Below are 143820 nucleotides of genomic sequence, written 5' to 3'. Positions count from 1 at the left end.
TTCTTCAAAGTGATATTATTATTATATCGTTTGAGTTTCTGTAGAACATTGACAACACTAATCCTTTCTAAATGAAGTCTTCTCACGACAGATTCTGAGCTGCAAAACAGAGTGGCAAAGGTTCACACATAGAATGCATAGCAATTTGTTCCAGCGAGCTTTATAGTAATCACACGTCAAAATTCAGAAGAACTTTCCTGTAAATATGATGACTAAATATTTGACATCTTGACGCATGGAGTTATTTACAGGAATTAGCTAAACTCAGCAATAATGGGGTCGGATAATCCCATTGTTCTTTCGTAACGACATCTTGATTAATGAACTAGAGTTAATAAACCTCGTAACGGATTAACGTTAATGGGTGCCTATTGCTCGTGCTGAGGACAGGTGAATCTAATGAGGCATATGCTGGATCTCCCTGTACATGTATCAGTACATAATCTGGAGAGTTACACAGAAGTAGACATCTGTGATGACATCTTGATAAATATCATATCGTAGTTGAAAAATAATATTCTGAATAAATTAAAACAAAAAGTCCTGAATATGCGTCTTCTTTCTTATTTTCAAATTGCATATCAAACACGTACCATTATGCTGTACAAAAAAACATTATTTTCCATATGAATATACATGACTGTACTTCACTGTAGCATTTCTTTTTCATGTATATGCGTTAAGTTACAATCTTGCTTTATTAATCAATGTACATACTCATATCTGCTACTGCATAAACATTGATTTTTGAAATGCAAGGCCCCCAAAGAAGATAATGTACAGCCTGCAATCAATACGTGCTAAGTTCACACTTAGTTTCTTTCAGATATAAAATCCCTGAATAACAATGATAAGAAAAATATTTCCCCGAGAGGCAGGGAAAACAAAAATTCTAAATTGTATATTTATCACGTTATTTGATAATCAATACCAATTAAAGTATACAATTACTTCCTTTTGAATGTGTCGATTTCCCATTAAAATGTGTGATAAAAATCTTGGAAAAGATGATTAATTTTCGATGGTCGATAGCCACACGGTGATTTTGGCCGTCCACAATGGTATTATTTACATATATAAATCGCCGCTAATGACGAGTGCTCTTTCTGCCTTATAAAGCACCCCATTTCAGAGTCGTGTCTCAGTACACTTTCTTTCAATTTCAAAATTCTATTATACAGGCCGCTACCCATGCTACAACATCAATATAACAGTCACGCTCATTGGTTGGTATGAATAATAGTAGGCGGAGTTACTCACCATACTCGTCTATTTTGTGGGAAACAAATTAATGCTTTTATATTTTTTTGAAGAGTCGGACATAATTCATGTGATATTGTGTAAATATTTACTAGAATGAAGAAAACACAGTGTGTGATGGTTTTTGTCTAAAAATCGCCTCTGACACAAAAACGATTATTAAAGGGTTTGTGTAAAAGACAGAACGTCAGTGTAGGACTTCTACATACACTGGGACCTCTAACCATAGAAAGGAGGCGAGGACACAATAATATTTGTGTACATGATTACTAAGAACAAAAGCGACGAGGACTTGTGTATATTCAGAGGTTCTAAGTGTGTACGGATTACCATGCATTTATTGCTTGACCAATGTAATGAAATGGAATAATAATGTACCTATTCAACACCTCGAAGATCTACAAACGAAAGTCATCGCAAGTCAAGTGTAAGCAGACGACAGTTTATGGATAACACTCAGCGATCCATGCAGGTATCAAGCTCTTTTCTTTGTTGATTTTTTTATTTGTCAAATATGTTCAAAATAATTTTAAAATTGTACATTGAAAATTTCCAAGGTGTAAATAATCTCTTTTTGAACAAGTTAATGGTGTGAACGAGTGTAAAGAATCGTGTCTGTTTTGCAGAATTCGAAAAAGGGACTGGAGTCAGAAGTTGAGAAAATCTTAGATGGATATGAAGTCTAATAATGATCCTCCTCAGCCTCGTTCAGGTCTTGTTAGCTCTGAGCACATTCGTGTCCTCTAGAGAAGTGTTTTATTCTATAGAAGAAGAAAATCAACCAGATTATTTCCTTGGAAAAGTGGCAGAGGACGCCAGCTTAAAGGACCTTGTAAGTACGACTGATGTTTCAGATGTACAGTACAATATACTTTACACCGGTAACAAGGACGCAAATTGGTTCACAATCAACGACAAGACCAGTGCATTGTTCGCCAGTAAATCAATTGACAGAGATGTAATCTGCAAATATTTAACCACTTGTGTTCTTGAATTTGACGTTATCGCCCAGTCCTTGGGCAGTGGCTCATTTTTTCATAAAGTTTCAATATCAGTCACAGTGAACGACATAAATGACAATGCTCCGAAGTTTCCAAATCCGGTTGTGCAGCAAATTGTATCCGAGGCTTCCGTTCTGGGGGCAGCGACTCCGCTTATGGGTGCCGAAGATCTGGACTCCGGAAGTAACGGTATTCAGACCTATCGATTATTGCCAGAAAAAGTCCCTTTTAACTTAACAGCAGAATATTATGCTAATGGAAGATCTCAGCTGCAATTAATCGTTACAGGAAAATTAGACCGAGAAACTAAGAATAATTACAACCTTCTTATTCTTGCCGAAGACGGCGGACAACCGGCTAAAACGGGTACACTGACCTTAAACATTATCATTGGTGATATTAATGATAATCCCCCGATATTTGAGAGGACAATGTACAATATTTCTATCGCGGAGGACGTGGTTCCCCTAACGAGAGTACTGAGGGTCAGTGCGACTGACGAGGACTTGGGTGAGAACGGTCATGTAATCTACAGATTAAGTGACCATCAAGCTGACATCATTCACAGAACCTTCAAAGTAGAAGCAACAACAGGGGAATTAAAAGTAATCAAAAGTTTAATAGAGGAAAGAAAAGCAAACTATGAAATCATTGTGGAGGCTTCTGACAATGCCACAAATCCTTTAATCTCGCAGGTGCCCGTATTTGTCACCGTTTTAGATACACAAAACACTGCCCCTCAAGTTATACTCAATATTTTTCCTAGCGGTGGAAGATCTCTAGATATGTCTGAAAACTCCGCGATAGGAACTGTTTTAGCTTTAATTTCTGTGAAGGACCCAGATACTGGTCCTAATGGTCAAGTGGAATGTGCAATAAACGATGACAACTTTAAATTAAAAAAGTACGACAATAGTGCTGAATATAATGTTCTTTTAGATAAGGCCTTAGATAGAGAAAAGAAGTCTGTGCATCACGTGATAATTTCCTGTAGTGATTCTGGTTCCCCTCCCCTTAATGTGACTACAAACTTTACTGTTCATGTATCAGATTCGAACGACAATCCGCCATTATTTACGAAAAGTGTTTATCAAATGACAGTCACAGAAAATAACCCAATCCCCATAAACGTGGGCCAAGTTCAGGCCCAAGATGCAGATAATACCAAAAACATTACCTACAGCATTGAAAATAGTACTCATTTTTCTCAGTGGTTTGATATTGATGGAGAAAGTGGTGCAATATTTCTAAATCATTCATTAGACAGAGAAACGTCGCCAGAAATTGAACTTCAAATCAGGGCTACTGATAATGGCTCGCCATTATTAACTGGAAGTGCAATATTTAAAATTAGCGTTGCTGATATCAACGACAATAAGCCAATTTTCCAATCCAAAAAGCTTGAATACTGGGTTCCTGAAGACATTCTAGTTAATACGATGATAGGGTCATTAGACGTTTTTGACTACGACACAGGCCTGAATGGAAAAATTTCTATCTCTTCTTCATCAATCGACGGGGATAATTCTTTACCTTTCATGTTCCTAGCAAACGGATCTATTTTCACTTCAGGATTATTAAACAGAGAGGAAACTGATAGGTATCGGATTAAGCTCGTGGCTTATGATCACGGATCCCCTTCCCTTAATTCTTCAGTTAACCTTACGATTCATGTACAAGATGTCAATGATAACACGCCAGTAATCCAATTTCCTTCCATCGACACTCCATTTTTGGAGATTCCTTATACTTCAACAGAAAATAGCGTAATTATGAACATACAAGCCACGGACCGGGATGAGGGGGACAATGCTCGAGTTAATTATATTCTTGAGGGGGACAATGTCACCACGGACATATTTTCTCTTCATAACAAATCTGGTCAGTTGTCATTGAGGCGCGACTTAAGAATCAGCGATGTTGGTGTCCAGAGTTTCTTCATTATTGCCCGTGACAATGGCCAACCTTCAAGGGAAGCCATTAGGGCGTTTGGAATTAAAATTTCTGCACAATCAAACTCTGCCCACCGACTGCCGGAGGAGGAGTCCATAAAATATTACGCAATCGCCATAGCTATCGGCTGTGTGACTATCGTCCTGTCTGCCATCATCATCCTTGCCATCTGTTATGTCAGAAGACGGGACCGCCAGAAAGCCGACACTTCCAACGGAAGTGTGACGTCAAATTCGACGTTGGAAACAGACCTCAGTCACAGCGAAATCCGGATGAACGGCGGGTTCAGCAAGACATACATTCAACCTAGTGTCGCAAAACCAGCATGGCGGCCACGCGAGAAACAGGTCTCCTTTCAAGAAACGTCAGAATTTAGAGAAAAGGTGAGAAAAATCAGAGAAAGAATGGTCCAAATCTCTCTCTCTCTATCTCTCTCTCTGTCAAACAAAGGGTGATTTGGGAAACTTATAGTTTAAAGAAGAAAAAAAGAAATCATATTCAAAGATGATTCTAATCCAATGTTAAATAGGGTTTTTAATGATATAAGGCGATCTTAAATCCTTTTGTTGAGAAAGGCGAGGCAGAGTAAAGGATGTACTCTATATGTACGTTTCATCAAAGAACTGTTGCTCTTCAAACGGCAATGATTAACGTTTTTCCTGTTTATTATTAAATGAGATTCAAGAAAACATTGTGAACAAAATTGAAGCCCAATTTTAACATTCAATTGTCGGCTTGAGAAAATTTATTAGTGCACAAAATTAAAATCCAGAAAATTTTAGTAAACAAATTTTTGGAAATAAAAGTAAGACTAAGTTCCCAGGAACTTACACCTGAAAAGGAGCTTTGTGTAATACCTTTTTTGTATGTCATACATTATCTTTCACAATCTACACACAAAAACATCAAATAAAATTGGACGATAAGAACCAATATATCATTTATTAGTGCATTTTGTCACCCTGAATGTAATGCTGCTATTTATGAAGTTTAAAGTTAATTTAAAGGTATTGACTACCTTCGGATTTTCTCAAGCATTTATCGCCACTGAAAAGTCAGTATAAATTGAATTAAATAAAAGAACACTTTCAGGAATTGGATAATGATGTTTGCAAAAATCTTGTTAAGAGTTTTTGTGTCAAATGCGATTTATGACGTTGGATTACGATGTAATCGGATATCGTGGTACATAAGTACCTTACAATATACGGAAAAATTATACATGTATTTACGATAGAGCACCAAATGAATGTTATGTGTATTTAAACAACAAAAACATTCAAATATCGAAGTTTTAAGAAAGTTGGCAACAAAATAAAACCCTTTCCGGCAATTTGTAGAAAGCTTCATGCTGTGCTGTTGCGTTTTGACACGGGGTCTTTCCGTCAGTTTTAAACTCTTCAGCGCCAAAGCCCACTTGAAAATGGAAATTATTTCAGTTTTTTAGTTCAGAGAATAATATATAAATATAGCCCTTTGATGAGGTCAATCCATAGATATATCGACTTCACAGAAAAGCATATCGACCGAGCACGAAGTGCGAGGTCGATATGCTTTTCTGTGAAGTCGATATATCTATGGATTGACCGAATTAAAGGGCTACATTTGTTATATTATTTTTTACATAGATTAACAAAACAAATTATGAAAATAATTGGAAAAGTTTTCTCCCTTTAACAATTAGAGACTAGAGATCAAAATAAATTACACCGTTTAATGTAAATGCGTTTCCTTTATATTGATGGAGTGATTTAGACGATTTACTTATTCAGAATACTTCATTTATTTGATTAAGTTTTGTATCAATATTTGACACACATATCGAATATGTTTTAATTAATATGAAGTAATCCTAATCCAATGCCTTCTTTTGTCTCATCAAATACAGAACATTGAAAAAAAGTTAGTAAAAGTTGAAATAAATATTTTTTTTCTAGAAACATCAAATCATACACTGTATTAGCTTTGATTGAATACAGTACTATTTTGTTTCACGGAAATTATCTCCATTTTAAGAAACCTCAAGTCGATATGCATTTCAGATTCTATAGATAGTAACTCAAGTCTTTATGCTGTTATATACTAAATCATGTGATCAAGTTTGAGCCAATCAGAGAGCTGGGAATAAATGATAAAAATAATATTAATAAATGTATCATGTTTTTATTGGACGTTTTTATTATATTTATACCCTTATATTTAGTTTGGGCTCTGTATACTTGGTAGTTGTTCTTCAAAGCAGAAAATAAACTCCACATTAGGTGTTATAAAATTCTACATCCAAAAATAGGATCAAAAGGCTTATCTAAATACTGAGTATGGGTCTCGGCGTTAAAAAAAAATAAAGAATTGAACATCGTCCATTGATTAACCCAGTAGGCTTCTTTAATGTATGTCTTCTTTTTGCCTTCATTTGTATTATTCTATTCCACATGGTCAATGATCGTTAGTATTAAACTGGTCCACGCCGTACAATTACAACTGAAGTGTAAAATTCTATTGAAATGGGAAAGTTCTAAAGAAATTTACGTTCTTCTCATAAAAATCTGTTGTAAGATTTTTAGCACAACTTAATCTGAAAAAAATTTTTAAAATTAAAAATCATTTAATAACGAATCAATATCTCATAGCAATAAAATTCTTGCTTTTGTCTTTGTTAATTCAATATTAATTTAGGTGTCAAAAATGTGCCAAAAACCCTAAAGAACTTAGAACATGCGTGAGGCATTGAGTATAAAATTTTACTGAAAAATGCATACCCAGGTTTGGTTTCAATACGTGTCAACCGATACAAAACCCCATTTACCAAATGCATTTCGTGACTCGAAAAGGTTATATTTGTTCTTGAAGAACTTCAGGTCTTTCCCACTAAAATTTTTACTGTCACATCGATTTTTTTTTAAATTAAGTATTTTTTCATGGGCACAAACAGAACGTTATTGAAAGCGCATTCTCAAACAGCAGGTGGAAATTCGCGTTATCTCTTTCCTGGGTGCCTGCGCATTTCGATTCAATCAGCCGCACGCATTTCACGCTAATTCGCATTCTTATAATGTGACACGAGCAAAATCCTTCGAAAAAGACAACCTCTGAAATCGAATATTGTAATTAATAAGTCATTAAGAAGCTGGGGAGAGTTAATGGCGAGCACGTGTTGTTACAGCGTGTTTTACAAGGATTATCTATTTTGCGGAACTACTCGGCACCATGCGATGAGTCGTAAAAACATCACGTGAAGTTGCGTCCGACGCGAGCGCCAAGGCTTGTCCGTACTAACAAGGATGTGTTTTATCGCGCCCAGTGAATAATAAACCAGCCCCTGAACAAATATCCCTCTAATTAGGTTCATATAGAGAGATTGTGTAAAATACACAGAGAACACGAATTGCCGATTTGCCAAAATGTATTGGCGAACACGGCTTGTATCAAGAAAATCTGTTCACAAAGACCTCTCATTACTTTGGTACAATAACTTGCCACCTGATGATATAAGAGAAAATTAGCAGAAGAAAGCTAATAATATACCCATTGTAAAGATTTGACACTATTATTTGTACCCCTCTCCTCAAAGTGCTTGCAATCCAATGCTCTCTTTTCAGTCAATTCTTTAACTTTTGTCGCTGCCTTTAACCATGAACAGACCATTAAAATATTTTTAATTGTTATCTAAATGGAGACAAATGATACATTTCTGACAGTATATAAATAAATATTTGATATCAGTTTTAAACTTCGATTTTCTGTACAGTTGTAAATGGAGCCAACTCGTGAATAAGCAATTCTGAATAAGAAACAGTTTGTAAACCATGGTTCCATATTCTTTGTTTGGTCTGCAAGTACATTCAGTATTTCAGCGAAGTAGCATGAATGATTTACCAACTGAGCAAAGTTATTTTTTTTAAAGATCAAAGGTTCCTCAAATGTTGGATCGTTAAAGATATTGCAATCAACTTTTTGCATATGTTACAACATTTATATTGACCTGACAATTCATGGCTACAGCTCCACTTCTCGTGAAATTGTAAATTGTTGGACTTTATATCTCTAGGAATAGAACTAATTATATCTAATAAAATTTATATCAGAAATATGACAAAAAGTTGTTCCTCGTGCAGTATTATTTCCGACCTTAATATAAATTTATTATCAGTTGTGTTGAACAAAAATTGGTGTATTTATTTAATTTTTTGCTATGCACTAACGGTCAGTTATCTGAAAATAAAGCATGGCAGTTTATTGCATGAATTAATTTAATGTTTTAAATTATTATTTTTAACAGATGAGTAGAAGTCCCCAAGAACCAGAAGCTGTATCTGATGACGTAGTAATTTGGGACTGGGCTGCAAGTGAAGCTGGGGAGACCTATTACCAGAACAGTGACACGTATTCCTCGCTACAGAGAAAAAGGCAGATTCCGAACCTTTATAGCAAGAACCAGATGGAATGGGCATCTGACAGCGAGAATGCGCAATGGACTCCAAACTCTGATGTGGTAAGAAAACCGTTTAAGCCATTCAGTCAGGATTAATTACAGCTCTCCACTCATTGGCAGTGTTATTCAAACATTGATATTCAGTATCAAAATATTTTCATAAGTCATTATCGCTATCAGTTAACATTGGAAAAGAACATTATAAATGTACACATGAAATTAAATTACTAGGTCTTTATTGACAATGTATTCAAAGGAACAAGGAGGGTTTAGTTTCATTCGGACTCTTATAATTATTAAGTGCTGTTGATATTCGATTGTGAATATATCACAAATAAGACAACACTTTGAAGTAACGGAACGTGTAAAAAGTTTATAATCCCCAGTCTACACGGTAAAGGGTACCTTAATCCTAACGTGATAGGAGTGAAATAAAAATAATTCCTCATAAAGCCAATAAAGAAAGAAATTGGATTCCTTTATCGAGCCATTTTGCAGACCGTTTAGCACTTTTGTTTGGTGAAGTGCCATCCTTTCTGATTTTTAAATCATTTTCGCCTCTCCAAACAAATGTCCATTAATCGACCGAGCCATATCGAAATATAATCCTCATTTGTCCAGCCCATAACCAGTGAAAACAATTTTTATCTGCCGGTCGATTTTGGTCCATATTTACTTGGTAAATGTAGTTTGACAGATCAAAAGTGTGAAGGAGATATCAGGAGACTAGCAAAGACAGGTGAAATCATAAAGGTTTCAACATCTATCGCATTTACATAACTTTAAATAAACAAATGTAATTGGTCGTACGTGTTTTCTGATTTGGCACAGATTCGCCTGAACATCCTCAGTTTTATAGTTAAGGCTGGGACGATACAACTTTTTCTATATTGATACTTATCACGATATTTGAGCCACGATAAGATATGTATCACGATATGTTTAATTGCTAATAAAATCCCTTTTTTTTTTGCTGAAATAAACAAATTATTTCTTTACAAATGAGAATAATTTATTCAAAATAGTTGTTTGTATGTTGTAAAACAAAAATATTTTACTCAAGTGGTGTTAATTATTATTTAATTCACATAGATCTATATTTATATTTAACTTATTTATTTTATATGTTAAACCCCAAATGTTAAATAAACAAAGAAAAACAGAAGTAAGATTTTTTGGGTGACATTTCGATATTTTTTCAATTGTATTGATATGTGTATCATCCTCACATATATCACGATATATCGATATCTCGATATATCGTCCCTGCCCTATTTATAGTTGGTGATTTGTTTTAGTTTTTCTATATGCACACTTATCAACCCTAACTATTTGTAAACTTCGTGTCCAAATATCAGTAAAACGAAATGAAAAGTAAAGAGTTGCTCTTCCTTCAAACTTTTATACGGTCTGCTTTTAATTTAAAATACCTTTACTACAATAAAGTTTTGTTGGTCGTTTGTGCTTTAAAAAGTTGAATGTGGACATCATGATTTGCGCACATTTAACAAAGTATTTTCACAGTGTATAGAAATACTTATAGTTCAAGCACACTTACATCGTGAATTTTCTTTAAAAATACAGATAATAAAAAATTCCCAGAGTCTAATAATATCTTCATTTTTAAATGACATGATGCTAACTTCCCTTGATTTTGATTGTTTTTTTTTTTTACACGATGTTCATTTTTTATATTTGTAGATGATATGACGGCTGCTTTGAAAATGGATTGTCTAAAAAAAAAGTTAGGAAAAAAAAGTGAACTATAGCTATATAAAACTTTTTTATACAATATTTTCTACGTTGTATTGATCAGCATTAATAACCTACAACAGCGCAGTTCCCATTCTGCAGAAGTATGGTTTTGTTTCAAAATTGATTTTTTAATATACAAATGACATGAAAAATAAAAAAAAAAATCATGGAGATGACAACACATCAGCAAGATATACGGAGAGATGGTAGCGTACAGGAAAAATTACCATCCACACCAGGATAATATGTATTAAACATCGATCCTTGCCAACAGCAAGCAACCTATAATTAAGGTAAGACCTATACCTGACATACAAAAAAAAATAATAATGAAGGTGTCCAATATGCATCTGTATTGAATTTTTCTTAATAACATGCCTGAATGCTGAGAATATAAATTGGAAAATCCGGGTATTTCTTAATTTCTACCTGCACAAAAATGTAAAATCTAGTCTAAGAATGAATGACATCTTTTTGTGACTTCTCTTAATCTCAAACCCCCTGCCTTCAGATGAAATCAATATTTGTTTAAAAAACAATTGAACAGACCTAGATGGGAGGAATCAAAATGGAGGATAAAAGACTTCCTTTTCAATAGAATTATTTTTTGCCTAAAAAAGTCGAATATTGATGTTTTCTTGAGAGCTATTTAATACTGTTTTGTGATTAAACAATGTTAGATGAAGTTAAAAGGGTTTGAGGTAATGCAGACAATCGCTCGGAAGACTAGACTAGCATGACTTGTGATTGATGAAGTCTACCGGCATTATTTCCTGAAATTCAATATGGCCGATTCTTTAGTACATAATTGCATCACTGAATCCCATTTTAAAGAAACAACATCAATATATACGAATGAGATTATGCACGACTGTACTAATACGTGTGATCTTTTGTGCTATTTTCAGGTGTGCACCCGTTATCTACCTCACGACCGACGGTCATTGTTGGTCAGCGACGAGCGCTCGGCTGCGGAGTCAGAAGACACGTGACTGGGTGTCGAACCGGGAAAAGGAGGACCATCAATAAATTTAATCAATCATCTAAAGATGTACAAGAAACATGAGTTATTTGCCAGTGTCTTTCATTTCATGAAGAGAAGAGAATGCATATTTTTATTTATTCAGTATTATGCATGTGTACATTTACTTATAATTAATGTCAATGAATACTAATAAAATTATTCAAAGACAATGTTTTATTTTATTGAAAACGGACTTGTACTTGCAGATGAATGAGAATATGAATCGATCGAAGTGAAGCATTATAACATGATGCACACAGACTACAGATTCATATAAATATAGCTTCAATGGCTAGAATATGCTTATCTGCATGGCTGCAATTTTTTTTGAAAATGTTCAAAAACCATGTACATGTAGGTTGAACAACATATTAAATTCTGCTACATATTCTTTCCAAAAATGCGCTAGTTTGAGCAGATGTAATTTATTGCAAACAAACTTCTGAGAGGTTTCCTTTTCAGATCATGTAAAACAATTCTTTATAAAGATTTTAGTACCAAAAAATATATAGCCATCCAACATGGCACGTAGTTTGTTTCGGTCGAAGTCGAGCAGGTGCTTGAAAATCTTGTCCAGGGCCTAATTACTCCCCACTCATGTACAGTATATAGAAAAAATCAGCACGCCCTAATTTTGATAAATCTGGTCAATACAGGAAACTTACATGTTGTTTTCATCGAATAAAAAATTCAGCGCCAGTCTCATATCAAAATGCTCGAATCGGAAGGGGAGATTCAGGGATTATTTTGCGTCAGCCATGCGTGAACCTCAAGTGAAATACTGTTATGACACCTGCACTCTTCAGCTCACTCGTATATGTGATGGTATAACATTGACGCTGTACAAATGCACGTTTTCACAATGTCCTCATTTTGAGAACCTCCCCTCTGTCGGTTTGAAGAAAGTATTGTACAGTGTACTTGTACAATATCCCAATGAACTTGAAATAAAAAATCACCACAGAGTCTGCCACATCTATTTCATATTTGGATGTTTTATTGACGACAAACAATAAAGGCAAACTATGAACTAAATTGTATGACAAACGATACATGTATTATTTAAACTTTTCCACGCCGACTTTTTTAATGTATATATAGTAATATTCCGCTATTTCACCATGGCATTTGATAAGCACAAAATTTTCTTGTATTGTTGTTTACATCACTTAACTTTTCGCGAGCATTATACGCGAAAATAAAGTTCTCGCGAATAAAAGTGATTTACAGTATTGCATCACTCAACTTATTCTCCGAGTATAAGATCAGACTTTTAACTGAGACAGGCTTCTAACTGATAAGTTGATTTTACAGGGATTTCAACCACCTTTATTAAAGTCAACATTTTGTAAATTCTACGACAATGTTAAAACAAATATAATTTTACATTCTGTCTTTCATGTATTTGGCTGCCTTTATTGTCTCATACCAATTGTAAGGCCCTTTCTTTATAACGTACGGAATGTTTGGTCTAGCTGAAAAATATAATAGAGGTCATGGCAGGTGTGACCGGTGGGCAGGAGATACTTTCTTCTCCTAGGCACATGATCTCCACCTCTGGAATTTCCCCGGGTTTGTGTTAATGCCTTTTTCATAGATTTGTATTGTTTTAAGAATTTTTTTTAGATCGATCACTGTCCTTTAGCCTCACCTTTTTCATTGAAAATAATATTTTGATATAATTTAATATTTTTAATTTATGTTTTCTTTAAAATAAAAGTCATTAATATTGTACATTTTGTTACTAGTTGTGTACATGCTAGCATTTACACTCGCATTGATAACTACAGATTTAAAAAATTTTATCATTTTGTTACAGCTGTTTATATGTTAACATTTAAGACTTGCAGTACATGTGTTTACAAAATTTCTATAATAACTTTATAATTATTGAAATAAAATTTCTAAGGCGCGACAACGAAGACTTGAGTGAAAGTGTTTACAAAATCAGGGATATATATAACAGTTGCAATTTATCTCTCTGATAATCATGTAAGGCAAATATTATAATAAAAAAATTATAAAACATGTATTTTTCCCATTGTGTATATCGTTTAAAAAATCAAGATAAATTAAACAGGATAAAATTTTAAAATGTGCTATTTTTAAATTTTTATGCAACAAAGTGTGAAGAATAACAGTCTATTTAAGAGATACAAATTTTAAGCAGACCTAGAACCACCATGACATCTGAAAACAGAGGTGGGATTAGTTGTCACAGGCAAGTAAGCATCTCCTTTTGCCTGGTCACATCTGCCGTGTGCATAACATTTTGTATGAAGTGTGTGCCTTGACATGATTGGGTAAATGGCTAGCAGAGATGACCTTAAATAATTCATGTAAAAAAGTTTTGATTATTAAATCTTCAAATTTTTTATGAAATTGATAATCGTTGTGTCAATTATTATCAATAGCTTATCTTGTTTTAGAAAGCGTACGTTTGCAGATTGTATTGAATCAAAAAAAGTAAATTAATGTTTCAATTATTAGATTATGAAAATGTTGCGTTTAAATGAGATTGTTTGTATCCTTGTGTCATCATCTTATTTATTTCAATATATTTTTAGTTTCTACCTTGTTAAAATTCAAATTAAAAAATGTACATGTTCGTAGCGTGTATTAATATGACCTTCTTGCACTGAAATTTGTGTCTTAATTAAAAATTACATCTTCGACGTTTTCCCTGTACATGTTTTATCCAATTAAAGCAGAAACAAAATCTCTAAGACTGTTTAAAAAAGCAAAATATGAAACAGATCTGGATTTGACAGCTTTTTTAGTGTCTTTAATTTCAATTCGAAGTTGAAGGGCTATAAATTACTGAATCAACGACGGAATGAAAAAGAATGCTATCAACTGATAAAATGTCGTCGATATACAAGTAACTTAATGTAGGAATGGAGGAGTCATCTTTTCAAGTAAAATAATTTTATTAAAATTTTAGAATACAAAAATACCTCTTCTTTTAAATACTACCATCTCTACATTCCAATAAAGTGTTGTATTACCTGGTCTCCAAAATCAACTTAGATGTTTTTAATGAAAACCCAAGGAGTACTAATAAAATTGATGCTATTCATTGTTAAACATCTCAAAATCCTAAATTAAATCCAATTTTTTATGTATATAACATAAAGAAATTGGATTTTATTAAAAATACAAAAAATGCTCGTTTTATTACAATATAGTATACATGTAAATCATTTCATACAAAGTTGTTTCAGAGCTTTTAAAGTCAAGTTTACATATGTGTATTTGCTACCCTTTTTTCATTAACACATCAAAAATCATAAGATTTAACCGCTGGACATTTTTTATCGGAAACATTAAAGCCGAAGATTCATGTTCATCGCAGGAAAATAGATAAAACTCGTTTTTGACGCTATTAATTCTTTTTCAATTTCCCTTCCCAATGGGAAATTGCACGTGTCGTCTGCCGGGTATCCATGCCAACAGGTGGACGACACATAATTTTGGCGGGAAATAGCGATGTGTTTTTTATCCACTCTTTACTCAGTTTTAGACAGCTGTCATTGATTATGTATTTACTGATCATATGGTGGCTTTTAATGTATTTTTCGATGAATTCAAATCAAAGGCGACCCTATACAATATCCTGGTGCCACCGTCACCCCGATGGGAATTCATTAGAATCCTCAGTACCGTGATCAAAACATCTATTTTTTCGAATTGATGTTCATAATGATAGTAAATAATATCCCACTGCCGTGTAATTAAATTAATATTGGAGACCGTAACAAGCTTGTCCTCTGGGTTAATATGATTTATAACGTAGCGGAATTAATTACAATAACTGCATCAAAAACAGACGTCGGTACCATAGGTTCAAGATTATCTTTTTCATCTAGAAAATTAGCTTAAAATATAGATACATTTTTCATGAAATGCACACTGATGTGAAGAAGAGCACTATTTCTATTTTTTAATTCCCTTTTCAAGTTTAATCAGTAAATTGCATAAAAATAAATGTCCGGAATACATGGGGGCCTTTGATTTGCTCCCATTGGCCTACTTAATGTGAATGATATTTTCTGTGACATATACACTGGAGCGATGCTTTATGCCCGGTATTAGATAGCTTTTTTGCTATTAATCACAAAAAAGTTCATCTAAAGAGAGAAAAATCAATCAGTCTTCACTCGATTTACGTAATGAAGTGGAAAGTTATTTGTGCATTCTGGCTATAGATTATGCAATGGTACATTTGTAGCGAGAAGCAGGAAAGGTTACTTTACATATAGTAAAGAAATGGCCATTATACATAGGCTTATTTCCTATCCCCAAAAAACAGAAGTAGGAAAGCTTTGTAGTATCTATATGTAAAAATATTTTTTAAAATAATACGAAACTTATACGTCGTCAATGAAATGGTATGGGCTGTATAACCGAGTTGAAAAATCACAAAAGTCTCTTTTATGATTTAGAGCAGAATTGCACTACTTATAAAAGCATACAATATAGCTGAAAGTACTGGGTTTACGGGACTTCATGTCAATTGAAGTGTTTTTAAAACGCCAGAATCTAATGCCGTTTTAATGGAACTAAGTCTTGTCTCTGGGCAAAGGCAGATGGGGCTTTCTTTAGTATAATCCACAAGAAGACAAAGGACGAACCGGATGACAGACTATTTGTTTTATCAGGAGTTCTTTGTGTTTTTCCTTGATCTCCTGAAATTGAGATTCCGAACAAGGAGTGAGCATACATTATATAGAAAGCGACGCTTGTAACCTTTAAATTTATTGCTAATGCACCAAATGAATGATTTCATCATCACTTTTGCAGAAACTCTCCTCATCAGCAATATCAATATTTGATATAAGCAATTATTGGCAACCAAAATACATTAAATCTGAACTGACAAACTGATAAATCGTGTTCTTTCCGCGAATCTTTTTATTTACTAAAGAAAGAGTTTGAACAGATTGAGCACGTGGTTCATATCTTGGAATAACATCACGTCAATCTCACAAAACGAATTTATTTCATTTTACGATCCCGACATAGAGTCCTTCGAGGAATATTAGATTGTCGTCTGTTTATTCCAGATAGAGGAAAAAATTGGAGATTTGCTCTTCGAGATAAGGGTGAATTTGCATGCATTAAAACAGCCATGTGACACGCAACTGAAAGAGACTGTGAAATTAATTTGATACTGGCCATTTCTATTTCCATATTCGGTCGCCATTAACCGTGAATAATGTCCGTAAAATGGCAAAAGGGATGCGTTATTTTGCCAGTGAATGTGAAAATTGAATCGCAGATTGGGGCGTTAAGCCATAAAGATATAATAAGGCCATGATAACCAATTTATACCAGAAATGACCAGTACGGTGAAAAGGAACACTCAACATTCGCATTTCGTAAAATGTCAACGACTCGGCTTTTGTATGGATCCAAAGTTACATTTTATTATCCAGGGGTTTAGAACAAAGATATCATTAGTTTTAGAATTTTCTGAACTAATTTGGAATTTAAAATAAAGTCAATTTTGGAATTGATTTCAGTGAAATATGTACAGAATTTCATGATGAACATCAGTATAATGTACATTTGGGTTGTTTGTATTACATGTAAATGCTTCAATATAGATATGAAAAGAAAAGGAAATTTTAAATCATTTGATATAAAAGCACTTTGATTAATGTTGCAAGTGGTTAAGGAGTTAATACCATTATAATTATACTTGTCAAACACTAAGTACAAGTACATGTACAACGTTCCTGTCTGTGTAGCGTTGATTAAGTCAAGTTTCCAATAACACCGAGACCACTGGAGCTAGGATGGGGCCCCAGTAATTTAATTTAATATTTTTCATCAATAACAACAGAGCTACATCTGTATGATAATCTTTTTTCCGCAAGATGCATATGAAAATTTAGAAGATAATTTTTTTGGGAAGAAATATTGTCAAGTTCAAAGGACAGAAGTCGGTACAGTAACTATCGTAACAAAAGTCATACAGCAAAGTGATATATATGGCACGCCAAATTCACAAAAATGAGCTAAACCTAGTTTCACAATTGATAAACTAGGTTTATCGACTGTAAACTATGGTTTACAAACCGTGAACTATACTTAACGATTCGTTAAGTATAGTTTTCATCTGTAAAACTATATTTAACGGTTGTTAACTATAGTTTACGAATGCTATCTGTCTGAAATAAGCGTTAACAATAGATTTTGTTGATAAACATAGATTCACGTTTGTAAACTATAGTTTACAATCGTAAACTATAGTCAAGAGTTGTTAATCATAGTTTCACAAATTGTGAAACTATATTTATCAGATTGTTAACTATGAAACTATAGTTTACAAATTGTGAAATTTTCAGATTATATATGGTTTGCAAAAATGATTGTTTTCGGTGTTAAGTATAGTTTACGATTCTGAAACATAAATTAGCGCGTTAACTATGGTTTACAGATGTAAAATATAGATTAACATTGTTAACTAAGTTTAAAAGTTTACAACCGATAAACCTAGTTTATCGATTGTGAAACTATGATTAACTCATTTTTGTGAATTTGGCGTGCCATAGATATATGCACAAAATCCTCGAGCGGTTGTTTTGATTGTTTTGAACATATTTTATTGCAACCCCGTGGGGATCCGGGTTAGAATAGGTCCTCAGTACCCCCTTGCTTGTCGTAAAAGGCGACTAAATGGGGCGGTCCTTCGGATGAGACCGTATAAACCGAGGCCCCGTGTCACAGCAAGTGTGGCACGATAAAGATCCCTCCCTGCTCAAAGGCCGTAAGTGCCGAGCATAGGCCTAAATTTGCAGCCCTTCACCGGCAATGGTGACGTCTCCATATCAGTGAAATATTCTGGAGAGGGACGTTAAACAGTATACAATCAATCATATTTTATTGCATAATTCATATAAAGGGATAAGAAACAAGTTCTTTCAGCTTAGAAAAAACCTTTCACTGTAAAATATACAATAATTATAACTATAGTGATTGTAAACGCATTTACAATTGTGATGAAAAAATGTGCTACATAAACATGTATATACAAAATATTTGACGGTCCTTAAGATGTACAAACTTACAGACGACAGGCAAGAAGATCCTAGTATCCTGTTTTGTTGTTTATAAAACATTTGTAACGTCAGGTGTCTGTAGTTCTTTTTTGCTAAAAAGTATTATTGGTTCCGTTATTCGTGCTTTTGCATTATATGCCCTATTCGAGAAATGATCTGTCCAGCTTCCTAATAGTCAGCCACAGTTACAATTTGTATATAATACGTGTACATGTATTAGTTACAACCTTTGTGCTTTGTAATCTTTGGTCCTCATCTAGTAATTCCTACAACTTTCAAAGCTCATGAATATACTAGAGCAGATTTTTAAAGAGTGCAACCGATTTCTAAATGCACTTTGGGCATAAGATGCCATGCGAGATAACTCTAAGGAAGAGAAGAGGTAAGAAAGATTCACTATCCAGAGTTGTCTTCCGCTACGCTCCGTTGTGGGATCGACCACTCTGCAAAGCCCCTATTACAATTAGATTTGGAACATACCGCACTAATTCAGTGTTCATCGTGAAGGTAGTCGTAATATATCTTCCATATTCGGCTTGATCGCAGCAAATCGCTTAACTTTGCGAATGATTTGAGCCAGGACACATTTCACAGCGTTTGAAGCCCAAACACTAGCATTGCACTCGTACATAAATATTGGTGCGAATCTTAGTAGTAGTATTAGTAGTAGTACTAGCGACACTGCGAGTATATTTTATTAGTAAATTCGAGTAACTGCAAGTGCCCTACTGTGATGTTCTTCGATTTGATAGGAATATTGTACGACTTTCCCACGAATGTGATTAAAAGGACGATTAATGGCAAGTCTTGTACTAGTACTGTGCTACAGTGTATTGCACAGTCCTTATGTGGTGATTTTATGAAAAGATGATGCTTCCTTGGGTTTATTTTTTTTATTTATTTTTTTTTTTGTTATACTTTTTAAAAATAATTCGTAAATAATCCGAAGAAGAAGATAAAAAAAACAAAAACGAACAAGAAACAGGATATTTTTACTTTGTTTTTTATTGTTTTTGAAGGGAACGCTTTTATCGGTAATGTACGACTCTTCCTACCAATTTCAGTGGAGTTCTTGTTTTCTACGGTGTGTCCATTCCAAGGTCAATTTTTAGTTAAATTTAATAAATTTGATTATTAGCGCGTAAATTTCATAAATTTTTAGTTCTAGTTTTTCTTTAATTATTTTTTTTCTGCATTTTAAATGATAAATGATCTAGGTAATATTTGCTTTAATCTTTATTTTTTGTGAAAAGGAAGAAATGTGAATAATCAAAAGATTAAAAGTTTTCATTTTCCGGGCTTGGGGAAATTTTTATATCTTATGAACATGAAATGCAATATCCACAAGGATATGTTTTCATAAATATAATTCATAGTCGTGCATTTGCATTTGAGAAGTGGGTTTTAAATTCACATAATTACATAACAGATTTGACGGTTTTTAAAATGTAATTATCCTTTCTTGAAATCATCTTTCAAATGTCTAGTGTCTTGCCAATTGAAGTCAACAACAGACAGAGTAAAAATAAACACGTCCTTATAAATATTCCGGCCTTCAGAGATTTTAGAAACACCCTTCTACAGTTTCAGTTCTATAGAGCACTACTCTGAGCAACATCTAAGTCTGAATCACTCTATATTCCTGTACAATATTTTATTTTGACAGTGTTCTGAACTGACGGCCCTACAGAGGAAAGCAAACAATGCACTTTTCAACATCTCTTTTTAACAAAGATTAACAGATTTTGGGGAGTGTAAAGACTCTTTTGTAATACCGAAAGGAGAAAATAATGAAAAAAGAAGTTGTTTGGAAGCACTTTGTCCGTAGGCTTGCCATTAAATGGGTTACACCGTCTTACAGATGGCTAAGAAAAACTAGGTCGTCAGAGAAGCAATTCTTTGTTTGCATTTAAAAATATTAATATTTAAAGAACATACGGGAAAATATATTATTTGGACCCACGTTGATAATTTTGTTCAAAGCTAAGATTATGTTGAAAGTTTTTAAATTGTAATTATTTGTAATATGGGTTGTTTTTTTATGATGATTTGCGCACCCTAATATTTACATTGCAAGTACACAAATCACAGGGATGTTCCTATTTTCTAAGAACTCGTTTTAAAATTTTAAATGCTGAACTGATAAAATACCATTCGTGCATTTAAATCTCGACTTCTATAATCAAACAAACATATTTCCCTCGTTTATACATCAAATCTATAATTTACAACAAAAACTTTTCGAATAACTTTCTGGCGACAGAGGGAGCGTGCCGCGCCATTAACGCTGAAAAGTAAATTGCTGTTTGATAGGGCGCCCGTCACACAGTATTAAACACCCTAATAAATTCAATTTATTCCTGATAGCGCCTGATGGTCAAACATTAAGAGCATGTTTGGTACAGATATCCTGGCACTATCTGCGACAATCATCAGTCCTCGGTCAACATCAAAAACTCCCGAGGACACTAACTGTCCAAGAGTTCCGCATCAAACTGACGTCATGGTGAGCTCAGTATAGAAAACCAATACCAGAAACCAGTCGGCATTCTACAAGGCGTAGTTTTTATTTTTATCAATTAATGTTTATTCACACAAAATAAAAAGGGTGTTAATCATGGTCATTGTACCTTTTGTTTGAAGCCATAATACACCCCTGTGTTGACTACTGATGCTTTTTACTGTAGTCTATAAATCCATGGATAAATGCATTATGCATGAAAATTCTGAAACAGTATTCCAAAAGTTTGTTGTGTAAAATGACACACATAGTAACAGAATCAGTTACACCTGTTATTTAGAGCATACCCAAACTTGTTATTTCTTGTCTTTCAATGTAACGGAAAAACTGTAAATGATATTGCCAAAATGTGCTTAAAAAGCAATAAATGAAGTGTTTGTTACATGTTGTTCTCACTGTGAGCTTAGAACTGTTCGAAATACAAAACCGGATATCAAGTTTCATAGTCAAATTTCTCATCGAGTCATTGGGTTATCTTCTCAAAATAAACTTGAGATTGTATAAACCAGGTGATCTGTTCCCATATAAAGCTGTTTATTTCAAGATTTTTCAGGTATCAATACAAGAAAGATATGGTTATTTGAGAATGTACATTACGCGAAAAAATAACAAGCCTACGGGGCCGCCGTTTTCTTTTTCTGTCTATACTCTGTAATTCATCTCAGGCTAATGTCAGAGTTTTCAGAGATCAAGCAGTGAAAAGACCACCGAACCTGTTCACTAATCAGTGTAATGAGCACGCTTTTGTATCACCTGTATTGAGCGGAATAAAACCTAGTATTTACGAGCTGGCGTGTTCGTGCTCATTTGCTAGATAATTACAACCTTTCAGAGAATACACAGTAATATTTCATGTTCATTTAACGTTGTTGGTTTTAGAAAATGTACATTTAGTACGTTAAATGTTTAGCCAGAGTAAAGAGGACTTTACAGTTAACAGAACCATCGCTGATATTCCTGTATAGATACCGTCCTCATAATAACCATTTCATTAAATTGAAGACTGAAAGGCTTTGGATATTCAACAGTAACCATAATTTGGCAGTCTAGAACTCAAAATGTCGACAATAGTGTCACTTTGTACAGTGCATGCATGTCTTTTTACGTCGTGGTATAAAGTGTATAAATGCACTATCATAATGTAGATCACATTCACTTCAACAGGAAAAGCAAAAGGGACACACAAATTTTATGCATGTTTAATCCAACTTTATAACATCTTATAGCACCATATTAACATAACAATACAATATGCCATCAACATTTAAAATCTCGCCCTATCATTCAAACAAACGTAATTTTATGAAAAATGTCTCAATTATTGCAATAAAATCTCTATTTCCATCCATTAAGGGGTTCACATTGAGCCTTTGGCACATCATTTACAAGTAGACGGAAAAGATAATGGTCTAGTTATTGGAAACTTGCTTCATTTGCTTGCTGCACTAAAGCCGAAATTGTCAACTTTGGAGTTTTTCGAAGGTTTAGAACTTCGGGATACATTTGGCATTTTCATCCGTTCAACCTGTAGGAGAATAAAAACAACACAGCTTAATATAATAGCAGTTAGATTGGCAGTTGAATAAAAGATCAGTGAAAATAATTTCATGTCAATAAGTACATCAACGAACCAGGGGACTTGTGGCATATTTAAAAAGAAAGGGAATTAAATCGCCGAAATAAGTCTTGTAATTGTATTCAGTATTGTATAGATGGGTTAAATGCAGGCTTTTAAGCCAATATTTATTGAAAGTTTGAGATATATGACAACAGATTAATATCAGCTGACAACTTCTGGAAACAAACTTGTTTTAAACTTTCACTATTGTGTTTACAATTATGATGGAAAAGCCAACAAAATGAAGTCTTAACAAGCAGTCGCCATTCAAGCTTTACTATACATTTTATTTACCATTAACTGTTCTCTTACAAGAATAAAGGGGGGAAATTGAAATCTGAAGTATTTAATTAGTACCCATGAAGTGTATGTTAAGTTATGAACTGACATCAAAACTTTACTTCGGCACTTTAATGAACAGCCAAAGGCCTTATCACAAGTGTTGAAGGGGTTTCAACTTTAAATTATAGACAGAATTAATTTTTAATACAAAAGCATGTGATAACTTGTATTTTTGATTTTTTTAAAATATGGTCTAATTTCAAGTCGCTTATGTTTCTGAGATCAAGTGTAATTGATTTAACACTTGAGTTCCTTCATGTTTATTCCAAAGAGTAAAAAGGTTGACACAGAGCTCAGCGATTATCCGTTAAAAGCGTTTTCACTTTGCACTTAAAATTCTCAATCCTTGTAAACTTACGATTAATGCTTGCTGCGGTATCTCCAGGCTGTGTTGATTCGTCATTATTCGTCCTTCATCGGCCTGATTCGTCGCGTGCTTACACAAGATCGGCTTCCGTTTTCATCCGCATAAGAAGCTTTTGTTCCCTGTATAACTTTGGTATCAGTTTGTAAAAACAGGTGAATCAATATTTACAATGGGATTTTTCTCAGTTTCTCGCCATATTTACACAGTCAAGTAATCTCCTTGTTAATGTATTCACTGTTAGTTTATTTCTTGTGAAAGAGCAGCCCAAAGGGAAAGGTATATCTAATTAATACTTTCTATGGTTCCAATGCCAATCCGTCAAATTGTCTACAAAAAGAAATACAAAATAGATTAAGGTCACGGATTAGATTAACAATAAATGTTACCATGAAAAATAGTATTTGCACTACAAGATGGAAAATATTGTACATTGAGTACCCGTTGTATTGAATCCACTGACTATTTAAAAAATTAAATTGATGTTTACATCGTGTTCATAAACTTAATGCATTTGTTAAAATAAAATAAACATACATCCATTACCAAAATCCGCTAGGGGCATGATATTCAATTTTTTGTTCGCTTAAAACTTTGGCTCTCTTGAAATAAGCTAATCAAATTCACAAACAACTCTAACGTTAATTGCAAATATCCGGAAACCGCAAGATCAAGATAAATAATTCCGTGTCAATTAATATTTACCTTCAGATTTTACTTTTCGAAAAAATTAAGCTTCTGTAAACGGTATTAAATCGAATAAATTACTGAATGTTTCATACTTCAACAAGGCTTAAAATAAGAGAATTATGAACAGTTCAGTTTAAAAAACTTCTTTTCTGCACTTCAACACAAAAAAGCATTTGCAAAACAGTTATTCATTAATTTTTTGAAATACACTTCATTGATAGAAATAAATTTTATTTTCAAAGTCAATGGTTTTTCTTCAGAATTAATCCCGACCATTTTTATCTAAAATGTACATTAACTTTTAATATATTTTCTTTCTTGAATTCCATTTGCCTAAAAAATTGAAGATATTGAATTTTATTATTTTAGAGTGTGTAAGATGATCTTCTTCAAAAGACAGGGACTTTACCGAATTGGATCGTTTAACGCTCTGTATCCTCATCAGTGATTGGTGGTACTGTAGGGTCATTAGTTGGTTCCGGTTTCTCTCGTTTTCGTTCACGCTTTCACATCCTTCCCATAATGTTGGGTCACTGGGAATTTTGGGAAGAGGGTCCGCTTCCGGAATTGTTGGTGGGATCTATAAAACAAAAGACAAAAATATAATATAAAATTATCTACAATATATTGTGTTAATTTAAAAAAAATCTTTAAACTTGTTTTTGAATTATGACAGTCTAAAGCTTATTTAAAAATATGCTTTCGTGCTCATTCTTGAAAATATTCGAGAAGATAATTATATGACAAGGCAAATTGCGCAGTAATTCATACTTGTAATTTTGTAATAGAAGAGTCCGTAATCTTGATATATCTTATTATCTTTAAGTGCTCCTCTTGACGCTGATTTAAATTTAAGAGTGTCTTGTGTCGCAGTTCGATAGACAATTAGTCTCAAATTCATAAGTTCTGTTTAAAAGCATAGTAATATTTTTTGAATTCAACAGTACCTGGTCATTAAATATAAATAGTAAAGCATTTTATTTTGAATAATTGATTTCTTTATTCTTTTTTTTTTAAATTACTTATTAGGAAACATTGTTAATGACCACTGTAAAAACATACAGCAGATTTTGAGGGAATCCAGTCCTAGCAAAAAAACGTTTTCAATACCACGTTGTAAAATTTAAAACAGATTTCTTGGTGCCGAACCATATTTAATATTGTGAATACAAAGATTACGAGTTATAATAGTTCGAAAGTGAATGTTTTCTTTGAATCAACAGGAGCTGAAATCTTTTTCTTAGTGTCATTTTTCTATGCGTCACTAAGAAAACAGCAAAGATTAAAATCAAGATAAGGAATAATTTTTATTTGATTGGACAGGACTTTTTCATGTTGACTTAACTGATAATTACATCACTATTAATTGAACCGAAAGTCCCCGTTTGGACAAATGCGACAGCAGGCACCCAAGGTGACCACTATGAAAACTAATAAATGAAAACCCCGCTAAATTAACCTTAAGCAGTATAAAGTCGTCAGATTGGTGTATAGAGATTGTCCCTAATGCTTGCGTGAGTGGCATCCATTACAAAACTGACATGTTGTGAATAAACAACACACAAACTTACAGCATTTCTTTTTGTCCATTTAAAACTCGGGTAAAATGATAGGATAAATATCAAAAGAGCGAAAACCAAAGAGCAGACTTCAAGGTAGCAACAATTACTTGATATTATCTCTAATGAATAAATCAACTTAAAAGAAATGGATAAAATTGAATAAGAGACAAGTCAGAGTATTAAGAAAATTCGGAAAAAAGAGGTTAAAAAATCAGCTGAAATGATGAGAAATAAATTGCAATATCAAATGTTGATTTGATTATCATCGTTACCTGGACTGAAATTGATCGATCAATGGGGAAAAACTGACGACTGCCCAGATCGTACCCCGGTGGATAAAAGACCTCTTTATGAAGCGGGGGAGAATTTTCATAGACATCCGGGTTCTCTGCTTCCTTAGTTACTATGGTTATAGCCGAATGACCACTGTTATACCTCCTCCGTTTATTGTCTACTTTTCGTAACAAATATATTGCAACTATTATCACAATGGCTAGAACAAGCGTCACTGTAGACATGCTGATAGCTATCACATAATATCGAGAAAAATTGTTATCATCTGCAACCGAGTCTGCTATCACATTTATGAGTAAAGTTTCTTCTGCAGTTAAATGTATATCTCCCAAATCATGAACTTTGACCTTAAACACATAAAGGCCAAGGTCATCTGAGTCTAATGAGCGCGCAAGTATGACTTCGCCACTTGCACTGTTTATAATAAAAATGTCAGTCATATTCTGATCCTCTGTATAGTACTTCAACTGTGCATTCTTATCTACATCTTTATCCTTGGCGGTTAAGGTAGTCACCCCTTTATTTTTGGTGGTTGATAATGGGACTGTGATGGAGCGATTTGCTTCGCTGGGGAAGATGAACTCGGGTTTGTTATCGTTTCTATCCTCCACGGTGATCTTTATGAAAGCAAACCCCGTTCTTGCAGGAGACCCTTTGTCCATAGCCATTATTTGTAAGTCATACAAAGCAACAGTTTCACGATCGAGGGATCGGGTTACCATCAGGGTCCCGTTTTCTTTCATCTCAAAGGGAGGGGACTCGTGGCCACTGGACGACATCAGATAATGTCTCACTTCTGAATTGATCCCCTCGTCCTTGTCAAATGCTGTAACGAATCCTACTACTTTGGGCGAGTCTAAATTCTCTGGTACTGCGAATTTCCAGACGCTTTCCGGATACGTTGGTGTATTATCGTTCATGTCTTTGACAGTAATTATCACTGTAGCAGTTCCGGTTAGTGGGACATTTCCAGAATCAGTTGCAAAAACATAAAATGATACCTGATTTTGCACTTCTCTATCTAATGCCTGGTTTAGAATCAAAACCCCAGAATTTTCATTTATGCTTAATTTGTCTTTAACTTCATTTGATACAGAAAATTTAATTTCTGCATTTATCCCAATATCATCGTCTGTTGCAGACACAGTTAGTAGACTGAGTTTTACATTATTATTTTCAGATACAGTTGCATAATATATTTGTCTGTCAAATCTTGGAGGATTGTCATTTTCATCTACAACGATGACAGGGAAAGTTGAATTCGTTTCTCTGGGCGGGCTTCCGGCGTCATGACAACTCACTGTCACTTCGTAGCTATCCCTCATTTCCCGATTTAATGATGCAAAGACCACAACTTTATACTCGTTTTCTTCGAACTTTTGTATTTTAAAATACTGGCTGATAACATCACACTTTACCAGACCGTTTGCCCCTGTGTCGGGGTCTTTAACAGCTATATGTGCCACCACGGTCCCTTGGCTGGCATGCTCGGAGACCTCAGCAGTATCGGTTCCAGATAAAACATTAACATTGATCACCGGAAAGTTATTGTGATTATCTTGCACGCGCACAAAGACCTGTGATTGTGATATCAGGGGCTGATTGCCTTTGTCAGTTGCCTCTATAAGAATCTTATAGCTTTCTTGCGAACCGGAAATGAGCGATTTCTTGAGAAAGATTTCACCCGATGTTGTATTCATGTAAAAAGTTTGAAATATGTCCTCAGATTGGCGCACTTTTAGTCTGTATTGCACTTCCCCATTGGGCCCTTCGTCTTTATCTCTTGCAAAAGTCTTCACTACCAAAGAGTCTTCTGGAAGGTCATCCATTATAGTAACGTTGTAAGAGAGTTTAGAAAAGATTGGATAATTATCATTGATATCCCCCACTGAAATGTTGACCGTCAGCGTACCCGTGTTTGGGGGACTCCCACCGTCATAAGCCAGCACTCGAATCTGATGAGTAGGGTTTATTTCGCGATCTAATGTTTGTTTGAGGATGAGTTTTAACATAGAACGACCATCAGGGAATTTGTCAGCCACAGCTTGAAAGGGCGAATCGTGCAGGGGGATTTCATACCTTTTCACCGAGTTGATACCGGTATCTAAATCCACGGCGCCTTCGAGAGAATATGTAAAATTGATAGCGGTGTCTTCTATTATTTGAAAACTGACAACGGTCTTTGGAAATATGGGAGAGTTGTCATTTATATCTATAACATTGACGTAAATTTTAATCTTGTGAAAATCTCCAGTATCAGAATTGGAGGCAACAGCTACCAGATTGAGCACACATTGATCTTGAAATTCACAAATGCTGTCGCGATCTATCGTTGCGTTTGTGTAGAGTTCACCCCGAGTCTCCGTAATAATGAAGGACTTTGCCGCGGGGTATCCGACCTGGAGGAGACTGTAGGTTAGACTGTTAACAGTGTTAGCTAAGCCAGAATCAGCTGCTACATTTCCAACCAACACTCGACTCTCCAACTCCTCTGCAAGATCGTAAGTCACTTCCAAACCGCGCACTCCCAGAACAAGCAACATCAGCATGCAGCACAGTACCACCCTCATGTTGCCGAGCATAAGTCTACAGACTCCAGATTCACGATGCACACCTGTTATGAAAGACGATGAAGAGCTCCAAGTGTCGCGATCATATTCAGAAACAGTCGAGGTTCCAATAAATTGAACTAACAGTTTATGTTACACATCAATAGCTGGCACCCGTACAGTCCAATCTCGTGGAAGAGACGTAGAGTTAATGAAGAACCGCTCTACGAGTCAATTTATTTCGTTTGCAAGAAATAATCTCATTTCCATGCCTAAATAAATCATCTTTTGACGCTTTAATCCGTTTGTAATTAAAAATGGTATAGATCTGTGACGGGGTTGATCAATGTTTTTCGATCGATGTTCTTTAGATTTGTCCTAATCCGACGTAATCGGCCCGAGTCGAGGGGATTCTCACACCTTTTGTCCGATTCCCTCCAGATAAATTCTGCAAACTTGACTATCCGTAAAATAATGCTTAATCATTGTCTGTAGAAACAAAACATAGCACTTTGTCGTGTTTTTTTTCTTTTCCAGCTAGCAGGGAAATCAGACGTCTTTTTCACGCTATCATCTGATAAGTAGCTTCAGTGTGTTATTTAAAAGGTTTAATTTTTAAAAGTGACCTGTTTACTTCCTAAACTCCGCCTTCCTTGTAGACTAGAACCCAATAGAAAGACACCAAGTCACTCGGCTTTTAAATAAAATTAATCGAGCAATAGAAAAATCCATAATTCATGAATTTCTTTTTTTTTTTTTTTTTGCTTCTATTATGGGGCCTTTGATGATGTTGCGCATGGCGCTAGATGATAATTATTTGATGTGGAACATTTACTTAAATGCATTCAGTCAAGTGCAATTATTGCTCCCAACTATTACTTAATGTATTTAAAAGAGCTTTTTAGAATAGAGAAAATAAACTTCTGATTTCTTTTGAGAGTATGATATTACACATTTTTATTATTATGGTTCACTTTTCGTTGTATTTCAACCCTTGATTAAATGTATCGTGAACTTTAAGTATAAAATACATACATTGTATAGATTAAGAAGAAAAAAAAAGTTAAAACTAAATCAGACTTTATTTACAGATTTAATCTAGTACAACGTCTTTGAAAAAATATATACGTCCACCTTTTCTATCACGAACTCAAAACTGTTTTCCTAAATTTCCTGAAAACAACTGGATTCTATTAAAAAAAACCCTTAAAACATCTCTCACTCTATCTCTTTCCCTCTCTGCAAGTTTTTTTTTTTTTTAATTTTATCAAGCTCTAGCGGCTTAAAAATGAGATATTGGTTTATTGTAATTGATAGGGAGATAATTGAATATTGCAAACCTATAAATCAAGTTTTTTAAATCGATTCTTTAAATCGAAAAGAAATGTTATCCCTATTTTACATTTGAAATAACAAGATATATACCCAAGGGGTCTTATCAAGAATAAAATCATTTAATCTAGTGCCCATTTTCTTAACCCTCGCCAAAACTTTCATAAAAGTCTCCTAAAACTTTTGAAAAGAAAATATTAAGGAGCCAACCTCTTTCTTTTTAGATCATTAATACTCGATTTTTCTGGGTCCCAGACCCCCTGCGCCGTTCAATGTTTATTAGAACGGTTGCATCCTTGGCTCTTACATCTATTCATTTTCAAGATAATTCGATTAATTCAAAAAGAAGTCTTTAGAAAAGAAGGTAAAACATTTTGTTCAAAAATCAGTTTTAGAGTGATATTTTACACCGATGTTTATCTGTCATTTTGCCTATTTCATAGAAGTCCGCGTTTTGCCGACTGCAGCAATTAGCCCACGCCTAGACCGTAAATTTCTTTTTTGTCATAGACAAACTGTGAAAAAAATATCATGATTATGGCAGTAAGACGATAGCTGGGAGACACTAGTATTTTTATTTTATCACGTTTGACGTTTAAAGTATATAATTATGACACGCAGTTATTAAAAATCATAATTGTAACAATTTAATTCATTTTTTTCAAGTGTAATTACACGAGTTAATTCTAAAATTCGTTATTTACAAATCCCAATTTATCTAGATCACGAAAGGTAATTATTGAGAATAGGTAAAATAATGCATAATATACACGTACATTTCATTGTATTTTATTTTCTCTGCATAGACGAGAGGTACTAAAATTATAGATGGTGATTTTACTCGTGGTTGTGTTTTGTTATTTTGGGGAGATCGATCCTATCGCATTTTTAATGGGTTTGTGAAAATTATAATAAAATAGCCAAAATTTACATCAGTTTACAACAAAGATGCATTTCCATAAAGAGAGGACAAACAGAAAATAATAATTCTGCACGCTAGACTTTTGATTTTGCCATTTGCTTTAAGTAACAAATGACATCAAACAGGTACACAGCTAGTGGGTATTTCAGTTTAGTTGTTTAATTTTAAATTCATGGATACAGATGGCCAAAAACAGGTACAAATGAGAGCTGAATGTGAGTGCAAGACATGAAGACCTTCCTATAATCATGACGTACTTGAATAATTATTTTTACATTGTACTAAGAGAATCTCTTAGAAATACGTTTTACCCGTAATATCTTGTATATTTAACAGCTGCCACAAGCAGATGTTGTACTACATGAACAGTTCAGGGGTTACGGTTGTATTTGCCGTACTGTCCAATTTAAATTCGAATAAAAAATGCATTAAGTTTTATGGAAAGCGTGAATGATTTGTATGGAAAGCCGTAGGGTACCCCCACATTATTATTATTTTTTCCTATATAATTATACCAAAAATAATAATGTCATCCAAACTTGCTTTTTACAACATTATTATTATTTTCCTGCAACAATTATAATCTTGTCTGTTAAATGTGTACACATTATTATTATTTTGTCCTAGCTACAATTATAATGATCCAAACTTTACAATAATAATCTTGCCAGTCAATATGTATACACATTATTATAATTTTTCGCCTCATGATCATAATCTTGTCAGTCGATGTTTAAAAACTATGGAAAGCCGTAGGGTACCCCCACATTATTATTATATTTTCCTATATATTTATACCAAAAATAATTATGTCATCCAAACTTGCTTTTTACAACATTATTATTATTTTCCTGCAACAATTATAATCTTGTCTGTTAAATGTGTACACATTATTATTATTGTGTCCTACAATTATAATGATTCACTTTACAACAATAATCTTGCCAGTCAATATGTAGACACATTATTATAATTTTTCGCCTCATGATTATAATCTTGTCAGTCGATGTGTACACATTATTATTATTTTGTCCTACAATTATAATGATCCAAACTTTACAATAATAATCTTGCCAGTCAATGTGGACACATTATTATAATTTTTCACCTCATGATTATAATCTTGTCAGTCGATGTTTTAAAACATTATTTTTATTTCACCTCAAAATTATAATATTTATTCTTACTTTTAACAATTATAATCTTGTTTGCCCGAAGCGAACACATTATTTTTATTTCGCTTCAAATTTATAATAATTATATATTCCACATCGATCATACAATTATAATCTGTCTTACTCCAACAATAATAATCGCGACCAAAAAAGTTGCAACATTATTATTATTTAGACGCTTGAAATCAAACGTTTGTGTGATTTTGATGTACTGAACAATTATAATCTTGTCAGATTTTCTTTGGGAAAGATTATTATTATTTGGACGCTTGAAAAAGTAAACGTTTGTCTGCCGAAGACAATCACGTGGTTTAAGGCCATGTGCTTCCCTATCAACAGTGCCGAGTACGGCGCCAGTGAAAGGCAGGCGGTTTGCCGGTAAGTAAAGATGATTTTGTTATATTAATGTACAAGGAAGTGAATTCCATTCATTCGATAAAGGAAATGTCTCAGAAATCAGCTGTCAGTATGCTGTTATTAAACGACAGCTTCGGAAAAACTAGTTCGAATTATCTCTGTACTTTTGTATAGGAGATTGAGTCAATGAGATTGCATCAATGCATGCCATTGCATTGTGAATTTATGTTCCAAATCTAGATAAAGTGGCGTTAAGTTGAATGATATATATATATTTATATATTTACTAACAGTATTAATGCTTGTATTTTACAGTTTTAACTTGAATTTTCTCTGCAGTAAGCCATATTGAGATCTATTGTTATTTACATTCTTACTGTTGATTGCCCATATAAGAAACAGTTGCAAAGTTTCGATGGGTTGAATCCCATTGTGGGACATGGAGACCAGTCCTTCATATGCAATTTACTATACAATGCACAATATTGATGGAGCTGAAAAGATTTGTCTGTACTCTGCACCCAGTAACAGAAAAAGTAAACGTTTGTCTGCCGAAGACAATCACGTGGTTTAAGGCCATGTGCTTCCCTAGTATCAACAGTGCCAAGGATTTGGCAGGCGTTTGCCGGTAAGTAAAGATGATTTTGTTATATTAATGTACAAGGAAGTGATTCCATTCATTCAATAAAGGAAATGTCTCAAAATCAGCTGTTATATGCTTTATTAAACGACAGCTTCGAAGAACTGTTCAATTATCTCTGTACTATAGTATGTCAATTGTTGCATGTTCCAAATCTAGATAAAGTGGCGTAAAATTGAATGATATATCTTTACGAACAGTATATGCTTGTATTTGCCAGGTTAGCCTGAATTTTCTCTGCAGTAAGCAGCATTTACGTTGATTCTTACTGTTATTAGAAACTCTGATAAACGACTATTGATGATTTCATATATTGATTTGTCTTGATTTCCTGATTTTATGAAGTTATCTATTATTGGACCAAAATTTTTATCTTAATATGACTGCAAAATCCTATGTATGTTTGTTGTTTAACACAGGGACAGATATTTTGTGGGGGGGGGGGGGGGTTTCATGTAAACTCGCCACAACTTCAAAAACCTATTTTGTGTTGGGGGGGGGGGGGTAGTTGAAGACTTCTATCATTGGAATTTTCATATTTACATACCAATTTAACAAAAATTCGCATTTACCAGGGAGTTCTTCGTTTTCCAAGGGAGAGTCCAAGGTAACTTTTTTCTTGCTTAAGTATATAAATTTGAAAACTTTGCAAATTCCATGGGGGGTCCTCCCTCCCCCCTCTAGATCCGTGCATGGTTTAACGTCCCTGTCGAGACTTTTTCACTCATATGGAGACGCCACCACTTATAAGTGGAGAGCTTCAAGTTTTGACTAATACTCGGCACTCAGGGCTATTGAACAGTGAGGGATCTTTTTTGTGCCAGCACCTACTGTGACATGGGACCTTGATTTATATGGTTTCATCCAAAAGATCTGTCTCCACGTCCCAAAGTGGGATTTGAACCCAAAACATAATGATCAACTCCTTTCTCTGCAACTCTAAGAGCAAAAGCTCTAACCACTGCTCCAAATGGGCGACCCTATGTTTGTTATCAAGAGCGATGTTATTGTTAAAATTTACTGGGTGTGTTCAATAAACTGCACAATAAATCACTTAGTATATAAACACAACCAGGAATAACTCATGTATTGGATTTGTTTTTAGCTCACCTGCCCAATGATAAAAAAAAAAACAATTTTCAATATTCTGTTTTTCAAGCCACAGCTGCCATTAAAAGAGTCAATTGACAAATTCTTAATATGAAACATTTCAGAAAATATTGAAATTCTACATTTTTTGTTCAATCTTCAGTCACCATGAGAAATAGAAAATATGCTGTAGTTTTTAAAGAATTATTTGCACATGTACATTTAATTTTAGGAGCAACAAAGAGTCTTGATTTTTAGAGGCATGCAGGTTTTAAAGAAAGAAAACAGTGTTATAAAGAAAGAAAAAGATTGCAGATGACACAGAGGTAAAAAGAACAAAAGTGGTTAGAAAGAATTAAGAAATTATATATTTATAACAGTGGCAGATTTATCCAGGGGGGTAGGGGGGTTTAAGAAAATGTAATGGGTACTCAGAAAGTTTTACATTGAGATTTATATTTTTATTCATTCTGCAGAAATATATTGGTATGTTTAGAACAGTCATCTACTTTATAAATAATTATTTGCAATTTAGCTTACCTGAGTCTAATGCCCTGTTCACACAGAGAGTTTAATTTGAAATATTTACATCCACTTAATATTTTCTCCTTTACTTCTTAAGAAACCCCATTGCGTTCATCACTGCATAAACTACAGTAGGCATGTCGTCTGTACAGATTTCTTAATCAGTGGCTGTTCCATCAATGAAACGTATAAAGATGTTCGCATCATTAATACAATAATTAATCTTTTAATCCTACTTTAATTGATTATTTAAACAGATATAAATATAAACAATAAAATGGCTTTCTTTGTTTGTTATTACTGGAATGAACAGTCGCAGCTATTGCAGAAAAAAATTTACACAACCCACTTATGCGGGTTATGTATTTTTTCTGCAACAGCTGCTTCCGTTCATTCCAGTACATGTAATAACAAACAAAGAAAGCATTTTATTGTTTAATTAAACGTAAGTTACTAAATTAAATTTGAACAGCATTCACACGGAGAGTTTTATGTGAAAAAGTTTAATTTGAATTAATTAACTGCGCATTAAATTACTTCGCATTAGCTCCGTGTGAATGCTAAGTGAAGCTAATTCAAATTAAATTTTGACTCATGCGTAAGGCCTGAATTAAGTCACAGGCCCCATGTCAATAGTTAGATTTAGATATCAGTGCTAGGTTTTAAGGAAAAATAAAGGAAAATATGTTAATCACTAAATTGTATAAAAAACACTATGATTTTTAGCTCACCTGAGCCGAAGGCTCAAGTGAGCTTTTCTGATCACATTTTGTGCGGCGTCCGTCTGTTTGTCTGTCTGTCCGTCATTAAAACTTTTCACATTTTCGACTTCTTCTCAAGAACCGCTGTTTAACCAAACTTGCCACAAAGCATCCTTTAGTAAAGGGGATTCAAGTTTGTTGAATTAGAAAAAATTAATGGCATTTTTAAAAAAATCTTCTTCTCAAGAACCACTGGGCCAGGAAAGAAAAAACTCATGTGGAATCATCCTCAGGTAGTGTAGATTTTGCTCAAATCATGAATGGGGCCAAAATTTAATTCGATTTTACATTAATATATAGGAAAAATCTTTAAAAATCTTCTTCTCAAGATGGGCCAGGAAATATTTTCATGTGGAATCATCCTCAGGTAGTGTAAAATTTGTTCAAATCATGTTTGGCCTAGGGTGGGGCCAAAATGGAATGTTTTACATAGGAATATATAGGAAAAATCTTTAAAAATCTTCTTCTCAAGAACCACTGGGCCAGGAAAGATGAAACTCATGTGGAATCATCCTCAGGTAGTGTAGATTCAAGTTTGTTGAAATCATGACCCCCGGGCCTAGGGTGGGGCCAAAATGGCCGAAAGTTTTACATTGGGATTTATAGGGAAACCTTTTAAAATCATTTTTTCAAGTACTTCAAAGCTATGATTAGTGATATTAATATGGAATCAGCTTCAGGTAGTGTAGATTCTAGTTTGTTCAAATCATGAACCCCTAGGGGGGTTAAAATTTACCCCCCCCCCTCCCTCCCCAATAAACTTTTTGATCTGATATGTGCTTTTTCCTAAATGTGAAAAATCAAAGAAAAAATATGTTAATCACTAAATTGTATAAAAATTTACTCACCTACAGTTTTGGTCTGATTTTTATAACTTGGCACACAAGTAGACTACAAAGATTTATTCTTTGTATCGGTTTTTGATTTCGTTGAACGGTGTTGCTGTGGTTACTAAAAATAGACATTTCTGTGAAATTCTTTCAAAATGCTACTCCAATTACAATTTTAGTCTGATTATAATATAAATGTGGCATGCAAGTAGACTGCACTAAGAACATAACTTAATCAAGGATCACTATTTATTGCTGTTGAAAAGTCAATTTCCAACTGCTCAAGTACTTTTCTCTTCCTTTGCTATAAGTACAAACCAGTAGAGCTTCAGTCTCAACAGAGACTTCTGGTTATGTCAATTGAATCTGCTCGGCACACATGATGTGAATAACAAATGACGTCATAATATCATTATGTAGAAATAAAATTTTGATTTGCATAAGTTTACTTTGCTTTAGCTGTCGTGTGAACACAATTAAATACGCATTATTTTACTTCTCATTAATTTACTGTGAATTAAACTCTCCATGTGAAAAGGGCATAAGGCTCAAGTAAACTTTTCCGACTAAGAAGTGTCTGGCATCTGTTTATCATACATAATGATCCCCAGGTTAAGGATGGGGCCACAATGGAAATCAAAGTTTTACACAAAAATACAAAGGAAAGATCATTAGAAATCTTCTAAGGCCATGATTAGTCAAAGAAATAGAAAGCATCATCAGTTGGTGTAGATTTAAGCTTGTTCAAATCATGCCCGCTTCCCCTCCCCTTAGGATTAGTTTGGGCCCAGTAGGAATTATTACTTTTCAATACTGAAAGCCAAAGAGCTAAGGTGAGCAATGTGACCCATGGGTCTTTATTTGACCTTTGTCATTTCTGTGCAAAATATCCTAGTGTATGTTCATTTTGCGAGGGCTTTTTTGTCGCCCCATACTTTGCCGGTATGAAAGTTACAAAGGATATTGTGAGAAAATAGGGAGGGTTTTTTTTTTTGATAAAAGGGAAACAACTCTTGCAAATGTACATTTTTTATTCATGTAAGAATTTTATGCCAAGTCTGTTCACACAAGAAAAACCCAGTTTGCTGTCACATTGGGAGCCCTCCACTTGTCATACGTATCATGAAAAAACTTCTCCACCCTACCAAGTTTTCCCATGATTATGTGTGTCAATGATAATTATAAAGACTCTTGTGTTTTTAATGTTATTTTTCAGGGTTCAGGAACCATAAATTTTATGTTGGAGTTTGAACTTCACCCTGATAGACTTTGAGCACATCATAAGTTTTAGACCTATGGACGAAAATCTGGCAGTTGGATGATAAGGAAAACACAGCCATGATAAATATATCAGAGAAATCTCCTTAGAAGAGTGTGCCGGTCTGGACAAAAAGTTGCAATGTGAATAACTTGGAAGAAAAAAGAGTCTTGTCAAATTTCAGAGAATTCTTGATGAAAGATTGCATGTGTTGTTCCTGTTCCATGAACTTTGTCTTTTTAACATTATTTAACACTTCATTTAAAGTGATGCATTTTTGATACATTTTCATTATTGAAATATTTACATTTGATACTCTATTTAACCAGTGGGCCAAGAAAGGTGAATACTCATGTGGTATCATTGTCAGATAGGGTAGATTCAAGTTTGTACATATCATGACCCCCTGGATGTAGAGTGGGGCCACACTGAGAGTTCAAACTTTTAGGGAAAAAGGCCACAGTCAAAAATATATAAACATCCTTATTTAGTGTACATTCAATTTTGTCAAATCATACCCCTCTCTTTTAGGGGTATGTCAGGACCATTTATGCATTTAAGTTTTTCAATACTAAACTGATTTTTGCTTTTTTCTTAGCCACATTGCATAGGTGAACCAGTTGGTCCCTGAGCCTCTTGTAAATCTGTATATTATATATATTTACCAAAATATTGAGGCATTTTCTGTTTGAATATTTTGCAATTAGATTTTTAAAAAAAAATTCCTGAAAGTAATTTGCACATTTATTTTATTTAAGTTGTCTGGTAATGATGTGTTATTGAATGGATATTAAATAGTGATTTTTTTTTCTGGTGTTCTTTTGGACTTGAATGACAAACATATAATGGAAGGCATGTTGGAAAAGTTGGAGCTCTGTCATATACATGTGATAATTGTAGACCCAAATATTGTTCACCAACATTGGAAATACATGTTCAAAATATGGGAGCTACTATATGGCCTATATACTGTATGTGTACTTAAAATAGTGGGCTTCATATTTGTGTCTGATAATCTGTAAACTGTATACACATGACTTTTAATGAGTTACACAGTACATTCACATACATGTACTTGACCTTGAGAGGGAATTCACACTCAAATCTAGTATTGAAAAAAAACTTGCATGCAAGTAGATTTCCAAACAAGATGTGTTTGTGAAACACTGATGCCCCGGTATGGCAACATAGTGAAGATTAAGCTTCTCTTAAATGCAAATTTAATATATTGGTACCCAAAGTAGGGTCCCCTAACTGGAAATACAATTGTGAAACATGAAAACCCTATCAACATCTGTTCCCAAGTTATGGCCAGGCAAAAAAATTTTCATAAGTACAGAAATCTTCAAGATCAAGGTCAGAAGCTCAAGGTTATTGGTATTGAATGAAAGGTCTTGTTACAAAAATTACATATGGGAAGTATAAAAGCCCTAGCCCTTACTCTTCAAAAGTTATTGCCAAGGTTAATGTTTTTTCATAAGTCCTGGAATGTCAAGGTCAAAAGGTCAAGGTTTTGGTATCCAATAAAAGGACTTGCCACAGAAAATATATATGTGAAGTATGGAAGCCCTAGCCCTATTACCATTTATAAGTTATTGCTAAGGTTCAAGTTTTTTCACAAGTCCGGAAATCTCCAAGGTCAAAAGGTCAAAGTTATTGGTATCCAATAAATGATCCTGCCACAAAGAATACATGTGAAGTATTGAAGCTCTAGCCCTAACCGTTTAAAAATTTTGGTTACATTTTTTTAAAAAGTAAGTCAAACTCTGAGGTCAAGGTCAAAGGTCTAGGTATCAAATGATAGGTCTTGTCACAAGGATTAAAAAACTAAAGTATGAAAGCAATAGCTCGTACCCTTTAATATATTTTGTCAAGGTTTGTTTTTTTAAAGCAGGTCAAACTCCAAGGTCAAAGTCAAAGCTCTTGGTATCCAGTGAAGGGTCTTCTCATAAAGATTACATGTGTGAAGTATGAAAGCTCTACCCCTTGCAATTCAAAAGTTATTTCCAATGTTAAAGTTTTTTACGAAGTTTTGGGGGTATATAGTATTTGTCATGTCCATCTGTCTGTTTGTCCGCAAAAACTTTAACCTTGCCCATAACTTTGATTTGGTAGAGCCATGACTTTCATATTTCACGTGTATTTCTTGTGACAAGACCTTTCTTTGGGTACCACCAAATGTGACCTTTTGACCTTGAAGTTTGACCCACTTTTACATGAAAATTTTTAACTTTTACTTTGGCCATATTTTTTTAACAGTAGATACCAGGACATTTATACTTCACATATGTATTTTTTGTCAAAAAACCTTTCATTGAATACCTGGAACCTTGACCCTTTGACCTTGTATATTTCCGTACCTGTGAAAAAAACTTTAGCCTTGGCTATAACTTTTGAATGGTAAGGGACAGGGCTTTCATACCTCATATATGTAATCCTTGTGAGAAGATCTTTCATTGGATACCAAGCATTTTGACCCTTTGACTTTAATAACCTTTAAGTTTGACCTACTTTAAAAAAGCAATCCTTGACCATAACTTTTAAAGGGTTAGGGCTGGTGCTTCCATACTTTACACATTTAATCCTTGTGACAAGACCTTTCATTTGAAAACAAGAACTTTGACCTTGACCTTGGAGTTTGACCTACTTTTAAAAATTTTCAACCTTGGCTATAACTTCTGAATGGTTAGGGCTAGGGCTTCCATACTCTACATAAGTATCCTATGTGGCAAGACCTTTCATTGGATATCAATTACCTTGACCTTTTGACCTTGGAGATATTTGTACTTATTGAAAGTACTTTTACATTGGACTACTTTCAAATTTCACAATTGTTTTCCAGTGAGAATACCCTACTTTTGGTACCAATTAATTCAATTTGCATTTTAGAAAAGTTTAATCTTTGCATTGTTTTTATTAGTATGTAAATCTCCAAGGTCAAAAGGTCAAAGTTGGTGGTATCCAATGAAAGGTCTTAATACAAAGAATACATATGTGAAATATGAAAGTCATAGCTCCACTAATAAAATCAAAAGGTATGGGCAAGGTTAAAGCTTTTGCAGATAAACAGACAGACAGATGGACATGACAAAAACTATACAGCAAAACTCCATTATAACGAAGTCACAGGGACCTATGAAATTACTTCGCTATATCCGTAATTCGTTATAATCATACAAGAAATTCATTAAATTTATATAGCTGGGGATCCAAGATGACTCCGCTTTATTCGCAATATCCGTGTTCGTACTAAGCGAGTTTTGCTGTATACCCTCGAAACTTCATTTCTGGGGGCATTAAAGTATAAGCACAAAACAAGACTAAGTTATTAATTTATTATATTGTTTCTGGCATTAATTTTTTTTAATTCACACAAGAGAGAAATGAAATATCTCTAAATTCCAGTCTTATCAGTGTCCTGTTTGTGTGGGATTTTTACCTGCCATTACATGTGTACATATTCTGCATTGTTAATCTTGAAATGCTTAAAAAATGGACTAGGCTCTCTCAAATTAGATAAACCATCAAGTCAAAAGCTTATAGGCTCAGTGTTGCAGAACTAATAGTACAGAATTAAGTGATAGCAAAAGGTCTAACAGTCTATAAATCCATCTGAATATAATCAATTCTTTCTCCCTCTTCAGATCCTTTTCTCTCCAACAAACTTTTTTTTCAAAGTGGGTTATGACATCATTCATAGGAAGAACTGAAATATAAAAAATCATTATACCACCTGATTCATGATGAATTAAATAACACATAACAAGAGGCCCATGGGCCACAATGCTCACCTAGGTCACTTGGTTCTAGTGTTCCACAGAATTTAAAAAAAAATGTTCCTTTTTTCAATGAAAAATGACCCAATATTGTGGCTTCACCTTAGCATAAACATTTGTAATGAGGTTTACTTAATCTTAATAACATGTCCTACTGTCCTTCCATCACACTTTGAACTTCATATGCTGATACATATATTTTATTAATAAGAGTTTCTTATTTCTGACCTTGACATTAATTTTTGTTAAATTATGTTAAGTTCTGTTTCAAAAGTTGTTTCAGATATTTTTATCGAACCTTATATATATGCAGATAGTGCCAGATACATACTGATGGGATCTATTCAACTTCATAATCATTATTTTACTTGATCTTTCTTTTGACCTTGATCTTTCTTTAAATTAGTGAGCAAAGCTTAGTTTTAAAGAAACTATTCAAGAGACTTTGATTAATCTTCATATGCTTAAACTATAAACATTGATAAGAGCTATTAAGTTGCATGAACATTCATCATGATATTTTAATAAAAATTTATATGCTAAACATTTTGAATAGCATTTACAAACTGCAACAAAAAATCTGCCCCTGTGTTAAATAATTAATTCTTTCTAATCATTACTGTCCTCTTTACCTTTGTCATCCACCATTATTTGATGGAAAATCTTCTTTCTTTACAACACAGTTTTCTTTCTTTAAAATCTGCACCCCTATAAAAATCAAGACTCTTTGTTGCTCCTGAAATTAATTGTGCAAATAATTCTTTAAAAACTAGAGCATAATTTGTATTTCTCATGGTGACAGATGATTGAGTAAAAAATGTAGAAATTCTCAAATTTAGAATCTATTATCTAACTCTTAAAAGCTGTGAATTTAAAAAAAAACACCCAGAGGCGTTAGATCCGCTTGCATACTTGCTACACTAACATCCAGTAACAACATCTCACAGAGGGTCAAGTCAGGGGTCAGATTCTATCATCCAATCAAATTGTCGCCCGCAAAATCATTGAATATTTGTTGAAAGGAATAAGTCTACAGTTGTTACAAATTTGACTTTAGATGTGACCCTCTATGTGATATTGTTAGATGTTAGAGTAGCAAGTATGCGAGCAGATCTAACATTTAACTTTAATTAGATTGACCCAGAGGTGAACATACTTACTGTAAAATCACATATTTTCGTGGGTTCAAACTTTCATGGTTTGGGGAAAAAATTTGGATCCTGGGAATTTGATTTTGTGTCTGAAGAATTGTTGAGTAGTTTTATATGTAACACTTTACATTTCATGGTGGACATGAATTTGTGGGTCTCTCCACACCTCGAAAACAACGAAAATTAAACCTTCACGAAAATTTGTGATTTTACAGTAAATATGCAATGTTCATACCCCTTTAAAATAAATGGAAAAGGTTGTCCTTTACCTGGAACTTTTTTTACCATCCCACAGCAGCTCCTTTCTTCAACTTGTGCATAATCTGCAACATAACAGTTATTTCATAAAAATTGTTTTCATCCAATCATAGATAAAATCAGCCAATCAAGACAATTTATCAATAATCAGACTTTTAACTTAATGTTTTTTGTTTGTTTTTATGTTGTTTAATGTCCCTCTCAAGAATTTTTCATTCATATGGAGACGCCACCATTTGCTGGTGGAGAGCTTTAAATTTATTCTATACTCAGCAATTATGGCCATTGAGCAGTGAGGGATCTTTTTTGTGCCAGCACCTACTGTGACACAGGACCTTGGTTTATACTGTTTTATCTGAATGTAGTAGTCCTGGAAGTGCTAGCCACGGATTGCCCTGCTACCTCTGATCACATGGTATATGTCACGCACCTGCTGTGACGTGTACCTATCATCACACACTTTTCCTGTTACCGGGTGCAGAGTACATACAAATCTTTTCAGCTCCATCAATATTGTGCATTGTATAGTAAATTGCATATGAAGGACTGGTCTCCATGTCCCACAATGGGATTCGAACCCACGAAACTTTGCAACTGTAGAGCAAACAGTCTTATATGGGCAACTCAACTGACCCAAGTCGCAATGTAAATAACAATAGATCTCAATATGAATAACTTACTTCAGAGAAAATTCAAGTTAAAACTGTAAAGTACAAGCTATTAATAAACTTTAAAAAAATATCTGTTAGTAAATATATAAATATATACACTATATCATTCAACTTAACGCCACTTTATCTAGATTTGGAACATAAATTCACAATGCAATGGCATGCATTGATGCAATCTCATTGACTCAATCTCCTATACAAAAGTACAGAGATAATTCGAACTAGTTTTTCCGAAGCTGTCGTTTTATAACAGCATACTGACAGCTGATTTCTGAGACATTTCCTTTATCGAATGAATGGAATTCGCTTCCTTGTACATTAATATAACAAAATCATCTTTACTTACCGGCAAACCGCCTGCCTTTCACTGGCGCCGTCCTCGGCACTGTTGATACTAGGGAAGCACATGGCCTTAAACCACGTGATTGTCTTCGGCAGACAAACGTTTACTTTTTCAAGCGTCCAAATAATAATAATCTTTCCCAAAGAAAATCTGACAAGATTATAATTGTTCAGTACATCAAAATCACAGAAACGTTTGATTTCAAGCGTCTAAATAATAATAATGTTGCAACTTTTTTTGGTCGCGATTATTATTGTTGGAGTAAGACAGATTATAATTGTATGATCGATGTGGAATAAAATTGGCATGAAATTGAAGCGAAATAAAAATAATGTGTTCGCTTGGGCAAACATGATTATAATTGTTAAAAGTAAGAATAATTATTATAATTTTGAGGTGAAATAAAAATAATGTTTTTAAACATCGACTGACAAGATTATAATCATGAGGCGAAAAATTATAATAATGTGTCCACATTGACTGGCAAGATTATTATTGTAAAGTTTGGATCATTATAATTGTAGGACAAAATAATAATAATGTGTACACATTTAAATATAGACTGACAAGATTATAATCATGAGGCGAGAAATTATAATAATGTGTCTACATATTGACTGAGCAAGATTATTATTGTGAAGTGAATCATTATAATTGTAGGACACAATAATAATAATGTGTACACATTTAACAGACAAGATTATAATTGTTGCAGGAAAATAATAATAATGTTGTAAAAAGCAAGTTTGGATGACATTATTATTTTTGGTATAATTATATAGGAAAAAATAATAATAATGTGGGGGTACCCTACGGCTTTCCATAGATTTGCCAGTAAAAGCATAAAAGATGCATATAATTTGCTAGCAGTATTTACAACACGAATCAAATTATGTAAACTTGATTTTAAACTGTTAGACCGCGCTATAAAATATATCAGGTAGAGAAATCGAAATCCATTTTGTTTAAGATGTAATATACCTCTTAAGTTCTTATGAGAAAGATAACTTTCTAAGAAAATTATCATAAGCAACTTAATGACACCATTGTCTTGTCAGAGTTTAATATTAATGAGGGTCATTTTGTAGTCATCTCATTCTAATCTGATCTAATGTACAAATGTCGACTACTTGACGTAAGTTTTAATTGCCAATGTTTTCACTGTAACAGAAATTTTAGATTCAGAATTTTTATAATCAATAAATTAAAATTTTGTTTCAATAAAAATATTTTCAAGAAAAATAGAAAGATAACTCTTGTGGATGGATGGGTGGATGCATTTTATTTTACAGGCAAAGACACAATGTGATCTTCTGATGTAAAAAGCATCGCTTCATTATGTTTTCTAATGTTATTCAGGTACACAATGTAGGTACATTTGTATGATAGTAAATATTATTTTAATCTAACCTCCTACTTTTAATTTTATTGTAAGATAAAAATGATAATTGATCTTTCAGGGACGTAGCATCCGGGGGGGCCAGGTGGGGCCTGGCCCCCCCCCACTTTTTTCCCCAACATAACCTTTACTATAGTAAATGTTCATTGATAGGATGGTTGGCCCCCCACTTTATAACGGTGACAACCATAGTATAGTGATAGCAAGGATTGTAAGGAAAAAATTGGAAATGATAGTAAGTTGGCTTTGAAAAAGTTGGCCCACTAGCCCCCCCCCCCCCCCCCCCCCCCCCCCACGAAATAGGATTTTCGAGTTTGGGCAACTTTTAATTTTCATTTTTTTTTTTTTGCTTGTCAACTTTTTCAGGTAAGTAAAAAAAATTTTTCTCAGGTTGGCCCCCCCACTTTCAAAAACGATGCTACGTGCCTGTCTTTCTATTAACCATATCAAATGTTCTTCACATAACGATTAGACAACATTCATTTCTGAATTTCAGAAAGGTACTTCAGACTATTTTCCATTTGAATCTAATGCTATTGTTGCTAATGAAAATCGAAAAGGAAAAAAAAGACACTGAAAATGCTATCCACGCAAATCTTCTCACATGCTAAAAATATTTATAATGATTAATTCATTTTAATGTAATTATTTTGATTTTTAGGTCACCTCTGTCCTTCAGGTGAACTATTGCTATCTGTTTTTTGTCCGTCGTCATTCGTCGGTCGAAACTTTTGAACATTTTAACTTTCTTCACTGAACCAATTTCAACCAATTTTGGCATCGTATGGATAAAGGGGAGTAAAACTTTTTTAAATTCAAAGCCCATGACCCCCCCACCCCCTTCGGGCCTAAGGGATGGGGCTTAAACCATCAAAATCAATGCACTGTTGGCATGATTGTAATAAGCGTTGAGCTCTCTGCCAAAATTGTGAAATTCATGGTCCCTGAGTCAGGGGTTCTAACGCTAGGGCAGGACTCTAATGCATATACTACTGTATAGTTGTAAAGTGAAAATGCATTAATTCATTGAAAATCTTCTCATCGGCTCCTGCAGTAGTTATGATATGGAAGAGTGTCTTTTCCAAAATGGTGAATTTCATGGCCCCTGGGTCAGGGGTTCTGGTGTTAGGATGGGACTCTAATGATTTTATAGTGAAAAAGAATTAATTCATTGAAACCTTCTCTGTTCCTTGGTATTAAGCTGATGAACTAAATATATTGTTATGATGAGCAAGTTCCTCTTACACAATTGTGGATTTCATAGCCCCTGGTTCAGGGATTCTGGTTTAAGGCGGGGCTCTGATGATTATATAGACAAAGTGAAAACTTAAAACTTCTAGTTATTAGCCGATAAACCAAGTACATGGTTACATGTATGACGAGGAAGAATTCCTCTTCTAGGATTGTGAATTTCATTGCCCCTTGGTTAAAGGTACTGTGTATTAGGGGGTCTAATGATTAAATACTATAGTGCTGAAATTGAATTAATGCTTTTATATGCTCTTTGGTATTTCCAAAATTGTTAAATGTGTGACCCCATGCAGGGTCAGTGGTTCCTGTTGGGTGGGATTCTACTGATTATATGGCGGAAATGCATTTTTCCTTGTTCTTCAGCTCTGCCTCTGTCAAAGTAAGCATGTTAAGTGTATAGTTATGATGAGCAATGGTGCCTCTTTCACAATTGCGAATTTCATGGCCACTGGTTTAAAACACAAACCAAATTAAAATGTTGGAAAATTGTTGCATGATAATTAGGTGATCTATAAGGCCAGTGGGCCTTTTGATATATTTCCTTTAAACAGAAAGACATTCAATTTTTAGTCCCTTGATTAGTTTAAACTGCTTTATAAATGTATATACCTTTACTTATACATACATTTGACAAGCACTTCACCGATTCCATAATTATTAGCTGATACGGTAAATGATTACTGGTAGATTTTAATGTACTTTTGGAAACAAATAACACCAAAAATGTTCACAGGCTTGATGCATAGATCCAGCAAAAAATCATTATAAAAGATTCTGAAGCTTTGTTGTTAAAACACTTTAAAGGTTAAATGATATTTCGATGAAAAAATAAATCGGAATTGATTGAACATTTAAAAATAAATGGTCACTGTATAAATTCCTAATAAATAATCATGTGTGTTTCAAACTCTATGTGATGTTTACTCCTGTATCCCACCTAAACTGTCCAACAACTGTAAAATGTAGGGAAACTGATAATGTATAAACGTACAAAAAAAACTTAATTTCTAACTCTTCAGAGCGCTAGCCACTACATTGTACGTTTGTCTTTTCTACTGGACTACGAATTTACTGTTTCTAGTTATGAAAAGAATGACAGTTCGTGAATCATATCATCTAAAGTTTCTTGTTTTATCTTCTAATCTGTAAAAAAAAAAAAAAAACAGCACGTAAACCCTACTATGCTAAAACTGCAGAGATAAGTTTGTTTTAAAACTAAAACTGACAATAAAAAGCTAAGCTTTTCATATCCACCTGCTTGGTCGACGTTTTCCGTGAGCTCGCAAAAATAGTGTTTGTGAAACAGTGATGCCCCCGTATGGCAGCTAATGTCGAGGATTGAAATTGTTCAAACTAAACTCCAAGATCAAGGCCAAAATTGTTGGTACCCAGTGGACGGTCTTCTCACATGGAATACACCTGAGGTGAATTATGAAAGCCCAGTTCTATCTGTTCAAAAGTTATGGTAGGGTTAGTTTTTAAGTGGGTCAAACTCTTAAGATCAAGGTCAAAATGGTCTGTATCCAAAAAAAGGTCTTGTGACAAGGAATACACATGTGAAATATGAAAGCCTTAGTATTAACGGTTGAAAAATTATGGCTAAGGTCAAAGTTTTGCAAAGCAGGTCAAACTCTAATGTCAAGGTAAAAAAATTTAATACCTAATGAAAGGTCTTGTTACAGTGAATACATAATTAAAGTATGAAAGCCCTAGCACCAACTATTCAAAAGTAATGGTTATGGTCAAACTCCAAGATCAAGAGGTCAAATTTGTTGGGACCAAAAAAGGTCTTATCAAAAGGAATACACCTGTGAAATATGAAAGCCATAGTGCCACCCACTCAAAAATTATGGAAAGGGTTAAAGTTTTTGCGGAAAACAGATCAACATACAAACAAAGGGACAGGGCAAGAACTCTATACCCCCGAAACTTCGATTACGAGGGCATAAAAATGAAATAGAATATACATGCAGAGGACCTGCCGCCTCATCTTTATACAAGAAGCTATATGGAATATTTTTTTCGTCGATAAAACATTGATAAACTGAAACTATTTTGGTAAATTCACATCTAAAATATATGACAAGAGAACATCAACATGTCTTTCTAAATGTGATCTATAGAAACTTTACACTGTTGCCAGATTTTAACGTCTTATTAAATACTTTTGCTATATAATCAAACAAGTCTGTTACTTAATTGAAGGAAATGTTCAAGTTTTAAGTTATGGATCTTCACCCATCTATAACAATTTTCAACCTCAGCCCTTAAACTATACATACAATATTTATATTTTGATAAACTATTTTATTTTATTGTAAATTAAGAAACAAAACAGTGGTCAATCATAATAAACTCACAAACAAGACGTATATAATAAATATATCAGAATATTTAAATACTTTTTAAAATAATTCTAACAAAGATAAAATAAAACTGGTATACATGTATTTATAATATTCGAAGTATTTGTTTATACAGGATGTCCAGAGTTACCTTTCCTATCGTTTAATTTTCTTTCTTCAAAACAATCACGGTGTAATCATCATAAATCGTCTTTTAAAGTCAACCCCGTTTAGAACCTCGATGTATTGATTTTAGGTTGTTATTGAAGCTTGCAGACATTTAACAGATCTTACTTCGTGTACATTGTACATTGTACATTGAAATTATGAACAAAAATATTCAAATTCGGATATAAAAACCTTTAAGATTGTGAAATTTTTTCTACTAAAATAGATATTTTTTCAATTAAAAGATAGCCACTTAGGTTGAGTCTTCTTAAATCATTCGTTTCCACCCATCTACCAAGATGGCTGAAGGTAAGTGAAACCGAAAGTAGAATAAAATCACTAACGTAAACATTTTCATCTCTGTTGTCTCGTAATTGAATTAAATAAAATTTTTAACTTGCGATATCTTTAATAAATATTCGAGAAAAGGTACTATAATAACACTTAGCTTCAAAATATAACATATTTAGTCTTACAATGGTTCTTTCAAAAAGCAGGTTTTTATTCACTCAATTTCACATCTCAACATTGGTATCTACATAGTATACAACGGTCTCACCCACTTTTTAAAATGATAGTTATTTTTACATTGTGTAAGTCTTAATGTCTTAATCAATTTAGTTGTCAGTTCATCATTTGGTCGCACGATTCGGCAACCAAAGCATGGATCCCTCGGGAAAGTTTTCGGCCAAGGAACAGTAGACATCAAGCCCCCAGGACTGGAGGAACATTACAGGGCCAACCTAGAGAGGCTGCTGGCTAAGATGGGAGCATATGTCGAGCAGAGCATGATTATCATGGCCAAAATGGAATATATAGAACTGATGGAAGTGGAAAAGAAACTTAAACAATTAGATTCAAAAAGAGTTTGTATATTTAAAAAATGAAACATTACAGTGAGGTTGCCGTTATCGAATCACTTAGTAAATTTGCTTGGATATTTCGTACCTGAGTTTGAGTTAAATTCATTTTACAACATTGTTTGGTGGTACTATGTTTTACTTATAACATCATATATATTTTCCCCAATAACCACTGATTAAATAAAAAATTATCGCTGTACTTGTATTAATGATGTTTTCTCCTTTACCGGATCATTTTCTCCATTACCGAATCACGTGACATAGAGCTGATTATTCTGGTTCAGGACCGTGTACTGTAAATTTAAAAATACCCTTCTTACGTAACGTTTTACTATGCCTTAAAATATTTCAAACCCCACCCACCCCCCAAAAAAGTAGAAAAGCTAGGTATTTTTTGAGTTGTTTGCATCCGACAATTAATGTAAAAACAACAACAATGAAATCATAGGGAAAACAAATGACTAGTTGATATAAGAGGACGTAAAAACTTATAAGTGATGGACTGCAAACAGCCGAAGAATTAATTTTTTATTCAAAAATTGTACTCATTGAGCTACCACACCCCCTCCTCATAATTTTGTCGCTATTGAGATAGAAAATATATCGCTAGATATGTGATTGTGCCCCCCTCAAAAAAAAAAAAAAAAAAAAACTCAGATGACCTTTTTATGCTTGATTAATTAATTGTCAAGGAATTTTGGTGGTTGATAGTGCCTCCTCAACTGCATATGTATGGCTCTGCACCCCTCCCCTACCAACTGAAATTGCTTCTTACGAGCCTGGCTTCAGAGATACCTAAAGCTGAAAGGAACAATTATATTTTCAAAATGTCGAGACCCAACACCTAAATTTCCTCCGATGAGCAGAGACAACTTTACAAATAATGATGTTGGGACTCATTTGCTGGATTTCTCCATTCCAACATCCACAGTAGACTAAATACCAATATTCCGATTTATACTGGAGGTTGTCCTTTCACTTTACATGGGTCTACTTCAACTGTCCATCGTCTCTATAGAAATGAATAAGACAGCTCATTCTCCTCTAGCTGCTTTCATGGTGCTCTTTCTCCCTTTTACGTGAAGACAGTGGTGGCATATATTCCATATAGGCAAAAGGCTGCAGTCTGCATATCATTTTCTCAATGTGTAATTTAAATCAAATGTTTACTAACTAGTATATGTTGAAAGGGGGGGGGGTATCATAATACTCTGTTTATAATTTATTTAGCTTGATGTTGAATTGAAAAAGTATTGTTAGCAATATACATTTTATATTATACGAGCTTGATCTTGATCATGACAAGAAATAAAAATTGATTACTGGAAATAATTTTTTAGGGAATAGGAAAACTGCAAACGGGGTATTGTTGGAAATAATGATTTAGTAGGGAAGTTTAAATTGCAAAGGGATAAATAAATAAAATTTCTAAATCTTAATTTTGTTCGGTAATCATGACGATCTTTATTTCGCTATCGTCGATGTCTTCACAGTAGCTTACTACATGCATATATACCACCGGGAGACATTCTCAAATCCACTGAGAATCTTACTGATTTTGGCTGCTGATTTTGTTTATGTGTATTTTAACCACCTTTATTGTACGCTTTTGGTAGACATCTTCCGTTGTTGTTTTTTTTATCGTAACTGGTGTGCAAAAAACCGCATACGAAAAATATAATTTGGACAGGATCCCTGCATCTCATATTTCTTAAAACAGCGATTCGTTATTGGAAACCTAAAACCCCCCAACTTTAAAGCGAATACTATTAATTTCTGATTTAGAAATTGTATGACGCTTTCAGTGCTTTTAGACACATAATTTTATTAAACATCTGCACCAAATTTGTTTACCTAGAATGCACGATTCACATTGGAGCGGTACCGAAAAGTGAAAGTAGTCTGCTTGCATGTACGCTTCTGGTCAGCGTCACAAAAAAGCTTGTTCATGTTTATTTAAAAATTAGGACATTGAACGAGTTGGATTTAATAATTTTATGATAAATGATAAAAGCAAGAATAATTCAGCATGACAGGGTAGGTTAAGCTAAGTATTGGACTTTGATTAAAAAAATACAGAATTTTCATCTGAAAGTGATTCGTTAACGGGTGCGATTCGTTATTGGCAACCTCACTGTATATAAATGGTGCCTGTTTTGTAGCTGACGCGTCGGTTGACAATGGTTTTCCTTGGGGTGTCAATTTCAAATGTTACCCTACAAAACAGGCACCATTTATTTTATTATACTGAATGTCTTATTTACGGCGTCAGCAAAAAAAAAAAAAAAACGTCGATCGTCTTTACGTTCATGTATAGAAAGCTTTTACACTCACCAGTTCACTAATCTCCTTATTGTTTGTTTGATACTCGAATTAGAGTCATTTATCATATAAAATTTCGTTATTTCTGGTTCGCAAGCATGTTTCCTACACCCGCAAGCATGTATCGTCTGTCGTTTGTTGTTTTCAAGTAAGCTATATCGGACGCAAGCTTTTATTGACGTCAAGTTAATTCCGGTTCTTTCAAACGCGCAACTGACGTTTTGAGTAATCATTTGAACCGTACGCGCATAATTTCCACGCATTTGGCATTACCGTTGTGTTACCCGTTGCCACGTGTGTTGCTAAGGCTCAGGGTAATCGAACGGATTGTTAACTGCATCTAAGCCAATCAGATTTTAGTATTTAACATGAAAGTATAATAATAACAATTAGTTCACTTAAAAAAATAAACATCTAGGAACAATTTAATCCACATTTCAGTACTCAATAATTAAATGTAGTTTTTTTTTTTTTTAAATAAAAAAAACCCGTTGTCGGCTTCCTAGTCTAAGTTATGAGATCAACAATTTCAAAGTAAAATCGATATGTGTGTTCTAATTTAGACCAAACTGCTTATATAGAAATTATACACGTAAGGAGCATATATGTAATAGCAGACTTTCTTAGGACTCTTGATCTGACCTACAATGTGCATTTTCTGACATTCATGAGTTACCGGGCAGCAATTTTTTTTAGGATAAGTAATTTAAATAATTTAATGTTGGATAATAGTTAAGTTAAATGCAGATGTTTAGTTTCAGAAAACTTCCGAATGTCAGCCAAGAGCGTCTTCTCACGTCGATCAAATGTACGGACCAAAACTGTATTATATCATACAGAGATCAACTGAAGAAACCTCTGTCAAAAGCCTTTCTAATGATGCTCTGAGAGAATTGAACGCCTTACAACGATCTGCAAGAGCTTGTGAGGAAATAAAGAAACTCTCTGTGAGTCATAAAAAATGGATATTTCAAAATGAATGACAGAAACTAAAGATCTTTTTGTATATTTTAATTGACAGATTAATAATCATTTTTCTCTTTTTAATTTTTTAAAACTTCAGCCCGATGGCTCTCCAAGAGAACCACAAATAAAACAAAACCTGGGTGGATCTCTTCTTGCTAAACGTAAACCACAAACACCAACTTCACACCACCACCACCACACCCCACATAAAGATGGACCAATGAAAGCCATAAACCCAGAATACACCACAACTAAACCTCTATACAAGGCCGACAATACTTCGGCGAACAAACCTGACTTCAATTCCAGCATTAAAAGAGGGTCAACCAAAGATGCTAGTAATCATTTAAATAGAAGCCTCATCTCTGCTTCCAGACCTCCTTCTTCTCAGGCTTACAATAGTCAGCATAGCTCAGGGTCCATCTTCATTTCAAAAGAAGAGTACGATCGTCTTCACAAAAGAATTAAACAGCAAGAAATGCAGATAGAGGAACTCACAACCAGGTATGTGTAAACGTGCTGCACGCTAGTGTCTGCATGGGCGAGAAGGAACCAATCACAGAATTATATTATTTACAGGTCAATTTGTAAAATGAATGTTAAAGATAATAAGATTTGACACAAACCAAAGGCAGAGATGTTGGAAGGCCGTTTTTTCCATAATGATTAATTTGATTACCAGTACAGTGCAAAAGAATGTTTTACAGATTAAGCAGTTTTGCAAGCAAACAGTTGCTAGCTGGTAATCCTAACATGGCGGACTTGAGTGACAAGAACAGACCGACAAAAATCGGGGAGAAGTTGGGAAGCCTATATGATGAGGAATGGTCTGATGCGTATGACGCCTTCCACACTCAGCTCAAGTACAATGAGGAGGACTGTCTGAGAGTTCTACTGAGAATACTCAGGGTAGGTAATATATCAGGAACTAAACCAGACTCAGCTCAAGTACACAGAGGAGGAGTGTCTGAGAGTTCTACTGAGGATACTCAGGGTAGGTAATATATCAGGAACTAAACCACACTCAGCTTAAGTACACTGAGGAGAATTAATTGTCTGAGAGTTCTACTGAGAATACTCAGAGTAGGTAGTACGACAGAAACATATCCACTCTGTATACATTCCTCTACAGACCGAAAAGGAAATGTTTCATAGATCTAGAATCTAAGATATATTTTTTGAATATTTTTCTTTACATGTAATTAGTTAAATGATAAGAGCAGTTTTCCTATTTTTAAAATTGTTCACATAGCTTAAATTTTACGAATATTTTATATGAATTTCAAAAGAAAATTAGTTTCTGATTGAAAATATTTCAGTATGCATATGACTTCTGCAAAAAGTCCTCTGAAACTCAATTGTCTAACTTGTCGCTGTCAATGGAGAAACACATTCTACATCCCTCGTCTTTCCATGGACATTCTATGTCCGATTCGGTAAGCAAAGTAATTTCCTTGTGAACAGTAAATCATTTACATTTCTAAGAAAAGTGCATTTATTTTTCTCTGAAAATAATATTTGACTGAAAAATGTTTAGTATATATGTTACAATTACATTTTAGACCAATTTTTCTTCGTCAATTGGTTCAGTAGATGTGCGTCTTGACGAAAGTCAAGGAAAACTGCTGCGATCAGTTTGTAACAGACATTCTAAAGAATTCAGAAAGGCAGCAGGTGTCAAATCTGTTCCAGAGTTACAGGAGGTAATTTTTGGTCTGCACTCTTTAAATGATAGTGTACTAAGCATCAAAATAAATTCACCAGCCTTTAGTTAACCTAGTATTTCTTATTGCCTATAAGCAACTGCAATATAAATTGATATCCAGTGAAATCAAAGTAAGATATCCTAGTATAATTTTACTTAGGTCTTCAAAAAACAAATTCTGAGACAGAACTTTCAGCTGGAGCCACGCCAACTTCCAAAACCAATCCTAGCTTACATTGACGCCTGTATAGAGATCACGTGGTTAATGTGCATACAGGATCCGCCTATGGTGATCACGTGGGCTACAGAAGGGGAGGCAATTAATAAAGACTATTACAAGTTATATAAAACTAATGGTAGCATTGTTAAAGTATCGGTATGGCCTGTTTTATTTTTACACAATAGAGGACCAATCGTTAGCAAAGGATACGTTTATCCCTTTGAACGGAAAGTTTAGACATATGTTTTGCACTGAATACGTATGTGATTTCAAAACATGCAAGGCATTGATTTCTCTTCATCTCAGAAAACGAGATGCTTTTGTCGCGACTTTAAATCAAATATTTACCTCATTTGCGTAATTTTATATCTTCACAAATGCAAAATTTATTGTAAAAGTAAGCTTACGTGCAATGTACAGATAAAACAGTTAGACATATGATGAAAAGGTGAATTACACACCATACAGATGTATTGGTAAAAGTAACTGTATTATACGTCAAGAACTTGATTTTATGTTTAATTTTGGACTTTGAGATCACACAGATATACTAGTATACTATGCACCTGGTTTTGAACAGATTTTTTTCACGTTTTTGTGCCAAAGGACTGTAATGGATTTTGAGATGTTCCTTTATACTTACTGTGATACTTTTTCTACCTCTTGTATGTAAGCATTTGGAGTAAGAATTAAATATTTGCAATAACTATTATCGTGTAAAAAAATTTAGGGGCCTCAACCTCTTCCCCTCCCCTTTTGTTCATTTCTCATCAAATTTTTCATCAAAATGTTGTTCACGTGTAGTTTCATGCTTTGTAATTTTAGATACTAATAAGGATGTAAATTTAAACTTGTTTATCCCAGCACATATTTGCTTTAATTATGCTGGTATACTTTAAAAATTGTATAAACCATGCTGTCTTGAAGAAACAATAAAATGGTGGTCTGTTTTAATGAATTTGATTCATTTTTATGTATTTTTAAAAATTCGTTGTGAGTATATTAAATAGTCTAAAATTTGAATATTCTTAATTAAAATCTTTGAAAGATATTTTTGTAATAATAATTAAATAATTACCTCGTGAAATGCAAAAGAAAAAAACCATACAAAAATATATTTACAACTAGTGATCTACATGTAACTGTAACCGTTAAAGATATTCCTCTAATTCCTTTTTGGGATTCATTCCCTTTGCACAAAATCTTTGTATCTTATTATATATTTTATTAATGGAAAAAATAAAGCATATGCAGTGCAGTTAGCATAAACAAATCAAATTTAGGTACATGTACATCTGATTCTAGATTTAGTTCAAACTTTAATTCTGTTTCGAAAAAATCAAATGATGATCATGAATGGCTTTTATTTATTATAATTTACATGAAAGTATTCAGACAGATCGATTCTTTCATATACACATGTATAGAAGTCGGAGAAAAGCTGTCATCATCAAGAAACGCTTCATGTATACATGTGTAGATTAGTTTACTTAAGTATTAACCTCTCAGTACACAACACATGCATTTGCGTATGACTTTTGTCACATCGGGGCTGCCACCCAATGCCACATTACCGTCACTTCAAATGTAGCGTTCTATCCAGTGATTCTACATCAATATTTGTATCGATCGATTTAAATTTAGGTGAACGTTTAAAAGCATTGACTGTTCAAATGTTTATTATTGTGTTTTAGCAGCCGTAATGCGTCCATAGCTGAAAGTGAATTTATCAAATTAATATTTACCATTTTATCCTCATTTGTGGATAAACCCCTTTAGGAGCCTCTTGATTTTTGTTTGCCGTTGTCATGAAAATCCCGTGAAAACGAAACAGGAAGTAGAATCTGAACACAGGTAAGAAGAGCTTAGCCTGGTTATCATTAGTATAATAAATGCTGAATTAAAATGCATATTTGCAATTGTAAAAATATTGAACAATTGAAACGCATAAAGTACTCTGATACAGGGATTTTTTTTAAAAAAGATTGTATGGAAGCAAAATGTTAAAAAGAAATCCTTTTGCGTTAGGAGAAATATAGTATACCTGTCAGGCATTTTGGTTTTAAAAATTGATCTATAAAGTTTTTTTTTGGCAAATTTTTTCTCATATTGATTATCAGTGTGACACTGTTGCGCCGTTCCTGCATTTGGTCATAAGAAAGTAGGTAAAAATAGCTACTTTGGGTAGCTTTAAATACAAAGCTTTATGTCTTCATAACTCAATACAGATATTTATATCTCCAAAAGATGTTTTCTTTGTTCTCAGATATGATAAAATCAATATAGAGATTAGCAGATGAATACCTTAAAATATTGATTTAAATAGCAGCATATTAAAATAACAATCTGTGTTAATAATACAGCTGTAAGTTAAATATGGAAAAATGCTCATTCATGTTAAATATTGACAAGGAGTGATTCCTGTCTGTTTTACGTATTCTGACTTATTTATTTATTTATTTATTGTTTTAGCTTCTGAAGGAGAAGGAATGGGTGACGGATATCGTCATTTGAAAAAAGTTGTGGAATGCATAGAAAACAGACAATATTACGAAAATGATTTCAGCAATTCTGATGTAGAGTACGCAAAGAGAGAATTGGCGGCCATATGTCAGGCCCTGACGACTGTACCTGCCTTTGTTCAGGTAAGAATTAAATATAGTATAAAAGTACTAGAAATTAGTTTTATACATATACACAATGATATTCAAGTCGATGGTTTTCTTTTCAGGTAGATTTGCTCAAATTTCTTGATTTGGCAGAATCAAGAAAACCACAAGAATTAATTAGGTTTAAGAAGCAACATGAAATCATGCCCAGATATTTAACGGTTGTAAAAGATTTTGAACAGTCTTTGGAATCAAGAGCCAGACCCTCAAATGGAAGTGTGCACGTGAGTAAATAAAATAAAAGCGAAGCGAATTTCATTTTCAGATAACAAAATTCACTTTTGTTTAACAGAATATAATTGCTAAACAATTTTGTATTTATACCTGTTGTAGTTTTAACATTAACATTCCAATAATAGTACTAGTAAATCAAAGTACTATAACAGGTATATAATTTAAGTGCTGTGTCAGGTATAAATTGAATAACACCCGAGTTTCTTACACACAGGGTTCACATAGAGGAAGTGCCAAACCCTCAGAAATTGGACCAAATCCGGAACATAAAGGATCTGCAAAATCAATGACTTCAAAAACTAGTAACGAAATGGCTCGTAAGGACATGGAAATTAATGAACTTAAAAACAGGTAATTCTTCCGGCCCAATGGCTCCTAAGTGAAAGGTTTTTAAAGATTTTTCCTATTTATTCCTAATATGAAACATGTCATGTTATAAATTTTAAATTTAGTACAATTCTTTGTCAACCTTGGACTTTCAGTGAGACATGGCATTCTCGAAGCTACATAATTAACGTCTCTCAAATTATCATGGGTTAAGAAATTCATAACATTAAGCCCCATCTCTTTACACAGCCTTTCGTTCACTGTTGAAATATACATGGAATAGAAATTCGGGCGAATGTCAACTAGTGTAGCAATGATCCAATGACAGCGTTTCATTACTGAGACGTATTGCTTTCCCATGTATATTTCAACAGTAAATGAAAGGCTGTGTAAATTTCATACACTGATTATGTTACGTCGAAAATACCACGCCTTAAGTTACTTAAAGTCCAAGGATAAAAATTGTACTACCAGATGGCAATGTAAATTTTGTTTTTACTGCCACCCGGTAAATTCAAAATTTACAACAAGGCAAAAACTTTGATAATGATATTTTTGCCCTATACCTAGGGGTCATGATTTGAACAGACTTGAAACTACATAACTTTCATCCACATCAATATGATTTTTCCTGTCTTTGCTGTTCCTGAGTTTTTGTATGATACATGTATTTCCAATTTTCCATATTTATCTTTCTATGTAAAACTTTGAAAAGGGCTTCACCCTGCCCCTGAGGGGATAATTTGAATTAAGTTGAATCTACACTACTTGAGAATGCTTCCGTATAAGTACACATGTGATTAATCAAGGCTAAGCTGTTCATTAGAAGATTTATTTACTAATATGTTGAACTTTGATCGGCCATTTTGGTCCCACCTCAATCCCGGGTTCATGAAAAGAGGGTTTGTAAAAGTTGCATATGGAGTGAAATTTTTGCTAATTTTTATCTGAATGATTTAACTTTATTGTTCAGTGCCCTTTGAGGCATGATTCTTTTATTTAACGAACTTGAATGGACTGACGAACGGATGCCAGAAAAAATATGCTCAAGAAAAACTCACTTGAGCCCTCAGTTCAGATGGGCTAAAATTTGAAAAATTATGACTATTTTGAAAGAAAACTATTGATTTTGACCTGTCTGTTTTGACCCGTTTTCACTTGAGGAACGAAGCGAAAACCTATAGAATTATTATATTAACAGATTAAGCAAGGTTGCTGGGGAGAAACTGAGAAGCAACAATCCCTCTATAGCGGACCTCAGTGATATTAACAGACCAACTAAACTAGCGGAGTACTTTAAGGAACTTTACGACAACGAGTGGACCAATGCTTATGACGTACTACACAAAAAATGGCAGCTTAGAAACGAAGAAGATATTGTCAAGAAACTTGGTAAAATGTTAAAGGTCAGTCAGATATATAATATATTTATGATAAATAAATATTACAGATCACGAATTATGATACCATAAGATTAGATGTAAAACCTAAGAATTCAAAATATTGAAGGATTCAGAATCATTAAGAGAAGGGGGAAAGGCCAGATACGGTGTTCTTAAGAGCGCACTTGGATAAGATCCAGAAAAAACTACCATTTTTTAGTGTATTTATATAATTATAGAGTGGAATTATTTTTCGTGTTATGATAACATGCACTCTTTTGAATACTTGGCTAACAATGGGATATTTTTGAATATTAATTCAATTTTTTTTTGCTACAGATGGCTTATGAGTTTTGCCTTGAAGAAGCAAGAAAACACAGAGAAAAAATCCGAGAAACATTAGTATATCCCGTTGGAATTCATCTAACACTAAATGTAAGAGCAGTGCAATATGAACATTCAGTAAAAGAAATATGATTCTCATGTGCATATTCGAGTCAAAAATTGCATTGTCAATGATAAAGCCATTATGATCAATGGTTAAGAGATTCCATATACACATCTCTTCCAATATTGTAGGCCAGTGTAGAGCCAAATGTTGAGGAAAAACTGCGCCCCAAAGTCCGTCAGATACAAAGAGAAACGGGCGTCTACGCCATCCCTGCCATACAGGAGGTATACACATTATAAAAAGATTTTAATTGGTAAAAGTAAATTTAGTTTTTTAATTTTTCAGAAATGATATGTAAATATAACCACCCTCTCCTGCTTGAAAACTGGGAGGGTATATAGTGATCGGGATGTCTGGACGTCTGCATGTCCGTCTGTTACGCTTTGGGGTACCCACCTCTTATCCGCAACTCCTCTCATATCACTGAATGAAATTTAATGAAACTTTCAAAGTATCTTTGTTACATGTACATTGTACATAGTGCCATTGTGCGCCTCCTATTTTACTTGTGGGTCGGACACATATTGTGGGTTTCCCATAGCACAACATGGACACTGTCATTCTTTCTATAATATTGAAAAGGGTACCCATCTCTTAAATCTCTCCGCCACTCATCCTAAATCACATAAAATTTGATGATACTTTGATAGATTCTTTATTACATGATAATGCCATTATGCACCTCTTATTTTACTTTTAGATCTGACACTTAGTCAGGGTCACCCAGAGCAAAACATGGACTTTGTAACTATAATCATATGTTAGGCGGAGGTATCATTTAGTGAGCTTAGTGCTCACATTACCTGTACAATTCTCCTTTATGATTAAAAAAAAATCATTTCATTTTTGATTTTCAGATGTTTCAGCAACACCATGAAAAAGAAATTAAAATGAACGACTGGGACGAATCACGGGAAATAATGACTTACATCAAAAGCTGTGTACAAATTTGCTGGCTATTTGCCATTCAAGATCCTGCTATGCAGTTATGGTGGCCAAAAGAACAGAGTAAAATTGATGAGGATGTCAAAGAATTTACCAAACGGGGAACTGTAATCAGTTACGTCGTGTGGCCAACATTATATTTACATAGAAATGGTCCTCTGATGTCCAAAGGTGTCGTCCAACCAGTCTGATAACCAGCTGATCAATTTTCAATGATTTGAAAAGGAATTTATTTTCACATTGAGTGATCACAATTTAAAAGTTTGCTGATTTTTTTGTTTCTGCTCTGAGTTAACGTTGGGAAAAAAAATGAAGGAAACACCTAAAACTATATTTCTTAGAAACTATGATCAAGAATACTGATATGCTGTAGTAAGTGAGACGGAAAATACTAAATAAATACTAGTACCTGAAATAGATATTGGCATACACCCACTACAACTTATTTTGTAGCTAAAGTTGAAAAGATAAATTGTATTAAAAGCATATCTATGAATTATATTTCGTTATATTTTTTGTGGATAAATAGATCGATTTTCAGTGTAGTCTATGAAATGAGCGTTTAAACGTCTCAGAGGCAGTTGATATTTTTTTTTTCCAAGTTATTACATGTAAGTACTATTCATATTTAATTCTGTATTCTGAAATAAATAGACAAAGCATATGAATTATAACAAATATTGCATGAAAAAAGCAAGGAATTTATGCCCCAATACATTTTTCACTCATTTATAATAACGCAACAGATTCAAGTAACTTGATTGCTGGCTTTGGGGACCATGAATGCTTCTGCCAATTTAAATTGATTTCTCTAACATACGTTGAGCATTTCTCCTGCTGCAAATGGTCATTTTTCTATTTGATAAGTTACATGTGCCTTCTAACATGTTCCTTTATATTTTGTATATACGTATAGAAAACTTATAATTTACTATAATGATTCCAATTGACTTATACTTTCCAAAAATGTAAAATTTCACTAACTGCATGTAAAATTATAATTGCATTTTTGAAGATTTAATTCATATTACAAAAATTAAATTGAATTGCTGTTCTACTTAATTAATCATTTTTTTTAATCGAAAAAACCTTATTCTATTACTTTAAAAAAGCTATATCATACTTTATTATTAGGACATTTCTTAGGAATAAGGTGAAACTAGTTTTTATCATTTTTTTTTTCAATATAGGGGCCTAATTTTATCTAATGTTGTACTTCGTAAAAATGCTGTAATATCAGATTGTTTAAAAGCAAGTTGTTTGGGCAGACACGTAGATGCAATAACATTTAAAAAAATTAAAGTCGTAATAAAAATCTACCATGTTATTGCTAAAAATGACTAGCTTAGAGTGCTATACAAGTTTTTATATAAGGACTATATCTGCTTTGACTGCATCAAACATTTGCATTTACATTTCAGTATTGATTTTTTTAAAAAATCTTTACAACTCCTTATCTTTATACAGACAAAATGATCTTTTTGATAGTTGAAGAGATCAGTTTGTTAGGCAGTAGTGTATTGTATATAAAAGAATGGTCTTTGAAATATTTCCGATCGAACTGGGGCCAAAACAGGGAAAATATAAAAGAACAACAGGTTTTTCCCCTTTATAATAAAATCATTTTACAACATACTTAATATATATATTTTTTCTTAAAGTTAACAAAAGCTTTCAGATAACTGTAAAATTAATTTTACTTTTTTTAAGGAATTAAAACAAATCGCTTAAAATTATCAACTCTGACAGGAGTTGTTGTCCATACACTGTGTAAACTGACGTCAAATCTCCAGTAAAGTGCGGTATTTTAAAAGACTGAGGTAGCGTATAACCTCACTAAACCTGTTATGCTTTGTTTCAGTTTTTTTTTTTTTAGTTCAAGATCTTTTTCAGGTGATAAAATTTGGTCTTGTAGGTAAGTACTTATCGCTGATTGGTTATATTTAAAAAGGCGTTTTTATCAAAATATGGGATAAAAGAAAAATAATAAAATATTCAGTTAAAAATTTCTTAATTACAAACATTACTAAAATTAAATATATATAATCAATTCAATGTTTTACATTGTCAGCTATTTGAACATTTAAAGTAATTGATTATATTGATAACAAGACCATGCACTCAATGTTTCTGTACAGGAATTGTCCGAAGGTAAACACTGCAAATCAGTTAAAATCTATCGTTAATGTAGTCAATTAAGTTGAATTTTTATTCGCTTTTTATAGAAAAAGTGGTTACAGGAGAAGAGAGATAAAGATGTCTGACAAATACGCGTATTTGAAGAAAGTTTTTGATAAACTGCATCAATGTAAATATTACGAGAGCGACTTCAGTACTTCAGATGTAGAAATAGCCATTAGAGAACTTAACGCTATATGTCAGACGCTGCCCATGCTGATCCCAGACACACAGGTAAGTAAAAAGGAAGTGAATCTTATATGAACATAAATTATGATTTTCTCAGAAGTTAATTTATTCAATTAATGTTTGAAAATATTTATTATACCAATCATTTTGTTTCATTTATGCCTTGTTTCATTTTATTTGCCTTTAATTTGATTTCAAGTTATTTGTTTACATAATGCTAGTAATCTTAGATAAATTCATATTGTTACATTTCAAATAGAAATTTTTTTAAACATGTAGTGTACAACATAAAGTTTTTTTTTTCAAATTACAGAGAGATATAATGAGGCTTTTGAATGCTGCTCAGTCTAGACATTTACAAGAAATATTAAAGTACAAGGCAGACGGCGAAGAAAAATTCCATAATCTTCTAAAAGAGTACCAAAACTACCTCCAAAGGCAATCGGTTGTTCCAGAGTTTGTATTCAGTGTAAGTACAGGCAAGAGTCTATCAAATACACATATCCAAAAATATATAAAACATCACAAAACTTCAAAGTATTGTGAATATACATGTATTTTAAAGCGATTCTATAACATATCTTAAATACGTTTACTAGTATTTCAGTAAGTAGAAATATCACACTATTTATAATTCTTTTATGGTTTTTATTTTTTTTCCTTTAAAGAATTCCCCTGCAGGGTCTACCAATTCAGAGTATTTGAACACAAGTGAAGATCGTGAAACAAGGTACATGTATGCAATACTTGGAACTTTTCTTGGGTTAAAAGAATCTAAAACTGGATGCTATTATAGAAAAATACTACCTGCGCGTGTTAGCCTCTAAACTAGCTCACTTATGCATGTAGCTGAGTTGAAGTACCTATATAAATATTGGGTTGTGAGGAAGCCACAAAATACGTATATTCTATGATTTCCATAAAATATGCTATATTTATTACATTATACTGAATGTTTTATGCAAATACATATAAGAATGAACCGTGCGCGCATTAATTCTGCGCAGTCGCTAATTTTTGGAATAGAACCATTCGTCAAGCAATGTTGACTGTTGCTACGCTGGAGGGCGTGACTTCATTGTTCAGCGGGTAATAGTGCTTTTTAAGATATGTTTGTCGACCAATCAGATTCAACTAATTTACATAAAAGTATAATATTATAAACTATCAAGTTGAGCACAAAATAAATTCACATTACTGTATGTCCATGAAATTAATTCCAATAATTAACTTTTAACTTGATTAATGTTCGTTGTCTTCATATTTCATGATGTAAAATCTGATATTAAAAGAGGGAGATTCAGAGAATTGTGTTTAATAAGTATGTGAAATAATTTCTGAAGCCGCCGTGCAAACCACGCATCATTCTTAGCTACTGTGTGAAATATTACAGGAGTTCTGAGACCATGCTTTAGTTAAAAAAAAAGGCCCTTTCCAATTTCCATTAGGTCTCAAGGATGAGAATGAAATTTTTAAGTCAGACTAAATGACACCACCTATATTGTTCAAAAAGATGAAATGATCAATGAATAAAAAAGATCTAGGATTGAGTTCTTTAGAAAGTGCGTGTATACCCTTGCACATAACCATAACATTTTTCTTTATCAATTAAATAATTGAGACCGTCTTATTATTGCATTCTATTTCAGTTTTTCCATGGTTGGTGACCAAAAACGGAGAGACCACCATCGGCCTAAAATAGAGCTGAGCGACCTGAATACACCAGAGAAAATAGCTGAGTACTTCAGAGATCTTTATCACAGGGAGTGGACCATTGCTTTTAAAGCATTAAAAGGCATGGGTCAAATAAGGAACGAAGAGGAAATCATTAGAAGATTGGGCAAAATGTTAGAAGTAAGCTTAATGAAATAGATAGTAGAGCTTTAAAATTTAAGGCGAGGGTGTTTGATAAAAAAAAAGGGGATGGCATAAAAATGTACATAAAAGTACATCTGCTCTGAATTTGGTTACTAAACCACTTTGAATTTTGATACAGATGGCGTATGAATTATGTCGAGAAGAAGCCAGAAAACACAGAGGGAAAATAACGGAGGCTCTAGTTTACCCCTTAGGATTACCAGCAATAGCAAATGTAAGTGACCTTGAAAGTGAGTAAAATAAAAAGAAACAGTAAATACATATTTTTAAAGTGAGCGTTTTTGTCTCATTTTTGACTTCTTGAAAGGGGTAAATTGTCTAAATAGTATACAGTGTAACCATTTTTAAAGTATTTTCCTTAAGAAGTTTATGAATGTAGACGATTTCCCCAGAGATGATGCAGTCGGCGATAGGAAAACATGTAACGACATAACTCTGGTTGGAAAAGAATATTCGATTAAAAGGCGATCTCAGACCAGATTCCTCCTGCAGATTATTCTGAAAATATGTGCATTTAAATTATTCATGAATAAGATTTCTCCAAATTCCGATTTTCATTTGCTTGTCGAAGCTATTGCAAGTAGGGCGTCAAAATTTTTCCTGATTGGTACCCCCTGTTCAAAAACGTCACTACATGTCTGCACTGTATGACAGCCTCTTTAAAACAATAATTTATGAATAATCTTTTCTTCCATTATGTTTTAAACCCCTGTTATATTTCGTAGGCTAGAGTAAACCACACCACAGAACAGAAACTGCAGCCTAGAGTCCATCAGATACAACAGGAGACGGGTTTGTACGCCGTACCAGCTGTTCAGGAGGTAAATATGTTTAGTTTTGATAGAACAAACTGACTACACTGTTACTCAAATTTATTTGCATTCATGATAATTGTCCAAACATGTGCGGTAATTATCAAATATTACAATTTTAGATTCCTTTTCTTAAATTTTATTTTAGATCTTTTGGTATACACACGGTGGTGCATTTGCAGAAACAGGATGGGATAAATCTAAAGAAATAATTAACTATGTTGAGAGCTGTGTTCGAATATGCTGGTTATTTTCTATTCAGGATCCGCCTATGAAACTTGTGTGGCCCGAAGAAGGGTTTAAAATAAACGACAATATGAAGGAACACTCAAAACATGGAAAGATTGTCCACTTTACTGTATGGCCTATATTGCAGTTATATGAAAATGGTCCTTTGTTGTCTAAAGGTGTAGTGGAGCCATTTTAACATGAACTGTTCTATATAAGGGAAAGTGCTCATTTTTGAGTTACCATCTGTTTGCTTAAATTTGTGGAAGATCATTTGAAAAATACGCTTCTGTTCAATTTCAAGATATAAAACTTGATTCACCATATATGTTGATTAGTTAATAGAACATATTACCAATTTCATTCAGTAGTTCATGGACTGGCTGTAGCGACGTCTTTCGGAAAAAATTACAATTCCCAACTCAACTCGCATTCCATGATAAGATGTGTCAATTGCATCCTTTCTATTTACATTATCTAATACTTTATGAAAGATTTAATTTAGATGTTCCATGCGCCTCAATGAAAGAAGCAAACTATAAAGTATATATCGAATGAAATCTCCACAAGTGTTGATTTGGGACCTTCGATTTGTAAAGATGGGTTTCTAACTCTCTCTCTCTTCACACTCTCTCTCTCTCTCTCTCTCTCTCTCTCTCTCTCTCTCTCTCTCTCAAGTCTCTTTTATTTTGAATTATTTTAACAATATAATTTAATAAGTATACAGGATAAAAAATAGCAATACAATTTTTTCTCACTTACTTTATTTTATTGAAGCACTTTAACACAATATGCAGAAATGTTAAGGCACCCTAGAATTAAAAATTCACAAAAATACTGCATTATCCTCCATTTACATTCACAGGACAACCGTTCCTCAAAGAGTTTACACATGAAAAAATTCTTTTATTGAATGTTTTTCCATGTGAAATCCCTACTGCTGCTGAATTTCATTCAGTATCTTCTTCCATACGTGTTAATAAGGGTTGAGATCAGGATGACAAGGGGGCTTACTGAAAGTGCCTGTGCCTGGCTAACAAAAGTTACATAATGTCTTATTACATGTGTAATGTGCAACGCGGCCGAAATTGTGTGGTGAATACAATTACACCTTCAACCTGTTAATTTTTTGTTGACCAATACGATTATAATCAAATATATACAACAATGGGTTTCATAACACATGTGTTTGATGTGTCAATTGCATCCTTTCTTTTTACATTATCTAATCATTTATCAAAGGTTTAATTTAGCTGGTGCATGCTCCTCAATGTGCCTTATTCAGGTCTTATCACAAGTTCAAAAAAATAAGTATCTAATGTCAAATTTCCAACACAGTGTGTTACCTCAGTGCAGTCATTCCTACATAGGCTTTGATTGTAAAATTAATATTTTTTAGTGTTTAAGAAATTAGGAAAACATGCTCTGTTTTATAGATAAATCACAAAACCAATTTCTTTCAACACAGACTAACATATGATTAACTATTTACAATTCTTTTTTTTACATCTATATACAATTTTTTTGCAACGCCTGACAATTTGTGACGTCTCCCTAGGCATCTATTCTTTGCCATTTGTCACCAGCTTTGGGCGTATACCATCTAAATCTCTAATGGCCTGACCTAACTTCCAATTCTGATTTTTTGAACACGATACATATCTGTTTGGTTAGTCTTCCCTCTGACCAGCAAAACATGAAGTCACTGCCAATTAATCTTTCTATAATACTGATGCCTATCTCTTATCATCAACTCCTCCTATCCCTCTTGGCAACAAAAAAATCTGTGGTTTAGTTAACTATAGTTTAACCCCAGCATTTGGTGTGTAGTTGGTTTGCCTTCATCTGGAAATCTAACTTTAGGCCGTGCGCCGTACTTATAACATCTCCTGACACTTTTGATATCCAACTTTGATTTACTACCATCGTTGCTAACTTCTCACTTTGAAAAACTTCTCCATCCGCTCTATAGTCTCTGACACTTTCTTAGACACTTTGAAAAAATTGCCACCAAATAATGTAACGTGCAACACCTTTGTTTGGCGGTGAAACTTTGTAAAACGTTACACTCACACTTAACCTGTTAAAATTTTTGTTGACCAAACGATTATAATCAAATATATACAAAATACAATGGGTTTCTTCTTGATTGGACAACCACTAACTGTGGTCGACACTCCCGCAAAATTTCTCTGGTCCTGCCAAAACTGCTGCATCTTGACACTTCTGAAAAACCTCTCTCTATATAACCAAGTGAATGCCTTATACAGGTCTTACGTATTAGCTAATATTGGTGACCCCTCACTGCCTATTCCCCGAAACGGTGTGCCTTATTGATGTCTTATCACAAGTTCAAAAAAATAGACAGTCATAAGCCTGTAAAACTTTGTAACACAGCATGTGTTAAACTTACATAGGCAGAAAACTACTTAAATGATTGTAAAATTAATATTTTTAGTAAAAATTTGACAAAAACTTTGACACTTTTAAAAACTAATTCACAAAACCAATTTCTTTCACATGTGTACACTTTTGACAAACTTTATCTAAATTTTTCTATAACTTTGATTTTGTACTGTTTGAAAAGCTTTCTAATGAAAAGGGATTTGACACTTTTCTGAAAAAAAGGTTTTGATAAAATAAAGTCATATTGTGAAAGGAAACAGAACTCTTAAAAAAATTTATTGAAAACATGTAGATTCTCCAAATTTGTATTACATTATATTGTATCTATTTATTCATGTATCGATTGTATTATTTTTTTTTCTTTGAAAAACTATATAAGGAGAGGAAACTAAGTTATTTACTTGTTTCCAAAAACTTTATCAAAAACTTTCAAACTTTGTTAAAACCACTTTGGGACATTTAACTTCACTCTCACATTGTTGTGTTGACATACACCGCATTTTAATCAAACTTTTTTCTGTTTTTCGCAATCAATTAAAGATAAACACATGTAAAAAAAAAAACTTGAAGAATACACCCGAAAACTTTAAAACTTTATGCTTTTTAACAAAAACGTCACGGTTAGTAATTACACATTTTTACAATTTTTTTGGCCTTGACAAAATTTTGAAAGACAAAATTGTAAGAAAAGTACATTGATGTTAAGGTTTTGAACTTTTTGAAAAAAGAAAAGTGGGGACTTAGAAATTTTGACAAGTTAAAAATGATCTATCCGTGACACTTCTGAAAAACTTTTTTTTTATGAAACCTCTTATACCACTGAATGAAATATCATATAATCTTTGTTGCATTGTTCCTTTGTGCACCTTCTATTTGACATTTTGATACTATTTTGAAAAACTTTGGTCTCTGAAAACTTGATGACATTTTGAAATACTTCCACTTATACCTCTGTCAACGTCTAAAAAGTAGTACGTAAGCGGAGGAACGTGATTTTTTAAAAAAAATTGTTTAAAATTGTCCACAAGAAGATTAACACCTTTACATTTATATATATTTGTTAATGTAGCAAGTTGTTTGAAAAAAAACTTTTGATATTTATCGCAGAAAACTTTGACACTTTGAAAAACTTTGACAAAAACTATTGACAATTTTCATAAATGAAATTTTATTTAACTTGTTAAACAAGAATATATCAGTTTTACACTTATAATTTATTATGCAATAGGTAGTTAAGAATCTTGGCATTTAGTATTTTGTAGCGAAGCGAACGACAACTTGTTAGGGATTGCCATCCACTGTAACCCCCCCCCCCCCCCCCCACTGAATGAAATTTAATGATACTTTCACAAGTTCTTATAAGATAATGCCAATATGCACCTTCTATTTAATTTTTTGAGTTAAAACTTATTTCGGGTCCACCAGAGCAAAACATGAACTTTGTCATGATAATTACATGGTAGGCGGGGTATTTATTGGTGACCTCAGTGCTCATAGTACCTCTAGTTATTTTTTAAATTCTATTTATACCTGCATGCTTTACAAATAGAAAAAATTCTTCGAAAACAATATTCAAGACTTCTTTAAACAGCTTATTCGCAAAAAGTATCGTTCAAATCTGGCTTTAGGTGTCATGACAGAAATGCATGTATTAAAAGGTAAAAGTTATTATACCCACGCTTGAAAAGTGGAAGGGTATATAGTGATGGGGATGTCCGTCCGTCTGTTACGCCTTTAGGGTAGTGATACTTTCAGATTCTTTATTACGTAATGCCATTATATGCACCTCCTATTTTACTTTTTGTTCAAACACTTATTGGGTCTCTCAGAGCAAAACAGACTATGCCATTATAATTATAGGAGAGGTATAATGAGCAATGATATCATTGAGTAAACTCAGTTCTCGCAGTGCCTCTGGTTTTTGAATAATTTCATGTACCTTGGTAAGTATCTTTTGTCATTGTAATTTTTTCACTCGGACTTTGAAGATCTTTTGTGAATTAGTCTTCAATTTCTGCATCAAAGTGGATTTTGAGCCAAAGGGCTGATGCATAAAATGATCATGCTCATATATTAGTTAGGGCTAAAAATTGTGTTGCCTTCTGCCCAATCCCATTCACTTTATGAAAAAAAAAATTGTATAAATAAATCAAAAAATTGACTATCACCATCTGCTTAATTTATTGTTTCTGAATTAAAGTAGAAACTTAGTGCTCTTATTATTTCTTATAACAAAATTTCCTTTTGAGAATACTGGCGTTGTGAAAATGGAATGTTTTTTTTAATTTTGCAGAGATTAGCCGTATTTGACTACCTTCAGCAACGAATTAAAATATATGCACGGTCTTTATTTTAAAAATTAAAAATTGTTAATTGATCTTCACAAACAGATCTATCATTATAAAAATACAAATTTTGGATGAGAAGATGAAATATCGAGGTACTGTGAACAATGAGCTCACTTAATGATACCCCCGTCTCCAATTCCATTATAATGGCGAAGTCCATGTTTTGCTTTGGGAGAGCCGAAATAAGTGTCAGAACAAAGAGTAAAATAGGAGGTGCACAATGGCATTATGTAATAAAAAAAATCTGTGAAAATATCATTAAGGGGACCGACTATAGTTTTATTGTGTGAAAACTACAATAGCGAAACTCTTCATTTTTATACCATATATAACTTGCATTAACTTCAGTTTACACGCAAAGTTTGGGGGAAATCTACCGTCCAGGTATTTTTGAGGGACCGTCTCAAAATACAGGTACATTTACTATAGGATTATACAGGAAAATGCCAATTTTTAGCACTTTAAAGCAAATTATACAAATACTACAATAGACATTTTGTTCAAACTACAATATTTGATGAAATACTATATTATACAATATATGTAAGAAACACAAAATTCTACCGTCTTGTTACCAGAGGGGGCATCTCAAAATGCAAAAAATTAGCAAATTTTACTATTTTTATAGAGTATTACAAAATATGACGTACACAATGGATTCACATGAAAACACAATAAAAATATTGGAGATATTCTCAAATTTCTATGTTTTAAATTTCAAGAGCGTATGTTTATTACTTTTTCTTTAATAATATTTTTATTACCCTTTTCTTTAAGAGCTACAGATTATCATAACGTCAAAAACACACTGCAATGACGTCAACCTACCTATCAATTGCAAAATCGGTTAAAAAATCAGTTATATCAAATTGTAATTACATTTTTATACCTATAATTTCTTAATTTTGTTTAATTTTGATAATTGAGCGAAAAAAGTTGCATTGAAACAGTAAATACGCTTCATTTTACTATGATGCGTGAAATATTGCGCAATGGAAACTATAGTCGGCCCCCTTAAATTCTATTGAGTAGTATAGAAGGAGTTGTAGATAAGAGATGGGTATCCTTCAATATTATAGAAAGAATGGTCGTGTCCATGTTTTGCCCTAGGAAAGCCAAAATATATGTGTAGGATCAGAAAGTTAAATAGGAGGTGCACAATGGAACTATGTAACAAATATTCTGTGAAAGTCTCATTAAATTTCATTTAAGTGGTAAAGAGGAGTTGCGGATAAGAGATGGGTTCCTCCAAGCGTAACGGACAGACGGACATCCCAATCACTTCATACTCTCCCGATTTTCAAGCGGGGGGTATAAAAATTCTCTAATATTTGGCCAGAAATTCATAAGGCCAAAAAAGGCCCTTAGTGGCTCTTACTCTTTAAACTACCAATTTACTTTTAATATACTCCAAGAGCTTTATTTGATTAGCCAAGCATGTGGTAAGACTGTATGTACGCCTGGAGTGAGACACTGCCTAGCTGATATCCATGCAGAGACATCTATGTTACATTTGACAGCTATATAATTACATTGACAGATTCGATATTATCAGACCAAGGGTTGTAGACGCTATTTGGAGACCTTTTTTAATGGTACTGTTATGTTTTACAAGAAACAATTAATCAGCTGTTAAATATAGCCATAGAATGGTGACCAAGATGAGAAACATTCGATATTTGGTAGCTTCCAATATTTAATGAAAAAGGCGTTCTCTTGTCACCTCCGCCAGTGCAACTAATGAGTTTGTTTCTCATTCAAAGCACATTTGTATCCTTTGCCATTTATGAGGTAGATCGATTTTTGTGTGATTTATCAATAACTAATTTAACCTTGTTGTTCGTTACCAAGAGGTTTCTTTTGAAACACACTGACACAGCACGCCTCCAGTAAGAGAGTGTTGAAGTGTTTCTTTTCTTCACACGAGTTCATTTAAACTAAACAAAAGAGTCGAACAAATATTTATGGAGATCTTATCAAACTTGCTTAACTCTTCTAATTTTTGAACGTCCACTTGGTCCTGTGTTCTTGTATATTATTCCTTTTAAATTTTAAGGATATCGTGTATCAGGTGAAAAAATCAGAAAACACAACCTGTCGACCCCCAGGTAGGGACGATTCGCTGATTTCTTAAACGATTCCGTTCAAATATGCCTATTTACGTCACAGTACATTAACTTTTAATCAATGCTGAATTGAATGTCAATCTGATCTAAGTGTTTGGATTACAATGCTATATTGATCCTCACGCCATTTGAATCCAGGGATTACATCCAGATCATCCTACCCTTTGGTAAGCCACTTTCATTTCTTACACCGTTTTTTTTTCTAGGGTCAGTTATTTTTATGCATGGTGCATTATGCATGCGTCAATAAATTTAATCAATTTCCACAAAGAATTCATACTTTTAAAAGTCCAGTGCTACATGTGCTGGGACGACAAATGTGGTTTATGTAATGAATAAATGCTGAATTTTAAATCATACATTTTTAAATTCAATTTTGGCGACTATGGACGTTATCTTAAAATGTTCTCAATTCTTCGTGCTGGCCAAATGTGCAGATAAAAAGGTAACGTTTTAGTAATGTAAATATTTCTCCTATTGATTCCGCTATTTCTCTCTGTATATTTATTAAAACTCTTTAAGCCCACTCTAATCGTCTTACATAAGAGAGAATTTTAGCAGTTAAGTTAGAAGTTGCTCAACGACAGTGAATCAATAACTGACCATTGCCGTACAAAATTTCAGAAATTCAGTGGCCTATGAACGATGCATAAAACGGCTGCCATGGCGTCAAAGCGCCAACCCGATCTGAATTTACCGTCTTTGAAGAGTCACACTCGCAGCAACATTCAGAGAACTCTACAGGAGATGGAGGGATACGTGTCAACAGAGGATTTAGAAGCGGCTAAACTAGAGTATATCGGCTTGGTACAGGCTGAACAGCTGCTTAAGGAACGTTATCCCCCCGTGGTGAGTACATTTAAAGTTTTTTTTATCCATTTATACTTTTCTGAGGAGGAACTATACATGTCAAAGTACAGGTTCCATATGTCTTGGGTGGACTGGGGCAAAGAGCGGAACATTACAGATTCTGAGAGATAGAGAGAGAGAGTCCTGATGTTTAACTTTACAGACATCAATTTAGTTTTCGAACACCCTTGTACAAAACCTGTGCAAAAGTTGATCAAGATCTTTCCAGTCATCATTTTATTGTAAAAATTTTATAGATTATAAATTTAAAAGATAAATCAGTGATTCTTAAAAAGCATGAGAAAATGAGCGCATGACAGCTATAGATTATTTTTTTCTCAAACGTTTGTGTACGTGATTACTATATGCATTAAGTTTCGAATCAGTCTCAGAAATATTTACACAAGAAATATACTAGAATATAAAGGACGAAATCAATGAATCCTTCTCTGTGTGTTTTAACCAGGTCGATTTAAAACTACTTAAAAACTTAAACACGCCCTGGACACCCAAACTGACCAAACAATTCACCGAACGCGTTGATATGATGTATTCCTGTGATCTCGAAATACAACAGTCACAGAGTTTGACAATCATACTTAGATGTTTCTTTAGAGAAGATCATTGATGGCAAAATAACAACCAGACATTTGATAAATGTGATGACTTCAACTTTTCTGTCGTCAAATTCCCTTATTAGAGTAGCAATACGCCATTTTCGCCTACATGTGAGTTTTATGTCTCTCCAAACAAAAGAGCAGATGAACAATATTTTGAATATATGCTATTGACAAATAAGTTAATGATACATTAATATATCGGCAGTCGTTTGAAGTCAACATGTTGTAAATGCGGTGGAACTTGAAGTTTAATGGCTATTATCTTTCTAAGTGTTCAAAGGTAACTCGTAAAACCAAGATTGTTTTAAGATATATATATATATTTTTTAAATTTTCAACTAAAAATAAATGTTATACTTGAAAGCATGCACACCTTCCATCCAAACTTCTTTCACAGATACTTGCATAGAGGGAAAATTCAATTATAGAAAAAAAATAGTTATCGCAAGACATTGATAAGCTTCGTTGTAAGTTTGGTGTTCTCGGTGAACTTACTCAATATAATACAACTACATGTAGAAACCTTGTCACTGTAAGAATGATATCTATTGACAGCTGCAATCTCTGTAAAATTTAAAGTGCAGTCAAAATTGTTTGTGTCATATAACCTTTATTTTTAACACATGTAAGTGTATTAGTTAACGCAAGTTTTAAAACCACGAAAGTTCTAAAAGTTGAGAAAATTTGGATAATTGCTTTAATTAAACGTTAACTGTTTTAAAAATTGCACTCCCAACTGTCTTTGATGTACATGTACCTTCTTCATTTTCTTAGTACCAGGATGTATTGATTTCTGGCATCATGGAAGCTCAGAAAAGTCCTCGTCACGGTCCAGAGAACAGTGCAAAGAGCAGACTGAGGGAAGTGCTGATGGTCGCCTGCCGGGAGCCTAGCGTCAATAAATACACGTCCGGAACAGCCTTATACGAGTACAATTCACTTAAACGATCCGAGAAAATGCTACTAAACATGCAGAATAAAGTGGTTAGTGCAAACTTGTTCTCGTGTCTGAACTATATATTGGTTCTGTGATCATATTTGCTTCTAGTATGGTTAGGCTACTGTATTCGTTTAATCAGTAGGTAACCACATCTTAAGGTGATGCATGCCATCCCCAATCACACACTCATTGTGGACCAAGACTTGTCTTCGAAATACCCCTTTTTTATACACCTTTTAATTATTTAGAATGTAGCAATAAAAGCAAAGATAATGAAAAAAAATTGATAAATCCTTATATTTTACATAGCAGGCAATTTAGTCCTTTTTAAAAACTTGTTTATCACGAAGATATTGATTGATTCTTTTGTTCATTGTTCTCTTTGCAAGTATGGAAATGATATTAAATGTGCTTATTATTGCATTAGGAATTGCCGCAAAAGTACCTACCAAAAAGAATGACCATCATGGAGGTTTCTCCCCGAGTGAAGCACGGCAAGAAAACCTCCCGTGGGGAGACCCACAGACACTCTGTAACGGGGTCCTCTATCAGCGACTACGAAGATGTTCTCAGAACAGTGGAGTTCCAACAGACTAAGATAGACCAGCTCACTAAGAGGTATGCAAAGGAGAAGGTTCTAAATTATATGATCAGTTCCACCTTTAAAATACTTTATCCCAGGCTTGTTATTGAAAACGGGGTTTCTGGAAACACAAGAGAAGGACAATTACTCCACTCAAGGATTCAATAAAGAGGTTAAAAGGGTGGTCAAAAATCGCCAAAATGATCCATCTAAGTATTTTGAATACCATATTTTGGCAATAAATATTTTTTTTTGAAAATACAACTGTAATATGCAATATTACTATCAGATTATACAAAGCTCCTAATTTCCATGAGGTTTAAATAGTCCGAAAATGGCCATCACCACTACCCATTGCCCTCTTAAGGTCAGATGACACATATCTCAAATACTTATATGTTTTGTATCTCTTGGTATTATATAAAAAAAAATATTCATATTCGTCATTCTTTTCTGATTTCTACATTGTTTTCAAACTGTTTTTAAGTATAAGTACACCAAAAATGATGATATAGGCCATTCAGAAGATTACCCAAAAGGGTTATATAAGAAATATTTTCCAGTGGTATCTTGTCCATATGCCTGGTAAGGTACCCTACTTCTTTGTGAGGAATCTTGTTTAAGTCCCTTTTCTTCAATGACAAATTCTTCGGAAAAATTATATATTTTTAGGAACGTGTCGTCTGACCTTAATTACAAGAAGAGCGAGTTTTCCACAGTGCCAGGAGTATTTTAAGATAAAATGCTTTAATAATATTATGTAACACAGTAGACAATTGTTGAAAGTAGAGTGCCCAATATCTAAAAATATATTTCTTACACTTGAATTCTTTTGAATTTTTGCTGTATTATTTGTGCTATATTAAAAATTAAAGAAGTTTTACCCAGGCTGCATTTTTTAATTTTACCTAAAATGCTTTTCTTTAAAGTTCAGTGAATTCACATGTTATTTGACTATTTTTAGACTGGGAGGCGGGATAGAGGAGGATGATACTGCACTCAGTAAAGCCCTCAAAATCACCAAACGATTCAGAGACTTCCGAGACAAGGAATACGCAAGAGCATTTCATGAGATGAGTACATGGAATCAAGGCAAAGACACAGAAATCATGTATAACCTCATGAGGATAGTACGGGTAAATAGCATGCACGTTATACATGTAGGTACAGTGTATAGAGATCTAGAATACAGGAAAGCAGGACACGAATACGGTATTAATCAGAAGTTGTTCTGTGTTGAGGAATAATGAATATCTCTAAGGTATACATCTTTCATCTTTATCTTGAAACATTGAGTTAGATCCAGTTTCTAAAACGAGACTTTTGACAAACAAGTTGATGATACTCGTAAATGAACATCATTAGTCCCAGTCATAGGCAACAATTTGCAAGTTCTATGGTCGATACAATGGCATTATCAGCAAATATGTACAGTCTATCTTCTGACTTCTTTTTAAGTCGAATGCTGACTTTACGTTTTTCAAACTTAGTTTTATTATTTAGCCATTATTTACACACTGTATTGTCTATATATTTTTTTTCGCATGCCTGATTATAACAAGGAGCACAAGACAGACTTGACCGGTCGACCGAGGATACTCACTACTCCATGGCACCTGATCCTACCTCTGATAGCTTCAGAGGTTCATGTTTGCTCTGTTCCTAAATTGTATTGTTTTAACGGACTTTGAGCTCGATTACTGTTAGTTATCTCCAATTTTATTCAAAAGTATTGTGATAAATCTGTACATGTTTATGTAACCATGTCATCAGATGCATTTTAGGTGCAACGATAAATTCAGAAATTGGAAATAAGAGCACGTTGGCGATCCTTTTTCGAATACCATTTAATATACTAGTATTAATTGTTGTCCGGAAATGTATCTCTGACGCGCTCTTATTTCCAATTTCTGAATGTATAAATATTTTGTGATCCAATCGAGAGGGTAACAATTGCAACTCTTTCGGTGAATTTTGATATTTGCTCTTTTTTTAGTATGCATATCCATTCTGCCAAACTGCCGCCTACGGACAGCTTTTGGATTTAACCACGACATCTGCAGTGCCTTTACTACAACCAATCAAACTTCCTTACCTTGTGAGAAACAAATTGTATACTCTTCAAAAGTATTCATTTTCCCAATCAGAATTTTTACTTCGATATAAAAATTTAAGATTATTGCCAAAGGTCCTTTATAATTGAAAATCTTTTTCCAACATCTGACAGTTCCAAAATTGTCACTTTAATAATTCAGCTGTTTGTTGTATGATATCACATATGATAACAGATTTGACAATGATAAAATACTATGAAATGAATTATTCTTCTCAGGAAAGTTCCCCCACACGGGAGCAGAGACTAATGTTGTCATCAAAAGGGATGAAATACGTCAAAGGGTTACGTCAGGAGGTGGCCACAATGTCTGTACCGCAGCTCTGCAAGGTAGATAACTCGAATAAAATCTACACGAAACGTATGACTTCTTATAAGTAATCTGAAACATCTTCGAGGTAGTTTGTGTAACCACATATCCAAGTATTTGCTTTTTCGGGAAAGAATTAAACAACGTCTTTATGATTTTATTTTCAATACTAGTTATGCACAGGCACCTGGTGGTACTTATTTTTCTTTAATAAAAAAAATATATACATATACCTAATGATAAACTGTTTATTATTAGGTATGTGTATATTTTTTATTAAAGAAAAATAAGTAACGTCAGGTGCCTGTGTAATCATGTTATAAATTTACATTTGTAGAAATTCAAAGAAACAACAATAGAGAAGGATTTTCGTTGGGACCATACAAAACTACCTAGTGTGCTCAATGACTATATAGACAAATGTATAGAAATATTATGGTTAATGTGCGTCCAAGATCCGCCCATGGCTCTTGTTTGGCCGTCAGAGGGAGACAGAGTCGAAAGGGACAAATACGAGTTTTATTCAGAGAGTGGGAAGTACGTATCCATGTGCGTATGGCCAGCAGTTTTAATGCAAGAAGGTGGAAAGGTTTTGTCAAAAGGATCTGTTATAGCGACGCAAAAGTGATGGAATTAAACTACAATGTAGTTTAAAATTCACAAAATATTAATCACGTGACAATGTGATTATCATTTGAACTTGTATCAATGTAGGCAAACAAGATATATCGCTCTTTAGGCACATATTGTATCTACCTTACTTTTACCGCTATGATTCTTGTATAAATTGTATTGTGAATTGTCTCTTTAAAAGTACATGATATAAGCTTTAATACATTAATGTCTACAAACGCATCAACGTGTATTCATGTACTCTACCAAAGTTGTACTGTTTTGTTAATGTTTTAAGTTAAATAAAAATATTTTTTGCAAAATCTGTTACGAAAAAAAATTGTGGTAAAAAATATTTATGGGAATTTTAAGTTGAAAATTCGCATGTTATTACATTTAGAGAAATGACAGTGCCAGTTCAACAAAATATGAGTTAAATAAGAACAGAGTGTTCGTTTTAACTGTATTTAATCTATTTAGAAGAATTACACGCTTAGTGTGGACTTTCAGTAAGGCGTGGCATTCTCGACGTTACCTAATTAGCTTCTGAAATTTACACAGCTTCCCTTCGCTGTTGAAATATACATATGATAGAAATGCGGCCGAATGTCAACTGGTGTAGTAAATAGCCAATTAAAAGTTCTCTCACGGCACAGAGGTGGGGCATAAGTCGTCTGATCGTTATCAACAACAATTTTAAGTTCCTATGTTATTAATTTCGTAACCAATGAGAATCTACTAATATTCTCCATTACGTAGCGCCGAGAAAGTCACGCCTACTGAAAGTCCAAAGATAGGGTAAAATACTCATATTTAAAAGAAGAAGAAGAAAAATAGTAAGTAAAACGTACTTATCGCTGCATGTAGGCATACCACGTCAGTCTTTAAAGTAAAATATTTATGTTGATTAAATCTAATATTTTACGTATTAATTGTTTGGCTTGTTATGTAATCACTGGTATACAATTAGGTACCATTCATAGTGTTTGCCACTAGATCATAAGAACTAAGAAATTAGAGTGGGCGGGGGTAATAATCGAATTCAGAAAGGTATCATAATGAAGGGTTTAGAGCGAGTCTATTTCATTTATACGATACTAGTATATCGTGCTTTCAATGTCTCTTTTAATCGGCGAAAGACTGCTCAGGATGGTTGTTGTTTTTGTTTTTTTTTACTTTATTACGCTTTTAATATAAACTGCTTGTTCTTTAAATTTTAATTAAGGTATAAAACATGCAAACACATAAATAATATTACACATTATTGCTTTAGTTTAAAGAAAAATCATTGACTCTATGTAGATAAAATTCTATTTTATTACTGATAAATAATTTTCGCAATGTACAGGCATCGGGAATTAGTTTATGTGGAAACTCAGAAATTCCATTTTGAAGGAATCAACAAGTTTAAGATTTAAAAGGGAAAAAGTATCAATTTTATCGATCCAAACAGATAAATCAGTGGGGAACCAGGATTTAACTAAACATGAATATTGAACTGTGAAATGTTTTCAAACCCCTCATAATCTCGTATTGATTAAGTCAATCAGGAGGCATTTAAATGCACAGTGTGGGATTCTTAAACAAGAAACCTTAATCAGGGCGAGCATATGCTAATATGATCAGCGATCGGAAACAATGTAGTACCATTAAAAAGATCTTCGCCGATATGTAATTTAATATCTTCGTGGACTGTGTATAGTCGCAAATGCTGATTTTTAGGTCATGTCAAGACTTTGTCCGCACTTTAAGGTAAGAAGTAGCACATATATGTAAGTAAACATTAAATCGATAAATATATTTGTTTACAAACTGTTTATTCGCCACTTTCTATGTAAACATCCATGAGATTGGGAAAAACCATGATAGAGAGAAAAAAGCCATTGATAGTATAGACTTGATACAAGGCTTTCTGTAAAAATGTGTAGATTATTTTGAGAATGATTTCGTTTTCTTGCGGACTTGAAGCTGAGGATGCTGTAGGAGATGTCGGGGCTCGGTAAGGTGCTACAGGGCGTGGTCGGGCTCGTGGCCCAGAAGAAGTACCACCTCCTAACGCGGGAAATGATTCAGAACGCCAGGGCGGATCTCAATAACCTGATGAAAGGAGTGGTGGGGGCCCAGGCTGATAATGTAGGTCAATATAGATTGATAAATTACATTATTTCATGTTCTATATCCGATTCTAATTAATTACTGGGATTCAATTATGAATCTGTAAGCTTGAATTTGAACAGAAAAGGCTATAACAGGTATGAAAACTGAATATAAAAGTATAAAGGAGATGAAAGCATATTACTAAGAGTCTAATCTACGTATAAAAAATGCAGTTTAAGATTCTTAAGTTGATATGTTTGATTTTTTTTTTCTTTGAAAAATGAAACCTGTGACCAATACACACAGCTGGATTATTTAAAAACAAGAGAATATATCACATTTGTAACATTAATGTGAGTAAATCACAGATTTCTTTATAAAATAATGACAATGTAGGTAGAGTCCCTCCGGACGGCCCTTAAAGCAGCAGAGGAGAAGGACTGGGACAAACTAGAGATGGTTCTGGTGGACGCCCAGATAGACTACACAACTCTGATGAAAGCTCTGAAGAAAGGATACAGACCCGTTCCTGTAAGTCAATCACGATCATGTTCATTTTTAGACAAGTTACAAGTTCCTGTAAGTCAATCATCATTGTTAAGTTTCTACATATATTAAGTCAAACACTATCGTTTTGAATTCTTAGACAAGTCACTGCTAAGTGAAACATTTAAAAATTTTCCAGAGTAATCCCTTCCACCAAAACTTCTCGTTGAATTTCGAAGGACATTCTTTACCTCAGATATAATGCAGTAAAATTTTCAACCAAGTTTTGTTAAGTCTTGTAAACATTCATCTCATTTCATATAATTTTGAACGTGTTCCCTCTTTGAACTTTGGGCATGAATGATAATATGATAGTATGATACACTCGTGTACAGAGTGCACAAGCAGGTTATTGGTTACCTCATGTCTTCCCAATATTTTTAGCCATTGTCCTTTATTATCATGTCTTTCAAATATCAAAAGTGATTGCATTTATATTTGAGTCAGAGAATAAAAATAATATTGAAAGAGAGAAAGGTCTGATTAATAATCAGACCTTTCTCTCTTTCAATTTATTTTATATACAATAATCTTCTAGTAAAGACATAAAATCTTGCACTACGTAAATGTCATTAAAAAAGTTACAAGTATTCCTTCTTTCCAGAGAACAGTTGAGAGTAAGAAATTCACTGGAATACACGATCTTATGGATGTACCAACAGAGTTAGACAGTCTGACTCGAGCCTCCAAAACCTTTGTGATAGAGAAACAGGAAGAGACGGACGAAGTGAACACCGAGAGATACGTCAGTGAGGACGAGAAACCAGCTGAGACAGCCCGACATGAGAACCAGCCAAGTCTTATAGAATCACAGCAAAAAGAAATCGAAGAATTAAAAATTAGGTAGTATTTATATCATTTGAATAAACATGAAACGTGCCTAAAAATTAAGATAGATACCAATGGCATTTATTATAACACAGGAATGCGTGTACACATTTTCAGCAAAACTCCATTTGCTTTGCTAAAACTACACATGTACATGCATTTCGTGTACGGCACCTGAAGCCAATTATTACTATAGTCACAAAAAGAATCATATTCTAAAACTATTTTGGATACATTGAGAGCATATTTCTACATCTTTGTTTCTAAGAGATGCATATAGATTAAGTTAACGTTGCATCGAATTTTCACAGATTAAGTAAATTGGAGGAAGAAAAGCACAGAGATAAAGATCAAGATTCGACAGTTTCAAATCTCGGCGACACAAACAGACCTACAAATCTCGCCGAGCGATTCTCGGAACTTTACGACAACGAGTGGACAATGGTTCTAGAGGAACTACGCATGACCAAAGAGAATCACGAGGATGGGAATATCAAACTTTTGGCAGACATTTTAGAGGTAAAATAATATCATTTCTAAAGACTTAAAAGGCAGCTTATAAACTTCGTGTGCCAATATTATAATTTAATTAAATGCTTATTACACGTAGAGTCTTCTTGCTAACCTAGCCCCGTGTTTCAACTATATTCCATTACATTTGCAAAAAAATGCTAGACTAGATCGCTCTCCATTTTAAGAAAAACAAGGAGAGAACCCAAATTCTAGACGTTCTTTTTATTATCACCCCAGAAGTTTTATTTCAAATATCTCCGTGCTCTCTACGTTTTGGCTATAGCATAAAGGAATTATAAATTTCATAGAATTATATTCTATATATTAAATTTGAATCTATGTTTTGTTTTACAGGCAGCATTCCAGTACTGTAAGACTCTGGCCTCGGACCAGTTCCAGGAAATGTGGGAGAAGATTCTGTTCCCCATGAGGAATGTACCAGAGTGGGTGAGGGATTAAAAAATGTGTTTCTAACTTTGATAAAAGAATCCTTGAAAATTTATTCTTATTAAAATTTGAAAATAAAATATGAGGTACGTATACATATTTCATGTTTACATGTATTTCGCTAATAAAAATTTCACAATCAAAATTTTTCACTTAAAATTATACAAGTTCAAGATAATTTGATTCTTATTTATTCGTAGCTAAATGTGAGTAAAAAATTACAAAAAGAAGCCTCAAGATGTTTGAAAGAATTCAGGAAAGATCACGGTGTGCTCAGTATTCATTCAATACAAATGGTAAGTTAAGAGGAAATTTTTAAAAGTTGAAAAGTTTACACTTTTATTTTTAATATTTGTCATTTTTGAAACTTTTATTCATTGCAGCTGTTCACACGGAAGCAGTTGTCCAAAATGATTGACCCTGATTTACACACAGACAATTTAATGAAATACTCCAACCTGTGCATACAATTGTCCTGGCTTTTCAATATTCAGGATCCGCCTATGTGTTTACTTTGGGCCCATGAAGGACAGAGAGTGTCTGAGCATTTAAGACTGTACAGTGGGAAAGGAAAAACTGTGTCTTTTAATGTATGGCCGTCGTTACTATTACACGAGGGTGGTCCGCTTTTAAAGAAAGGCGTTGTCCAACCGCATAGCAATTAAGTTTATATCAGAATAAATCACGTATCATTCCATTAGATTTATACTCTACTTCAAGTATTTAACTTAAGAATAGTTGTAAGTTTTTTTATAAACTTTTTAATCATTATCTATCATAATAAGTGATATTGTATTTTAATTTTATTTCATTGTATTGTTTATTATACATGTATGTATAAACCGTTTCTTTCATACACTTTTAGTAATTATCCATTATTATCAGATATATTGCATTTTTTGTTGGATGTTGTTAATTAAAAAAACTGACTGTACATGATGAAGTTTGTTTAACATTAGTTTTCCTGGTGATATTAATTTCTACATCCTGACAATGCATGAATGTTGCCTATGTCTGCACTTTACCCTTTGGAATTTTCCCAGTCAAATTTTATCTTTTAAAAAAAGTCACCATGCTACATAAAGCAGAGACCTTACAGATAAAGAAACCCAGCAGATATTTAAATTGTGTCATTTTAAATCAGTGTACGACATTGCCAAAATTATGACAGGAAGTTATGTAAGTATTACCAAGAACCTACGATAACTAGCTAAGTGGCAAACAACCAAATTCTCGGACCAATCAGAGGGAGGGGGTAAGTTACTGGTCATAAAACATTTTAGAAGTATCCACAGAGATCTATCAATTTTTTAAAGTAATATAATACCATACATGATGTACTTTCCTTTTATACGTGGAATATAGGACTATAATTATGCAATACGGGCCATTTGCGTGCACAGTACTAAAATAGAATTCGGTAATGAACACTTATGCAAGGTGAGACAGTAGTCGGCATGACAAGATTGAAATAAAACGGCACAAGCATTTATATTCAATCAAGACTCATAATGAGAATATAAATGCGACTTCGAAAGTAAAACAAAAAGGTGGCCATCCCCATTAATTACATGTATGTATATAACAAAACTATACAAGTCTGGCAATGGTACATTATTAGCTCACGTGATTGCCAGACAATTAACAAAAAGGCAGTGCTCAGGTGAAAGGATTTTTTTTTTCATTCAACAAAAATTCTTCTTCCTGATACCTGATATGTATCTACAACCTTGGAGCGAAGTTTTTACCTGTCAATGCCGGTAATAAATATAAAACACATCTTTATCAACAGGTCAGCGATCTTCAACGTCAACACACCGTATAGGTGTAAGTATATTTACATTTGTCACACTATAACTTAAGGTTATAATTTACAACTATTAGGATGCGTACTTCTAAGTTTGTAAATATTAATGATTTATTTTAATAACTTTACGTTCATTCTATGGAAAATATACACAGAGGAGAGAGAGTAGGTCAAATATAGGAACAGACAATCACAGAGGACGATGACAAAACCAGTACAGACTAACTTTTATAGCGAGGTAAGTACGCTACATTTTCTTGTACTACCCGGGGATATACTTTAGAATATGCATTTTTAACACTGTACATTTATCTGGTTGCTACTTCGTACACATATAGACTAATTTCAGTTGTATGACCTTAATCTTTATTAGACTATAGTCGACAAGAAAATTCATAGTATCATACTGACACCAATTTAGCACAGTACTATCTCTGTATATCTGATTGAAAAACCAAATGGCTTTTCTTTGTAAAACGTCAAATAATTAATCCTTAAATTTTTCCATGTGTAATAAGCTATGGAGTTAACAAATAGGACTGATTTGAATAACAAGCTACATGTAATTCAAAGAATATTGGTCCCCCGCTTTCGATGTTTTAGTGGATGGAATGTCATTATTTATGGCATATTGTTTAATATTATCATTGCATTTTCATGTGTCATTTAAAAGTAATTAATTTTTAAGTTAATTTTTTGAAAATAAGATCAAACATGAAGGTCTCTGATGGGTCAAAATACATAGCATATTCTGAAACATCTCGTCACATGCAATACACACGTCAAATATTAAAGCCCTATTTCTTTTATCAAATCAAAAAGTTATAAGGTAGGTTAACATTTTTGAAAAGAAGGTCAAATTTCAAGGTCACATGTTCAAACATCATAGTATACACATGTATTGAGAAAGTTCTTGTCACAGATAATATACATGTATAATATGAAAGCACTATATCTTTTCTCTTTCTAAAGTTTTGACCAAATGAATTTAAAGCAATGATAAAACTTTTTAAAAATAGGCAAAACTTAAAGGCCAAGTTCACGGTGTCAAAAATAGTAAATTTGGAAATGTCTTTTTACGGGTAATAAACATGTAAAATATGTTTGTCCTACATGTATCTGTTTTCATTTAGGAGTTAAAAACAAAATATATTTTTTTGTGAAATAGTGACAGACGGGCAAATTGACAGTCAGTCGAATGAAATGATATGTCCCCTCGCTTTCGCAAAGCCGGGGGACAAAAAACTACGAGGAAATAAAAGAAAATAAAACGAGCAAAATCATTTACTGTTTTAGACAAAAAAACTATTTCATAGTTCAAAGTATTATTTTCATCTGAAGGAGAGCATTTAGTAGCAGAAGCGGTATTAGTTTTCAATATTTCTCAAAATCAATACATGTACCTACCCTAGCTTTACTCATTTCAGCACAAGTGAAATAAAACAGTTTGACGCTAATGGAGAGTAACTCCGCCATAACGGATCTCAGCGATCCCAGAAGACCACAGAAGTTGTCAGAGATGTTCAGCGAGATTTACGACAACCAATGGACGGAAGCGTTTGAGCGCCTCAGTTTGGAAGCCAAGACTGACATTGAACGAAGCGACTGTGTCATTACAAAACGGTTACTGGATATCATAATGGTATATATTATTTTGCTATCAACAGTCTCAACTTTAAAGACAATTTTCAAATTTTATAGCTTACTATTCAATTGGTCTTACTGCAGGAATGCTATGCATTTTGCAAACGCGAATCAGAGAAGCAGGGGAAACGTCTGGCGGCTTCTCTGTTGTTCCTGGATGATATAGAGGTAATTCTCTCTTTCTCTGCATTTCTATGACTGAGGGATAAGAAAACACAATCATGATTTTTTAATAGAAAGTTTTGCTTTTAGACGGACACAACGACGACATTGTCTCAGACTACCTCGACTAAGCTCAATGAGTTCATCAAAAGTGTTGCTACAGAACTTGCGACATCTATTAAAAGGGTAAGTTCCCTGTTCATGAAGGTATTCGACAAAAATGTGATTTAAATATCAACCTTTTTGAGATATACATGCCCTCAATATCATAAAACAGTTTTGGACAAGAACTATGAATGAGTACTGTATCTCATAGTTTTATTTAAAAAGAAACTTATGTTAACATTAAAGAAAAAAGAACTTGCTAGTAATTAGGATATTGCAGGATTCAAAAATGTGTGCTTGAATTTACAGAAATTTCCCAATAAAGAAGAGATTACATCTCTGCAGAATTATCAAGACCGGTGTCTGGAAGTGTGCTGGTATGCTTGCATTCAAACGCCTCCAATGTATCTTTGTGCAGATTTTACAGAGTTCAACAGTGAATGTCACAGAGGGTATAAAAATAGTGGAAAGTTTGTAGATTATGTTGTCTGGCCAGCATTATACATAGAACAAAATGGCCCACTTCTCAACAAAGCTGTTGTTGAAGGCTGCAACGAACAGAAGACGACTCAACAGAACGGAAATATGATCTCTAGGAAAAGCGATTCATCCCCCACTATTGAACTCAACAACAACTCTCCTAGTGTTACCTCAACCCCAACTACTGCGGATAACTTTGATGGAAAGCATATTGCTAGAATTCAGATTGGTCCAACAAAAGACATAGTTATTGGAAATGCTATCAAAAATGGTAATAAGTCTGATAATGCAGACTCTGTAATCACCAAAACGCCCCCTTTCTTGTACAGTCTCTCTGCAAAGGAACTTGAAATAAAGAAATCTGAGTTAAAAGAAGTTAAAAGCCCTGAAGCTCGACAACAAGACAATGTAGCAACAACTAACAAAAACGAATCCCTTAACCTAAAGCTACAAAGGCTCTCCTCGCAGGAACCGACATTGCAGAGGACTCCTTCAGCCATTCTAGATGTGTCCCCTGAGGAACTGGAAGACAGGAAATCAGCCTTAAAGGAGACAAGGTCCTCCGACTCTCGACAACAACCGACAGAAATCGGGACATTCAATTTCAGTTGAATTCACCATTTCTTTAAACGTTAACATTGCTTATTCGTATTTACAGTACAATATTATGTATTTACATCTGAGGTTTTTAAAAAAAAAACCACAAAATGAATATCATATTTAATAGATTGAATTTGTTTTAAATCGCAGTGTTGTTTGAGGAAATATGGAATATATAAAAGACAAAAAAAGGTGGAGACCGGATTTATAATAATATGCTATGAATTCGAAGTGCTTTTTAAATTTTAAACCTAAAACTCAAAAGATGCTTTATATCTTATTTCTGGTGAATGTAATCGTATGAACACAGTGGTCTGGGTTAGGTTTTCAAAGGTTGTTGATTGATGTGCACAACACGATCCCAGAAATTAATTATGTCGTATTTGAGGTATAAGTGCAATTCTAATCAAGACAATCAATTCCTTTGCTTTTGGAAAGGCTTACTAAACTGTATCCATATAAACATCCCATTTGAGTGGGATTTCATAATCATAATCCATGGGATATATTCCATGTTTAACAATGTACAGTGTGATACTGCGATGAAATCCCACTAAGTGATATAAACATTTTTAAGGCATCAAATTAGAAATGGTAATCAATAGCAGGGACCTATATACCAGTCTGGACAATGTTGTTTATAGGTTTAAGTGTCGCACTAATTTTCAAAAGTTGGACTCATTAAATTAATTTTCACATTTCACTGTCAGTAAATTGAATAAAAATACACGAACAGGAATAGAAAACTGCATTTTAAAAATCCATGATGAATGGCATTATAAACTGATAAGATAAAATTCTATCATTCATACATTGTGCTGATCCTTGTGGTCTAGGGCACCTCTCCGCACGTGCCACACGTGTCGCAAAGATAGGGTGTTTGTGTATTTTTTGTATATTCTATGTGATTTGAGAGGTTTTCCTACCTAAGGGGAACAATGGACTGTCCTCAGGCATGTACATACGCGTAGTCTTTACAAAGGTGTCTTCTACCTATTCCCACCTTTTTAAAATCTCAGTTCCACCTATTCCCACTTGCAAATAACAATAGATGTTTAGATAGTTAATTTATTTTTACAGTTACTAGACTAATTATATCTGCTCTTTAGATTTACCTGTATTTTGTACATTTTAAGACAGAAAGTATTGAAGACATCTATGAGAAAATATGATTTATTTCGGATTTTTGAAATAAAAAAAGGGTCTTACAAGAAAGTGCTACTTAATATCTTCATTTCAGACCATAAAACAAATAGATTTATTGAGAAAAAAAAGTCATTCAGATCTATGGATTTTAGAATGAATATATTAACAGAGAAAAAATATATTTCAATTCTATTAAAAGTCCATTTTCCTTTCAAATATTAGTACAAAGTCTGATTTATAATTTAATAAAGCAAACATACCTGTCCTCTATTCCAATAGGTGTTCATTAATCATTGTTTGTACAGTAGTTATATGTTTTTCATAGTTAATAATTTGTTTACACAAAAATTCCACCTATTCCCACATAAAACCTGACCTTTTTCTACCTGATTTTCAAAAAGTGGGAATAGATAGGACTAGAATGAACCTTTACAAACTCCATGAAAATTCGGATAGCCATTTCTGATCATCAATTAAACAATTCTGATGAAAGCTTGATATAAAACAAGACAAATACATCAGTGTACATGTATTGATAAAATCTTTTGGATTGAACTGTTTGTTAAAAAAGAAAATGTGATACTTTTGCGTTTCAACGCTTAAGGATATCAGACTCGAAATGGAAACAAAAACTGGAGAGCGTTAGGGTTTCATCTAATCTAGCTCAGTATCTATTCTTGGAAGTCTCCGATTTTTTTTCTTCAAAAATATGTTTACTACGTGCATAGTTTCCTGATTCTTATTACTAAGAACGTTAACAGATTTTCAAATTTCCATGAACTGCTTTGAATGACAAGTAATAGTACTAACACATTTCAAAAGATGAGTTGGATACCATCAAAAGCGGTTCCATGAACCATGTTATGTAGGGAAATAACAACACTTTTTTAAAGGCTAATAACACTAAATTGGTCCCGAGGTGAAAATTGCAAATTTTAATACTTTACGGTAGTTAACCAAAATTAAAAGGAATAAAAGCAAACTACATGCAATGATTTTTAAATCTGTATTTTGAAACATTTAATGAATAAAAAGCTGTAAATAATTCATATACACATACATGTTAATTAATTAATTTGCTCAACGATAATACAGGAATATTATTGTTGAACCGGCACGAAGCAACAGAAGCGGGGACCAATGGCATATTTTAATGGTTGTAATATTTTATGAATAATTCTCTCTTTTTTTTTTCATGGTAACGTTATGTAATTTATTCCAAAAGCTTGTTGCATATATCTACAGTGTACATGTACAAAAACTTTTCAAGTGTATTTCAAGTCATGACAACAGTTAAAATATTAATTGAGTATTGATCAAATCTTATTAAAATGATTTGGTATGTGATGTTATTCATACTAATCATAAGTCAATTAACAGTGATTAACAGATTAACGTTATAGATTATATTCACAGTGCAAAAATGTTGTCCATAAAATCGTTGAAGAAATATGATCAAATGAAATGTGATTGAGAGAGAGAGAGAGAGAGAGAGAGAGATTATTGTAAAATTACTTTTGTTTGAGTTTCATTTTTGTTGGCTTCGAGGTATGAAGAGACTTATGAAATCATGTCCTCCACAAAGTTCAATTCAACTTAATTAATATGTTTTACGGTGTGACCGTTGGGGCGAGCGCAGTTTATTTACTATCATAAACCTACACATGTACTGTCTATCATATCATCTTAAAGCAAAAAGAATAAAACAAAACAATAAAAAGAAATCATTTCCCAAGCATCTAGAGCTGACAAACTTCTGTAGAAGTTTCCGACAAAGATGGAAATACCCGAACCGTTGAAGTGACGAAAGTACGACGTCAGATAAAAAGTTCTGGCTCAGAAGATTGACTTAGGACGCAAGACGCTAGTTTTATGGAAAAGAGATTGCATTAAATCGAAGTAAGTTGTTGCTAGTTTTAGCCACCATGTTGCTATGCAGAACATGTTTTCCGAGACCTTCGTCAAAATTCGTAAGTTTCTGACGTCATTTGTATCATTTCCGAAGGGCATGAAGGCCGGTGTTGTGGCATGGGGGTATTTTTTTGAATAAGGTAAGGCAAAATCATTTCGTTAAGATTTCGGTAAGAAACAATGTTCCTTTGATTTTTTTTACTATTTTTGATTTATTCGCGCAAAGGACATTGGGTAGTGCAGGAATCAATGTTGCAAGGCTGACAATGTACAGATTTCAATCCGAATTTCCTCTGTTCAACACGTTAGTCTATTAGCGTTATAGATTATAATTCCCGATAAACAATACTTTTTCTTAAACCCAACTGAAACATTTTTTGACCTCAAAATATGTGATTTTACATTAACTTTGAATATGTTTTTTGTAGAAAAATATTCAGAAACTTATAGACAGAATCAGCACACTTGAAGAAGAGAACAAAAAGAGAGAGAGAGAGAGAGAGAGAGAGAGAGAGAGAGAGAGAGAAAAATTGATAGAATATTCATGTACACAGGTTGGGGGGAAACGTAAATTCCACTATAATAGTAGTATCTCACTATTATAGTGAAATTACGCTATATCTCCTGCCGTAGATACCCTCAATTTTATCCGATACCATGCAAGGGGTTTGAACTGCAAGCCATGGTGGGTATTAAAATGATCAAAAACTGTCATGCTTGCATGTTTTGAATTTTAATAAATTTGCTACTGTTGCGTTTAATAATGCGAGCACTCTTTTTTTAATGGAAGTTGCATTTTTAACTCTACTGGTCAGAACCCAACTTAAACATTTTTTGTCCTCAAAATATTTTTCAAAACTCTACTCCTCCTACAATTTTAGTTTTGGCACACAAGTAGACTACACTAAGATACATAGAATAGTTTTTTTGATTTCGATGAACGGTGTTGCCATGGTTACTAAAAATAGAATTTTCTGTGAAATTCCTTTAAAACGCTACTCCTTCTACAGTTTTGGTCTGATTTCAATATAACTTGGCACAAAAGTAGACTACACTAAGATACATAGAATAGTGCATCGATTTTTGATTTCAATGAACGGTGTTGCCATGGTTACTAAAAATAGAATTTTCAAATTCCTTTAAAACGCTACACCTTCTAGTTTTTGTCTGATTTCAATATAACTTGGCACACAAGTAGACTACACTAAGATACATTGAATAGTGCATCGGTTTTTGATTTTGATGAACGGTGTTGCCATGGTTACTAAAAATAGAATTTTCTGTGAAATTCCTTTAAAACGCTATCTCACTTCTACAGTTTTTGTCTGATTTCAATATAACTTGGCACACAAGTAGACTACACTAAGATACATAGAATAGTGCATCGGTTTTTTGATTTCGATGAACGGTGTTGCCATGTTACTAAAAATAGAATTTTCTGTGAAATTCCTTAAAAACGCTACTGCTTCTACAGTTTTGGTCTGATTTCAATATAACTTGGCACACAAGTAGACTACACTAAGATACATAGAATAGTGCATCGGTTTTTGATTTCGGTGATGGAAGTGAAATTCCTTTAAAACACTACTTCTTCTACAGTTTTGGTCATTTTTACACAAGTAGCTACACAAAGATACAAAAATAGAATGGTTTTTGATAAGTACAAACCAGGAGTATTTAAGCAACCGATATTACAGGGTATTTAAGCCTGTTTAAATCTCATTTATTCCTCATTAAAGTGCACAAATTGATGCTTGTTACAATTGTCAACTCGGACTGGAAAGGGTTTATGGAATTAAACAAGAAAAAGGCTATTTCTGTCTGCATGGTTATGGGTATGGAGGCCCATTATGGTAAATGTAAAGATGCAATATGGCAAACATAAAAAAGAGTATATTGATAAACTCGATTATATCCTCTGAACAAAATTAATTTATAATAAATAATCCAAAAATTACTGATAAAAACGATCGTAGAAAACATACCTAATTTTTGATTTCGGCTGGTTAATTGTTTATTTCAGAAAAAAAGGCTCAATTTACTTTGGTGTCGGGAATATTTTACAAGCGTGCCTGTATCCTTATTTTAACACATGTTCAAATAATTATTAATTGACAATCATTTCAACTCCGCACAAACGCATCTTATTTATTAACGCTTTATGTTTATGCACTCAGGCAAGAACGATTTAACTTTAAAATCTGAGAGTAATAGCTTTAGGTTTTTTTCTTGTTATTCGAAAGATATATAAATCTAATTATATTCATATGAAATGAAAGTTTATCACAAAAAATCGCATTAAAAGTATCAATTTTTCAGACTTCTAGATTTATACCAAAGTGTTGTTGTTTAAACCACAAGGAAACATCAAATAACCAATCGCCACTGCTCAATATTCAGCAAAAAATGTCTAAAATATCAGACTAGATTCAAATTTTCAGCAATTAAAAATTGTTGCAAAGCATCAAATCGGTCGCAAACAATTTAGCATTTGTTTAAAAAAAAGTGCTTTCACAATTTGGAAAGTATATCCGTGCAATGGAAGCACAAGATATTCAAAATTGAACTAGAATCTTTAGAAGCGTATATTTTCATCTTCAATAAATTCTTAATATTATTCATCATTGACTTTATTACACCGATGAGTCCATCTGATGAGCAAATGCATTAAAATCTCTATTTACTTATTTTTTTCAATTATTTATTTATATTGCTTTGAAGACAGTCAAAACTTAAAAAGACCGAACCACGTGCAGATACCCTGGATCTTTATCACATGATAATGCCCTTGGTTTCTGCAGAATAGGCTATGCTGCAAGGCGCTTTGCAAATTGTAGAAACAAAAGTATCCTTGTATCATTCGCAGCTGTAACATATTCAAAACAATTTTTACTAGTTGAAGAGTTTTTCAATTTTTTTAACCATGCACTATGAACCACGTCATTACTATCCGGAAAATCATAATTTCCTTTTATATCTATATAGTACGGTGGTATATTTAGGACACGCAATTTTTTTTTTTTAAATACCAGAAAAAATTATCTTGTGAAAACGACATAATTACCTTGTGAAAACGAGATATTATCTTGTGAAAACGAGATTATATCTTGTGAAAACGACATATTATCTAGTGAAAACGACATATTATCTTGTGAAAACGACTTATTATCTTGTGAAAACGAGATATTATCTAGTGAAAACGACATATTATATTGTGAAAACGAGATATTATCTTGTGAAAACGACTTATTATCTTGTGAAAACGAGATATTATCTTGTGAAAACGACTTATTATCTTGTGAAAACGAGATATCATCTTGTGAAAACGACATATTATCTTATGAAAATGAGAAATTATCTTGTAAAAACGAGATATTATCTTGTGAAAACGAGATTTTATCTTGTGAAAACGAGATATTATCTTGTGAAAACGACATATTATCTTAATAAGATAATATCTTGTAAAAACGAGATATTTCTTGTGAAAACGAGATTTTAAAAACGAGATTTCTCGACATATTATCTTAACAAGATAATATCTCGTTTTCACAAGATAATATCTCGTTTTCACAAGAAATTATGTCGTTTTCACAAGATAATAAGTCGTTTTCACAAGATAATAAGTCGTTTTCACAAGATAATATGTCGTTTTCACAAGATAATATCTCGTTTTCACAAGATGATATGTCGTTTTCACAGGATAATATGTCGTTTTCACAAGATAATAAGTCGTTTTCACAAGATAATTTCTCGTTTTCATTAGATAATATGTCGTTTTCACAAGATAATATCTCGTTTTCACAAGATAGTAAGTCATTTTCACAAGACAATATGTCGTTTTCACAAGATAATATCTCGTTTTCACAAGATAATATGTCGTTTTCACAAGATAATATGTCGTTTTCACAAGATAAGATCTCGCTTTCACAAGATAATAAGTCGTTTTCACAAGATAATATCTCGTTTTCACAAGATAAATATGTCGTTTTCACAAGATAATTTTTTTTTGGTATTTAAAAAAAAATAATTGCGTGTCCTAAATATACCATCGTAATATAGCACCTTTTGTAAACTCTTTTTATATAGTCAAAATTATCAAATATCTTGATGAGAAATGACAATGATATTGAAACATTATAACAACAATTAATATTAAGTTTAAAGCAAATTTTACTTTTGATTTTCTACATGTTATTAATGAAGAATTATTTTACTGAACTATTACAAAAATAACTTCTCATTTCCCATATGTGCACTATCTAACACAACCACAGGAAGATCAGCCACAGCAGCGGCGACCGATAATAATGGGTCTTTACGTTTACCATAGCGGGCCTCCATGCAGACAGAAATAGCCTTTTTCTTGTTTAATTCCATAAACCCTTTCCAGTCTGATTGACAATTGTAACGAGCATCAATTCGTGACTTTTTATGAGGAATAAATGAGATTCAAACAGGCTTAAATACCCTGTAATCATTGGTTGCTATGTTAAAAATGCAACTTCCGTTAAAAAAAGAGTGCTCGCATTATTAAACGCAACGGTAGAACATTTATTAAAATTCAAAACATGCAAGCATGACAGTTTTTGATCATTTTAATACCCACCATGGCTTGCAGTTCAAACCCCTTGCATGGTATCGGATGAAATTGAGGGTGTCTACGGCAGGAAATATAGTGTAATTTCACTATAATAGTGAGATACCACTATTATAGCGGAATTTACGTTTCCCCCCAACCTGGTACATACAAATTTTGATTCACCTCAGATGATTTACAATTAGTTTCTTTCTGTTTTTCTTCAATTTTACACAGGATTTGTTGACAACTTAAAAACATGCTTAGCATATTATATAAACACACTACATGTACTTTTATGAAAGTTGATGAATAAAAAATTGTATCAAGATTAACCTGTCATGTTATATGAGAGATACACAGTTTTTTTTTCCAAGAATACCTTAAACTTGTTTAATGCAGATATTTTATCCCATTCAAACATAAATACATGTATAAAACAATTCATTTGTTTATAGTTATATGTATTATTTCAGGTTAAGTCAAGTAGCAGGTGTACGCATGACCGAAAACAATCCTGGGATTGCTGATTTAAGTGACCTCAATCGTCCAATTAACCTTGGAGAGGTGTTTTCAGAAATATATGACAATGAATATACAGAGGTGTTAATGAAACTGAAGGAGACAGAGGGAGAGGAAAAAACCAAAGAAATTCACATCAAAATTTTAAATACTGCTGAGGTGCGTATAAGTAGGTGTATGATTTGCATTGCCATAACTTAGTTATTTTTAATTCAGTATTACTGTGATGTCAGTATAGGAACAATGATTTCATATACTGGAAAGCCAACTTCATGAATATCTAAAACATGTAATAAAGCCACTTACACAATTATTGGCATCTAATTAAAATAGAAAATGCTTAATATTCCCTTCCTGGACAATGCATTTCTTAATGAAGCATACATTTTCATATTTTAGCAGATTAATAAAAAAAAAATAACATGATCTGGTGCTTAAAAGTAAAAAAAAAAAAAACAACAACAGATGGTTGTGTTTGGCTATGAATTCATGACTAAGTTGTATGGGAGGAGGGTCAATTTTAATGAGGTAATAAGTTCCTAGGCTACTATAGGCAAAAATTCAGTACTAAATCTTAAGCTTGAAAAAAGAAGAAAAGACTTAATGTAGCTTTCAACTTGATGTTTAGATATATCGACAATGTATTGTCAATTAAATGAATGAATTATCCATTCCTATATTGAAACCATATATCCAAGTGAGTTTAAGATGAGTCCTTGATGATGTCTTAACTTTAAATGTTAAGTTTAAGAATTTTGATTTTATTTTCAGAGCTGTTTAAACTTTTGTAAAAATAGGGAAGAAAAACAGTTTGAGAAGATCATGGAAGTTCTTGGTTTATCTAATCAAGTAAGAGCCTCTCATAGTACATTTGTTTAATTCACTTGATAAATATAAAATAATAAATTAGCATTGCTTAACTCAAATTATGAAATTAATTTATATCATGAAGGGAAAAGTAAGAAAAGATGATTTACCTAAAGGTGTGTTGAAACACATCAAAGAATTAAGGACTTCACTCTTAGAGAAAGAACAGCAACTTCTTGAAGAGGTACAGATACATGTATTTTACAACATTCTGTTTCTGTTGTACTTATAAAAAATATCATTTATGTCTCTAAATATTTCTACATTGATTTTTGCACACAAGGAAGATAAAGTCTGAGTTAAATACAAGAAATAATCAGAAATTGCCTCAAGATTAACTTTACTTATTTATTGCTTTTCATGTCCTTCCTGTTTATTATTTTTTTTGTAGGATTACCAGAAAGAAAAAAAGGAGCCTTGTGTGCTTGAATTTAAAGATGAAAATGTCAAAAGATTTATATGCAGTTGTTTGTCATTATTTTGGAGGGCATGTATACAGACCCCGCCTTTGTATTTTAACTTTGAAGTAAAGCCAGGTTCTGCTTTTGATAATGCTGTCCACAGAAAATTCACAGTTAATGGTCCTACTGTAGATTATACTGTGTGGCCTACAGTTTACTTACATGAAAATGGACCTGTTTTAGTCAGAGGAATTGTTCAGTGTAAAAGGGACAAGGGACAGGAAAAGAAGGAAAACAGAGGTAATGATCCTAGTGGAAAACCTGGGACACATCCAGGGAAAGCTGTGCAAGTAAAGGAAGAGGACAACAATCCTCAATCTCCTCGAGAACGGACAGAGAATAAGCAGATTAGGGAAGGGGACAAAAATACTCAGTCTCCTCAAGAAAGCACAGGGAATAAGCAAATGAAGGAGGGGGATGACAAATCTAAATCTTCTCAAGGAATGGCATCTCCTAATCCAGCTAAAACAGGGGCAAAGAACACTCAAAATATTAAAGTATCAGATGTTAAGTCAAGGAGTCGAGAACAACAGTGAGGCTGTATACAGTCTAGGTTTTTATCTGTGGTATTATTTATAATAAAAATTTGAAATTATCTTTATACATTTACATGTATTTCAGTCTTATTTTTATAATATCATGCCAATGAATGATTTTTCAACAATGCAATTATTTTTTTTAGACAAATAATTTTTATACATCTTACGAAAAAAAAAACAAAACGTTGATGTCAAATATTCTCACAGATGTTTCATCTGTTTTAAGGTAAAGAGTGTACAAGTATATTCTGTTCAATCATTTCTTTTTATTTATCAAAAATTTAAACATGTTAGTTTTTGTTTGAATAATTTGTCAGTGAACTCAACTTCAATGTATGTAATCAGCTTGATAAAATTCAAACTTGAGTCCTCTCGTTGTAAATGCCTGTAAATTTTGATAATACTTACAGCATTATTTAATAAGAATTTGATTCACTCATTTTGATTATTTTATTTGAGGAATGATAACATTGATATATCCATTAGATATTTTAAAGAAAATCGAGGTCAGAAAGTGATGTTGCTATGGTGATTTCAAGAACAAGTGCTTTTTTTTCATTTTAAATTTTTTAATCATGTTAATGCATGGGAAATATTATTAGCTGAAACATAAGTAGAGTGAATCAGAAATTTAAAAATGTATATATTTTTAAAAATGTTAATCATGTTAATTTAGTAAAAATAATTTTACTCTATGACATTCAAATAGATCTGGTAATATTTAGTCTGTCTGAAATTAAATATTATAGATAAAATAGGAGTTAGTATTATCTGCCTCTACAGTGCATGCTAATTAGTATGTAGGAGAACTTTTACCTGTAAAGACTGTTTCCTTTTCTTCTCAAATTCCAGTTCATCATATTACAGATTGATGCCCTTCCATCTATGTCTTCTACACATAGACATGTATTTATGTTGACAGCATTGTATTTTAAATCTTTTTATTGTTTTAGTGTTATTTTACATATGTAAGTATGGTATGTTCCATATGGTATAGTGTGATTTTTTCTATATATGAAGTATTTTGAAATACCCCCATTTATTAGGTCACCTGAGTAAACTCAGGTGACCTATTGCTATCTGTTTTCATCCGTTGTCGTGCATCGTGCATTAACACTCAAACATTTTCAGCTTCTTCTCTGAAACCGTCGAACCAATTTCAACCAATTTTGGCATATAGCATCTGTGGGTGAAGGGGTAAAAAATTGTGAATTTCGGGGCCGGGGGGTGGGTGGGGCCAAAACCACAAAAATTAGTGCAATCTTTAAAAATCTTCTTCTTTACTCCTGGACATCAAGCAGTCAAATTGTTGGTATGATTGTAATCTGCATTGAGTCCTCTACCAAAATTGTGAAATTCATGGCCCCAGGATCAGGGGTTCTAGTGCTAGGGTGGGGCTATATTGATTACATAGTGAAAATGCAGTATTTCTTTGAAAATCTTCTTCTCTGCTCCTAGGTATTAAATAAACTAAGTACGTAGTTATGATGAGCAAGAGTCAAAATTTTGAATTTTATGGCCCCAGGATCAGGGATGCTGGTGTTAGGGCGGGGCTTTATTGATTATATAGTGAAAATGCATTAATTCTTTGAAAATCTTCTTCTCTGCTTCTGGGTATTAAATAAACCAACTAAGTAAATAGTTATGATGAGCAAGAGTGTCTCTTCCAAAATTGTGAATTTTATGGCCCCAGGGTCAGGGGTTCTGGTGTTAGGGTGGGGCTCTATAAAGATTATATAGTGAAAATGCATTATATCTTTGAAAATCTTCTTCTCTGTTCCTAGGTATTAAATAAACTGACTAAGTACATAGTTATGATTAGCAAGAATGCTTCTGCCAAAATTGTGAATTTTATGGCCCAAGGGTCAGGGGTTATGGTGTTAGGGTGGGGCTCTATAATGATTTATTAAGTGAAAATACATTGCATCTATGAAACTCTTTTTCTCTACTCCTGGGTAATAAGCAGATGAACTACCTATATAGTTATGATGTGCAAGGGCTCTTCTTTCGGAATTGTAAATTTCAAGGCCCCTGGGTCAGAGATACTAAAGGGGGGTCTACTTATATACTGAAAATGAATTATTTGAAATCTGCTCCTTGGTATTAATCAAACATTTTTGATAAGCAAGTGTGCCTTTTCAAAAATAGTGCAATGTATAGACCTAGGGTCAGGGGTTCAGGTGTGGTAGGGGCACTTCTGATGATTGATGAGTATCACTGATTACTTGAAATGCATTTTTTGTTCCCCTACCCTGCTTATGGGTATAAAGTAAACGAACTAAACAATTGTTAAGTGTTATGATAAGCAATGGTGCCTCTTTCAAAATTATGAATGCCACAGCATCTAGCTTAAAACACGAACCAAATTCAATGATTTGAAAGTTGTTGCATGATGCTCAGGTGACCTATAAGGCCCATGGGCCTCTTATATTGAATTTGAATTATTTGACTGGTTTTAAATTATTTGTCCTCTCTTGTATGTATAATAAAGTGTAACAAAAATGAAAGTATGATTACAAACTACTAGTATTCCAATAACGTGTGAAGTAAACTGTTCTCTGTAATGTATCATGTTCATGGATTTTACCCTACAATTTACATGTAAATCTATTGTTGGAGGTGATGCATAAATGATAAAGATTATGAACATTGATCAATTTAAAAAGAATCACAAGCAATACAAATCTGTGAACAAGGCACAAAGCACGGATCTAAAAAATTAAGAGGTGGGATCAGCTACCTAGAAGAAGTAAGCATCCCTTTTGTCGGGTCACCATTAGGCCTATATATTGATCAGGTAGACGGAACATTCCGTAGTCAAATTAAGTCCATGACTTTGTATAGAAGCCTGTAAAAATATGACCCCAAAAGGTATATTTTGAAGTCATCGTTTCTCAAGGTTACTAGTAATTCTTGATGCAATGGTCTTGTCAGCAAATACAATCTGTCATTAAGTCAAAAGACTGATAATTTTAACACGTATTGTTAGGCCATTACTTACACACTGAATTGCCTACGGCATTCCCGTTTCCATGATCATGGCGGAATGTACATAACGGGTGTGAGGGGTCGGTAGGGGATGCTCACTCCTTCATGGGAGCTGATCTCACCCTAAGTATTATTTGGAGGTCTGTGTTTGCTTACCGATTTGTATAGTTTAGATGGACATTAAACTTGAATTGTTCGTGATCTTCATGTATACTAGTCAAAATTTCTAAGTCCCCGGGCAAGTTTTTGCTTTACACCGCTCTTATATTGAATTATTTTAACACTATAATTTAATAAGTATACAGGATGAAAAAGTAGCAAAACAATTTTTCTCACTTAATTTATTTTATTGAAGCACTTTAACACAATATGCAGAAACGTTAAGGCACCCTTGAATTAAAAATTCACAACGTTAAATACTGCATTATCCTCCATTCAAACGAATTCACAGCAAGATAACCGTTCCTCAAAGAGTTCACACTATTTAAGAAAAATTCTTTTATTCAATATTTTTCCATGTGGAGACTAGGTCGTCCTCTTGTTCCGCTAGATTCTGCTGCTGGAAAAGCGGTCTCACACTATTATCTATCTTCTTCCATACATGTAAGTTAGGGTTGAGATTAAGATGACAAGTAGGCTTACCAAAAGTGCCTGTGCCTTGCTGACAATAGTTACATAATGTCTCATTGCATGCATTACCCACTCCTCCAGTCTGACATTGGGGAGGGCACTTCCGGTTCCGGTTCCATTGATTTTTCCGGATAAACTCTACGATGATTTGGTTGTGTTTATTGAAAATCTAGCGATTACTAATGATTAAAAGGAATTCAGGAATGCTTTGTATGTTTTTCGGGTGGTAATTATAAAGGTTTTAAGTAAAATAAAGTCTGAAAGGAAACAGTTTGGGCCATTTCAACTTCACTTTCAAATTGTTGTATGGACATACACCGCAATTTAATCAAACTTTTATCAATTAAAGATGGAGAACACATTTAAGAATACACCCGGAAAACAAATGGAACTCGAACTTCATGGTTTTTAACAAAAACGGTCACGGTCGAGTAATTATAAATTCGATTACAATTTTTTTGGCCTTGAAAGATAAGTATTGCAAATTAAAGGCAAAATTATAAGCAGCTAGTACATTGAAATTAGGGTTTTGAACTTTTTGAAAAAATAAAAGTGGGGACATAGAAATTTTGACAAGTATATTTCATCTAAAATAAAATTTTTTAGATCTAAGAAATTTGTGGCATCGTAGTTGCTACTTTTACCTCTTTATCAGGCCATTGAATGAACCGAAATCCAAAATAGTAGTAGGTTTTGAGTTCATTTTTGAATGGTTCTTAACTTTTATATTCTTTGAATATAAAAATAAGGAACGTATATGATTTGCATGTCTGGAACTACACAAGGCACGTTCATGAATATGAACATTTATGTGTATCCAAGTCACACGCTGCAACCGAGCCGTTTCATTTTTCAGTTAAATTGGAAACAACTTAGATGTTTCATACAAATAAATTGATTTAAGACCCCCCCAAATGTATCAAATGAATAAGTTAAACGATCCTCGGCCCACAGCACCATCCCGACACGATTTGAATAAGCATAAAGAAAAAAAGTCTTTTGGGTCCAGATACTCTTTCCTCAAAAAGATGTATCAAGTGACAAAATTTGTTAGTTCTAGTTTGATGGCTTTAGATTTTTCAGTGTGAAGGATATAACCTGGACAAGGTCCGACTTTTTTTAGCTATGGAATTCCAAATGAGGTGAAAGGGGTCTTTACCTCTAAGTCGTGAGGACCATTCCCCACAATGATGTCTTCAGTTGACATATTAAGACAAATCAAGATCTCAAACTGCATGACATGATGACATGACTTGACTGTTTAATTTTAGAATATATATATCTACTTTTAAATCATGACATCCCTCCACTAGAAATGAATTCAACCAACAAGCATTAACCAACTTTGCCAGATATGATGTGGAAATGATTTAGCAATTCATAACTAGCATGAAAATCTGAAAGAGAGGTCATATTGACCTACTCTAGGGTCATAAGAAACTCTTTAAGATGCACCACTTGAGAACATTGACGATATCACACGGCGAGTAATAGATAGACACAATTGAATAAATAAACTTTTTAATTCCAAATTGAGGTTACTCTACCTACTTGCAGTTGTTAGAACAGCTATACATAATACTAATGTCGCTTAGACCTACTTGCACGACACACATTCCCTCTAATATGCTTCGCTTGACAAGGTTTAATGGCCTTGAACTTTTCACTACGTAATAAAATACAAATATAGCACAGCATCATGTTTATAACATTGATTCAGAAACATCATATAGCCACATGTATACTAATACATGTACTAAGGTGGTAGAAAAAAGTATTCATTCTTGTGATAATTTACAGAAGTCATTTAAACAGGAACAACAACCCCACGTGTAAGAAGGGGGCCGCCATGTTGGAGAAAAACAGCCGGCCACACGGGCTGTTTCACGATTTTTCCCTTCCGTGAGTAGAATGTGTAGTAATTAGTGTTCACACTCTCCCCATCATTTGCCCACGTGATCACCATTGGAGGTTCCTGAATACACATGAACCAAATTATCTCCATACATTTGTCAATAAAATTTAGCACAGCTGCAGGTAAAAGGTCAAGATCCCATTTGAAAATGTGCCTCACCACTTGCTCTTTAAAGTCCTAAGGATATAAAATAAAATGTTCAAGTAACACATGAACATGTTTAACCAATTGATGTTACATCTAAAGAAAGTTAATTACTTCTATAAGATATTGATATATTTCTGTTATAGGTACTAGTAATTTTCTAGTTTTTATGCTTACCACACAAAGCTCGGGAACGGAGACTCCGGCGTTAACTTTCCGAAAGTCCTTTGCGCATCTTGCAGCACATGATGACATCAACAGCTGTTGGCCCTCTTGCAGACATTGGAAGTCATCGTTATTCTGTTATTTACGAGTATAAAAAGAAAATAATAAACATATGAGACAGTTTCCGTTAACAAGAGGCCCAGGGGCCACAGCGCTCACCTGAGCACATCAGCTAGGAAAAAACACATCAGATCAGAACTGAAAGTTAATTTAAGTTGGGGGGGGGGGGGGGTCTTGAATTTTAACCCCCAAGGGGATCATAATTTGAACGAACTAGAATATACATTACCTGAGGATGATTCCATACAAATATTACTAATCCTGGCTTTGAAGTACTTGAAAAGAAGATTTTTAAAGATTTTTCCTATATATTCCTATGTAAAACTTTGATTGGCCATTTTGGCCCCGCCCTACCCCCGGGGGTCATGACTTGAACAAACTTGAATCTACTCTACCTGAGGATAATTTCACATGAGTTTCATCTTTCCTGTTTCAATGGTTCTTGAGAAGAAGATTTTTTAAGATTTTTCCTATATATTCCTATGTAAAACTTTGATCGGCCATTTTGGCCCCGCCCTACCCCCGGGGTCATGACTTGAACAAACCTGAATCTACACTACCTGAGGATAATTCCACATGAGTTTCATCTTTCCTGGCCCAGTGGTTCTTGAGAAGAAGTTTTTTAATGATTTTTCCTATATATTCCTATGTAAAACTTTGATTGGCCATTTTTGCCCCGCCCTACCCCCGGGGGTCATGACTTACAAACTTGAATCTACACTACCTGAGGATGATTCCACATGAGTTTCATCTTTCCTGTTTCAATGGTTCTTGAGAAGAAGATTTTTTAAGATTTTTCCTATATATTTTCTGTAAAACTTTGATCGGCCATTTTGGCCCCGCCCTACCCCCGGGGGTCATGACTTGAACAAACTTGAATCTACACTACCTGAGGATGATTCCACATGAGTTTCATCTTTCCTGGCCCAGTGGTTCTTGAGAAGAAGATTTTTAATGATTTTTCCTATATATTTCTATGTAAAACTTTGATCGGCCATTTTGGCCCCGCCCTACCCCCGGGGGTCATGACTTGAACAAACTTGAATCTACACTACCTCAGGATGATACCACATAAGTTTCATTTTTCCTGGCCCAGTGGTTCTTGAGAAGAAGATTTATAAAGATTTTTCCTATATATTCCTATGTAAAACTTTGATCGGCCATTTTTGCCCCGCCCTACCCCAGGGGGTCATGACTTGAACAAACTTGAATCTACACTACCTGAAGATGATTCCACATGAGTTTCATCTTTCCTGGCCCAGTGGTTCTTGAGAAGAAGATTTTTAAAGATTTGTTCTATATATTACTATGTAAAACTTTGATCGGCCATTTTGGCCCCGCCCTACCCCCGGGGGTCATGACTTGAACAAACTTGAATCTACACTACCTGAGGATGATTCCACATGAGTTTCATCTTTCCTGGCCCAGTGGTTCTTGAGGAGAAGATTTTTTAAAAATGCCAATAATTTTTCTCTAAATCATGATTATCTCCCCTTGGAAAAGGGCGTGGCCCTTCATTTGAACAAACTTGAATCCCCTTCACCCAAGGATACTTTGTGCCAAGTTTAATTGAAATTGGCCCAGTGGTTCTTGAGAAGAAGATGAAAATGTGAAAAGTTTACGACAACGACAACGCCGACAACGACGACGACGACGACAACGCCGACAACGACAACGACAGACAACGGACAAATTGTGATCAGAAAAGCTCACTTGAGCCTTTGGCTCAGGTGAGCTAAAAAGAGGACAAAATTATAACCTGGCCACTTTTCATATCATATAAATGATCGAATTTATTCATCGTTCTCTGTTACTTGCCTTGTACTGTCGTTTTGGGTGAATCATTGGTCCGTATAACACATTTTCTAACATTTCAAGTTGCTCTTTTGCAGTTGTTTCACAATAATCGTAAATATACTATAAAAAATGGGAAAAAAATCACATTTTAATAAAAAAATTCCTTGCTTAACTACAAGTTTCAGTTAATGCCACTGAATATACCTACTCTGACAATCCTAAGCAAATGGAAGATAGCGTCCATTTCCCCCCATCGAAGAGACATTGTCAATGCATCAAATGCGTCGTTCCATTCTTCTTCATAAACAGTGGCAAAGCGTTCTGCAAGACGCGTTGGACGACCTTCATCGTCAGGATTACTGATGTAATTTGTTTCATCGGTTTCCTTGATATTTAAGGAATGTGTCAGTCTAGAAGTACAAATAATTATATTGATATCATTCTTTCGTCGTTGAAATTGAAAAGAAAACACATTTTTTAAAATGGAAAAATACATCTTTCATCCCAATATCATCATCTTCAAAGAGAAACATTGCAAAATTTGCTTCATGTGGATTATTTTGAATTCCATCTCGTGAGACTCACCTATTTGTCAGCTCAGCAATCTTAGATCTCTGAAATTCTATTGTACTCTTTAGTTTTAAATAATCATCAAAAGGCACCATGGTCCAGTCGTTCTCTTTTAGTGTATTTGGGGATTTAGAACACGACCTTTCTAGTGACCTCTCTTCTCTATGTAGATTGACATCTGTGTCCGACTGTTTTTCTTTCCTAGACCTCCTCTTTTCTTTTTCTGGAGTACCTTTTGGGGATCTCTTAGTTTTCCTTTCTTTGTCCTATGTACATTAGAAGAGCAGTCAAATTAAATTTCATAATAATATTGCGTTTAATTATGTGCAGTTGAAGAATACCCATACATTCGCAGTCTTGAACTTCAAGCAAACTTCTGCTTTGAAATTTGTAACTATACATGAACATGATTTGAAGAAAATACCCATGCCCCATAATAAGATCTTAATTCTATTAACCCAGACCTGTTCCTTGAATTGCAGTTCTTCTAACACCCCTTTAGACAGTTTGAGGGACACCAGCTCATTAAGGGCCGCCGGGATCTTGTAGCTGACGGGAGTTTCTTTGGCATTCTGAATGACGTGATACAAAACTCCAGTAAGGTGTTCAGAAGGGTGAGTAGGATCACTGTTATCCATACGACTTCTTTTTAGTGCAATGTACTATATTAAAAAAAATTAACAGAGTACAACATAAATAATGTAATATCTTAATTTTACAGATGCATACATAATGAGTACATGTACGCAAAGGTAAGTGGACGTCAATTGGAACATTTTTCAACTGATGATAAAAAGTAGATCAACCCCTCGATGAAATGTCAAAAGAATAAACTGCATTTAAAATAAGAAAAATTGATACTGCAGATTAGGCCATTATTATTTTAACAAACAAAGCATATCAGGACCTAATTTAACCAGCACCTGTCACACGAAAAAGCGTGTACAGAGGTTAGGATTTAACGATTATTAAGAAGCACGAACCAGCAAGATTTTTATCAGCTATATTCTTTATTTGGAATTTTGTTATTTTAGGGTCAATTTCTTTTAGACAAAGGATCAATGCTTTATCGTTGCATTTCAAAACTAAATTTCTATTGTGGCTGAAAGAGAGAGAGAAAAAGGGAGAGAGAGAATTTTTTCATGTTACTGGTATAAGAACTTAACAGTTCAAAGAGTAAAATAGAATTATGTTTTACTATATAAAAGTACCTTACCTTACTTGGGTAAAGGTCTTTCAACAAATGCTCACATCTCAAGAGTTCGGTGTATTCAGCTTCTGCAACATCGATATCAACTTTAGGTAAAAGTCTCCGCATTCCTTGTAAAATGTCCGAAATATTTTCCCGCCAGTGCTGTTCATATTTCAATGGATGTAAACTGGAGTAATTTGCAACGACGTTTGGTATGCGTTTTGGAGCTTCCATTTTTCATATAATCAAGTGCACAGACTGCTCTAGGGCCCTCTATGCAGGGCAACTCAAGTCTTTGGGAAATGTTTAAAAGCCTCCCACCAACATCGTGATGACTGGGTTCAGTTAAAAAAGAATCTCCAAGGTGTGTGTTATATAGGAATGTATAGGTCAGACACAATTGCCGTAGCACCAGCAGATAATGATTAAAAGGTCACGTGTACATTGTCTTCCATTGTTTATTTATTTACGATGGGTTTTAATTAATAATGCCACACACAATAGAAGACACAGACACGATTCAGCGACGTTAAAAGACGTCAAGTACTGTTCATCTGAGCCACGGATTTAATATTGAATCCCGTGTTTCTGTATATTCTGGGGTTCATTGTCGAAGATCTCTCTCAAAAGACTACTTGACAAATTAAAGAAATATATGATAAATGAGGAAAAATGTTGTATGTTGTATTCATGATCATGTTTAGTATAATTCACACAATATACATGCGTTCTACAGTTCAACATGTACATGTATATTGTGTATGCCAAGAATATATTCTTGTTGGAACCAAAACTGAAGAAAGAAATGAAGTCTGCTTACAGTAGTAATCTTATACATATAACACAATAAATAACAGACACAGTTATAATGCTTAAAGTGTAATCTTATTTTATTTGAATACATTACACATTACACCGTAGATGAAAATAAGTTACGTATTTTTGTTAGAATAACTGAATCAGATTTTTAAGCAACACTGTCAAGAAAATAGTTTTTAAGAGTGTGTGAAACAGGGCCGAAAATCATTTCTAGTTTGAGAGGACTTTATTCGGTAATAACCTTTTGCCCCCCAAATGGAACTTTGGGAGATATATTTAATTAAGTTCTTAAACAAGAGGCCCAGTATATGCCACTTCAAAGCACTGAGCACATTTTCAAACTTGAATAAGTAATCCACGCCATATGTACAAATGACGTCACAAACATGACCATAAATTTCAGTTTTTTTGAATTTTACAAAAAAATGTACATAGGTTTCCCTATATATTATGTAAAAGTCACCGAGCGCATGTGTGTTCAGGATCAATATTTTGATATAATGTGTAGAATGATAATATCAATTTATCCTGCAACTACCCCTTGCCTTGACCTAATAAAGGTATATTTTTAAAGCTTTTCCGGTATATTCCTATGTAAAGCTTCGTGCATGCCATTCTGACCCCACCCTAAGCATTGTGACGTCACGTATAATGCAAACTTTATGCTACACTACCTAGTTTCAGCACATGAGATGTGCATCTTTCCTGGCCCAAATGGTTCTGGAGAAATGTAAAATTTTGTTGCAGATTTTCAAAATATATTCCTAGGTAAAACTTGAAATATAAGCCATTTTGGCCCCACCCTTGCCCCGGGGGTCATGATTTGGGCAAACTTGAATCTACACTACCTGAGGATGATTCCACATGAGTTTCAAGCTTTCCTGGCCCAATGGTTCTAGAACGATTTTCTTTTCCCTATATATTCCAAATATCGCTTATTTTGGCCCCACCCTTGCCAGTAACCATGTATTTTATATGAAATGATTCCACATGAGTTTCATCATTCCTGTGGTTCTGAGAAGAAATTTTTATGAATTTTATATATTCTAAAATTGTTGAAATTTTGTTCCCATTTTGTCCTCATGATTTGAAAAAGGATATAAACTACCTGAGGATAGTTTGTGACGTCATAAAAACAAAAATTGTGAATACATTTTTTAAAAATGCCATTAATTTTTAACAAATTAATTTATATTTCTCCCTACAATTAATTGAATTCACCACATTTTGTGCCAAGTTTGGTTGAAATTTGACTTTTGTGGAAGAAGATGAAAATATGAAAAGTTACCGACAATAACGACGAGTTTGAGAGGAAAGGAGTTAGAGACAGACGAACCTTTTCCGTTAAGTGGGAGTTGGGGGGATTAATAAAAAATAACTTTAAAAAGCAAGAAAAGACCATCAGGAGTGTAAACTGAAGGGCACTTGACTGGGACACAAGCATATGTTAGCTATGTTTTCAATCTACGTCAATGTATCCCCCGGTTCTTATGGCCTCCGTAAAGCTCTCCGTTGCCTTCTAAAACGCTGATATACGTAGATAGTTACTTTTAAGATAAAAATAACAATTGGTAATTTTAAATGTTCATTATAAATCCTCTAATGTATTCATGCACAATGAAGTTGTTTTGATGTGAATTAATTTTAGTTTATCAATAAGGGTTAGATACGAAGTATGCAATACATTATGCATATGTCTCAACAGATTAAGTTCTTATGAAATAACAAAAAATACACATTAAGAATTATTTGTTGTATTTATTAATGTATAATGTATAAAGATAAATGTAATTACGTTTAATGCTGTCTTTTTATGTCACATGACAAAAATTTTTAATAAAAATGCTTGCAAGGTTAAAAGAATTTTCTCTATTTCTGATATAAAATTTTAGATAAAAATGTATTTTTATATGCGAATATTTAACTTTTTCAGTTAAATAATTATATAAAGCAGTCATATAGAGATACAAAATGATACAAAAACAAAAAGTTTTACTATATTCACAATTTATATACATGTAGCTTTTTGGGTCTAGTTGATGAGTCAGACTTTTAAAAACAATCATAATTGTAGTTTGTTTTTCATATTTATTTGATATATTTTAAAACTTGATATCCTTATTATCAATTTTGCTACAATTTGAAAATTGTGTAAAAATTATAACTAAATTCCTTCAATAAGAATTTTGAGAGGCAGAAAAGAAGTAGATTTCCCTTTTCTTCCATGAAAGGCAAAAATATAGTCCCTGCCAGTTTTCAGGCACAATTACATTTCCTTTAAAAATGTACCAGTTGTGATACATTTGTCGACGTATGCAGCTAATTTGGGATCACCGGATTTTTCTTTAAAAATTAGACCCAAACGTTCCTTTTGGAAAACCTGAAGAAAATGATATCGAAAGTAATTTAACACAATTTAAAATGTTCATTATAAAACCTCTCATGTATTCAAGCACAATGAAGTTGTTTTTATGTGAACTTAGTATTAAAAAAGTTTATCAAAAAGGGTAAAACAAGATGGCAATACATGGGCCATATGTCTCACCAGAGCAATTGGCTTATGAAATAACAAAAAATACACAAAAAATACACATTTAGAATTGTTTGTTGTATTTATTAATGTATAATGTATAACGATAAATGTAATTCCGTTTAATGCTGTCTTTTAAATATACATGAATGTACATTCTTGAAATGCTTGAAAAGAAGATTTTAAAAGGTTTCCCAGGATTTATATGTAAAACTAAGACAACAAATGTACATTTGCCAGTTAAACATATGGAAAGTGATTATAGCTACAAACTCATAACTCGATGGTTTTAGATTCCACATGATTTTCATCTTTCCTGTCCTATAGTGGTAACACCATTTGATGAAGAAGATTTTTAAAGATTTTTCCTATATATTTTATGTAAAACTTTGACGGCCATTTTGGCCCCACCCTATCCTTTGGGTCATGATTTGAACAAATTTGAATCTAACTACCGAGGATGATTCCACATGAGTTTCATCTTTCCTGGCCCAGTGGTTCATGAAAGGCAAGATTTTTTAAAAATGCCATTAATTTTTCTCTAATTCATTATTATCTCCCCTTGGAAAAGGGCCTGTACCATGTTAGTTCGAACAAACTTGTCCCCTTCACCCAAGGATACTTTGTACCAAGTTTTTCTTGAAATTGGCTCAACGGTTCTTGGAAAAGAAGATGAAAATGTGAAAAGTTTACGACGACGACAACGGCAACGACGACAACGACAACAACAACGACGACAGACAACGGACAAATTTTGATCAGAAAAGCTCACTTGAGCCTTCGGCTCAGGTGAGCTAAAAACCTTTGCGGCTTCTCTGATGGTGTAAGCGGCTGACTCTTTAGTGTATTTTCTTGCGTGTTCAGTTACAAAGCGGCCGTATTCCGTGTTTTTCTGTTCTTCCCTTGTACTTTCATCTTTTGTCTACAAGGTTGAAAATTTATATACATTAAAACAAAATGAGAGCTTCCATCCTTCATTTCTTCTAGTAAAATGTCAAGTTGAATGTATATTATCGGATTTAATCATGCAATTTACCCCTTTCTCCTTGCTGCAAGTTATTGAACAAAGCATAATGTTTTTAAGATCGCCAAGATGTGACTCTATTTTTTCGGCAGAGAACTCGTAAGCAGCCTGTAGGTAAAAATCACATGCTTACACAAAAGTATTTTTAAACAAAACTATTAAATAAACTTCTATTACTAAGATCAAATAGAGTAAACATTTATGCATAATACAATGCATTCAATTAAAAAGATAAATGGCTATAGATGCGTACTTTGGAAAACTTTTAAAAACATTTTTAAAAAAACAGCAAATGCACAAATTTATCAAAATCCCCAACTGCAAGCACGTTTTAGAGAAGGTACTGTACAAGATATTTTTCTGTACAATGAAAAACTTATTAAACAATAACACTATCATATATAATAACATAATTATATTACATTTATGTGGAATAACAATACACCATTAAAACATTAATACAATCCTACCATTAAAATATCTTTCAGAGTATTAAGGACATCTTCAAAGTACTCTGTCTCGGACTCCTCAGTGTTTGGATGTCTAAGGGCTTTAATCACTTCGAACACCTCCGACCATTCATTGTCGTACAACTCACTATACAGCTCGCCGATCTTAGTGGGCCGGTGTTTATCACTCAGGTCAGCAATGTTAGGATTACCTGCTGTTAGTTGCTGACTTGCAAATTTACTAAGTCTGTGAAAATAATATAAAAAAAATAAGTTTTTTAAAACACTTTCTGCCTCTGTAGGACTGCTCGTATAAATATATATGATCAAGTATTTATATTACGAATTGTTGGCTCTTTGATGGTAAAGATGTGGAAAAATGTACCAAATAAGATACAAATATTGTTCTTATATTGTGCAGATGTATTATAAATAGCATCCATGATTTCTCAACTCGTGATATAGCAAACAAATTCATAAAATCAATACTTTACACTAAGAAGAAATAACATAAACACTGTTTGATTCTACTTATCAACAGGCATTAATGAAATGTGAATGTACAAGATCCATACAAGATGAATTGTTCAACTTGCTTTCATGTATTAAATTATCCTACATATTATTTTTATATAGTATACCTTGTGGTTAACTCCTCTATCTGTTTTATTTTTTCAACAAGTTCGTTTTGCAGTTCTTCGTATGATTTTCGGGGCACGACCACGGAATCAATATCTTTTTTATATACAGATTTAAATACCTGTGAATGATATATCAAAATCGAAATTAAAAACTCTTACACAATTCAATGTTTCAAAATAAATATATCTGTACAAGAAAATATGTTTGAGTCAAATACTCCATTGGATTTAGATTTACTGGGATCATCAATTAAAATTATTATTCAAATCAAAATAAATAAAATATTTCGTTATTTGAACGAGTTAAATTAAAGTTAATTCTCTCACCTGTCCACAACTTTCAGCTATAATGTGTTGTTGATCTGACGTCACAAGAAAGAAATACTCCTTCCATACTTTATCATATAAGGGGTCTTTCTTTGTTACTTTACTCAAAACATCATACAAACACTGATATGGACTATATTGATAATCTTCAGGTTTATCCATAAACACTTGTAGCTCACTGTACTGCAAGAATGTTACAGATATTTATTTTCTTATACTGAAAATGGTAAGAAGCGCTTTGAAAAGGTTAACTTTGACTAAGAAAAGGATAACTTTGACTAAAGTAGTCAGAGGAAATGTCTTGTCACTCTTTTATATTTTTAAAATTGATCGTTACTTCTTGATTATGTAATTCATGTACCACAAAATAAAAAAAAATATGTAAACAGAATGAATTTCTGGGTTCAGATTTTGTGATACAATTTTATTTCTCTATGAAATTGAAAATATTCTAACTGCAGATGAAATATTCCAAACAAGGAGATTTGTACACTATGCAACCTGCAGTATGTTGCATTACGTCAGATACCTGTAATTAGAATAGTATCATATACATGTATAAGAAAAAATTAATAAAATGATTACTTTATCAGGAAATTTCCGTTTAAAGTTAGCATCCCTTTTCACCAGGAGATAAAACTGTCCCTTCGCTTTTTCATATTTTCCTTTTCCATGCTGCATTTCTATCCTTTGAAACAGCTTTTCTGTGGGTCTAAGCTGCACTCTTTCCGAGTGTGACGGATGCTTTGAAATTTCTGTCATCGAAGCAGAAGGAACATCTATATGATGCGTATGATGACTTGCTGTCTCCTGCTAAGTATACGTGAGATAACAGCAAGTAAAGTTGTTAAGTCAAAACGTAATAACAGATTAACCACACCTTTGCATGGACTCAAGGGAAATAAAAATTACAATTATTTAAATTCAAGGATTTTAAAGATAAAATATATCTGAAATATGATCATCTTAGTCCTAATCAATATCATAGCATACTATCACCATGCCCACAGCTGGCTTGCTAAATGTTTAGAAGTTAATAAATTTTGTCAATATCCCTGCACGGTTTTTAAAAGTGATCTATCTTAAGTTGCAAGATTTTAGGGATTAAATGTCCAGTTCTGACTGTGCCTCGCGCGGGCGGAATTACAGCTGTGTGGAGTTTCCAGAATTTATCACATTTCCAAAATATGCAAAAAGCTTTTAAAACAATTTACACAAAGTACAAAAGGTAATCAACAAAGTTACATGTGTGTGTATGTATTAAATTTTATGATAAGTCCAAAGATGTCGTATTTTACACCGTAACATATTGTTTATACGTTACATATGATCTTGTGTATTAAAACATTGCTCCTTAAATCTCCAAAAGAAGGTGATAATGGAATATTGCTACAATTTTTTTTTTATTTTTTGAAGTTGACAATAGACAAAAATGAAATCATCTCTTTTATAATAAGGTTTAGTTGTCAATTTGCCATCATTTGTTAAGGGATGACATTTGAAAGATAAACGTTTGCTTTTGCTGTTTTAACTGTCATAATCCCTACACAAGTCGTAGATTGCGCAAACTATGCATGTTTTAACCACTCGATCAACATAAATATGAAATCTGTTGAATAGTTTCGAAGTGTTTGAAAAAACTGGACGTATATGCAAGCCGGACAAATGACCAACAGAAAGCTTAACTATTGCTACCTTCCGTAGGCTAGTTGGTTTTTGTAAATACATCTTACATATACCGAAAAAAGACGTGACCCACATCTCTTCTGACTCCGAAGCGGTGAAAATCGACTCCTCCATACGTTGAAAACGACTCCCCCTTACTTTTTCGCGACTCCCCTGCGTTACCCGTTGTATACGGTGAAAACAGACAACCTTAAAAACAAAATCAACAGACTCGTTTGCAAAATCAACAGACTCTGATGCGAAACCAACGATCACCAATGCAAAACCAACGATTACTCACTGAATTGTCGCTAGATGGCGTGCAAAAAAACATATATTACCTGAATTAACGCTAGATGGCGCACAAGTTTTTCTACGTCATCATTATTTTTGTACTTTCATAGGAATGTAAATGGATCAGGGTCACAATTATAGAGTGAAGGTCAAAAGGATGAATATTAGCACATAAAGGAAATTCGCATGCCTCCCTTTCAATGATAAAAATAAAAACATGCTCACATGTTTGTGAAACTTTCTGGGTATAGAATAAAAGTTTAATGTCAAAAGTTTACAATGATATGGATCAAGGTGCATTTCAAGCATAAATTATGCACAGAAATATGTATTGAAATGAGAGGTCATTTGGTTTGTTTACACATTTTAAGCCAAGCGAGAGCTTTTCGGAGGTCATGACGTCAGAAGTTTATTAGTAACCAGGGATTTCCAAATTGAACATCCCCATTTTATGTGAATATTTATCTGACACATTGCTTTGTCATGTGTTAAAAAATATTTTGGAAATGAATCTTTTTTAAAAAGTTACAAAGAAAACGAACACATGTTTTACTATATACATGTAAGTCTATATATGTACATGTAAGCTAATCCAAATCCCGCGAAATTGTCTATCAACATCCAATTTGCAGACCTCGGATAATAGCATCATGTCGGACTTTTAAAATTCAAACATATTAGAGGCAGCAAGACAAACGAATGTTAATATACTTCAAGAAACCAGTAGCAGATATTGTTTTTTCCCCAATAGAAAATTTTTGAAAGAAAAAAAAATCCCCTTACACTATTAAAAAAGTTCATATAAAATTATTTTATTGTGTTCATGCATTACACAATTTGTTGATACATGAAAATTCACTTGGCAAATTGTACTTTTATCATTTTTGCTTTTCTTTGTATGACTAAGTAAGTCTATTAAATTTATTTTAGAATAAATTAATTTAGGAAGCAATCTGATAAAAATCAGATCCTTTGATCTGCTCACATAAATCGCTACTTGTTTAGCGATCTATGTGCGCGGATCAAAGGATCTGCGCATGTGAAAAAAAATATGGCCTGGATTGGAACCCCCCCCCCCCCCCCCCCCCCGAAAAACAGGATCTGTGCCTTACATGTATGAATTATACAATACAGAAAAGATAAATGCTCTGAGGAACAGGGTAATCAAGGTTGGTACTTTCTGCGCAAGGGAGATGATAATATTTTTTTTGGGGGGGGGGGGGGGTATCGATATCAATAACTCATGAAGTTTCAGTCAAAGTCTCACAAAATTTTGGTAACTTGTTGATTAAACATGAATTAAAATGTTTTATAATAAATCTGGAAAACATATTCGAAAGGTTAGTTTTAATTTTATTCGAAAGTTTACTATGCATTTCTTTTTCCTTTCAGTGTAGTTGAAACCGTAAAAGAAATTCAGGGGCGGATCCAGCAATTTTCGAAAGGTCGGTGCCCCAGCACTCATGCATAGAATCACAACACGACCACTTGAAGTCCGTAACTACATATATTTATACAGTAAGAAAGGGGGGCTCCAAAAGCAGTTGACAAGCAAAAAAAAAAAAAAAACAACAACAACAACAACAACAACAACAACAAAAAAACCTTTGCACCACACTCTAAAGTCCTTCTTTGGGGGTAGAGGGGGCTTTCGTAAGTTTTCTCTTCGGAATGCATTATATATTTTCATTTAATGCTTGAATCTGCTTGAAATTTTCCGGCAATAAAAACTGTGGAGGGAGTTTCCAAATCAAAATATTAATTAAAACTACACCAAAAGATTATTCTCAGAAAAAATGAATCCCCTCCATCTGCATTTTTTTTTGCATGTTACTTGTGAGTGGTCGGAACTCTCAGCCGGGGTTTGGAAGGTACGGAGGAAGGTACGCGAAAATCTACAGATCTACAGAGCAGAGCGGACAAAGATTTTTCATTATTTCAAAATATTAGACTTATTCTATGTTACAAAAATTTTTCTCTCTATGTACAAAAATAAAAGGGGGTTCCAACCACCGGAAACCCCCCCCCTCTGGATCCGCCAATGAAATTTACCCTGTAGGGCTACAAGGATGAGACTTAATTGTACTCCTGTACAAGGTGTGTTGGCATTTTTGCCATGGTATGCGCAGTAGACCTTGTCCCATGTGCATTTTGCCTAATTTCTCCGAGTCCGAAAACAGTATCCCCAAAACCTAGAGTAATCGCTGTCCTACATTCCTTCACCTTATTTTAAAGCTAAAAAAAGATATGGATACACACATCTTGCATTAATTTCTTTTCTTTATAAATATTTTAAAGTACTCAAATCATATCCTAAACTATACACAGGGTCAATCTAATAGATAAAAATGGGTATATAATGTACTATATACCGGAAGTATATGATCCCTTATTATATGTATTCCGATATACTAGTACAAATAATTTCGATACCGATAATATATTCTATAATATATTCAGAGGTTTACCAATTGGATCCGATATATAATTTCGTGTGATTTACGTTCCTATGAAAGTACAAAAATGATGACGTAGAAAAACTTGTGTGCCATCTAGCGTTAATTCAGATAATATATGTTTTTTTGCACGCCATCTAGCGACAATTCAGTGAATAATTGTTGGTTCTGCATTGGTGATCGTTGGTTTCGCATCGGAGTCTGTTGATTTTGCAAACGAGTCTGTTGATTTTGTTTTTAAGGTTGTCTGTTTTGTATTTCATTATGTTTATAAAATTAGTTGTTAGTTTTGCATAAACGTCTTTTTTACCCTTTCCGCCGCCCATAGAATACTATATAAGAATCCATGGATGATAAAAAATAAATATCATTATAATTTTTAATAAATTTCATTCATCAGGTTTACCTTCCTAGACGGTGTAGTATGATCAGTCAACTTGATAAATTCAGTCCACACTTTCTTTGCAGCATCTGTTGTCTTATCTTTCAGATTCTTCAAGATGTTGAACAGATGTGGCGATTTACTCTTCTGTTCATCAGTTACATCATTTATATCAGATGGTGTTTCCCATGTATTCTATTCAAATACAATATAATTAGATTCATTAAAGGCTGTTCTTCAGTAACAGCTAATAGATTCATCCTCAAAAAAGTGTTTTGACAATGTATGCGTTCAAAGTTAATCATGTTTATTTGTAATATGGCTTTGGATGCAAAATTGTTATTTAGAAACCATTTTCATCTTTCTACAAAAGACAACATTAAAAGCAATGTATGTATTTATTTTGAGCACCATTTCACTATTATATAATTTTTTGTTGTAAGATGTAAATGTATTTACCTTTATTTCTCTATCCTTGTATAATTGACTCTCTTTATCTCGAAGTGTTCTGTATTCCTCTAGTGCTTTTTGCAATTCTGCGCTTTTGATTTGTGAAAGAATGATGGAAATAGGTCTATCACTCTCAATAAAAGTTTCTTCATGCTGAAAAGTCAAGTTTGTTCAAGTAATAAAAAAAGAAAAATAAATAATTAATGTAAATTTATGTTTATCAGTTGCTGAAAGTTAAGCTATTATGTACATTATAAATACCATCTGCATCAATCCTTTCATCACAATTCTTTAGTTGTTCATTTCCTTATTTTAGACAAGAGGCCCATGGGCCACATCGCTCACCTGAGCATTGTGGCTAGGAATAAAGTAGAAATTGGTTTATTATTGAAAAGTTTAAATCCAAAAGTAAACCTTTGACCAGATATGGTTTTACTATTCTTGAGAAGATGATTTTTAAAGAATTTTCCTATATATTTCTATGTAAAACTTTGGTCGCCCATTGTGGCCCCGCCCTACCCCTGGGGGTCATGATTTGAACAAACTTGAATCTACACTACCTGAGGATGCTTCCATATAAATATGATCAATTATGGCTTTGTTATTCTTGAGAAGATGATTTTGAAAGATTTTTCCTATATATTTCAATATAAAACTTTGGTCGCCCATTGTGGCCCCGCCCCACCCCCATGAGTCATGATTTGAACAAACTTGAATCTACACTACCTGAGGATTCTTCCATATAAATATGATCAATTATGGCTTTGTTATTCTTGAGAAGAAGATTTTTAAAGAATTTTCCCATATATTTCTATGTAAAACTTTGGTCGTCCATTTTGGCCCCGCCCTAAACCTGGGGGTCATGATTTGAATAAATTTGAATCTACACTACCTGAGGATGCTTCCATATAAATATGATCAATTATGGCTTTGTTATTCTTGAGAAGAAGATTTTTAAAGAATTTTCCTATATATTTCTATTTAAAATTTTGGCCAGCCATTGTGGCCCCGCCTACCCCCGAGGGTCATGATTTGAACAAATTTGAATCTACACTACCTGAGGATGCTTCCATATAAATATGATCAATTATGGCTTTGTTATTCTTGAGAAGAAGATTTTTAAAGAATTTTCCCATATATTTCTATGTAAAACTTTGGTCGCCCATTGTGGCCCCGCCCTACCCCCGGTGGTCATGATTTGAACAAATTTAAATCTACACTACCTGAGGATGTTTCCCCACAAGTTTCATCTTTCCTGGCAGAGTGGTTCTTGAGAAGAAGATTTTTAAAACATACCACCAAATTTTCACTTATTCTGAATTATCTCCCGTTGAATGAGGGTGTGGCCCTTCATTTTAACAAACTTGAATCCCCTTCACCCATAGATGCTTTGTGGCAAGTTTGGTTGAAATTGGCCCAGCGGGTTCTTGAGAAGAAGTCGAAAATGTGAAAAGTTTACGGACAGACGGACAGACAGAGAGACAGACGGACAGACGGACGCCGGACAAAATGTGATCAGAAAAGCTCACTTGAGCCTTTGGCTCAGGTGAGCTAAAAAAAAAAATGGAACAATTATAGAAGCACTTGCTGGAGCTCAATTCAGAGTTTCTTTTAATACCTTTATTTGTTTTCGCTGTTCATCAGTAAAAACATGGTGTGTATGGCTGAATTTGCCAGCATTCTGTGAAGGTACATCTGTACTATGTGAAACCTGTAAATGTAATTGATAACTCTGAGATGCGAATGATTATCAAGTAAGAAAACTGAAGTAGATAATTCCTTAAACTTAATCAACTGAACATTTGTCAATTCAAGGAAAAGTTTCCATGTTAATTTATGTTTTTTTCATCTTTTGAAATATATAATCATTAGTTACTGCATTTTTTTTTTTATTATAGTTTGAACATTTATGAACTTTAATTTTCAATTAGCCAACCTCTCTCAAAGATGAAGTCTGCACACTCTTTCCTTCGTTATGTATGTTAGATCCTGACCCTTGTGTTTTATGATTTGAAGATGGTAGCTGTAATCATAAACTTAATTCAATTGTTCATGTACCTACACAATCAGATTTAAATACATCAAATGAAATAGGGCCGATTTTAGACACAATTATTGCTTGTCTTATTTCACTAATTACTTTGGTGTGAATTACAGTCTTTTCTTGCTATTCTTAAAGGCATTCTCAGATGTTGTCCGATTTGTACTTTCTTTATTATTGGCTCTCTTTAAGTACATACAAGCGTTAAATACCTGTATCCGTTCTCGATTTTCATCAGTAAAACCATGGCATGTTTGCTCCAAGTCACCAGCACCCTGTGTTGTTACATTTCTACTATTTGAATCCTGCAATTATGTTTACAAAATAAGTATTAAGTTTATTCCTAAAACTGATGATCATGTAGAAATTATATCACATTGGGCTACAGATATGAAAATTTCTTTATACACTGTTGAACAACATTTTTTCTTATATTATTGAGGGAAATCTTACCTCTTTGAAAGATGCTGACGAAGTCTGCACTGCTTTCCCATCAGTGTGTGTGTCAGACCTCGATTCATGTTTTGAAGATTGCAGCTGTAATTTATTTTACCATCTTTTTTTCAACAGTAAACTTGGTCTACACTAGGCGATTTATAACCTAAATCAGCTTTTGGCATTCTTGATGTATTAGAGTCAACATCAAATATTCGTATCGTATCATGTAGTAATTTATTGTTGATTTATATCCCTTATTATCGGATTCTGTATTGTTTTTGTTCTATTCGTGTTTCTTTGACTAAAGCAAATGAGTTTCATTTCAAATTAATTTATATCCACCAATTTATCTTAAGTGTCTGATCTAAATGTTAGTACTTTCCCCAAAGTATTTTGAAGTCATGGATGTTAAATATATCAATATATCACATGACAAAATAAATAACTTTGGATGATACCAATATCAACTGTTTCGAGCATCTTATATTAAAATAAAAGAGTTTTACGTCAAACAAACCTTTTTCGTATCATCATGTGTTTGTAAAACACTTTTTGTATCGTTTTCGTGGTCAGTGCGCGGTTGTGGTCCTACAGACTGACTCTTCTGTTTCTGTAAAATAATGCGACGGATAATTATTTAGTATGATACACATACCTTTCAGTCACTGCTAAACTTCTGGCATCAATTTAGTCTTCAAACGTATATTTATTTTTACCGACATTTATTAACCCTTTTAGATTTATTTTTTTAAAAAAATTAATGATCAAAACGTGTTTTGTTTATTCTATGAGTGATATAGTATACATTGTATATGGTTGTGTTTGGAGGGTAACAGTTGAAATTGATACCCTAATATGAAAAAAAAAATTGTCAACCGTCACATCAGCGGAGGTTGACAATGGTTTTCCAAGGCGTGTCAATTTCAACCGTCACCCTCCAATACAGCCATCCTTTATTTTATCATACTGAAGGTCTTAAGTATGTTAACACAAAAAATAGTCGATCGTCTTTACGTTCACGTTTAGCTTTTCGTCTGTCGGTCAATATCATTATCAATAGTAATGAAACATTACGTTCATTAAGGAATAAGGAGGAATGCCAAACCAGAATACCAAATTTCATAAACTAATAGCATTTAATTTTGTTTTATAAATATATATGCACAAATTTCAAATTGCATATTTAAGGACAGATGATACAAACAAACTTTTATTAAAAAAATTGAAAATATCAACTTGGGTCTTGTTTTTATGAATAAAATGAATACGTTTTACTGCGTACTTTTTAATTTTTTATTCAAATTTGCACAAAAATGAAATTTGAAGTGAAAAATATTTGTATAGAATAAAAAGGATTGTTTCAGAAGGTAGAATTTTGAACATCACAGAAGCTTTACAAATTCTTTATACTCTAGAAATTTATTATTTGCAATGTAATTTAGTCAAAAAATATATACCAATCCAGGCATCGATTTTTTGTTTGTATCATCTGTCCTTAATATTGATAGTTTGATACCAAGGTTTTTTAAAAGTTTATCTAATTCATATACCATTTTCCCATGAAATACCTGTAAGAGTCCTCGCTGCTCTTCAGTTTGGCCTAAGCCAGGATTTCGTGCTGATGCATTTTTCTTATTTAAAACCTGTTTAAAGTTTTGATAGAGCTCGAGAGAAAGGATATTCCAAACACTTTTACTTACAGTTGAATATTTACACGGAATCAAATGATCATGCAAAATTTTTAACAAAAGCCACTGATACAAAAAGTTGATTTTATATTAATTGTTGTATAATTAAAAATGTTTTTATACATTTTATAGTTTCTTACCTCTTTGCAAGATGCTGAAAAAGTCGGATCACGTTTTACTTCTGTACTTATGTTATAACTTGATCCTTGTTTTGAAGATGGTAGCGTTTGTGAAACACCTTTGGTTTCGTGTTTGTGGGAATCTTGTGATTGATGGTCTTCATGCTGACTTTTCGGTTTCTGTAAAATAATGCAATGAGTAATTATGCAATATGATAATTTGAAATATTTTTTCACTGCTGGACTTATAGCATCTTGTCACATTACATGTATGTATACATTTGTTTTAAAGACGTTCCATGACGTATTGATCTATTAACTTAAAGTTTAATGGCCAAATCTTGCTTATTCTAGCAGTGATACAGTGTTCAAACTAAAAGAAAATAAAATTTGAAAGGCGTGAAAAATAAATGATGGAAAAAAGATGGAAAGACGGTTTACAATAGATCTAAAAAATTGAAAATTTTGGATCAGACATGAATTAGTCATATACACCTCTAGTACATGCTTATCATATTTATTTACAGATACTAGTATATGCGTACACCAGTCTGATTAGTGAAGGTTTGATTTTAATCAGACTGATGCGTATACAATGTACATGCAAGTATCATAATAAATCTAGAAGTTTTTAGGTCACACAATTGATTATTATCAATTACTATTTTCAGTTTTACAATCATTATACAATATGAAATATGAAAGATTGCTGAACGAGTTTCAACCATTTATTCATTAAATACATGCAGTGTAACAAAATAATTATTGCCGTTTTCCATTAAAGAGAATAATTTTGTAACCCTCAAAGCACAATTCTTTTCTCGTCCTGAAAACCCCGGAAAATATTATACTTCACGGTTATATCATCGTACTGTCCTCAAAAATATCACAAATTTGATAATAAATATTATATCTTCCTTCGAAAGCAATATATTTAAAAGAAATGATCAGTTAATTAAGGAAAAAAAAAACTTTTAACAACAAATTATAAATGGCGACTGATCTTATTTTACCTCTTTGAGGAAATATCTGGCATTCAAAAGGTAGTGTAACTCATCCCATTCTCTCTCTGATGCCTCTACTATTTGTAGCAGTGTATATATAGCAATGACTGACTGATCCTTATTATGTAGATCTCCTCCAACATCCCCTTTCTTTTCTTTTGATTTCTCTGTGAGTTTTTCTTTTCTGTTCATCTCTAACATCTTAAACTACATGTAAGAAAATAAAGACATCTACAATTGATATGTTTTTTTTAATTTCTTCACCTAAAATCAGAAAAAGCTGGACACAGACACAGATAGTATTGAAATTTTGTAAATAAATTCAAGAATACTTTTGAAAAATTGACCTAATTACATTGACGCATATCATCTAAGTCATAATGTATTTTTAACCTGTTGTGGGTGAGCAGTTTTGAGCTTCTCCAAATCTGAAAGTAATGATGAGTATTGTTTCTTTGCTGCTTCAATGTAGCCTTCTGGGAGTTTTTGTTTATATGCTGATATCTTTGAGTCGCTAAGAAGTGTTTTAATTGGCCTATCGGAAACCACGGCAGATTTGTCTCCCATCATCTTCAAAACACAAAAAACATGAATGTTAATGTACTATAAATCAAATCAACATCTACAGCGTACTTGGCCCTAAATGTCAAAAAAAGGAGTAGGTTCAAGTGATTTCTATTAATCCATATGAAAAATACTTCTAGGAAAATACTTTATTTTTACTATCCCTGTACGTTACATTGTGTAACGTGAATTTTTTTGTTTATCTTGTAAATATGCATATACCGTAGGTGCAAGTCATTGTTTAGTTTCGATTAACACAGGTATTTTGCATACATTTGTGGGTAGGACGATAAAATTATAATGCATTCTATACGAACGCTTATAAATAATTTAACTGTGTTTAATCTTTGATATCATGTATCTTGACAGTTTGTTTATTTACTCTCAGACCATAAAATGGTATATGAGGTACAGGAACATATTTACATACATGTATAAACAAAATACAAGTCAAGTAAGGAAGAGTACTGTCTAATAAGAAAACAGTTACTGAAAACAGACCAATATCTTTTTAGCAAATAGATAATTTTAATAACAGTGAGTCAACATTTGTGATGGACATAATTTTCTCAGTGAGTCAACATTTGTGATGGACATAATTTTCTCAAACTTATATAAGTATTTACATGAGAAAAATACTTCTTACCAATAAGTTTTACACGTAGTGTAAAGACGAAAAATATGGGCATTCCTTTACATAATGAAATTCATCACCCAAAGTATTTTTGCTGCATATATTACATAATCTTAAAGATCTATCAGCATTAGTCCATCTACCAGCTTCGACTGGAGGTTTGTGGTTACAATTATTTTCATCCGGAGGCCACAGAGGAGTAAAAATCCCCTGTAAATGGGTCACACTCTTCTTGTCAAAATCAAGCATACACAGAAACACCCAATTGATAATTCAGTGTGAAAATAATATCCTATCAGCGTCAGTGAATAATTGAATATTTGATCAAATGATAGATTCCATTTGCTTGTTGTACAAACGATGCCTGGAGTCACAGTGGGTGCTGGCACGAAAAAGATCCCTCATTGTTCAATGGCCCTAAGTCCAGAGAAAATGACAAAATTTACTGCTCTCCATCGGAAAGTGGTGGCTTCTGCGTGGTTTCTCCAGTCACCATAAAAGTAAAAATTTCTCGAGAAGGATGTTAAACAACAACCTCCACGACTCTAGCGTATTCGCCACGCTGGCACCAAAAATACATCCCCCGTCTTTATACATAAACATTTTAATAAGAAAAAGATATGAATTATGCTTATCAGTGAAAAAAAAGTGGTTACAATTTTGACAAATTTATATTTGTCAACTGATATCTAAAAACTGTATGCTATTAATGATAAAGAACCTTTCCTGAAACCTTGTACTGTTTTTCGGCCATCTTCTACTTTCGGTTTTAAAGAATGTAAACAACGAAGTTATCGTTCCTAAAAAATGACTAAGTGAAAACGCATAGATCAAGAACGGTAATCCTTAATATACTTTTGGATAAATTTGGATATTCAAAATTGCATTTAAGTGATGAAATACATCTGTTTTTATCAGATGAAGTAAACAGAAAGATTGCAAACCTTAAGAAAATTAATGAATTGATAATGAATATTATGAACATAACTGATAAATTCAAAATTGAAAGATTGACAGAATATGTACATGTATATTTTATCGAATCTAGCAGATTAGATCACTGTAGTAGCTATAGCTGATAAATACATTGCAGATAAAATTTAAGTTACTGGATTCCAGTTAAATTTCTGTTATACATATTGTAATAGGCTATAGTTTATTAGAGGAAATTGTCAAATAAATATTCTTTATTCTTTATTTAAGAGCAAAATACAAATTCTTCGAGATTTACTAAATATGAACAATTAGTCTTCATTTACAATATCTTTTTTTAATAAAAATACTTAAATATATGTATATCTCGAGTTCTCCCCATAATCAATATTTTTGTCAAAATATTAATCGGTTAAAGAGAATAAAGAAATAAATTCACGGATAAATTGTTCAAGGTATCTATATATTTTTTTATTTTCAACAGTTGTGATCATTTTGCTAACAAATGTGTAAAATAGTGTGTCCCAAAGAACACATGCTTTGTAATAAAAAAAAATCAAGATGCAAATAACCTAAACGAGCCAAATTACATGTAATGATGTATATTTATTTAATTCAATTTAAACAATAATTCGCGATCATTATGTCTAAATATAACAAGATTGAAATGCAGACACTGCCTATAACAATCCTCTCCATATTTATTTGCTACTGTCTTGTCTTAACTATATAATTAGTTCATGTGTTTGACTGCAAAGAAAAAAACATACATGGAGAGAAAGACTGCTGCAGATTCTGACATTCAAATTAATGATGTAATATGATTCTCCGACCCTAAAATTAATAACTAACCTATAATATACCGAACGTACTCATGTTCCACTGATGTTGGTGTGAAGGAAATTAATGAACTTGAACTTGAAAAGTTGAAATAAAATTGAAATCAAAATATTGAAATAATATATACATATAATTGTTTAATACTTCATATAAGTCTCTATAAAAAAAACAATCCTTAAAAAAATTCCAGTCTCATATTTTCTAGACTATACAACTATCATTTTGGGTATTCATCTTGTTATCCTTAATAATTTATGACAAACATTGAACATGTTAAACAGCATACTTATTTTTAATTTTGTTTGTATTCTAACCTCTGATCGGTTGGTTTCCAAAATGGAATACGAATTATTTCAAGATTAAAAATGCAACTATGATTGTTCAGATGTCTTTGGAAGCATCCTGGAGTAGCATAGATTCAAGCTGGTATACAGAGACGTAAGCGTAGTCATGGGCATCGGTCTTACAATAAACCTGCAATTCATAGTTCCGACACGTCAATCAAACTTATTTTATTAGCCAATCAGATTGTTCCGTATAATTAGTCACAGAAGCGCTTCGGTCGGCCGCCATGTTGTCCCACAAACAAACCTTTGACAAGTTGTGGGAAGTTTAAGTTTTTGTTAAAAAATGGTATTGCGCTGTGCGTGGGGAACCTGTAATGTTGATGAGAGATATCCTGAGAGGTTACAGAACGGTGTTAAGCTTATTTTGTTCCCAAAACCGAAAACTAATCTCCAGAAATGTCTTCGGTGGATCAAGGCCTGCGGACGTCCACACGAACAGTTGAACATTCAGAGAATAAACAAACACAAAGCTGTTTGTTCAAAGGTACAGCTGGTGATAATTTAATGTTTATGACTGTTGTGCACACTGAGTCTTAATTTATTAGTTGTATAAAACCTCAGAACTTGGGAATATACCATACCTGCATACCGTACAAATTCGGGATGCATCGATTTTACACATCTTTGTAATAAAAAAATGGGCTGTTATTCATATGGCAAGAGATGGTAATTGATATTTATGTGTTTAAGTGTTGTTAATGCTTACTATGTAATAAATTTTAAAACACCGTAAGGTTTGAGGCCAATATTATTGAATTATTTACAGCATTTCGTGGGAGGTAATGGACCAACTGTGGAATTTCCTGACCCATTACAAGCTGATGGATCAGCTGTTCGACCAACCAGGCCACTTCGCAAACGGTCTAGCACATACGCTGAGAGTAACCCAGTTTCAAAGAAAAAAAGAATTCTAAGGTAAAAACCCACAAATTGACAAATTTGAGGTTTGGGGAGGTAATGACCAACAAATTGACTAATTCCATCATTACGTCGATCACAACATATTCATTGTAAAGCCTACCAAATACCATCCTGTAAAAGTGATTTCCCTTGTTCCATCAAAGAGTGAAAAAACATACCATCAGAGATAGTCGCTGCAAATACACCAGAGACCTTAGGTCTCAGGTGATCACGTACCATAATCTATGATTATTATTTTAATTTTTTTAATTTTTGTAACTTCATGCACACTACATTTGCCATTATAATCAGCTAGTTGATTGTGGACATTACATGCTAGAAGCAGAATCTTTCTTCCTACATATTTTTTTTTTATTTTTTATAGTACAACAGATATAGAAGAACATGGAGAAGATGTGAACTCAACAACAGAAACTGAAACGTCAAACAACATCAACAGTAGTAGCAACATATCTGTACAAACAGAAGAACCTTGTAAGCATTCAAAAGTTTCCAAGTTAGGCTACCTTAACTTAATTTTGTACTGTTTGTTTAGCAAGAAACGGCTTTGCGTAGGTTTTGAAAAAAACACACAACTTTTCCAGCATAGTGGTCATAAATGGAAGGTCAGGCTGTATTCTCTCCACAAAGATATCTTTCTGTGTGAAAACAACAAAATCACAAAATGCACAACCTGTGATCATGAGTTGGCCCTGAATTTGTGCATAATGTGCATGAGTTTTTTCAATGTGATTTCATTGTTTTTACACAAAAAGAAATCTCGCACATTCTCGCATGCTTCCGCAATTGTCATATTCCTAGCAGAATATGGACATTTAATTTCAATCAGACCGCAGTGACCATTGTCACCTTACCATCCGGAGTTGCCCCTAAAAAGGCAAACTCCTTGTTAATAACTAGCCCACAGGTGTGGATGTGCCTAGCTGGAAAGTCTTTTAAGTATCTAGACTTTGCATCCTTTTCGTGGATTTTACCGTATTCTAAGGATGGAGCGGAAATCTTTTTAGTGTTAAATATGCTTCCCAGAAACTTGTCATTAGGGGTCGACTTTCTTTGCAAAATTTTCCCAAAATTAGATGCAGTCAAACGATTCTTTCTTTCATTGTACCATTGTGCTGAATCACTTTGTTCTCTTGTATACAATTCAATTTTAATGGGATCACAATCTTTGTATTTCATATTCAAATCTATATACTCTTGTGGCAATGGTACTGGGGATGGGTGGAATATATCAGTATTGCCACAACCATCCGACATGGGTGGCTCAACCTCCTTAATGTTATTTGTCTGAAAAAAAACTCCACTATGTATTAAACTGAAATAAGTCTTAGTAAGTATATGATTAAAATTTATCTTCTATCATTCTAGGGATTTCTCCAATTGAGATGTTTGCAATGGCCACAGAGCTACACATGTTAAGAGAAAAAGAGACGCAGTACGAAGCTACAATCTGCACTCTGAAAGAGGAAATAAAGGAACTTAAAGACAAACTATCATCTGAGGATCAGAAGCCATCGTTTGGAGTCGACGAAGTGATAAGAAGAGAGGGAAAATTGAAAAATTTGTTTAAATATTACACTGGCATTGTATATATAAGATTTGCTGGTCTCTTGGCATTTTTAGTTTCAGATGAATCCTCAGTAAATTATGAAAAAGGTCGAAAAGACATTAAAAAGTTGTCACTGCAAGATGGACTCTTTTTAACTTTATGTAGACTGAGACATAACTTTGGTTTGAAAGATTTGTCAGTTAGGTTCAAACTATCACTGCAGTCATCTGGAATTGTATTTAATACTTGGATTTCATTGATGTATTATAAGTTGGGCCAACTTTGTATTTGGCCTCATTGTGATGTTATTATTAATAACATGCCTAAAGATTTTAAAAATGATTACCCCACTACTTTGGTAATTATTGATGGTACTGAATTTAGAACACAAGCACCATGTGCACTTGGTTTGCAAAGTCAGCTTTACAGTGATTATAAGTCTAGTACTACTTTGAAAGCTTTAATTGGTTGTGATCCAAATGGTTCAGTGATTTTTGCATCCGAATTGTTTACAGGATGTATATCAGATAAACAAATTTGTGAACAGTCTGGATTTTACAATGTTCTTGAATCACTAAAATTAAAAGGTTATGTAAAAGATGGGGATGCTATTATGGCTGATAAAGGGTTTACTATTAGAGAGGAATTAAGTAATTTAAATTTGGTATTGAATATTCCACCAATGGCTTCTTCAACATGCCAGATGTCAGTTTCAGACACTGTGCTTACTGAGAAGATTGCTAAGCATCGTGTGCACATTGAAAGACTTATCGCAAAGGTTAAAATTTACAAAATGCTTTCTGTTCGCATTCCTACATCATTATTTAAAAACATTAACAAAATTTGGTCTGTATGTTGTCACTTGACACTATTTCATGATGTGTTTGTAACAGACAGTAAACATGGTAAATAGTCTACTTTTTTTACGAGTTAAGCATTTCAGTGTATTGACACATATCATTGACTTTGGCATTTAACTTGTGATGCGGATAATTTATATACATCATTTAAAAATTATTAGCAAATTTTCCAACTGCATTTATATTTAAATATTTATTGTGGTTATTGTAAACATGTACCTGATATGACAGTATTGAGCCTATCTGCACATCACCAAGGGGGGTGTTTACTAATGGGTGATCTGCAGACACAGTATATTCCAGAGGGGTTCCTTTTAGTGAACTCAGCTGCAGTATGTCATTTTTGGACACTTTGGGTAGACTGATATTAAAATATGACGTATGAATTAATATTTTTTCAAGTTGTGATTTTTTTGTACATTATTATTATTATTATGATTGATCAATTAAAAAATCTGGGCTTAAATTTGTACGAAATTGTAGCCATGAAGAATACTGTATTATTAAATATAATGGTTTAATTTCCAAAAGAAAAAAGTCTTTGTCTTTTCACATACTCTTCATTTAAGTCTAACTGGCATGTCACAGGTTTTCTTTTTCTTGATTCAGTTGGTCTTGCTACCACCACATGATTAATAGGGACAGGCTTGATCTTTGAGCCCCTGGGCACATGCCACTGCTGTGGGATGCTTGTACAACTTTGTTGTTCAGGCACATTTGAAAAATTATGGAGTTTGAACCCCTGCAGACTCTTTATTAGACCAACTACATGGGAACAGTGACCATTTAAACTACAAGGAAAAGTTAAACCTAAATTTCAAATAGCAAAGTGGAAGAAAATGGAACATTCTTAAGCTTCATAAAACCAATTGTCAGCATGTCTGACGATTTAAAAAAAATATTTCTAATCAGACTCATAAGGTAACGAATCAAATTATCAGTAATAAATAAATTACCAACTTCAAAGGAATTTGGCTAGGCCTAGGAAATGAAGAAGTTTGTCTATATAATACCTATTGTGTATTTTGACTGAATTTATTCATTTTATATCATTTAATAAAAATCCTGAACCATGCAGTTGATTATTTATCACGTCAACATATCTGTGAAAATTAATTGGGTCACCAATGTTTACATTCCGATGGGCCTTGGCCTAACGTAACCATGATAAATAACAAGATTTTCTTAATAAATACGAAAATATTTGGGTGATGTATACACATACCCAACTTTACAGGAGCACTGAGACTCGGTTATCGCATTTATTTTAATTTCCAAACTAAGTTGGTGCGGCGATTGATTTTTTCTCATCGACCTCCAGCATCTTGCAGCGACTTGTACGGAGTTATCCAAACTGAAAATCTTAATATTATGGATATACCCTTGGGTAAAATAATTCAAACCCTTCTGTAAAACTTTATCTGATAATTTTGAATTGTTGGGTAGGTATTTCACACAGAAATCGTCTGGAATTAACTTTAAACTGTCGGTCGCCACCGAAGACGATGCAGCCTGCATCGCCATAATGTGGGACTTGGTAACGGTAGCTAAGGTGGGCGGAGCTACGGAAGACAAGTCGGAACTATGAATACACGATGTCTCTTTTGATTCATTACTACCTTATGTAAATCAGCAGTTAGGTCTACATCATATTCGCACCAAACTGTACTCTGGCCCTTTGAATCTGTTATTGTTAAATAGGCTTCTTGAAAATGCCATTGAAAGTCCAATTTTTGGTTCCTCGACACCAGAATATAGGCTCGGATCTGTAATGATGTATGGATATTGCAAATCATAGGCTTTTTAACTTTTGAAACCCGCACGTTTTACTGCAGAAAATACAGCTAAAACAATCCGTCTTTTCCTTAACTTCAATATGCCAATAAAGGAACTGACGCGGTTAATATAAGTAATACAAGCTGAAATCCCGCGCAAGTGCGGGGAAATTATTTTTTTTTTTTACTGCTTACAGAACTATTCCAAAAACTATCTTTCAGATTCTATTGACAGTTTATTACACAGGAATGTAGGATGATGAAATACTTCAAAGTTCCGCAGTCTTAGTTTAGGAAAAGAAATAGAATATTTTGGGATTTTTATTTACTTCTAAAAATATCAATTTCATTAAAGGTCTCTTCTTCTTACATGCTATAAAGCTTATAAAGCAACTTTATTCTGTTGTACTTTGTAATACATCATGCACTACATTGGGGAAAAACAGCTTAGTATTCATTTATATATATACTAATTTATGCTAATATATTTTCACAACCTCATTATGTTACCAATTTCTTTACATTAATTTCCATGTCCATTCATGATAACCAATCCCCTCGATTTTCTTTTAGACATCGGGTTCGATGCCACCTGACTTTCTAGAACTTTCAACAAATAGCGAGATCGGACATAAACGAAAAGGATTTGCAATTTTTTTTTTTAATCAATGACCAAAGCTTATTTCTTTTATATCACTTAAATAAAGTTTTGATTGAATAATTCAAAAATGACGTTCTATGAAATAAATAAGCGCTTGCTTGTTGCCATTTTTTTTTTTTAAAAATGCCAGTTACTTAGATCCGCCACCACTTTTCTCTCTTCAGTGCTATTTCGAGGCTGTTATTCGAAAATGAAAGTAGACTTTTAATTGAATTTACGATAATTACTATGTGAGTGAAATCTGAATATAGTTTACGGACATCATCTTATACCTAGTGTATTCCAACAGGCTTAAGTAAGAACTCTTGTGCAGCCGTTTCAGAGTTTATTTGCAAAATTTGTTAATTTATAAGATTCTTAATCACAAAAGGGTCCAATCTTGTATTCCACCATATTTCAAGTTAAATACTACACCTTGTACTACAAATATACATCGACTACGGCTTCCAGATTTTTCAAAAACAAAAAACTTTACATGGCCTGGATATCGAGTATCTGAAACATAATATCCCCCATCATGTTCATGTTCTTGTTCGCCCTATAACTATAGTCCTACTGGACACGTTATTACAGGTGACGTAAATATAGTTAATAATGAGGACCTTCGATCGCTTATTTTAAAAGGTCCTAAATATAGGGAGCCCCGATCCTTCAAATGGCGTCGGAATTTCATAAATATAATGGATTCTGTTGAAAATTACGCAATACGATGGGTTAGATATGGGAAAGAAGACGTTGACACTTTGTCAGAATGGATTAAATGTACCAGAACCATGTCAAAGTCGCGTATTAAAAGATTGAAGGGCAATATGAAAACCATCTATCCTTCTGTGTTCAATAATCCAGAATTGAAAAAAAATTAGATATATTACATGATCAGTACATACTGCATGGTCTCTGCCGACAAAGCAGGTAACAACCATGTCTTCGTTTGTAAGGCTCATTATATAAAATGTAATTCAGAAGAACTTGGATTTAATTCTACAAGTGGTAATCCTACTTATACTCATACATCTCTTTCTATATAAGGAAGAAATTCTTCAGAATCATATGTCAGTTTTTAATATTTTTAATATTCCACAGAGCCAAAATGAATATATATTGGATTCCGAAATTTCTGAAGAATCCTTGCAAAGATACATTGCGGGTTTCAGTAAATGTTCAACAAAGCCTCTTTCGTTACTCCTCACTAAGATATTGACAGTAGTAAAGGGAAAACTTCAAGAGTACTGTGCAACAATATATTCAATAAGTGTTGTGAATCAGATGTGGATTCTCAAAAATTCCAAAGAACTTTTGGAGAATTTGAAATCACAAGATTTTACAAAATCAACAGCTTAAAAACTTACGACTTTTCAACTTTATACACAACCATTTCCCACGATAAATTAAAGTCCAGGCTTTTTGATATCACTGAAAGCTGCTTTTTCAATAAATATGGAACTCGTAAATTTACTTATCTGGTCATTGGTCGTTTGCAAAATTATTTTGTTAAAACAAATTCTGATTGTACACACAAGTACTCTGAAGTTGAGATCAAAAAGAAGCTCGAGTTTAAGATTGACAATATCTATGTGGTTTTCGGAGACAGGTATTTCAACAATCTATTGATATTCCCATGGGTACCAATTGCGCTTCGTTATTAGCAAACCTATTTTTGTATTTATATGAAGCAGAATTTGTGCAAAATCTTATGCCTGAAAAGAAGAAAACACTTGCTTGGCCTTCAACTCGATATTTAGATATATTGACGACGTATTATCAATTAACAATGGTAATTTCCATTTCTACGTCGATATGATATATCTTGGAGAGCGTGAGATAAAAGAAACCACAGAGTCTGACACATTTTTTTCATACTTGGATATTTTACTTGTAAAAAACGTTAATGGTAATCGAGCAACCAAGATATCTGATAAACGTGATGACTTTATCTTTTCTATCGTCAACTTCCCTTACTTATGTATCAATATATCTTCATCACCTGCATACGGAGTGCATATATCTCAATTGATTCGATACGCAAGAGCATGCTCTACGTATGAACAATTTTTAAAACGATGTAAGTTATTGACAAGCAAGTTGATGAAACAAGAATATCAGCAGTCTCGTTTAAAGTCATCATTTCGTAAATCTATGGCAGATACAATGACATTGTCAGCAAATACAATTCATCATTGAGTCAAATGCCGACTGACGGTTTTTATACTAATTGTTAGTCCATTACTTATACATTGAATTGACGATGGATTTTCCGTTATTTCCCGATCATGACAAGGAGCACACAGCGGGTGTGACCGGTCAGTAGGGGATGCTCACTCGTCCATGGCATCTGATCCCACCTCTGATGTTTCGGAGGTCCGTGTTTGCTCTGCTCCTATTTTGTATTGTTTTATGGACTTTGATGTTGAATACTGTTGGTTATCTCCATATCCTTCTTGGAATAATCACGCCAGGGCAAAATCGAACACATGTATTATTTTTCAAACCTTTTGATTTTAGCTTTTCTCTGACTTAAGTTCTGGTGTGAGTGAAAGGGTTCATGGACCTTCATGAGATAAAACGGCTTTAGGTTTCACAATACCGGACAATATCTGAAAATTTTCATGGCCAATACATATAAAAAGATGTTAATGGTAATTTAACAACCAATCCCTATGATAAACGTGATGACTTTATAACTTTTCAATCGTCAACTTCCCTTACTTATGTTGCACAAATCTTCATCACCTGCATACGGAGTTTATATCTCACAGTTGATTCGATACACAGGAGCATACCATCTGCTTGTCAGCAAATACAATTTATCATTAAGTCAAATGCTGACTGATGTTTTTCATATATACTAACTGTTAGATCATTATTTAAACACTAAAGTGACGACGGATTTTCCTTTATTTTCCGATTTTAAAAGGATGTGACGGCTGGCAGGGCATGCTCACTCCTCCATGACACCCGATCCCACCTGTTTTGGAGGTATGTATTTGCTCTGCTCTTAAATTGTATTGTTTAATAAACTTTTGAGATTGGATACTGTTCGTTATCTCCATGTTTCATACATTGAAAGACTTGAGTTGTATTTATACTGATATTTATTGCAGAATTTGAGTCGTATGTTTACTTCTTATTCTAAAGATAAATAAGTCCGTAAGAGTAAATTTAAATTCGCAATTTTTTATAATTTGATTTCGAGTAAAACACTTTAATTTAATTAAGTGTATGCTTAAAACATCTCTAGAGAAAAATCTTCTAGCAACGGATAAAATTGCATGCAGACAATATAGGACTTTAAAAGTGTTTTGCGGAAGTATATATCTACATGAATTGAAAAATCAACTATTTATGGATTTCCTGTATGTGGATTTTTGCAATCATTTAATAGAATTATGTTTGGCAGTATTTATGTCATTTGTCTGAATTTTCTTGATTGTGGACTGATGTGTCCTAAAAAGAGTCAGCAATGTTCAGTATATATCTTAATATCATTGTTAACATCGATGAGTGAGTATGAATATAATGTGTTCCTCGTAAAATGTTTTCTTATATGCCTAATACATGTACGTATATTATTTTGAATGCTATCAACTGAAGCCTTATTCTGTATATATCAAAATTTAATATGGTTTTAAAATGACTTTAGTTTTTAAACAGGGCCAAATTTTGCCTCTTTTTGGTTTAAGCTATTATTATATTTTGACGAAATTTCTTAATGAGTAAATGTACTGTTCAGAAAAAAAATTATTTGTCTCGTCAACAGTTTATGACCAGTGCCTTGAGGACATGTATTTTGAATCAAACATAATCCTCTAGTCTATATTCATTCGTATACGCGGACTTGAAAACATCTTAATTAAAGCATAATTACAATATCAGTTATGTGTCCACTTTGCGAAAGTGGGGGGGGGGGGCATTAAATTTCATTCGTCTGTCCGTCCGTCAGATAGCCTGTCTGTCTGTAACAAAAAAATTTGAATTTCTTAACTTCATTTATTTACATCAGTCTTTTCATACCCATTAACATTGACCTTTGACTGTAAGTCAAGCCATAACACATTTGGTTCCTCAGAAACAGCACAAGAAAGATCTAATTCATTCCAGGCATGATTCTAAAAGTCTTCGTCTCCAAATCATTTCAAAACATACTTATAATTCATTTTAATGACCGGTACAATATTTATGGATATGGTGGTGCTCTGACACAAATGAAAATGCAAGGTTGGAATTGAATGGTTTTTTTCAATATAATTTTACTGACAGCCAACTGCAAGCAAAAAAAAATTAAATGTAGAGTATTTTTACATATGAATTGAAGATAACAAAGTATGAGAACCAACTAGCCAATCCTCAACTAATGTACATTGTATCAATGAAGATTTTTATCAAACGTTTTTTTTTCTTTGGAAGATGTGTGTGACCAAGAATTTCAACCAGGAATAAACCTTTGGATAGAACATTGTACCCTTTATTCGAATTGGACGTCGACAGCACACATTGGAAATAAAACTTGTCCATTTTATCAATACGGTGTCACATTGGAAGAAAACGATACCCTAGTTGCGCACACGTATACGAATAATCTGAAATATTCTTACTGGGGATTAAAAGTATCAACTAAATACAATGTTAAAGTTACACCTTATTTTCGATGCACAAATGGCAAGGACATTGAATCCAGTAAAAATAAAAGAATCAACTCAGTAGGTATGTGCAGTATCATAACCGAGTAATTAACTATTATGAAGTGAATAAAAGAAAAGTAACCTAGTCTCTTCTTTTACAATCATTTTTTACAATGTATCAAGCAACACATCTGACATTTCAAAAAAAAAAAATATTTTTTTGTAATTTTATATCTAATGACTCGGAATCGATTCAAAATGTTTCATGTTAAGAATAAATTGAAAATTTCACACAATGAAATGAAACGTCACATCAAATGAAAAAACATCATCTAAAAAGGACTGTACAACAAATGCATAAACATGTTCGAGATGTACCATTTTGAAAGTGTCCGAGTCCTTTTTTTGTACTTGTGTTAATCTACTATTTGTGAAATAAAAAAATAATTATAATTATTATTTTTTGGGCATAGAAATTTCATCGCTAGACATCTTGACTGGTGGAAGCCCTGCAAAAGCTTGTCTACACAATGACGATTACCAGTCATCTAGCGTTGAAAGATGGCAGCGCAAAATGGGTTCTAAACATGCAGTGATAGAGATTTTTCCTACAACACGGGATGTTGTGACAAAGACGCATGGTTCTCAAATAAACAAATCAACAATTGTAAAGGAAAACGGAAATTCTGTAGGTATGCATAAAGCAGTCATTTTTATTCATTTTTAAAGATTGAATTGAGGACCACTACAAAATAGATGTAAAAAGGACAGAAAGAGAGGAATTAAAATACTAGGAGAAAAAAAAAGAAAAAAATATTTTACAAATTATTAAAATCAAATGAAATTGATATTTCCATTGCGAGTACAAATAAAATCAACACATCTAAGAATTTAATTAGTAGTATAATTTATGAGATTTGAAAAAAGAGGAAATTACAACAATTAAATTTAATAGTACTCAATTCTTTTCTCAATCGTTTTTAGATATATTCTTACACAAGAATAATCTCCTGGTTTTCGGTGTGGGCAGTGGGGGCCTTCTGTTCATTCTTTTCCTTAACATATTAGCCATCGTCTGTTGCGTGAAGAGAAAACGTAAGTACTAGTACTTCAATGTTTTGGAGTTGAGTATGTTTTTTAACGAGTGGGCAGATCTAAAAAAATATATAAAGTGCAAAGTTATCCTTTCTTACATGAACATGTGATTTAAATTCCATATCCAACTACATGTATAATCATTACATTTTCTGTTTATTGGATTTTCCTTGGTTTTCCGTGTGTCAGTTGTTTGACCACTTTGATGAGAGGTCAATTTTGAGATAAATTTTTTTGTATGTACATTGTAAAACATAGATTAGAGAGAAATTTGACATTTTACTCCGTAGCAGGGTGTTAAACATACTTTCGTCCAACTTTGAAAAGGGGTTATTTTTAAATAGTAACATTTTCGAGAAAAAAGGAAATTAAAGTTGAAAGTTTTTTCGCACTTTGATTTTTTTACACATTAAAAAAAGCACTTTTTTTCGTTTGGATAAATTATTTCATTATTTTAAAAGTAATCGATGTGGAAGATGTTATAAACAGTTATTATCTTTTTGTATTACAAATTCATTCATAAGGTAATTTTATATTGCAGGAGAGAAAAGGAATGACTTAATTTTTAATGTTGAACAGTGAGTTTTTTTTATCTAGTCTTATATTTTAGAATTTTAGAGTCTTTTGTAGTATTTTCTAACATTGAAAAAAAAATCGCCTTGTACTGTATATTCTTAATTTACCTTAAACCTGTTTTCCAGAGAGAAGCTAGAGGCCAACAGTATCGAATTAGTCGATTCCTTGTATGCAAGGCCTTTTTCCTACAATTTATACGATCGTCCAGGTATTTGTATCTTTTCAAAAGCTGGATAGTTATTTTAGAAAACTTGATAAAACTGAAAGTATATGAAAAGCATTTAAAATTTACAGATAACACTGATGATAGAAAGGAGATGGATCAAGAAAAGCGAATAGAAATTGAAAGAAAACAAATTGCGAGGTATGGATATAGATCATGATTTCTTCAGAGCCTACATGTGTATAAATTAAATCATTGATACAAAAAAGTAATGAAGGACTACCTCCTGCAATTCAAAACGTAATTTCATCTATTCCGATAAAAGCACTGCGTAAATCCAAGCATTTCTGCAAGAAAGCAAAGTGAATGAGGTACATTATATTACATGTCTTGTGTATGTACAATTTGAGCAGGGTTATAAAATAAAGTTAAATTACAAGTTGTATTAATACAAATAGGCAATACTATCCTAGTTTGAAAATAAATAATCATATCTTCGCATTTTTATAACGCCCAAGATATCACATTGTGTAAATAACTTTATTTCTTAAACAATATACACTAGACAAATTGTAAACTCTGCACTTTCGGCATCCGTCTCAAAGACTAAGTAAATCTAATTTGTCGTCTTGCCAACTGCAGTCGAATATGCCGATGTCCGATGTCTTTATTTCAAATATCCCTCTTGCTTGCAAACTCATTTTTCGAAGCCGCGTGTACTTCTTTCAAGCGCTAAAAAAAGTAAATGCCCAACAAGTCGCTTAGAAGACACAAAGTGCTGCAGCTATATAAGGCATCTATCCTTTTGGCAGTTTTCGATGCAACATTTAACGATACAATCTTGCAATAATCGTGTGGTTTCCATTAAGTGCCGAATTTATCTACGGAAACCCTTTTCCATTCTTACATCTAGTCAAAGTGCATTTTAGTCAATGAAATCAATAATTCTGAATTTATAATTTAATGAATACTTATCTCCAAAAGAATATCGTACCATCTGCCCAAATACGCTCTGCTATGGTCAAACATTACATACCAAATAATGTTTTTTTTCCCTGAGGTTTTAGCTCACTAGTGTGACCAAATAACACTTTATTTAGGAAATTTAGCGATATGCATATCTCAGTCAGATTTCGGCATTATACTGCTGTGACGTCATACTAGGTGACGATTTAGTGAAAAAAATCTGGATTATCTGCATTCTTTTAACGGAGCTATCAATTACAAATGCATCATAATTACGAAAAGTACTGGGAAAAATTAATTCCTCGTTCATTCAATTACTATACAAATATAACTACATGTAGTTCTAACCAAGGGTATATTATATATTCTTTGTTTAACGTCTCTTTTGAGAATTTCTCACTTATATCGAGAATGCAACACTTGCCGATGGAGGGCTGCAATTTAAGACCTTTACTCGACACTGAGTACCATTGAGCAGTGAAGAATATTTCGTGCAAGCACCTACATGAACAGGATACCTCGATTCATACAGTTTTATCCGAAGAAACAGTATAGTTTCGAACCCGCGACAATACGATAAACCCCGCTACTAAAGAGCAAAATTAATGCTCTACCCACTGCGTCATTCGGGTAACAATTTATATATTATGTGAAGTAAATATATATGTACCGGTATTATAACCAGATATCCGTTCCAAGATTTGAATGTACAAAGTGTAGTCATATTAGTAAAAAATAAAAACTGAAAAAGTAATGCATGAAGAAACTTCATATTTTCATCTACTTAAACTTGTCCATTTTAATCGATACCTTTGATTATCAAATCTAGCTAGTATTATTTTTTGTGGTGAAAGGCACAAATTGACATTCTATGAATTTGTATTGACTTACATGTATATTAGTATATGCCTGTTTTGTTTAGGTTTTTTTTTGTCTTGTTTGTTACAGTTTATATAGTTTTGGAGGATTTTCAATGGGTGAATTTCAAGATGAAGAGGTTGCATATGGTAACGACCGTGGAACAAAATACGGAAATATCATGTAGATACATGTATAGAATCATATAAACTTTCACAAGATAAGAAATGGTTTCTTAGACAAACAAATGTTTACTTTTACCAAAATATGCATGTTTAATACGCGAGTTTCGAGATTGTAACTCTCCTGCAATAGAGGCGCAAAATGTATCCATTTCAGCATGGAGGTGGGACAGTTTGTTTATGTATACAAACGTGCATAAATAAATGAACGATGTTTATGGCTTTTAAAATTTACTTAATGTTATAGAAAGATAAAAACGTTAAGCGGTGATGCATTTTATGATTTTATCAAGCTCAACTGTGTATATTTATAAATCTACTTTCAATTATAGGGTACTTGAAAATGAAATAAACGTCGTGGTCTTTATAAAAAGTAAAAGATTCTCTTGATTGTGCAAACATTCTCTAAAAAGTTAGTGGGTTTTTTAAAGTTATAATAAGGTAAAAAATCAACGTGTCATTTAGATTGCCGACATGTAATGATCAGATTCATGTTTACCGTATTTATTAGAGGTCCATATATCTCTTCCCTCGTCTGAAAAGTCTCACATCCACTGAATTTTCTTTTTTGTTCCGATTTTTTTGCTTTAAAAAATGACACCTTTACTTTAATTCGGTTATTCTTGAGTTGAACAGTGCATCCTTACAATTATATAGTTACGATAAACCATACATGTTAACCTATTGTGATGAAAAAGAGGGAGATTCAGACCTCAAAAGCGGTAGCATTGCGCGCGTGTTGTTTAACGCTTGGATTATCGATATCTTTCATGTAATATACATGTATATTATAAGCCTTAAATGAAATAAGGTACCTACACTAATTAATCTTAAATATCAACAGCAAAGAAGAAGACAGAAACACATTAAGTTTGACATAAATTGTACAAATTCAAATATTTTTCATGCTCATCATTTTGCTTGGATTGGCTGCTTTACTTAGCCTTTTGAAGAGTGATCTTTGCTGATATAGCCTAGAAGCAATAATTCTGAATGTTCATTCAGTTTTTAAACGAAACAAATGATGACATGGTTTAATCTAGATCTAAAACAAGTTCCTATCTTTCGTTATATAAATCAGATTTCCCGCGATGATCGAAAACGAAAGTAGAGATGTGCCACATGGCTTGGTCAATCGAGTGATTTCTATTGACTTTAATGATAAAGTTGTGAGCTTCTGTGCTTTTAAAGACGATGTCAAATGTTTTCATATAATTCTTAAAAGCTGTACGTATCTCCTTTTTCATGGCAGGATGTTGATTAATTTATCGTAACCAATGTAATCATTGGTAGTCTTGTGTTGTTGTCGTTGTCAAATCCGTGCTTGAAATCTATGTACAAAAAAAGCGTTTGTATGATTCCGAGTCAAATCACGCGATATCTAGCGAGATTTCATGAGAGTGGCTTCAAAAATGGATGTACCCAAGCGAACCAAAAATACTGTAGACGCAGCTTTTGTAGAAAAGCGGTAGATTTCTGAATTAAATCGGTAGGCGGGAGATGGAGTGAAAAAGCGGTAGACTCCCGCCTAAATCGGGAGAGTTAACATGTATGGATAAACCAGTATATCGATGATGCGATATATCCAATAATAAATATCTGTCCCACCTGTTTGTTTACGCGGCAACCAAACTCCCCTCCTCAACGAAAGAGCGCACCAAGGGAGATAATCTCGAAACTTACGTATTGAACAGTGTTAATTGTATTTATATCCAGGTTTGGTGCTCTGTGGCAATGCACTATGAAAAAATTACGCACTTTGAAAAAAATTTTCAAAGTGCGTTAAAATTGGGACAAAATCAACGCACTTTGAAAAATTTTTTCAAAGTGCGTTAAATTTGGGACCACCTCAACGCACTTTGAAATATTTTTTCAAAGTGCGTGAAGAGTCTACATCAATATATTTTACTATGGACACACTTAACGCACTTTGAAAAAAAAATTATATTTTAGTAAAGGAAAGATTTTATTTGTTATTTTTCTTTCAATAAACTAACCCTAACCCTAACCTCAAAAACAGAATTGATTTACTCCCGTCGAAAAGAGGAGAAGACGGGTATAAGATCCCTCAGTCCAAATCTTTATCTTTCCAATACATAGGTGTCGGTAACAAACGGGGGAGGGGAGCAATAAACCCCAAAAGGGTAAGCTGCATTTTCAATGCTTATACAATGTATATATCTTTCCAAAATAAGTGGGGGGCTTAGCCCCCCCCCCTC

At 33.3% G+C, this 143820-nt stretch overlaps 13 protein-coding genes and 3 long non-coding RNA genes across 18 annotated transcripts; 12 read left to right on the top strand and 4 right to left on the bottom strand.

The window, feature by feature from the left end:
- Positions 1 to 1197: 1197 nt before the first annotated feature.
- LOC134274873 (protocadherin-9-like) lies at positions 1198 to 11532 on the top strand. The gene is made up of 5 exons (XM_062757118.1): positions 1198 to 1732; positions 1887 to 4597; positions 8494 to 8706; positions 10348 to 10694; positions 11310 to 11532. Exons 2-4 carry the CDS (start codon positions 1949 to 1951, stop codon positions 10354 to 10356), a joined length of 2871 nt encoding a protein of 956 aa, XP_062613102.1. The 5' UTR covers positions 1198 to 1732; positions 1887 to 1948; the 3' UTR covers positions 10357 to 10694; positions 11310 to 11532.
- Positions 11533 to 22198: 10666 nt separating this feature from the next.
- Positions 22199 to 29026, bottom strand: LOC134274874 (protocadherin-11 X-linked-like). Its single transcript, XM_062757119.1, has 4 exons — positions 25862 to 29026; positions 24437 to 24607; positions 23332 to 23667; positions 22199 to 22538 (listed from the first exon to the last, which is right to left on the bottom strand). The coding sequence occupies exons 1-3, from the start codon at positions 28463 to 28465 to the stop codon at positions 23659 to 23661; spliced, it is 2784 nt and encodes a 927-aa protein (XP_062613103.1). The 5' UTR covers positions 28466 to 29026; the 3' UTR covers positions 22199 to 22538; positions 23332 to 23658.
- A 2940-nt stretch (positions 29027 to 31966) lies between these two features.
- LOC134274863 (uncharacterized) lies at positions 31967 to 38127 on the top strand. Its single transcript, XR_009993727.1, has 3 exons — positions 31967 to 32239; positions 34180 to 34273; positions 37280 to 38127. It is a non-coding gene; the product is annotated as an uncharacterized LOC134274863 (long non-coding RNA).
- A 2514-nt stretch (positions 38128 to 40641) lies between these two features.
- Positions 40642 to 44340, bottom strand: LOC134274870 (uncharacterized). Its single transcript, XR_009993728.1, has 4 exons — positions 43524 to 44340; positions 42518 to 42571; positions 41730 to 41833; positions 40642 to 41027 (listed from the first exon to the last, which is right to left on the bottom strand). It is a non-coding gene; the product is annotated as an uncharacterized LOC134274870 (long non-coding RNA).
- A 4642-nt stretch (positions 44341 to 48982) lies between these two features.
- Positions 48983 to 55717, top strand: LOC134274867 (uncharacterized). Its single transcript, XM_062757112.1, has 9 exons — positions 48983 to 48992; positions 49154 to 49163; positions 49282 to 49549; positions 52624 to 52815; positions 52932 to 53338; positions 53542 to 53743; positions 54154 to 54270; positions 54397 to 54537; positions 54700 to 55717. The coding sequence occupies exons 1-9, from the start codon at positions 48983 to 48985 to the stop codon at positions 54994 to 54996; spliced, it is 1644 nt and encodes a 547-aa protein (XP_062613096.1). The 3' UTR covers positions 54997 to 55717.
- Positions 55718 to 56534: 817 nt separating this feature from the next.
- On the top strand, positions 56535 to 61255 carry LOC134274862 (uncharacterized). The gene is made up of 8 exons (XM_062757109.1): positions 56535 to 56613; positions 57232 to 57404; positions 57491 to 57652; positions 57877 to 58013; positions 59191 to 59395; positions 59711 to 59806; positions 59951 to 60046; positions 60680 to 61255. The coding sequence occupies exons 2-8, from the start codon at positions 57249 to 57251 to the stop codon at positions 60956 to 60958; spliced, it is 1131 nt and encodes a 376-aa protein (XP_062613093.1). The 5' UTR covers positions 56535 to 56613; positions 57232 to 57248; the 3' UTR covers positions 60959 to 61255.
- A 1368-nt stretch (positions 61256 to 62623) lies between these two features.
- On the top strand, positions 62624 to 66306 carry LOC134274861 (uncharacterized). The gene is made up of 8 exons (XM_062757108.1): positions 62624 to 62682; positions 62993 to 63179; positions 63448 to 63603; positions 63803 to 63864; positions 64784 to 64988; positions 65131 to 65226; positions 65738 to 65833; positions 65973 to 66306. Exons 2-8 carry the CDS (start codon positions 63024 to 63026, stop codon positions 66249 to 66251), a joined length of 1050 nt encoding a protein of 349 aa, XP_062613092.1. The 5' UTR covers positions 62624 to 62682; positions 62993 to 63023; the 3' UTR covers positions 66252 to 66306.
- A 7189-nt stretch (positions 66307 to 73495) lies between these two features.
- Positions 73496 to 79288, top strand: LOC134274860 (uncharacterized). The gene is made up of 7 exons (XM_062757107.1): positions 73496 to 73781; positions 75176 to 75385; positions 75769 to 75959; positions 76889 to 77060; positions 77921 to 78022; positions 78257 to 78367; positions 78685 to 79288. The coding sequence occupies exons 1-7, from the start codon at positions 73578 to 73580 to the stop codon at positions 78973 to 78975; spliced, it is 1281 nt and encodes a 426-aa protein (XP_062613091.1). The 5' UTR covers positions 73496 to 73577; the 3' UTR covers positions 78976 to 79288.
- A 920-nt stretch (positions 79289 to 80208) lies between these two features.
- LOC134274859 (uncharacterized) lies at positions 80209 to 84237 on the top strand. The gene is made up of 8 exons (XM_062757106.1): positions 80209 to 80711; positions 80928 to 81096; positions 81457 to 81587; positions 82207 to 82445; positions 82742 to 82949; positions 83298 to 83390; positions 83591 to 83686; positions 83774 to 84237. Exons 2-8 carry the CDS (start codon positions 80946 to 80948, stop codon positions 84053 to 84055), a joined length of 1200 nt encoding a protein of 399 aa, XP_062613090.1. The 5' UTR covers positions 80209 to 80711; positions 80928 to 80945; the 3' UTR covers positions 84056 to 84237.
- Positions 84238 to 84475: 238 nt separating this feature from the next.
- Positions 84476 to 85507, top strand: LOC134274858 (uncharacterized). Its single transcript, XR_009993725.1, has 3 exons — positions 84476 to 84569; positions 85183 to 85217; positions 85355 to 85507. It is a non-coding gene; the product is annotated as an uncharacterized LOC134274858 (long non-coding RNA).
- Positions 85508 to 86628: 1121 nt separating this feature from the next.
- On the top strand, positions 86629 to 88312 carry LOC134274857 (uncharacterized). Its single transcript, XM_062757105.1, has 4 exons — positions 86629 to 86839; positions 86926 to 87009; positions 87094 to 87189; positions 87418 to 88312. The coding sequence occupies exons 1-4, from the start codon at positions 86654 to 86656 to the stop codon at positions 88198 to 88200; spliced, it is 1149 nt and encodes a 382-aa protein (XP_062613089.1). The 5' UTR covers positions 86629 to 86653; the 3' UTR covers positions 88201 to 88312.
- Positions 88313 to 96296: 7984 nt separating this feature from the next.
- LOC134274869 (uncharacterized) lies at positions 96297 to 98353 on the top strand. Its single transcript, XM_062757115.1, has 4 exons — positions 96297 to 96502; positions 97115 to 97192; positions 97296 to 97394; positions 97602 to 98353. The coding sequence occupies exons 1-4, from the start codon at positions 96323 to 96325 to the stop codon at positions 98205 to 98207; spliced, it is 963 nt and encodes a 320-aa protein (XP_062613099.1). The 5' UTR covers positions 96297 to 96322; the 3' UTR covers positions 98208 to 98353.
- Positions 98354 to 103515: 5162 nt separating this feature from the next.
- LOC134274868 (uncharacterized) lies at positions 103516 to 108747 on the bottom strand. Its single transcript, XM_062757114.1, has 7 exons — positions 107756 to 108747; positions 107004 to 107201; positions 106555 to 106805; positions 106178 to 106379; positions 105991 to 106089; positions 104065 to 104187; positions 103516 to 103920 (listed from the first exon to the last, which is right to left on the bottom strand). Exons 1-7 carry the CDS (start codon positions 107963 to 107965, stop codon positions 103636 to 103638), a joined length of 1368 nt encoding a protein of 455 aa, XP_062613098.1. The 5' UTR covers positions 107966 to 108747; the 3' UTR covers positions 103516 to 103635.
- Positions 108748 to 110816: 2069 nt separating this feature from the next.
- Positions 110817 to 126047, bottom strand: LOC134274866 (uncharacterized). The gene is made up of 19 exons (XM_062757111.1): positions 125978 to 126047; positions 124452 to 124628; positions 124068 to 124265; positions 123076 to 123234; positions 122816 to 122890; positions 121765 to 121857; positions 121263 to 121346; positions 121022 to 121114; positions 120705 to 120791; positions 120387 to 120479; positions 118778 to 118921; positions 118343 to 118513; positions 114107 to 114334; positions 113522 to 113704; positions 113195 to 113313; positions 112575 to 112800; positions 112117 to 112212; positions 111883 to 112002; positions 110817 to 110930 (listed from the first exon to the last, which is right to left on the bottom strand). Exons 1-19 carry the CDS (start codon positions 126008 to 126010, stop codon positions 110817 to 110819), a joined length of 2493 nt encoding a protein of 830 aa, XP_062613095.1. The 5' UTR covers positions 126011 to 126047.
- A 1612-nt stretch (positions 126048 to 127659) lies between these two features.
- LOC134274856 (uncharacterized) lies at positions 127660 to 131137 on the top strand. The gene is made up of 4 exons (XM_062757103.1): positions 127660 to 127860; positions 128143 to 128291; positions 128662 to 128771; positions 129666 to 131137. Exons 1-4 carry the CDS (start codon positions 127660 to 127662, stop codon positions 130757 to 130759), a joined length of 1554 nt encoding a protein of 517 aa, XP_062613087.1. The 3' UTR covers positions 130760 to 131137.
- Positions 131138 to 135937: 4800 nt separating this feature from the next.
- LOC134274855 (uncharacterized) lies at positions 135938 to 141693 on the top strand. 3 transcript variants are annotated; one of them, XM_062757101.1, is made up of 8 exons: positions 135938 to 136118; positions 137547 to 137843; positions 138235 to 138453; positions 138746 to 138856; positions 139398 to 139434; positions 139558 to 139640; positions 139727 to 139796; positions 141510 to 141693. In XM_062757101.1, the coding sequence occupies exons 1-8, from the start codon at positions 136091 to 136093 to the stop codon at positions 141604 to 141606; spliced, it is 942 nt and encodes a 313-aa protein (XP_062613085.1). In that variant the 5' UTR covers positions 135938 to 136090; the 3' UTR covers positions 141607 to 141693. The 3 variants fall into 3 exon arrangements, with proteins under 3 accessions (XP_062613085.1, XP_062613084.1, XP_062613086.1); XM_062757100.1 differs by lacking the exon at positions 135938 to 136118 and adding an exon at positions 136487 to 136643; XM_062757102.1 differs by lacking the exon at positions 135938 to 136118 and having other exon boundaries at positions 137751 to 137839.
- Positions 141694 to 143820: the final 2127 nt, after the last annotated feature.

The sequence above is a fragment of the Saccostrea cucullata genome, unplaced genomic scaffold (genome assembly GCF_032062105.1).
Source record: "Saccostrea cucullata isolate Sc308-1 unplaced genomic scaffold, CSIRO_AGI_Scuc_v1 ctg931, whole genome shotgun sequence".
Classification (NCBI taxonomy): Eukaryota; Metazoa; Mollusca; class Bivalvia; order Ostreida; family Ostreidae; genus Saccostrea; species Saccostrea cuccullata.
The sequence above is the reverse complement of the archived record's forward strand: the minus strand, read 5'-3'. Positions and strand labels throughout refer to the sequence as shown.

What these genes read in the sequence shown, in the direction of transcription:
- LOC134274873 (XM_062757118.1), top strand. Translation starts at nt 1,949, where the DNA reads ATGATCCTCCTCAGCCTCGTTCAGGTCTTGTTAGCTCTGAGCACATTC. An exon ending in CGTCAGAATTTAGAGAAAAG is followed by an intron (nt 4,598 to 8,493) that starts GTGAGAAAAATC and finishes TATTTTTAACAG; the next exon opens with ATGAGTAGAAGTCCCCAAGA.
- LOC134274874 (XM_062757119.1), bottom strand. Translation starts at nt 28,465, where the DNA reads ATGCTCGGCAACATGAGGGTGGTACTGTGCTGCATGCTGATGTTGCTT. An exon ending in ATCGATCAATTTCAGTCCAG is followed by an intron (nt 24,608 to 25,861) that starts GTAACGATGATA and finishes TTTGTTTTATAG; the next exon opens with ATCCCACCAACAATTCCGGA.
- LOC134274867 (XM_062757112.1), top strand. An exon ending in ATAGAGGAACTCACAACCAG is followed by an intron (nt 53,339 to 53,541) that starts GTATGTGTAAAC and finishes AATGTTTTACAG; the next exon opens with ATTAAGCAGTTTTGCAAGCA. An exon ending in TTCTACTGAGAATACTCAGG is followed by an intron (nt 53,744 to 54,153) that starts GTAGGTAATATA and finishes AAAATATTTCAG; the next exon opens with TATGCATATGACTTCTGCAA.
- LOC134274862 (XM_062757109.1), top strand. Translation starts at nt 57,249, where the DNA reads ATGGGTGACGGATATCGTCATTTGAAAAAAGTTGTGGAATGCATAGAA. An exon ending in CCTCAAATGGAAGTGTGCAC is followed by an intron (nt 57,653 to 57,876) that starts GTGAGTAAATAA and finishes TCTTACACACAG; the next exon opens with GGTTCACATAGAGGAAGTGC. An exon ending in CCATCCCTGCCATACAGGAG is followed by an intron (nt 60,047 to 60,679) that starts GTATACACATTA and finishes TTTGATTTTCAG; the next exon opens with ATGTTTCAGCAACACCATGA.
- LOC134274861 (XM_062757108.1), top strand. Translation starts at nt 63,024, where the DNA reads ATGTCTGACAAATACGCGTATTTGAAGAAAGTTTTTGATAAACTGCAT. An exon ending in TGCTGATCCCAGACACACAG is followed by an intron (nt 63,180 to 63,447) that starts GTAAGTAAAAAG and finishes TTCAAATTACAG; the next exon opens with AGAGATATAATGAGGCTTTT. An exon ending in GATTACCAGCAATAGCAAAT is followed by an intron (nt 65,227 to 65,737) that starts GTAAGTGACCTT and finishes TATATTTCGTAG; the next exon opens with GCTAGAGTAAACCACACCAC.
- LOC134274860 (XM_062757107.1), top strand. Translation starts at nt 73,578, where the DNA reads ATGCATAAAACGGCTGCCATGGCGTCAAAGCGCCAACCCGATCTGAAT. An exon ending in ACCTCATGAGGATAGTACGG is followed by an intron (nt 77,061 to 77,920) that starts GTAAATAGCATG and finishes CTCTTTTTTTAG; the next exon opens with TATGCATATCCATTCTGCCA. An exon ending in CAATCAAACTTCCTTACCTT is followed by an intron (nt 78,023 to 78,256) that starts GTGAGAAACAAA and finishes TATTCTTCTCAG; the next exon opens with GAAAGTTCCCCCACACGGGA.
- LOC134274859 (XM_062757106.1), top strand. Translation starts at nt 80,946, where the DNA reads ATGTCGGGGCTCGGTAAGGTGCTACAGGGCGTGGTCGGGCTCGTGGCC. An exon ending in TGAGGAATGTACCAGAGTGG is followed by an intron (nt 83,391 to 83,590) that starts GTGAGGGATTAA and finishes ATTTATTCGTAG; the next exon opens with CTAAATGTGAGTAAAAAATT. An exon ending in GTATTCATTCAATACAAATG is followed by an intron (nt 83,687 to 83,773) that starts GTAAGTTAAGAG and finishes TATTCATTGCAG; the next exon opens with CTGTTCACACGGAAGCAGTT.
- LOC134274857 (XM_062757105.1), top strand. Translation starts at nt 86,654, where the DNA reads ATGGAGAGTAACTCCGCCATAACGGATCTCAGCGATCCCAGAAGACCA. An exon ending in TGTTCCTGGATGATATAGAG is followed by an intron (nt 87,010 to 87,093) that starts GTAATTCTCTCT and finishes TTTTGCTTTTAG; the next exon opens with ACGGACACAACGACGACATT. An exon ending in TTGCGACATCTATTAAAAGG is followed by an intron (nt 87,190 to 87,417) that starts GTAAGTTCCCTG and finishes TTGAATTTACAG; the next exon opens with AAATTTCCCAATAAAGAAGA.
- LOC134274869 (XM_062757115.1), top strand. Translation starts at nt 96,323, where the DNA reads ATGACCGAAAACAATCCTGGGATTGCTGATTTAAGTGACCTCAATCGT. An exon ending in TTCTTGGTTTATCTAATCAA is followed by an intron (nt 97,193 to 97,295) that starts GTAAGAGCCTCT and finishes TATATCATGAAG; the next exon opens with GGAAAAGTAAGAAAAGATGA. An exon ending in AACAGCAACTTCTTGAAGAG is followed by an intron (nt 97,395 to 97,601) that starts GTACAGATACAT and finishes TTTTTTTTGTAG; the next exon opens with GATTACCAGAAAGAAAAAAA.
- LOC134274868 (XM_062757114.1), bottom strand. Translation starts at nt 107,965, where the DNA reads ATGGAAGCTCCAAAACGCATACCAAACGTCGTTGCAAATTACTCCAGT. An exon ending in ATTGCTGAGCTGACAAATAG is followed by an intron (nt 106,380 to 106,554) that starts GTGAGTCTCACG and finishes TTGTACTTCTAG; the next exon opens with ACTGACACATTCCTTAAATA. An exon ending in CCGTTCCCGAGCTTTGTGTG is followed by an intron (nt 103,921 to 104,064) that starts GTAAGCATAAAA and finishes TTATATCCTTAG; the next exon opens with GACTTTAAAGAGCAAGTGGT.
- LOC134274866 (XM_062757111.1), bottom strand. Translation starts at nt 126,010, where the DNA reads ATGGCCGAAAAACAGTACAAGGTTTCAGGAAAG. An exon ending in AGACTTCATCTTTGAGAGAG is followed by an intron (nt 120,480 to 120,704) that starts GTTGGCTAATTG and finishes TTACATTTACAG; the next exon opens with GTTTCACATAGTACAGATGT. An exon ending in ACAAGGATAGAGAAATAAAG is followed by an intron (nt 118,514 to 118,777) that starts GTAAATACATTT and finishes GTATTTGAATAG; the next exon opens with AATACATGGGAAACACCATC.
- LOC134274856 (XM_062757103.1), top strand. Translation starts at nt 127,660, where the DNA reads ATGGTATTGCGCTGTGCGTGGGGAACCTGTAATGTTGATGAGAGATAT. An exon ending in ACAAAGCTGTTTGTTCAAAG is followed by an intron (nt 127,861 to 128,142) that starts GTACAGCTGGTG and finishes AATTATTTACAG; the next exon opens with CATTTCGTGGGAGGTAATGG. An exon ending in AAGAAAAAAAGAATTCTAAG is followed by an intron (nt 128,292 to 128,661) that starts GTAAAAACCCAC and finishes TATTTTTTATAG; the next exon opens with TACAACAGATATAGAAGAAC.
- LOC134274855 (XM_062757100.1), top strand. Translation starts at nt 136,529, where the DNA reads ATGTTTGGCAGTATTTATGTCATTTGTCTGAATTTTCTTGATTGTGGA. An exon ending in GGAAAACGGAAATTCTGTAG is followed by an intron (nt 138,454 to 138,745) that starts GTATGCATAAAG and finishes AATCGTTTTTAG; the next exon opens with ATATATTCTTACACAAGAAT. An exon ending in GAAAGAAAACAAATTGCGAG is followed by an intron (nt 139,797 to 141,509) that starts GTATGGATATAG and finishes TGTTTGTTACAG; the next exon opens with TTTATATAGTTTTGGAGGAT.